This window comes from Sciurus vulgaris (assembly GCF_902686455.1).
Source record: "Sciurus vulgaris genome assembly, chromosome: 5".
NCBI classification, from domain to species: Eukaryota; Metazoa; Chordata; class Mammalia; order Rodentia; family Sciuridae; genus Sciurus; species Sciurus vulgaris.
The window spans coordinates 37609644-37731078 of NC_136465.1; the positions used below are offsets into that span (position 1 = coordinate 37609644).

General features: G+C 36.9%; 3 protein-coding genes across 13 annotated transcripts; 1 reads left to right on the plus strand and 2 right to left on the minus strand.

Annotated features, from left to right (window-relative positions):
* Positions 1–22369: 22369 nt before the first annotated feature.
* CASP3 (caspase 3) lies at positions 22370–45142 on the minus strand. Of its 4 annotated transcripts, none has more exons than XM_079141950.1 (7): positions 45139–45142; positions 32794–32861; positions 29740–29864; positions 26744–26872; positions 26129–26304; positions 25724–25844; positions 22370–23232 (listed from the first exon to the last, which is right to left on the minus strand). In XM_079141950.1, the coding sequence occupies exons 2-7, from the start codon at positions 32844–32846 to the stop codon at positions 23003–23005; spliced, it is 834 nt and encodes a 277-aa protein (XP_078998076.1). In that variant the 5' UTR covers positions 32847–32861; positions 45139–45142; the 3' UTR covers positions 22370–23002. The 4 variants fall into 4 exon arrangements, with proteins under 4 accessions (XP_078998076.1, XP_078998075.1, XP_078998074.1 ...); XM_079141949.1 differs by lacking the exon at positions 45139–45142 and adding an exon at positions 41296–42100; XM_079141948.1 differs by lacking the exon at positions 45139–45142 and adding an exon at positions 41288–42100.
* A 279-nt stretch (positions 45143–45421) lies between these two features.
* Positions 45422–93056, plus strand: PRIMPOL (primase and DNA directed polymerase). Of its 8 annotated transcripts, none has more exons than XM_079141925.1 (16): positions 45422–45557; positions 46098–46295; positions 46863–46940; positions 50771–51009; positions 52568–52665; positions 54128–54257; positions 59423–59570; positions 63341–63628; positions 66006–66168; positions 67832–67920; positions 71975–72064; positions 72142–72250; positions 77480–77562; positions 77662–77708; positions 80495–80600; positions 92463–93056. In XM_079141925.1, the coding sequence occupies exons 4-16, from the start codon at positions 50830–50832 to the stop codon at positions 92516–92518; spliced, it is 1587 nt and encodes a 528-aa protein (XP_078998051.1). In that variant the 5' UTR covers positions 45422–45557; positions 46098–46295; positions 46863–46940; positions 50771–50829; the 3' UTR covers positions 92519–93056. The 8 variants fall into 8 exon arrangements, with proteins under 8 accessions (XP_078998051.1, XP_078998049.1, XP_078998045.1 ...); XM_079141923.1 differs by lacking the exon at positions 92463–93056 and adding an exon at positions 49902–50110 and having other exon boundaries at positions 80495–82194; XM_079141919.1 differs by lacking the exon at positions 92463–93056 and having other exon boundaries at positions 80495–82194.
* Positions 81046–117614, minus strand: CENPU (centromere protein U). Its single transcript, XM_079141932.1, has 13 exons — positions 117523–117614; positions 114721–114769; positions 112734–112851; positions 109986–110091; positions 106312–106372; positions 105585–105812; positions 99110–99179; positions 93097–93205; positions 85993–86071; positions 85314–85361; positions 84693–84754; positions 82207–82363; positions 81046–81389 (listed from the first exon to the last, which is right to left on the minus strand). The coding sequence occupies exons 1-13, from the start codon at positions 117561–117563 to the stop codon at positions 81276–81278; spliced, it is 1242 nt and encodes a 413-aa protein (XP_078998058.1). The 5' UTR covers positions 117564–117614; the 3' UTR covers positions 81046–81275.
* Between the last annotated feature and the right edge of the window lie 3821 nt (positions 117615–121435).

Below are 121435 nucleotides of genomic sequence, written 5' to 3' on the forward strand. Positions count from 1 at the left end.
ACACTGTGTCTATTAAGTTTTATTCTTAAAAAAAATTGGTCTTAAAGCAATTGGGGTTTGTACAAATATGGTTGCACAACTGTTAGAGTATTATGCTACATTACAGAGTCTAAATTTCCCTTTAAAAGCTAAACTTGGTTAATATAAAAACATCAGTATGGCATACTAAATGTGTTCATACCTTCCAGGTATACAAGTCTTTAAGGTAGAAAGTTTAAAAGAACATTTTTATCAATCTGCTATTCGCCAAGCTAAACTTGTCTGTAAGGGTAATTTTAAACTTAGAAGAATAGTAAATTTTATTGGGAACTTATTTATATCATTTAATGTTCTGTAACTGGACCTGAACCTTATATTAACCTACACTTGGATAAAAATGTAAGTGTATTTCTAAAAGATATTGAGAGCCTGATATTTTTAAAGGATAATATCATGAAACAGGAAAGCATTTTGTCACTTTTCCACACAAAAGGAAAGTTAAAAACTCAGCCTTTCTTTGATTCATGTTTTAGATATAATGTTATATTGTGTTAACTAATGTTCATATAGACTCAGGAAACAATATATGTAAACTTCTTAAAATGACATTTAAGAAAGAGGCATGTACAAACAGAAACAACATGTATCCCATTTGTTTACAATAAAAATAAATTTTCAAAAATGTTAGTTATAATGAAATTAAATGTCTGATAAGGAGAACCACTTGCTTAAAGTTGAAAGAATGTAAACATGGTGACTTGAGACCAAAGGCAGCACAATTTGTAGAGTCTAAACATTTCAGCTGGTTTTAGCTCTGTTTGTTAATATTTCAGCTGGTTTTAGCTCTGTTTGTTAATATTTCAGCTGGTTTTAGCTCTGTTTGTTAGCATAGAAGTGGGAATGAATGTCTGTAGTTTCTAGAAGCTGGTCTGTTAAATAAATTACTCACTGAAATTGTGTCCACCTTAAAAAAAAAAAAAAGACACAAGAATGGTAAAATGAATTTTTATATTTTTCCAGTCTTCCTTTAAAAAGAGTATTTGGGGCTGACAGAATATTCAACATTATAAATCAAACCTGTTAATAAGAAACTTTTTTTTTTTTTTTTTTTTTTGGCAGTTCCGGGGATTGGGCGGGTCTTTGCACATGCAAAGAGGTGCTCTACCACCGAGCTACAACCCCAGCCCCAGAGAACACAATTTTTGACCTGGTAATGGAAAATTATCTGATAATACAACACAAGGCCCAAATTCTAAGACTAGAATTAAAGACATTCTTTTGTATTCTATCTTTTAATAATAATTTTTAGAACAAACCATGTAAAGGCTTCCAGCTCAATAGAGACGTTGATCAGATCTTGTGTAATGCTCTTCAACAAACTCAACAGGTCAGTGGAGTTTTGCACTGATAGAGTTCTCATCACTCACTGCTTTTGTATCAGTTTTCCAAAGCTGTCTCTCCCAGCATCATAGCCCTGACAACACTCATTTCAAACCTGGTCCCCTGATCACTCATGTTCACACTGCCTGACCTTCTTAAAGCCTGCATCCCAGTCTGTGCAAATAATCAGGCCATCTAGATATGTTCCATTTATGTACCACAAGGCATTTTCTGCATCTGCTCTTGAATAGTATTCCACAAAACAGAATCTACATGCTGTTTTTCTTTTCTTTTTTCTTTTTACTTTACCCAGACCCTTAATGATCTTTATATCACTACTTTTGCTGAAGAGTTCATAAATTCTTCAGTTACATAAAAGTAAAGATTTCCAACATACAATATACAGTTTTTCTTCAGTGATTTCTCTTGTTCTTCATTGTCAAAAGTACTAGTCCTGGCACTGGCTCAAGTCCACATAGGAGTTGCTGCACAGCTCCTCAGGAAGCCATCTGACATAGGCAAAAGTAGAATCTTTTTTTTTTTTTTTTAAGTAGAATCTTAATTGCAGCTGGATGATGAGCAAAAGCTGGAAAGATGATAATCTGTGTTATACAATGGAAAAAGGGTTGGTACACCTGGACCCTGTGAGAAAAGACCACCTGCTTCCTAAAGTTGTAGCTCTAAGAGAAGAAATGTTAGAAAATATAATCTTGCTAATATGTGTTTGGCAAAAAAAGAAAGAGGCAAAGATCAGCATCAGAATTAGAACACTTTACCTAAGATTTGTGAAGAGCCCCATGCTACCTGAGATAAGGCTCTGACTCCCACCTCACTGCATATTAAAATGACTCCAAAGTAGGCCAGACTCCAGCTCATTTAAAGTTGTATTCAAAAGATTTGTTTTTGTTGTGATCTCAAATAGAGGATATAACATGTAACTCAGTCAAGATTTAAGATAGCTGTCATGCAAGCTGAAATATTTTTACTCTTGATAATTTCATTTTGTAAAACTGTTACCTGTTAATGGTTTGCAGAGGTACTGCTTCAAGAACACCCAACCTAGGTTAACTTGAAATAATAAGTCATCACCTACAGGACAGATAGTATATAATGGTAACCTCCCATACTAATGCAGATCCCAATTAAATAAAAGGGTAAATGATTGTAAGTTTATAGACATTAGAGTTAAAGCCCAGTATGAAGACTGGTAAAACTGCCTTGCTGGATGTTTTAAGATCAAGTTTATGATCAAGATTAACACAAAAAGGTCAAGAAAACCAATATTTGGCTCTTGTCCTCTGAGTCAGCCTGAACCCAGGGAATGGGAGAACTTCTCTAAGGAACTTTGCAACTCTGGGCCACATGACCTCCTGATCAGGGAGATTAGTGAGGCCATTGGAGAACAGAAAGCCAATCAGTGCACCTGCTGCAAAGAGGAGGGTTATTGGAAAAGGGAGACACCCCTGATGCTTCCAAGGGAAGCCACCTCATTAAGGAAACCCCACCTAGCAGATGGCACTAAAAGAGCTAAGAAGTTGCCCTTGAGTTCCCCAAGAGTGACCCCTATGGGAACTTGGTTGACTCCTAACAGCAGATAGGAACAAGGTCCATTTGACCAGCTTGGTCTTGAATGCCTAGCAAAAGCTGTTGTAACCAAAATACAGCCATAACTGGGTTTAAAAAGAAAGATAATAGTTTCTTTAATGGAAATTACCCAATTTTGTGTTACTAGAGTTCCATATAATGATACTGAGATTCAATGGCGAAATGTCCGCAATCACCTAAGGGTACTAGATTCTTTCCATAATGCTTCTTTAGATGTGTTAAAATTACAATCTCAGGTTTTGGCCATGGCCCATCCTTGATAATGAAGACGTTTGGGGCAGTTTACCTGAAGGAATTTCTTCCCTGAACCCTTTTAAATACTTCTCTATACATGTAGGTAGGTTACTAGTTATAGCTATACTGTTAATTTTATTTCTATTCTTATTTTGCATAATTTGTCAAGCAGGATGGTAATGATTAAAGTACCTGGAAACTATGATTCCAAGGCTAATCATGCTTGCTATGCTCTGAAGGATCCACCCTCCTGGAATCACAGAGAGTACTCCCTAAATCTGAGTAGGGCCCATGGCCCTGACTAAGGAAAATAGGGTCCCAACTATTTTACCTGCTATGTACTTGAGGTATATGATTCCTGGCATTTTAGAAGAACATGTCCTGTTTTGACACTGGAAAATTGTTTTCCTAGTATTAGCAATCGATTAATCATCACCTTTCTTATAATCACCTGATTTCACTGTACTGTTAATAAACTTTCCCCTGCCTATTCTTAATAAGTGTACCTTAACTGGGCCAAGCTGCCTCCCAGAACACGTGACTGCCATTCTCCTGCTCACCTCCTGACTTACTGAGAACACTAAGGGGAATTCCACCTATGATGACCTCAAGGTCCCCTCCCCCACACCTTTACCCACCAGGGGGAGCATACTCTGTTCCAGAACTCTGAAAGGAGAGTCCTCCCACTTTGCCCCTTCTCATCTTGAAGCAGCCAGAACTGACTCAGTGCCCCAATTCCCTCCCCCTTTTCAGAGTCTGGAATGAAGGGTTATGGAAAATAATATTCCTGTAAGATAACTCCCCAGGAAAATGGAGGGACAGTGTGGCTTGGGAAGTGGGGAAGGAAATTGGCCAAACATTAAACCTCTCCCAGTGCATTCCTGATAACAATGGGCCCTAAAGGAAAGGGGCAGATATGGAATGCCAGTCCCTAAACCTTGGCCTTCCCCATGTCAACCTAGCCCTGAATGACAATGGGCAAGATTTGAATACCCTTCCCTTGGGATCTGGTTTTAACCTGTACAACTAGCCCCTGATGGTCAAAACTGCACATGCACGGTTTCCAAAGATTACATCATCCTCATTGTACCCTATAAAACCAGAATCTCCTCTGTTATTGAGGGCCATTTTCCAGTCGGAAAATGGACCCAAAAGAATGGCGCACAAATCTATGAAGGAATAAAGGCTTCTCTGAATTCATGGAGGTCTGCTTGCTGTCTTTTTGTGTTTACAGTTGTTGTACTATATTGTTTAGGAAATAATGACCAAAACATGTGAACATGTTCTGTACAGACACAATTTTTATGCCAATTACTTTCTATCTGTGGTTGGTTGAATCTGCAGATGCAAAACCTGAGGACATAGAGCACTGAGTTTTATGAAACTGTTGAGTCATTCAGGTTTTTCTTGCTTTCTTTTTTTGACAGAGAAGTAGGTAGAAACTTTGAGATTAAGATAAGGTGGGGGTTAGAATTCTCAAGCTCTGGAATTTTCTTTGACTCTGCTTATTCCTATTAACTTTAAGGAAAATAGCCTCTTATTAAATACTCCTTGTTAAATTATCAGCCACCCAACAAAGTCCTCAAGGGTATGAAATGTGTCTTTATCTCTGTAGCCCTAATACCTAACAAGTCAATTATAAGCAAATAAATTGTAAGCACTCAATAAATGCTGAATTTTTACTCAATTAAGTCCCAAGTTTTCAATTCTGTGAATATTTCAATGAAATGGACACAGGTACATTAAAATAAGTTGGAAATCATAATCTAAATCTTACAGTGTAATTTAGTATCATTAATAATATCAGCAATGATGCTGCTGGTTACTGGTGATATGAGTTCTGCTTCCCAGATGTGAAGATTATAACACCAGAGAAGTGTCCATGCAAGTGTAGAAAGCAAGTTTTACTTAAATAATAGTAACACGCACTTCTCCCAGGAGGAAGAAGGGGGCCATAGCTGGTGTGCTGGTATACCTAGAAGTGGAAAAGTCCTGCTCCTTTCATGCATTTTAGATTTTCTCTGTTCTCCTGCCCTCCCCCTCTTGTCTCTCTCCATTGTGGGTATGTGACTAGGCCTGTATGACCAGGCAGAGGTGAGCCAAAAGGTGGGAAGCAGCTGGGCCAGGGGGAAGAACCAAGTGGTGGGGTAAGCCCAGGTAGTTAGCAGGCCAGGAGGCATTAATCAACAGCTCCTGCAGGGAGGAACAATTCCCTGGGCAGGTTATCTTGGTGAGGGTGGAGGAAGGGCTCTGGAGGCATTAGCATATCAATTCCCCAGAGGCAGTCTCCAATTTCCCAGACCCAACCAGCTTCCATCTTCCCAAACCCACTTATCTACACTAACTGCCTGTCTTTAATTCTTGCTTTAGTGATAGCATCAGTAATATTAGTGAATATTATCACTAATGATTTGCCTACTACTTTTCTCAAAAGAATAGAATGCTAAAAACATGAATTTTTTTCTAAATTGCTATAAATGGTATATTTGTTTCTCAATTTAAGTTGTTTTTTTAGTTGAGGATGGTTCTTTATTTATATGCAATGCTGAGAAGTGAACCCAGTGCCTCACACAAGCTAGGTAAGCACTCTACCACTGAGCTAAAATCACAGTGTCTAGATTTAAGCTTTTATATGTGTTCCATAAATAGGACAAAGGGATGTAATGGGTTAAACACCTCAGGGATTGTGTGCACTTTCAGTGTTAAACCTGCTAACCTGGCTGTTGCATTATCTAGGATCTCCCTCCCTCACCCTCTCCCTCTCTCTGTACTTTAGTTTAGTGGTTAAGAGCTCAGATAGCAAGATTCCTCAGATCCAATCCTGACCTGGCCACTTAACAAAGCCCAGTGCCCTTGGACAAGTTACTTCATTCCTGCCACCACCAGCCCCTTCTGTAAACTGGGCATATCTCATGAGGTTGGTAAGAGAATTATGCATTAATATTTATATCACTTGGCATGAAGGATGGCACAAAGTTGAAAGCAATATATATGTTGATAAATAAAATATTCCTTAGTCTTCCTGACATTTTTGATGATGGCAAACTGTGGTGGATATCTAGAATAAATTAACATGGTTCTATAGTACTTTGTCAGACAAATTTTTCTCATGTCACTCCTATAAGCAAAAATAACCAACACAGTTTGGCACCATTATGAAAATACAAATAACCAGGACAGAAGCAGACCTCAAATGAATCGGCAAGCTTTCCTTTATTCCACAGAGGGGTCAATCAGTCCGTCACTGGAAGAGTTCATTTTTTCATGGTACAAAAATAGCCCTCGAATTACAGAAGTCTGAGTTTTATAGTTTACCATGAGAGGGAATTAATCATTGGAAACTGTGGATATGTTGATCAGATAATCAGGAACTAGCGCAGTTTAAAATTTTAACTCAGGGTGATCCAAGATGGCAGACTAGAAGGAGTCAGCGTTCCTTTTTGCTCTATAACTTGAGTTTGAAGTAGCGGATATCTGTTTCTTGGTGAGGCAGTTTTTGCTGCTTATTGATCCCCTGCTGTTTATCCCATTTGTCTACTGCAATCACCTGCAGTCTGCCAGCATATCAACTACTTTTTGAGTGCAGATTTCTCACTGACTGGTGCCTATCATTTGCCATTTGTTTGCCTCTTGCCTGCCCATTGCCTACCTTTCACCTACCCATCACCCACCACCTGAGGTCCTCCTGCTGATTGTCCACTGGTAGCTAGCAGACCGACCACAGACCGTCAGTGGATTGCCAGCTGCCTGCTATTGCCTGGAAGTCCACTTTCACAGTACCTGCAGGTTTGGTTACATGTGGCTGCTGCCATTTTGAGAAAACAACCAGGACTTGTAGGAACCCCAGCTGGACTGACTGAGCCCTGTCTCCAGGACTCCTCAGCCCGACCAACTGATACCGCCGTTTACTGGTGACGAGTTCTGCTCCTTCTAATGTTGAAGACTGAACACTAGAGAAGCACGCCAAGGCAAGCATATTAAGCAGGTTTTATTTAAAGCTAATAATACAGACTTCTCCCGGCAGGAAGAAGGGGGCCATGGCTGATGTTCTAAAGTCCCAAGAAGTGAGTGCACCCTACATCTTTTATAGGTTAAAGTCTCTTTTGTTCTCCAGTTCTCTCCCCCTTATCTCTCCTTCCTGCCTCCAGGACTAGGTCTGGTTTTGCATTAAGTGAGAAGCCATGGGCAGGGGGAGGGCCAAGGTGATTCAGGCAGATAAGGGCCCAGGGGGCATTATTAGCAGCTCCATGCTTGCAGTCCTTGATAAAGGCAGGTAAATTTGGTAATCAATGGGCTCTGGAGATCCTTGACATTCCATTCTTCCAGGAACAATCTCCAGCTTCCAGAGGCAGATGGCTTCATGGCTTCATTTCCTCGATTTGACCTGATCCCCCATTTCTACACTAACTACCTGTCCTTAATTCTGGCTTCACAACCACAACTCACTTCCAGGACCCCCAGCTGACCATGCCCACACCCCAAGCTGTAGCTCCCCACTTGCCAACACATTTGGAAGCCACAGCAGCCATCTTGGATTATCCTGGAAGCAGTAGCTCTCATCTTTAGGTGGGGCAAATCCCATCCTGAGACACCTGTTGGAGACTGGAAGCTCATTGTCAGGTACCTCTCATAAATCAGGCTACTGAAGACTGGGAGGTTTGAATACTATATGACTGTTATAGTGTAGATTTGTTTTCTTTTTCTTTTTCTTTTTTCTCCTTTTTGAAAATGTTTAAGTTTTTATTTCTTTACTTTTCTTGCTCTATTTCCTTTTGTTTACCTGTTTCCTCAGAGTCTCTTTCTCCCTTTTCTCATGCTAACAACCAACTTCTTTTGATTACACTTTTACTCCTTCTATGATCTAGAACTCCTATCCACTCTTTTCTTATCCTATTAATAGCTACATTCTACACGCCTCCCCATCCTCTTTGTCCTCCATTAGAAACTGCAGACCTTATTGCAAATCTATTTGTTATGCTGTAGATAATAATTGAACTCATTCTGTTTATTTTGACAATATTGTTAATGTCTTCATAGGGGCTATTTGATATAGGGCTGCATATTGTCTGTACTGGGCACTGCTAATATTGATCTCCCCCTTAAAGAAGAGGTTTTGGAAAGCTGTAGGGTCACTATAAGCCTATAGGGGGGAAACTGCAATACCCCAGATCTGCACTGCTAGAGGGGAAGACACATAAACAACATGAAAAAACAAGGGAAGAAAATGATCCAAACAAACCAGGATTCTATATTAATAGAATATATTAATAGAATTATAGAATATATTAATAGAATTCTATAATAGAATATATTAATAGAATTCTATATTAATAGAATCCAGAGACAGCATGGTCGAAGAAATGTCAGAAAAGAAGTTCAGAATATACCTAATTAAAATGATTTGTGAAGCAAAGGATGAGATAAGAGAGCAAATGCAGGCAATGAATGACCACTCCAATAAGCAGTCGAAAGAGCAACTACAGGAAGCAAAAGATCATTTCAACAAAGAGATAGAGATTCTCCAAGACAAAACAAAACAAAAACCAAATGGAAATCCTAGAAATGAAGGAAACAATAAACTAAATAAAAAACTCAATGGAAAACATCACCAACAGACAAGATCACTTGGAGGACAGAACCTCAAACAATGAAGACAAAATTTTTAATCTTGAAAATAAAGTGGACCAAACAGAGAAGATGGTAAGAAATCATGAACAGAACCTCCAAGAACTATGGGACATCATGAAAAGACCAAATTTAAGAATTATTGGGATTGAGGAAGGCACATAGATACAAACCAAAGTAATGAACAACCTATTCAATGAAATAATATCAGAAAATTTCCCAAACCTGAAGAATGAAATGGAAAATCAAATGCAAGAGGCCTATAGAACACCAAATGCACAAAATCACAACAGATCCACACCAAGGCACATTATAATGAAAATGCCTAACATTCAAAATAAAGATAGGATTTTGAAGGTTGTAAGGGAAAAGCATCAGATCGCATATACAGGGAAACTAATACAGATATCAGCAGTTTTCTCAGTCCAGACCCTAAAAGCTAGAAAGGCCTGGAACAACATATTTCAAGCAAAACTAACCTTCAGATTTGAAGATGAAATAAAATCCTTCCATGATAAACAAAAGTTAAAAAGATTTGAAATAGAAAGCCTGCACTACAGAATATTCTTAGCAAAATATTCAATGAGGAGGAAACGAAAAACAACATTATAGGTCAGCAAAGGGAGGAACTACCTTAAAGGAAAAACCAAACAAAGGAAAAACCAAATCTAGTTAAAAAACAAAAATAAGCCCAAATGACTGAGAAAACAAACCATATCTCAATAATAGCCCGAATATTAATGGCCTAAACTCAATCAAAAGACATAGACTGGCAGATTGGATTAAAAAAAAAAAAAGCCAACAATATGCTGCCTTCAAGAGACTCATCTCATAGATAAGGACATTAACAGATTAAAGGTGAAAGGATGGGAAAAAACCTACCACGCACATGGACTGAGTAAAAAAGTGGGGGTTTCCATCCTTATTTCAGATAAAGTGGACTTCAAGCCAAAGTTAGTTAGAAGGGATAAAGAAGGACATTTCATACTGCTTAAGGGAACCAGAAATCAGGAAGACATAATATTTATACCCCAAACAATGGTGCATCCATGTACATCAAACAAATCCTTCTCAATTCCAGAAATCAAATAGACCACAACACAATAATCTGGGTGACTTTAACGCACAGCTGTCACCACTGGATAGATCTTCCAAATGAAAACTAAACAAAGAAACCATAGAACTCAATAATACAATCAATAATTTAGGCTTAACAGACATATATAGAATATTGCATCCATCAATGAGCAAATACACTTTCTTCTCAGCAGCACATGAATTGTGTGAATCTACATTGTGTACAACCATAGAAATGAAAAGTTGTACCCCATTTGTGTATAATGAATCAAAATGCAGTCTGTAAAAAATTTTTAAAAATTAATTTAAAAAATTTAACTCAGAAAGGCAGTTGTAAAAAGTTTAAACTCACCGTTACTGGGAGAGCTAGAAGCTCAGATCCCAGAGAAAGAAAAGCTATGGGTTTTTCTTGAGATTTGAATACTCATCCCTGGGAATCTGAACTCCAATCTCCCCAGATAACGAGTTTCAACCATTTTACAGTTACCTTCCTAAGTTACAGTTCTAACATGTACAACTAGCCCTTGACTGTCTAACCTGCACGTCCGTAGTCTCTAATGAAAGTATAAAACCCAGACTTCTGTAACCTGGGGGCCAGATCATTACCCAGAAAATGGGCCCTCCCATGCCTGATTGATGGATTTTGCTGCAGAATAAAGGAAAGCTTGCTGATCCGAGGACTGCTTCCTGTCTCCTGCCTCTGTCATTTGTGGACCATGAGCTTACGCGTGGGAGATGGAGCAGAGAGAGGAATTGAAGTTGTTTCATTTCTGAGTTGAAATGAACTGCATGTGACTGTGTTGTGTGAAAAATGTTTCTTAGTCGTAGTTTATGTTTCACATGCTGAAAAACTCTAAGTATGGGCTGATGTCAACTTAGGATTTCCTGGAATTTACTTTTTTTCTCTCCAAAGAGGCTTTATAGTGGACATCGATGCAATGATTTGAAGGGACATTTATATCAGGGCTTGAAAACAGAGAAAGAGAGAGGGACTGATGGCTCATAGATAAATATTTACAATAAGCCTCTATCAGTGACTTGGTGAATTTTTAGAAGAAATTAAAGAAGAGAACCCATAGTAAGGGACTGGGGAGATAGCTCAGTTGGTAAAGTGCTTGCCTTGCAAGCCCAAGGCCCTGGGTTCTGATCCTTAGCATTGCAAAAAAAAAAAAAAAAAAAAGAGAGAACCCATAGTAAATCATCTTAAACTTTTAGTAGGTGACTTTAAGAATACAAATGGATTAGAGTGGCCCTGACTTTGTAATAGTGGCTGCTGCTTTGCGAGTTGTCTTTTGCAAGGTTATGTCTCTTCCATTTGCCTTTTGCAAGTTTACACCAATCCCTTTGCCTAGCATTCTAAATTCTAAAGAAAAGCAGCACCTAAATGATTAAGACGTTAACTGCTAAATAATATATATTAAGGTGCATAGAACCCAGAACATATGAAGACCTTCAGAGAACATCAGGATATGTAATACCTCTTCTCAGCCTTTAGTTCCTGTGCATGGAGGAACACAAAGCATGTAAATTACTGTGAAGTTTAACTTGTAGAAAAGTAGTATGTCTGTCTCAGGAACCATAGGAACTAACCCCAAGAGGTTGAATTCCCCTGTGATGTTCCATCCAAAGAAGAAAAAAAGAGACACACGTCCTGGAGAAAGACCCCACAGACCTCTGCTTCTCCTTTCCCTCCTGTTATGGTTTGTATATGAGATGTCCCTCAAAAGTTCATGTGTGAGACATGCAGGAAGATTTGGAGGAGAAATGATTGGGTTATAACCTTAACCTAATTAGTGAGGCATTAACTGAGTGGTATCTGGAGTTAGGTGGGATATGGCTGGAGGAAGTGGTTCATTAGGGCTGTGGGTATGGGGTATATATTTTGTACCCGGAGGGTAGAGTCTTTCTCTATTTCCTGATCACCATCTGAGCTGCTTCCCTCTGCCACGCTCTTCCACCATGATGGTCTGCTTCACCTCAAGCCCTGAGGAATGGAGTCAGCCTTCTATGAACTAAGACCTCTGAAACCATGAGCTCCAACACCTCCCCAGCTCCATCCCCCCCACTCCCTCACCCCCAGTAAACTTTTCCTCCTCTAAAACTGTTCTTGTTTGGGTCCTTTAGTAATAGCAGCAAAGAAGCTGACTAAAACACCTCCCTAAAAATCCCTTCATTCCTGAATTCCTTCAGATGGGACTTCATGGTTGTTAGTCTTCTTCCAGGGTGCTGGCCCTTGAATAAAACTGATTTCCTTGTCATCAATTCTCATCAACCAAGTATTGGCTTTTGAGTGGTGAGCACTGTACTTGGGCCCAGTAACAAGTTTAGTGCATTTTTTTTTTTTTTAATTTTTTTTAGTTGTAGATGGACATAGTATTTGTTTTATGTGGTGTTGAGAATCAAACCCAGTGACTCACACTTGTGAGGCAAGCACTCTATCACTGAGCTACAGGCCCAGCCCCTAGTACATCTATTAAAAATTTTTTCATGGGGCTTGGGTTGCAGCTCAGTGGTAGAGCGCTTGCCTTGCATGTGTAAGGCCTTGGGTTCAATCCTCAGTATCTCATAAAAATAAATACAAAGGTATTATGTCCATCTACAACCAAAAAAAAAAATTAAAAACATTTTTTTTTTCATGAACTCATTAACTAAATCAAAATGCTGCTTTGGATCAACTATTTCAATCTTTCAACACTGCTCTGAAGATACATGACCCAATGGGCTGGAATGGGAAGAGGATATGGATAAAACTGGTTTAAATTTTGTATAATTTTGTACTTATACTGGAAATTCAAATAAAATGTGAAGGATATTTAAATAGAAATAATATCAGAGAGATATGCCTGGAAAGTTCATATTAAATTTCTTATATATAAATAAAAGTTTTGAAAATTATTTTCAGATGGCCACCAAGTTGCTCATTAGGGATGAAGTACTAGAAAGTAAAATAGAAAGATGGAATTAGTCTGTACATTAAAAACAAATGCAACGGGCACGATGGTGCATACCTGTAATCCCATACCTGTAATCCTAGCAACTCAGGAGGCTGAGGAGGGAGGATGGCAAGTTCAAAGCCAGCCTCAGCAACTTCGTGAGACCCTGTCTCAAAATACAAAACAAAATGGGCTGGTGGTGCTGCTCAGTGGTTAAGTGCCCCTGGGTTCTATCCCTGGTACTAAACTAATAATAATTAAAAAAAGCAAATGCAATTTAAATAATTTCATTTTTGTATTATCCTGAGTTGGGGTGAAGGCATGGTAAGTCACACCACAGGTGATATACATATGTCAGGCAAACCTGAATTGTTTCTCATTCTATGGTCTCAAGTACATAGCAGGGAAGCAGAGCCATGGAGGGAGAGGGGAGCAGGAAATGGGGAAGGCAGAGTTAGATTATGTAGGTTTTGATGCAAAGGCTGCCTCCATCACTCATGCCAGCAGTCATTCAACTTATTCTTACAGATTTTAAATAGGAATTCAGTGAGAAATCACTTTCAAGTTTTATTTATTTGTCCTTTCTGCTTGAGTTTGCATCAGCAATAATGGCCCCAGAAGTAAATGTCTCTAACAGAGATATAACATCATTGGCTGGAAGAAGGGAATTGCTATTTCTATATAGTGCTTTTGACTATGTTGTATTCCAATTAAAAATTGGAAACAAAAATTAACTTTGGGGGTTTGAGCAGAATCATCAGTTATTTTGGTAAACTAAAAAAGGCCAAGGGTCTTGGAGAACTTGAAGGTTAAGAAACTAAATAGTATAAATGAACATAGGATATGGAAATGTAATAAACTCACTTGAAAGATTGTTAGATAATATTAGAGATGTTTTATGGTTATTTTAAGTTCTGTCTCAATCACTTCTATCTCTGACATGTATTCCTTCTTCCTCCATTTTCCACATTCACTAAGGTGCTTCTGCTCTGGTCAATTATTTTCATGTACTAAAAATAATCACTGTATATACAACATAAAAATAAGAGATGGGCTATTAATTATAGAACTCTGCCATGTCTGTGGTTTAGTAAGAAACGTTTTTGGTCATGGTCCCAGTTACTGGCACAGAGCTCCTAAAACCCTAAGAATTTCCTGATAGGAGTGACTTTAGTTATTTATAATGAGCCCCTTTCATTCATACCTGGGCTTTGGCTAATGAGGTGAGTCAGGGTGGAGACCTTCAGTAATCTCAGAATGGATATGGTCATCAGAAATACCAACGATTAGACAACTAGAACTTTCCACCCCACTCACAACCTCAGGGGATTGAGCTCCATCAAGTCTTAAACAATGAAATTCAGTTTCCAGGCTGGTAAACAAATCAAAATATTGGGGGTCAGTAGGTACCCCCAGAGGCAGCAGGGAAGCTCTATCTCCTTCCCTACCACACATTGCTCTATGTACCCTTTCTATGTGACTGTTCCTTGGTTGTATTATTTAATAGGTAAATGTAAACAAAATGTTCCTTAGTTCTGTGAACTGTTCTATCAATTATTGAGCCTGAGAAGGGTTATGAGAACCCCTTATTTATAGCCAGTAAGAAGAATGTAGGTGTCTCCTCTCTTGGTCACACAATTTCATTCACAAAATGGTTTCTTTAATGCTACTTCATTTTTCTACATAGTTCCATCTTTGTTAGGATTAAATCTGCTTCATCTCCAATTCAGACAACCCATTTCTGATCATAATCCCTCAAAAATTTAGTTTTGCTGTTTCAATCTGCCTACTACAATCAATCTTCACCAGGACCACCAGGTTAGGGGCACTCTTTTTATTCCCTAGAATTAGATTCCCCTATGTTTTCATTTCCATTTATTCAGCTTAGATGCCATGGTTTATCAATTTAGAAAACCATTTCCTAGAACCCTGAAATCTGTGACTCCTCTGTCTTAGATAAATGCAGACAAAAGCCTAAGATTGGAAAAACTCAACACAGGTAACACCCATGCTGAACAGCTAAATGCTTCTAGATAAAACCACAGGGCAGGCTGGTACCACTGCACAATGGTAGGTTTCAACTGCCCCCCACCCAGTGAGCTTACTAATCTTCTCTGGTCAACTTCTCCCAACTGTAATGTATAAAGCTGCTCTCCCGCCCATCAGGTGGAGCCATTTTCCCCACCTCCCAACCATTTGTCAATCTGTGAACATCCTAGCTAGCTATTGTTCATCAGTCAGCTTGCAAGTATTCTTCTCCGATATTGGTTGCCTGTTAGCCCTGCGGAATTCAACTGTTTTACTATAGCTTCCCTGCCATCTTTTCCCTTCCTTCTGTCTGTCCTCCTCGCTTTTCTCTATCCTCCTGGCTTTCCACTCTCTCTAGCACACGCACTTTCTTTTCCTTTCTCTTTTCCTCTCATTTTCTCTCTTACCCTGTAGGGAGACACACTGTTTGCTTAATAAACTCCCTTATGTGATTTCCCGTGTCCGGCGTGGTTCCATGGAAATTTCCTTACATCTGGTGCCTTGACTTGGGATGGGTCCTTCCACTGTCGTGAGTGGAACCCCATCTAAGCCCCAGTGCCCCCCGGATACAGCTTCACCTTCCATTTTGCCTGGTCACTCTGCTCTGCATTTATCACCGGACTTCAGGTTGGTGAGTACGCCGGTTCCCCTAGGCCTATACGGCTGGCCCCTATGGCTGGCCCCTATAGTCGGTCTTATCTGCTGGGTGGATTCCTGATTTTATGGTGGAGATCTCTCTCAGGGTTGAGGCTCATCTCGTACTCGCACTCGCCCTCGATATCAGGTCCTCAACTCTTCTCGGCTTTTGCCTGGGCCCACATGGATGTTTGTGTGACGACACCATCTATGTGCTGCCTTCTCGTCTCCAGTCAACTACTCTGTGGCCTCGGGATGCTGGGGCACAGACTTGGCTGTATGAGTCCCCACCATGGAATCTGGGTCCTCCAATCTGGCAGACTTAACCCTGGGAACCCTTCGCCCAACCCCCGGTACTTTGCTATCAAAATCCATTTGTGTAATGGCACACAGCTTCCATGTGTGAGTGGGCAGATGGAAAGGGATTCCTTATCTTCAAGTCTCTTCTTTCTTGTTTCTTGGCTCTTCCTGCAGGCTGAAGCGCCTCCAGACCCTGCTTCTCTGTCTTCCCCTGCTCCCCCATGTAATATAAGCAGCCCCATTCGCTAAGTAGTGGAAGATAATTGTTTAACAATTTTCTGCGTCCAAACCTAAATTAATTACTAACCAGGAAAAAGAGTTAAAAGGACCTAAGCATCAAGTTTCTGCTGGAACATTTTAGCCCCTTTCAGATTCAGATCTCAGTCAAGACTTACATTGAAATGTAAATGGAGGAAGGCACAGTGGGAGATCAGTCTCAAACTCAAAGAAAAAAAGTGTCCATTTTAAATTTCTCCAGGGCTACAACTCAGAATACTTTTCTCCCTTTCACCTTCTTTCCTTCTTTCTCATGCTTTAATTAATAACCATTATCATTTTTCTTCTAGGACTTTTGTTTTTCTTAAATGCTATATTTTTGAGTTCACAATTTTGATCCTACATACCTAGGTTAATGATTTTTGATCAATTCTTTTTATCCAACTCTAGAGTTATTTTTGAACATCTGTTACATTGCAATGGAGATAAGTATTGCAAGGCCTTTGCTTTTGTGTTAAATATAAGCGTGCATAAAAATTAAAATTTTAAAAATGGATCCAAATATTTTTAATTCACGTGATTTAAAGAGGTTCAATTTAAATTGGGTAAACTAATAGAAGTAAAATGTCCTTAAAATTAACTCACAAGTCTCTAGGTGGTCAAACTAATAAAATGTTGATTTTATAAAATGTTTAACATCAATTTTTCTAGGACTTTTCTTCAACAGGAAAGAGACAGCAAATACTGTTGGTACACTTGTCTGAAATCTTGGTTTTTCTACAATAGATGAGTGAATTAGAGTCGACATGTATGGGATTACTCAAATGTATTTGTTAGAGACGTCTGATTAATTTATAAAGTTATTCCATGGAGTAACATACTTAAAAACATTATTCTTTGTATATTAAATGTGTTCATATTTTCCAGGTATACAAGCCTTTAAAGCAGAAAATTTATCAAGCTACTATTCTCCAAATTAAACTTGTCTGTAATGGTAAACCTATCATTTAATGTTCTATTATAGGACCTGTCATCAATAGGGTATATGTAAAATTTGTTAAAGTTATTGAGAACCTGATTTGTTTAAAGGTTAAGCATGAAAGCGTTTTACCACTTTGCCACACAAAAGGATATAATATTAAATTGTGTTAATTAATGTTCATATAGACTCAGGAGTCAATATATGTAAACTTCTTAAAATGACATTAAAGAAAGAGTGTAATGTGCAGTAGCAAAAATGGGACAACAGTAACTGAAATTGGGGTCTCTGATGACCTCTTGGCTGTGGCATGCCTGGTGCCTGGGAGTGCTCCTGTGCAGGGGCACAAGATGCCTAACTGCTGTGGCAGTACATTGATCTCAGGCACACAGCTCCTGGGCAGGAAGGAATTCTTTTGCTAGATAACCAGTGTTCATCAGCTCCCTTCTCTGGTTCCTGCCCACCTTACAGTAACTCTGGAACCTAACATTGCACATATATACAGATTGCTGACATAACTCTTTAGATCCGCATTTCCATCAGAGAACAGAGCTCCATCTGATCTCAGCTTAATCTTCAAAATCTGTGTTTATAACCCTTTATTTTCTAATACTCCTTTGCCCCTCACTGAAAAGCCCCACGTTACCTGAGATAAGGCTCTGCCTCACAACCCTGCTACACATTACAATGGCTCCAAAGTAAGCCTGACTTTAACTCATTTAAAGTTGTGTTCAAAAGTTTGATGTTTGTTGTAAAGATTACTGTGATCTCAAATGGGAACTCAGCCAAAATTCAAGATAGCTATTGCACAAACTGAATGTTTTACTGTTGGTGATTCCATTTTGTATTTTCCTTGTAAACTCTAATTGTTGCCTGATCAATATTTTGCAGAAGTATTGCTTCAAGAACGAACACCGTAAATTAACTTGGAAGAGTAAGCCATCACCTATAGGACAGATAATGTAAACCCCAATTAGATAAAAGGGGGTAAATAACTGTAAAGTCATAGACATTGAAGTTAAAGCCCAGTACTCTTACTTTATGACTGGTGAGACTGACTTGCTTGATGGTTAAGATCAAACTTAGAGATTGAGATTAAATACAGAGGTCAAGAAAAGTCCATATTTGGGTCTTGCCCTCAAAGCCTGAACCCAGGGAAAAAGAGGACTTCTCTAAGGAGGTTTGTAACTCTGGGTCACACAACCTCCTGAGCAAGGAGATTGATGAGGCCACTAGAGGAAAAGCCACTCAGTGCACCTGCTGCAGAGGAGGGTCAAGGAAAAAGGGAAACATCCCTGGTGCTTTCAAGGAAAGCCACCTCATCGAGGAGACCCTGCCTAAACAATGGCACTAATGGAGCTAAGAAGCTGCTCTTAAGTTCTCTATGAGTAACCCCTGTGGAAACTCAGCTGACTCTTTAACAGGAACAGGTCACTTTGACCAACTTGATTTTAAACACCTAGCAAAACAGTTAAAACCAAAATAACACCATTCTTGGGCATTTAAAAAAAATAATACTTAGATGTAACTTAAGGGTACACTTGTGTTAGCCCACTAGAATAAAGACTAAAAGCTACAAAAGAGATTCTTAGGCAAATGTGCCTGATAACTATCAAGAGAAACTGCCAGAGTCAGAAGTTTTGAGTCAGTTTAAGGCCTATAGACACAGGTAGGCTTAATCTATGTTTGCTAGGATCTCTACTAAATGTTGTGTTTACATTCCTGATAACCTAGACAATGTTAAAGTTCCAAATAAAGGCCTTATCCTCTCCAGCCTTTGGTATGCCTTGTTATGGGAACAACTTCTCAGTTCTTCCATCCCCTGGTGAGGAATTATTGACGTCTGTCTTCTTTATGATATGCATTGGGATGTTCCAGATTCTGCAACATTTATATTGTATCAATCTCATTTCAGTACTCATGTCTTTTTGTTCTTCTCTCATAGAAGCACCCATCCCCAGATGCCTGTACAACCTGCTCTTTCCAACCGGACTTCTACCATGAACCCCTCAATTGACCCGATTTCTAAAAAGGGAACTCCAAACTGCTTGTCCCATGCTGCCCCCTTCCAGCTCAAAGAAGCCAGATTGGTCATCACCCCTTTCCCTACAGCAGTGAAGGAGTTCCTAGAATTAGAGGGGTAAATGAAGTCAGAATTGGGGACAGGCAGTTAGTGTAGAAATAGGGGATCAGTCAAATTGAGGAAATGAAGTTCATGAAAACCATCTGCCTTTGGAAGTCTGGAAGGAGAATGGGCTTTTTACATCTCACCTGCAAAACCAACCCTAGTCCCTTAGGTAGGAAGGAGAGAGAAGGCATCAAAAAGAACTGGAGAGCAAAAGATTTTCTTATAAAAAAAGAAATGGGGGAATGTAATGTATAAAGCTGCTCTCCCGCCCATCAGGTGGAGCCATTTTCCCCGCCTCCCAACCACTTGTCAATCTGTGAACATCCTAGCTAGCTATTGGTTCATCAGTCAGCTTGCAAGTATTCTTCTCCAATATTGGTCCCTTGCTAGCCTGGCGGAATTCAACTGTTTTACTGTAGATTTCCTGCCATCTTTTCCCTTCCTTCTGTCTGTCCTCCTTGCTTTTCTCTATCCTCCTGGCTTTCCACTCTCTCTAGCGCACGACCTTTCTTTTCCTCTTATTTTCTCTCTTATCCTGCAGGGAGACACTCTGTTTGCTTAATAAACTCCCTTATGTGATTTCCCGTGTCCAGCGTGGTTCTGTGGAAATTTTCTTACACCAACCTTGACAATGACTGTCTCAAACTTTCCTTATTCTTCGAACCCTCAATCCCATTATCATCTCTTTTACTTTGAGTGAGTCCTTGTCTTGTTTCAGATGATATAGAAGCTACCATTAGGGAACTTCCTGCCATAAAAAGTGCAAATCTAGCTTCATTCACACCCAGTCTCTCATACTTTTTTCCCCTTAACATATATTTTTTATTTGTAGGTGGACACAATACCTTTATTTTTACATTGTGCTAAGGATTGAACCCAGGGCCTCACCTGTGCTCGGCTAGTGCTCTACCACTGAGCCACAACGCCAGCCCACTTTTTCTGTTTTTAAAAAGAATATTCTCGTCTCCCTGTTGCACTCCAACTATGCTGGTTTACCTTCTTAGGGTTCTCAGGGATCCTATACTATCAGTTACTTTACCCTCTAATATTTTTAATCTTTTTCTTAATTGGATCCCTGCCATCAGCATTTATATCTGCTCAAATCTCTCCCACTTAAAAAAGCAAAAATCAAAACTTTCACCTCACTTTTCCCTCTGGGAACTTACGTCTCTCCTGTGTGAGTGCACCAGTGTATTTAACCTATTTTCTTTGTGGTGGGTTGCTGCCTTTTTTTCCCAATCATTAAAACAATGTTGCAATGAAAATCTTGCCTGTAATTGTGTATATTGGCAGGTGTACAGGTATTCTAGATTCCAAGAAATGATACTCCTACTTCAAAGAGTAAGAATTTGATAGGTAAGGTCAGATTCCGCAGAGTATCAGACCATTCACGTTCTCCACAATGGGAGAGTATATATTTTTCCAGTCTTGATAACAAATTAACAAACTTTGGAAATTCTTACCAGTCTGATAAATGACATAATACCTTAATTTTATTTGCATTTCTCTCATGATGGAGATGAAGCTCTTTATTTACATTTAAGGGACATCTGGTCTTTCTTTTTCTGTGGTCTGTCTTTTTTAATGTCCTTGGCCCATTTTTCTATTGAGCTGTTTAATATCTGAGACCTCTTTATATAGCACGGAGATTAGAATAGGTTACATTTTTCTCAACACAGTACAGAACCTCAGTTTGAAAAGAGGTTTAATAAAATCATTCATGCTACTTTCCTCCTTGGAAACAAGAGCTCCATTTTTTTTTTTTTTTGGTTTCTGACTTAAAAGTAGTATATATATTACATCACAGAAATATTGGAATAAATTTAAAATCACCCCAGTCCCACTTTCCTCTACTCCTTTTCTAAGTACACATAAAGTTAAAAGGAAGCATCTCCCTGTCACCACCCTGTCTCCCAGAGGTTGCCATCTATGGCTTGTAGCCTTCTCCCTAACCCCAGCCCCTGTGGTTTGGATTGTCCCCTGCCCCATATTAGTACTGCTAAAAATTTATGTGGTGGAAAAATTTCAAATTCAAAAATCTGGTCTTTTTATTGATTGAAATCTATGTAAATCTGGCATCCTGGTCATTTTAGAAACAAGACCTTCTGAAAGGACTTAAGACCTGGGGTCTGGTCATTTGCCAGCACCTCAAAATGTCACATTTGGACCCTGTTGCATCCTTTTTGGTTCTTCCAGATTAAGTTCTTGGTTAAAAATATTTTAACTTCCATTTAGCAGCACAACATCAGACATATCATCAACAATAAAAAACTCAAACACACTGGTGATTTTAAGTTTTAATTTATGTTTTGAGATAAAAATGTAATAACAAATTATTACAAAATTGTCACACAGGAACACACCTTAAGAGACCATTACATGCTACATTTTCTTAGAAAAAGTCAATAGATTCAGTCAATTAGCTAATTAAAATGTTAGTTCCTTTCTTTGAGCAAAAAGAAAGCTCATGTGAAATGCTGGACTGAAAGCCAGTGAGACCCGCCAGAGCAGTCAGTAATGGCTCAACATCTCAAGGAGTGAGGAAGCCAGAATTCTAGCCTCTCTGGCTGAGGCTAAGCTCTGGCTTCCAGTTTCCCTCTGTGCATAGGAAGGGCTCCAACTGGATGCTTCTGAAGTCCTGTGTACATGGTCCTTTTACTGTAGGGAACTACATAAAATGTTGCTACTATTTTACTTTGATTGTAAACTTCAGAAAATAACATTTACAAATTTTACCACAAGGAGTACCATGATTTTTATTATGACTCTCACCACCTTTGGAAAACTCTCCATTTCATAAATTTCTGATTTGGTTCATCTTCTTACATCACTATTCATGCCTAAGGAGCATCTGCCACATGCACACCCATACATGTAAAAATTCAGCTGGTGGTCTTCTTCTGAAGCTAAGTCTATGGCTCTGCCTACACTGAACAGGCAGGCTGTGCCACATCTCAGGTTCAAACCATCTTCTCTCAAATTACAGAGTGCCCAGCTGATCATTTATTGTTCTTTCCTTATATTTTCACTATTTACTATGCAAATCATATTTTAGTATGTTTCTATAGCATTTCTTCATATAGCCTAACAATCAAAAATTGAATTTTTTCCATATTGTTCTTTACACATTTTGTTGGTCTGTACATCTCAGCTGATTTGCATAAAAACAAATGAGAAGAAACATTTGCTGGTAGATCTTAGCACCTTATAGTTATGATTCGGTCCCTCAATTAATGTTGTAAGTTAGGCTTAAAAAAAATCAACTCAGCTTGCTCATACTTTCTCTAAAATATTCAGTTCCCATCTCCATTGTAAACTTTTTTTTTTTTGTTTGTTTGTTTTTTAACAACAGACATGCTCAGAACAAATAGCACAAAACCATGAGCTATGACAGGTGATAAAAATACACTTGGCTGACTTCCATTTATCAATTCTAAAATAAGAGACTTTGAACATGCCCATATCCCCAAGTTCTAAGATCCATGATTCCACATCATCATTTCTGTAGTTTGACAAAAACTAGAATGCAGTCTTCAGTGTGTGGGGAGAATATTAAAATTCATCATTACCAAAATGTTTCACTTCTTCATAAATTAAAAACTCAAAGCATGGCATCACTAAATCTTGATAATTATGAAAGATGTAAATTTATAATTTCCTCTCATAATGATTGCACTGTTATCCATATTTATTTATTCCTAATTAAATTCAAGTCCAACTACCTGATTTTGAGTTTGAGGTAGCTTCATTGTGGTTCTAATGCAGAAGTGGTATGTTTCAAAGTACCATCTTTAGACAAAATTTAAGTGAGAGAGGAAATAAAAGTATTACTCATTTTGTTTTCTCACTTGGCATACAAATGAAAAAAATTCAACTATTTCTTTAGTGATAAAAATACAGTTCTTTTGTGAGCATGGACACAATACATGGAATCTGTTTCTTTGCATGAAAAGTGGAGTCAAGGGAAAAGGACTCAAATTCTGTTGCTACCTTCCGGTTTACCCGAGTAAGGATATGCATAAATTCAAGCTTATGAGCATATAGTTTCAGCATTGCACAGAGTGACTGGATGAACCAGGATCCATCCTTGGAATTTCGCCAGGAATAGTAACCTACAAGGCAAAATATAACCAAAATACCATGGATACCTGACTTTAGTTGATTCTATACATTATCATATAACCACAACGATAAAAATAAGCATAAACTTCCACAGGTCTTTTTAGCCATTAAAAATAAAAATGGCCTCTCTGGTTTTAGGAGTAATGATTTTGAAGGGGGAAATATTCAAAAAATCTGAAAAGGGAAAACAGTGTTTTTATTGTACTTTTTCAGATTAGCTATCGCATTTAACTTAAAAGTATTTCTCCTGGAGAGATAACTATAAGATAAAGGAAACCATATTGGACATATTTAAAAATGTAACACTGTTTAATAATAGATTTAGTTTCCAAACTCTTTGACACCTATAGTTATATAATAGTTGTATAAAATAAAATATTTATGTATATGATGACATGTTTAATACGACAAAAAATGTGGATGATAACAGTGTGTATATATATATATATATATATATATTTTTTTTTTTTTTTTTTTGCAGTGCTGGGGATTGAACCCAGGGCCTTATGCTTGTGAGGCAAGCACTCTACCAACTGAGCTCTATCCCCAGCCCAACAGTATATTTTTATATTATTTTTACCTTCTTTATTTTTTCCCACTCGCTTCTATACTGTTCTATACTAGTCATGTTCTAGGAATTCCAAAGAATTCCTAGAAAACAGATGATTCCCTATCCACAGGGAATATGCTCCAACATCCCCAATGGATTCGTGAACTCTATATATGCTGTGTTTCTCCCTATGTGTGGATTATCTGAAGGATTATTTTTTCCCAAGACTATAGAACTATTGTAACATTTTTATTCAATCATCTTAGAAAATATGGATGTAAACAGTTCTGAGTCTTAGAAAAAATAAATAAATCCTTTGGATAATACACACACATGTTCATGTCTTCTATCCACAACTTAATGCCTTTTTCATCTTAAGCACTCATCAGGTACTGTGGCCACAACTTCTGCAGTTTGCTTTATAACAGCAAAATTAGCATGAATTTCTTTTTCTTCTTCACAGCTTCATGAGAGGAGATTCATTCTTACTGTGTATCTTAGAAACCTCAGCATGAATTTTTTTCTATAAAGTAAAAAACTTTCATTTAAAAAAAATTTTTTTTTCACGTTAAGGAACCACATTATGGCTTCTCTTTGGCATATCTGAATTTCCAACATTACTACTTTTGCACTTTGGGGCCATTATTAAAACAAGGGTAACTTGAAGAATGAAGCATTGATAACTAACATTCAATGTGACAACTGAGATGGCTACAATGTGACTAATGAGTGGATAGCAGATACAGCCTGGGTATGGTAGACAAAGGGGACAATTCATTTCTCAGGAGGAATGGAAGGAGATTTCATCATGCTACTTAGAATATTGTGTGATTTAAAATCTAATGAATTGTTTACTTCTGGAACTTTCCATTTAATATATTTTCAGGCTCAGTTCGACCATGGGTAACTAAAAATACAAAAAAGTGAAACTATGGACAAGGGGGGACAAACTGTACCACTCTTCTATTTTAAGAAGTGGGTGAAGCTCTGACTTAGCCTCTGTTGCCATATAGTATATTCTCTTTAAGTTTGTGAATGGCACTAAGTCTAAAATTTTTTGAGATTTCTGTCATAAAGGTATCCTAAAATATAGGAAAGTTAGTTGTTTTTTAGGGGTATCAAAATCTGGACAAGTTTCTGGAACACACTCTTCATTGCTTAAGTCTCCAAATGATCAAAGGGTAATTCATTTAAAATCTATACCCAAGCAACAATAGGTGTTGGTGAGGATGTGGGGAAAAAGGTACACTCATACATTGCTGGTGGGGCTGCAAATTAGTGCAGCCACTCTGGAAAGCAGTGTGGAGATTCCTTAGAAAACTTGGAATGGAACCACCATTTGACCCGGCTATCCCACTCCTTGGCCTATATCCAAAGGACTTAAAATCAGCATACTACAGTGATGCAGCCACATCAATGTTCATAGCTGCTCAATTCACAACAGCCAGATTGTGGAACCAACCTAGATGCCCTTCGATAGATGAATGAAAAAGAAACTGTGGTATATATACACACAATGGAATATTACTCAGCCATAAATAAGAATAAAATTATGGCATTTGCAGGCAAATGGATGAAGTTGGAGAATATCATGCTAAGTGAGATAAGCCAATCCCCAAACACCAAAGGACAAATGATCTCTCTGATAAGCGGATGATGATACATAATGGGGGGTGGGAGGGAGGCAAGAATGGAGGAAGGATGGATTGTATAGAAGAAAAAGAGGGGTGGCAGGGGTGGGGGTGAAGGAAATATAACAGAATGAGACAAACATCATTACTCTATGTACATGTATAATTACAAAAATGGTATGACTCTACCTCATGTACAACCAGAGAAAAAAGTGGTACCCCATTTGTTTACAATGAATCAAAATAAATAAATTATAAAAAAAATCTATACCTACCATTCACTATATATAACTTTCTTACCTGGTGCTGTGGAATATGCATATAAGAAGTCAGCCTCAACTGGTATTTTTTGGCATGCCATGTCATCATCGATACCACTGTCTGTCTCAATGCCACAGTCTAGTTCTGTACCCCGGCAGGCCTACGTGTTAGAAAATAAACATTTATTTTAAAACTGTGTGTATATACGTAACTCATATCTAAGAAATAGAAAGGTTGTATAAAAACCAGTGCAAATTTTACTGAGTCTATCAAAAGTCTAAAATTGAAATGTACTTCATATTTTCTAAGTAAGGTTCAAATGAATAAAAATATAACAGTAGTTCTGTAGTTTTAGAAAAAAACTGAATCCTTTGGGTAATCTACGGTGAAGTAAATTAATCTCTGATAAATTCTCAAAAACCAATGTGCTCAACTATATACTACCTGAATAATGAAAAGTTTGGGTTTTCCAGTTAGACTTCTACAATAATCTCCTCTGAAGAAACTTGTTATTTTTTTCAGGTCAACAGGTCCATTTGTTCCAAAAATTATTCCTTCATCACCATGGCTTAGAATTACACAAATAAAGCTGCTCCTTTTGCTATGATCTTCTTTAGAAACTGGAAAGACATTCATGAGGAAAAACAACTCTTGCAACTTTATTCAACAATCTCAGACATACTATAGGAGATGGAAAAAAATGAGAAGAGCAATGTACAACCACAAGAATGGGAAGATCCTAATTAGAATAAGTTATGCTCCATGTATGTGTGATATGTCAAAATACACTCTACTGTCATGTGTATATAAAAAGAAAAAAAAAAGAAAGAAAACTGAGAATAGAACTATGAGATCTTCTAAACCTATCTTGGGGCAGAGCCACAAACCTGAAACCATTTAGGGGCCTGGCATGAATAAAATTTTTTCTTCTTATTAAAATATATAAGATCAGAATTATGTGCAGTATAATTTCACAATTTTTATACTTTATTATTTGTAAAATCTTAGGTCACAGTATAAAATTGGTCAATGAAGATCATTCTTCTAATTATTTCTTACCATTGTGCATTAACTCCACAATTTCTTCACGTGTAAGGTCATTTTTATGCCTGACTTCATATTTCAAGTTCAGGAATGTTTCTCTGAGGTTTGCTGCATCTACATCTGTACCAGACCGAGAGGCCATTCCTTGCAACAGAAAGAATTACTTTTAATTGCATTTTAAAAGAATATCTGCTTTGAAATAATGAACTATGCAGCAATTCACAAACTCAATGAATTCTTCCTTTTAAATGTTAAGAAAATTCAAATTATTTTAAATATGAAACAAAAAACCTCTTTAATTTCTTAGCATATAAGATTTTATAATACAAGTTGTCTCAGTGTTATAAATACAAGGATATCTTTCACAGATGTTTAGACAGTGAAAAATAGAAATGACTTCAAATGCTTAACAATAAGGGTTTGGTCAAATAAATTATGATTCATTTATATAAATGAGTACTTTTTAAATATATGTATCCATTTATATAATGGAGTGCCTTTTTTAATATAAAATTTTGCCATGGGAAAATGATCATTTAAAAAAAAAAAAACCCTAAAATCCAGTATGATCCTATTTTTGTTTAAGAAAAAATTATATATATTCACAGGGACCAAATTTCTTTAATTCTAAGTTTATAACAATTTTAAGATACATTACTGCCTTCATATCTCATTAATACTGTTCATCAGGTATTCTGCTATGGCTAATTTCCTTTAATCTTTCCAACCACTGTGGGAGTTATTACTAGCTTCATTTGTATAGATGTGGGACGTGTGGCACAGATGAGTTAAGAAACTTGTCCAGGACTGGGGGTATAGCTCAGTGGTAGAACCTGTGCTTAGCCTGGGGGAAACCCTGGGTTTAATACCCAGTACAACAAACAACAACAATAACAACAAAAAACAAAGATAAAAAAGAAAAGAAACATGTCTAAAGTTTGTGGGTCACTTTACAGGATGGAAAACACTGCTAGTTATTCAAATTTCAAACCATGAAAAGCCAGACTCCTTGTCTAAATACTTTTTTGGGGAAATGGAATGACATGCTTTTCAAAAGAAAGAAAAGGAAGGATGGAAAGAAACAAAGGAAGGAAAAAAGAGTAAGGCCAACAGTGTAAAATTCCACATGCCAATGAGACAGAATACTGTTATGGTTTAGGTATGTGGTGTCCCCCAAAAGTTCGTGTATGAGACAGTGCAAGAAGGTTCAGAGGTGAACTGAGTGGTAACTGAAGGCAGGTGGGGTGTGGCTGGAGGAGGTGGGTCACTGGAGGAATGCCTTTGGGGTATATTTGGTTTGTCCTAGAGCTCCCTCTCTGCTTCCTGGTGTGATGTCTTGAGGTGGTTCCCTCCACCACACCATTCCCCACCATACCATTCTACCATGATGTTCTGTCTTGCCTCTGCCCTGAGGTAGTGGAGTTGGCCATCTATGGACTGAGACCTCTGAAACTGTGAGCCTTGAAATAAACTTTTCCTCCTTAAAATTGTTTTTGTCAGGTCTTTTGGTTACAGCAATGAAAAAGCTGACTAAAACGAGTAACCACAAGTAAAATTTTAAAAATGCGTAAAAAAGGAACAAAGTGTTTTGTCTTTCATGTAACAGTTGAAGTTGGTCTCTAAACTTAGAGCCAAAAGCGATAAAAATTGTACCACTCAGATTTAGAGACCAATTTTTCAACTATACTGTCCTCAATCCTTTTAATATATCTAACACTAATTCCTGCTTATCTTTCTAATATATTATCTGACTTCCTTCCATTCTCACTACCATTATGGTTGGGAGTCTCCTAAATTAGATCTATATATCTGGTTTCTCTAATTAAAAATTAATTCCAATGTGATTAACATGCTGATTGAAAATATTATTACAGCATTATCTTAAAGATGAAAAACAGGGAAACAGACAAAATGCTCATTCATATGGTAAGATATGCAAATTAAACGATGGTATATTTATGTGATGCAGTAATATATAACCATTAAAATAACAGATAGGAACATTATGCAGCAACATGAAAAAAATGCTTATAGTGCACTGAGTGGGACAAGTAGGATACAATGAGTTTGCATGAGTTTTCAAAAACCACTGTCAAAAAAAAAGACCAAGGAATGTACCAAAACGTTAATTAAGTTTTTGGGATTATGAAGTATTTTGTTTTCTATATTGTCTAAAAAGATATTCTAAAATGTGCTATGAGGTTGAAATCATATGTAATGCACTGAGAATGAGACTTGGTGCTTAGTCCACGGTGAATTTAAACAAGCAGTTTCAGTGATCGAGGTAGAAACTGGAAAAATAGGTTCAAGAAAAAATGGCAAGAAGTGAAAATGGCAAGCTCAAACTACATGTCTTCAAAATTTAGGGAAGAAGGGAAGGAGACAAGTAATGGATCAAAGCTTACGAGGAAGCAGAATAAAACATAGGTGTCCTTAATATGTAGTCTCCATCCTCTTTGTAGGGTATAGGAAAAGGCCAATAGAGTAAAACAGAACAGATGAAGGGGGGACTAAGAGCGGGGACCCTGGAGTCAGACGCACCAGGGCCCAGACTATAGTTCTGCTACTATATCCCTACATGACTGTGCAAGGTTTTTAACTTTCTATGATCTAATAGTAGCTACTTCTCTGGATTGTTGTAAAAATAAAAGACATAATATCTGTGATGTGCCTTGCAGGTTCTGAAAAGAAAAAATACTACACTTGGTAATTGTTGAGAACCTTTCATTAGTATAAAAGAGTGAATAGAAGAATAAAGAAGCAAGGGCTACAGGTTAGTAGGGGAGAAGTCAAGCACACAAACAGGAGGCTAGCTGGGGGAAGAGGAGGAGCTTCTGAACACTGGCAGAAAAGTTCAGATTGTCTTATAGGACCTGTAGGTCCTATACTCTTTCTCTACTTTATGGCTATTCTGTATCACAGTTTACTGTTTGTTTTTTTTTTTTAATATCACATCAAATACAAATGGCACGAATGCTTGAAAAATTTAAAATATTAGGTAAGAGACATACCAGTGCTTTTATGAAAGTTCTTATTATTAATTATTAAACATAAACCCATTTCAGGATAATCCATTTTGTAACTATTGTCCAAGGATATTCCAGAGTCCATTGATTTGCTTCCATGTATGATCTTTCTGTTTGGAGATCAAACAATAGTTTAAAAAGGTAGAAATGACTGGATTGATTCATTAATATAACTTTTATGACTCCTAAGAACAGTTAACATTTATTTGTTTAAGACTAGGCACCAAACTTTCTGCTAATGGTTTTTCCTCTTTTAAATTTTACAACCCATTTTACAGATGAGGAAATGATTGGCCTGAGGCTAAGCAATGTGCTGAAGAGACAGTATGCAGATACTGTGTCAGAGTCTAAGCTGGAAAAAAATTTTGCTGGATTTTGGAGTTTAGGCTTTTAACTTCTGTTTCATGTTTTCCCCTATATTTTAATAAAATTTCATCAAATGCATTTTATAATTTAAAAAAATTTTTTGCAACTCTGTGAAATAGTTTATCTTTTAGGGAAAGACAGACATCTTAAAAATCACCCTGAAATGATAGCGAACCACTAAATTGTTCCTTAAACTCTATGAGCAAATTAATAATTTATTAATACACAGAAGTACTATTATAAATAATGGAAAATACTTATCTGGAAATCACGTATCTAAAAACCTTGGCTATCTAAGCTGGGCATGGTGGCACATGCCTATAATCCCATGAATCAAGAGGCTGAGGCAGGAGGACTCCAAGTTTGAGGCTAGCCTCAGCAACTTAGCAAGACCCCAACTAAAAATAAAATAAAGAAGACTGGGGATGTGGTTCAGTGTTATGTGCCCCTGTTTTAATCCCTAGTATCAAATAAATAAATAAATAAACATAAAAAATATAAACCCTGGCTATCCAGATCAGGGATCAGTAAACTGATTTTTAACAGGACAAATAAGAAGTATTTTGGGCTCTCAGGCTATCTAGTTTCTGTTGCAGCTACTCAGTTTTGCTGGTGAAATTAGCCCAGAACATTATGTGAATGAACAGGTATGGATATGTTCAAATAAAAATTAAAAAAAAAAAAAAAAAAAAAAAAAAAAGACCATAATTCTGATCATTGATCTACTAAGAATCTGGAAATAACAAGTCCAGGAATAGCCAAACACCAAAACCTTAAGTCCATGTACTCAAGTACTTAACCTTAGAGTATTTTAGATTTTATACAATTTCAAAAATGTTGTTGGAACAAAAATTAAAAGCAGTCAATTAAAGGAGTCAAGGTAAGAAAACAACTTTTACATTTAGCTAGATGTTAAGAGCCCATATTTTAGAGGAAAAATGAAAACCATAAATTCTAAGTGACTTGACCTTCAGGTTGTACAGTATAGGTGAGCCTCACTAATCCAAAAGTCCAGAATGAAGTACTCAAAAATATGAAACTTTTTGAATAGCAAATGGAAGATTCCACACCTGACCTCATATGACAGGTTTCAATCAAAATGCAGGTGCACTAAAAATGTAATAAAAATTTACCTTCAGGTTTCTGTGTAAGATTTTTATAAAACATAATTTAGTATCTAGACTTGAGTCCTATCCCCAAGACATCTCATTATGTACACGAAAATGTAGCCAAATTTGAAAGAACATGAAATCCAAAACACTTTGGTTCTCATCATTTCAGATAAGGGATACCACCCTGTAAGACCACAGAACTTTAACTCCTCTCTGCTGATGCCCATTCCCCAATACCTCCTGCTGCCTCCTTAGGAGGTAGGTCCTCTACCAGCAATATGATCACTAGACCAGGAGGAGTCAGGCCTTAAAAAGATTAGAGACTCAAAATATGGGAATATGAGGATACCTTATAATATCAAAACAACCCTAAACCTGTTTGGGGCCTATATACAATTTCCTATTTACATGATATTCTGTATGACAAGACAATAGGGAAATGTGTAAATCACTTTAAAAGTATTTAAACACAACAAAAAACAACAACAATTTCTGGAAAATGGGATTGCATTTCAAAAGTTTAATTTCGGGGAAAATTCCTTTGTTAAACATGCTAAATCTTTACTACTACTAACTTGTCGGTAGCATTGCTACAATATAATTGTTTCATAGCAAGATTAGTTTGTAACTCCTACAGTGGTCTACAATAATACTGGGTCTCAGAAATAAACTTAATAGAATTAAAAACTTTTTTTTTTTTTTATTGGCAGATAACAATTATACATCTTTGTGGGGAACACTGTGATATTTTGGCACATCTAAATGTACCAATGTCTAAACATTGGGCCGATCAACTCAGAATACTTAAAAAGTATCACAAAAGATTTCACATGGAAAATAAGAGAAATGAATTAAATGAAAAGTTTTACCTTTTTCATTTCTTCATCTACTAGTTATTGAAAGTATTAATGAGCAAATTGGAAGGAACACAAAAGAAACAAAGTTGCAATAAAAGATAATCTAGAACTAGGCAATTCTTCCTCAGACTAAAAATTGACATTACAATTTAAAATCTAGAAACAAGAGGTCAAAAGACCCCCAAACAAGGGAGTTAGGGGAGGGGTGGGACAGTGGGTATGGAAAAGACGAAAGAATGAGACAGACATTATTACCCTACATACATGTATGATTACACTACTGGTGTGACTCAGCACCATGGACAGCCAGAGGAATGAGAAATTAGACTCCATTTGTGTACAATGTGTCGAAATGCATTCTAGTGTCATGTATAACCAATTAGAACAAATTAAAAAAAAAAGAAATATTTGATAAAAATAAAATAAAAACAAAAAACAAACTCTAATCCTGTACAATGATTTGAGAAGGGCCAGCGCACTCTGAGGGGTGAGTCCTCAGTCTGCTGTCCGGTACTTCTAGTCATGGGACTAGGTTTCTGGTCATGAATCAGATACTGTACAGGTCTTTCCCTTCATCCTCCCCAAGGTTCTTTGAATTTTATTACCTCCATTTAGCTCAAATTCTGCTTCCCCATTTCTCAAAATCTGCTGTACTCCACATAGCCTTTTTCTCTGATTGTGCAGAATTCTATTTAAATACTCACGTTTCAAAATTTTTAATGGATTTTGAATCCACTGAGTTTTCACTGTTCTCCATGGTTACTTTTCTTAACTAGAATATAAGAAAAATAGAATAAGTCAGTCGCTATAAAATCAATGCATTATATTAGTCTTTCCACTGATTATTTCTCCAGATACCTTGTTTTTCCTCTGCTGTTGAAAGTCTCTGAGTCAGACCTGTAGAGAATGATCTTTGCAATAGTATGTACAATGCAAGCTCTCTCTCTCTCTTTCGTTCTTAACTGAGCTATGAATTACATATAATGAATCATATCAGTACACAGAGAAATGTGCAGCTGGATAAAATTTTTCCATTTGTGTAACTCTGCCAGATCAAGATAGGGAATGCAAGTTGTTTCCTTTGTCACACAACAAATCAGATCATCTATAGGAACTTGGCTTCCAACTAAACACAATTAAAATAAAAACCAAAAACTTACCATAATGGTATGAGCCAGAAAATACTACTCCACAATCTCTTAGATTCCCAAGAGACACAGTACCAAGTAATTCTTTTTTTTTTTTTTTTTTTTTCTGGTACAGGGGATTGACCTCAGGGGCACTTGACCACTGAGCCACATCCCCAGCCCTATTTTGTATTTTATTTAGAGAAAGGGTCATACTGAGTTGCTTAGTGCCTCACCATTGCTGAGGCTGGCTTTGAACTCGTGACCTTCCTGCCTCAGCCTCCTGAGCCACTGGGATTGCAGGTGTGTGTGCGCTACCGCACCCAGTGTAGTACGAATCTTTATTCTTAAACTGAGTTTTAAGATCCCAACTTCTCATTTAGGGTGTGGAAGAGACTAGGAAATCTAGAAGTTAAGTTTCTGCTTTGACTCTTCCATCAAATGCATCTCACACAGTGAACAGGTCCTTACAGTTGAAGCAACCACCACTTAGTGAGTACGTACTACACATCAGGTACTTTGTGAAGCATCTCACCTTTATTCTTCCCAGAAATTCTACAAAGTCAGGAAACCAACTTTTAGTGATGAAGTGAGTTTGTCCACAGATGCCCACTAAGTGACAGGTGCCCTTTTTCCACTCTACTGTGCTGCCTGAGGAAGTTCCTTATTACTTGACTTCTGTGGTTCTATTATTAGTAGTCTCTAGCTTTCCAGGAACAAAGGGACTTGCCCTTGGACTTCCCAAATAAGAAGAAAACAGGACAGAAATAAAACAAAAAACAAGAACAAAAATGCTCAAATGAATTTCTCAACTCTCAAAGTTCTGGAATGTCAAAAATTGTAAGCAAAATACAACTTTAACCTCAGTTCTATGCTAAGATAAAAAATACTGGAAGAATACACATTAGGACTCATCACCCACAAAAGGCTTTCTAGAAAGTTCCCTGCTTCTTAAGTTTTAAAAATCATAGTGCAACATACATTGAACTTATCATTTTAACCATTTTGAAGTGCATGGGTGAGTGGCATTAAGTACAGTCACACCGTTTGCACAACCATCACCAACAACCTCTCTGGAACTTTATGTTCCTAAACTGAGACTGTACAAAGGCCCCCCCATTCAAGATCTTCTGGAAAACAATCCCTTCCCTTCTCCAAAGCCACATTCCTCCCTCTCCTCTCTCTAGTTTTGTGTGTACTTCAGGTGAGAAAAGTAGAAAAAGGACACAGAAAAAACAAAGTCCATTTCTTTTTTTTTCTGATTTAACACATTTTAAAAATTTCACTTTTTCCCATTTCTTTATAAAAGTCATCTCCTCACTAGCAGCTCTCCCCCCTAGAGTGGGGGAGGTAGATGGAGGAGGTTGGGCACTTCCAAAGTAAAAGGGAAGGGGGCTAGAGCCCAGGGTTACCTCTGGAGGTTCTCCTGGACCTGTTTCAACAATGTGTCAAAGTCAAGAGAGTCAAATTTACTCTTTACAGGCGCAGGGTCAAAGTCTTCCTGGCTAGAATCAGGATCAGAATAGCTTCTCTTGCAGAACTGTCCCCAAAACAAAGATCAAAGGGCTGCTCCTCTGCTTGCCCCAGGCCACTCTCAATGGCTGCAAATGTCTCCTCTGCATATCAATAGCTGTAGTTACCACCTTTTCACCCTTGGACTCAGAAGTGGATGGTGCACTCCTCAATCTCTCTAAAAACAGAAAACCTGCCAGAGAGGTGACAGGAGGCAGCGGTACAGCTCTTACTGCTCACATGACCATTATCAAAGGCAGAGTGCGGCAGAAGGAAGTCCATTTCAATGTAAGGACAGAAAGGGAATGTTTCATCTTCTCTCAAAGCCAGTCTACGTTTGCATTTCTATAAAGGCTCTTCACTTTTCTACCCTTTTACTTCCTGTAGGCTTTCTAGAAAATCAATGGAGGATATAAGCACAATTGGGTGGAATCATCTTTTAGTTAGTTAGCAAATATTCGGTGAGCACATACTTTGTGCCAGGTACTAGCCTAGGCACTTCAACAGAGTGGAAGACAAAACAAAGTTCCTCCCTTCAAAAAGCTTTCATTCTTGGCAGAAGTAATTATGAATTAATAAGAAGATTTTGGACACTGGCAGGAGCTACGAAGAATATAAGGTAAACTAATAAACTGGGAGTGTGAGCTATTTTAGCTAAGGTGGTCAGAGGAAAGTCATCTTTGAGGTGACATTTACAGAGATCTAAATGATATAGGCATTACTATTAGAAGCTGTCACTGCTGGGAGAAGGACCAGCAGTACAAAGGCCTTGGAAAAGTTTGTTGCTTGCATGTGCAGAAGGACCAGTTTGACTAGTGCATGATAAAGGAAGAACAGTGAAGGGAGGTGAGAAGGGAAAGGCAAATTACCTAAGGTCATAGGAATAGAAAGAACTTTGATTCGGTCCTAGTTATAAGGAGAAACCCCTGGAGCATCTTAGAAGTGCAGCTCGCTGATAAAGGAAGAATCAGTTGCTGGTGGTCAGAATGGAAGCACATGGTCCAGTGAGCAGACTTTTTGAATGGTCCTAGCAGGAGGTGACATAGCCTGTTCTGGAGTTGAACAGTGGATGGACAGTTAAGAGTCTAGAAGTAGGGGAGAGATCAGGGCAACAGATATACTGGGGCACCCTGCTATTTAGAGGTTTAGTAGAGAAATTGGATGAGTGTGGTGTACAAAGTATGCAAAAGTCTTTCAAAGAAAGCGTGTTCAACCACTCCAATCTTGCTAAGAGGTCAATTTATATGAGACCACTGGCTTTGTCAAGAATGTCATGGATATAGTGGGATAATACTATCCAAGACCTGAAAATGGGCAAAAGAGATTTCTAGGTATCATTTCAATGGGGTGCTGGGCATTCTCTAGAACTCTCTGGGATATTGGATTCTGTAGGTTATACTCTTTAACTAATCTCTTGACAGCTACTTCTAGGAAGTTTACCCACAGAAAAGACCTAGGCAAATGATTCTTGTCTATAGCAGTGAAAATGAATTTTGTCTTGTAATGATGTAATTAATTTCCACCTGATAAAAAATACCCCTTCCAATTTACATTACACCCCACAGGACAGTAACCAGTTTTGTATATTAACAAATTCCTTTCATCATGCTCAACTGTCTACATCTATTCTTCAAATTCTCCTTTCAATTATTCTTAACATCTTATTCGTTCCATTATTAATTAATTTAATGAAATATTTAACATGTTAATTTTATATCTGCCCAATAGCCAAGTTTTTAACTTTTTAAAACTTCTATTTTAAAAGGGCTAATTGTTGTGGAGAACAAAAGTGAGTAAAGACAACTCCAGTTTTGATTGTTTGCAGTGTGGGGGTCTGAAACCTGGGCCTCATGCATGCCAGGCAAGCATGCCACCAATGTGCTACACCTCCAGCCTAAGTTCTTTCCAATTGTACTGTGAAAAGAGAAATGGGACAGTAGCTTGAGGGGGACAAGGAGTGGGCGATGTTCCTCGTTTCACTTTATTTTAAAGATGAGCCATGTTGAGGACTTAGACTGATGAAAAAAACCAAGTAGAAGGTAGAAGTACAAGGTGAGGGCTGGGATATAGCTCAGTTGGTAGAGTGCTTGCCTTGCAAGCACAAGGCAAGCACACTACCAGCTGAGCTATCTCCCCAGTCCTAAAGTTCTTAAGGGATGAAAGGAGGTATCAAGTTTATACCTGGAGAAGTATTAACCTCAGGCAAGGGCAGGGAGAGTTCATTCACTGTAATGAGAAGGAAGACAAAGTATTCTGATGAAACATGGGAAGGCTGGTGAATGTGATGTTAGGAGGATGAGGTACTTCCCATAAGATTGCATCTATTTTCCCCCACATTTTAGAAAATACATTACGAGACAAGAGTCTCCAAATGCCCTATATCTATATAACAGAGGACATTGTTCTCATGTGGTCTTAACCATATTTTACCAAGTAACAAAAACTGCTCATGCACAATGCTAGCAAAGGTGTAGGAGACAGACAGTCTCATATTTTACTGGAAGATGCATATATTGGTAAGATCTCTCAACAGTATTTGGCAATATGTTTTCCCCTACTTCCTAAACTGTAAAGTTTGATGTGGTAAGTTTCCTTATTAAGAATGTTTTATAAGCAAATAACCCCAACGGGTGGTAAGAGCAAGGAAAGGGAAAAACCTGTATGAGTCATTACAAAAATTGGAGACTCTGAGAACAGAGAAATGCTTAAGTTACAGCATATCCATATAATAGCTAATGCAGCTAATCAATTTTAATTTTTTGCACTTTTTCCTAAAGAACTTATCAGGGACATAGGGAATGCTCACAATATAAGGCTAAGTGAAATTAAAACACACACAAGAAAAAGAACAAAAATAGTTATGCAAACCTTCACATATTTTATTAACAGTGGATGCCTCTGGGTGATGGGAATAGACAACTTATTTACTCCTTAATAGCTTCTAAATTTTTCTATAGCATGTGGATTGTTTTTAAGGCTAGAAAACACTAACAATCATTTTATAAAATAATATTGACGGTGGCAGACTACATCAACCAGCATTCTGCTAAAAAATTTCAACACTTGACCCTGATTCAAGAGTGACAAAAATGAGGCAACTCTCTAAGTTGCCACCCTTCTTTGCCTGTGTCAACCTCAGCACTGTGTTCCAGTCTATCTGACTTTCTCTTTTTCTTTTAATATGGACAATAAAAATGTATTAGGTATAAGGAAAATCTCAAACTTCCATGAACCATAAGCATCACAGAGACCCAGTTTTCTCTATGCATGTCAATTCAAAGCTGGCAGACCACAAGCCAAAGTAATCGTCTATCTGAGCTTGACAAATGAGGTGTGGTTAATTTGTTTAACTGAGGGTACAGGGTGGCTAACAAGTCCGGAAACTGGTGAATACATTATAAATGGCTTATTAATATTACATTATAATTCATGAGAAAATATTATCTTTGTTTTAAGACTTTGTGAGCAATCAATAGAAAACACAGTGGGTCTCATCAGAGACATAAAGATGTCAAGAAAGCGTATGAAAAGACATTCTTTGACACATGTCATCAGATAAAAGCAAATTTAAATTAAGACTTAGTCTGAAGCTAAATCTAGTGCTCTTAACAGGATCCTTTCTGGCCCTATGATTTGTCTCAAATTGGCCCTTTGAATGAGTGTCAAATACAGAAATCATAGGATGTGCTCCGGAACCCCTAAGAGCTGATTAGTTCCCACCAACAAACAAGTTCCTAAAGATCTCTTTCCAAACACTTCTATAGTACACTAACTCTTATACTGGAATACTGATTTTAATAAACTTTTGTTTTGTCTACAATAAGCTGTGGGATAAAACTATTCTCTCTTTATGACTGGTAATAGAAGATTTAAATAGTGACCAGCTTTCTAGAATTTAATAATATTTGCTTTTTGGCTCAGACCAATGTAAGATTTTATCTAATAGTAGGTGACCTTATGCCAAACTCAGAAAGTCAAAAGTCATATGTTTTTTTCTCATATGTGGAAGATAGAAAAAAAGGGACAAAAAAGGCGTGTGTGTGGGAATCTAATGAAAATTGAAGGGAGACTAACAGAGTAGAAGAGAGGGACCAGGGAGGAAGAGGGAAATACTGGGGAATGATATTGACTATGATATTGTTATATTGTATGTATGTACAAATATGTAACAATGAATCCCATTATTACATCTAATTATATCCTATCAGTAAATATGGGAAGAAGTCATTTTCTTTTCATACATTAAGCCAGCTTTCTTTAACCAACTATTGAAAGTTTAAAAAGAAAGTTCAGATAGATCAATCTTACTGCAAATAATTATAATTATTTCCAATATTAGAAATGAGACAGATGAATTTGAAAAAAAAAAACCATGAATTCTTTCAGAACTGGAGCTAAAATAGTATCTTATATTTGATAAGGATTTCTCAGGGACAAATACTATAATGGACTTAGTTTACCTCATTATTGTGCTGTATTATCTCAGTTATCAGTTGATCTTGATAGATAACTAATTTTTATATGATGGCAAATAAAATCTTTCTATCATCAGACATGTGCACATTTGCTCTCTACTTGTTGTCATCTGCTTTTTCCACATAAAGTACTAAAACCATCTCTTGGGAGTGGAGCTGTCTCCTGCAGAATTGCTAATGTTACAGTCAGCATTACCTCACCTCCATTAGCTAGTGACTGGCTGAACACAAATTATTCTGGGGATGGTGATCTCATCTTAGAAGGATAAAAAAATCATCTCCTAAGGGAAATGTTTACCGCCCTAAATGATAACAGGCAGGAGTTTAGGTTCTTACATTTTCAATTGACAAAATATACCTAAGAGAAGATAAATAAGAGGTTTTAAAATATATATCCTGGCACAACACCTGAATTAACACCTGTGGTTCCTTACTGTTATGAAAGTGTTATTTTTTGCATCAATTTAGGATGCTGATGATAAGAAATCAAAGTTTCAAACATATACTGGGTCACATATACTGGGTCATGGGAAAGTTGTTAAGTGGAGCAGCTAACATCAGATAGCAACCTGGAACTTAGGTCTTAAAATCACTTCTTTTATTCCTGAATTCCTTTAACACTTACCAAAGTTACAGCAGTCAGATGTTCAAAAGTTAAAAAGTGTTGTCAGTATAATTTACTGTCACTCTGAATAGACATTTAAACATTTCAAGCTGTGTTTTCCTAAAGAAGTGAAAAGTTGGAATGCTTTTCCTATTTACATGCTGGTTAGCCAGTTATTCATTACAATACTGGCATAAACAGAATAAATTATCTACAGAACTAAAGCAGAGGAATAGAAATTAATTTCTAAAATTGAAATTTCTATATTAAGTTGTAACAGATTAACTATTTGAAATTAAAAAAACAAAACAAAACAAAACAAAACAAAAAAACCAAAAACCAGCACCCTGTTACCAAAGAATAAATAGTGTGAAAGTTGGCCTGAGGTAGGGATTTCAAAATAAGATGTTAAGTTAGTATAAGCAGTTTTAGAGATTCTTAATCAGGAAATCTGTCCCCCATCATTAGGCTGTTCTTGATGACTGTCCTATAGGGACACTCTGAAAAGAGATAAAAACCTGGTCTCTGCCCTAAGGGTTTTCTAAATCTCACGGGACCTAAGAATCAACATTGTTCTTTTTGAATTGTTTCCATGAATATACTTTGAAAAAACACTTTGAAGTAAAAATTTACCTAAGCAACAATAACAATGCCTTTTACTACTGATTAATATAGACCACCCTCAATTAAAAGGTTGCCTTTTACTTCTGGTTAATATAGACTACCCTCAGTTGAAAGGTCCACATATATTTGTAAGTCCTTCCAATAACCTGAGGCAAAATGGTTCCATTTTATGCTTCCATTAACTGCAACTTAAGTTTAATAACTTGAAAGTGTCAGAGTCAGAATTCATACAAGGATATGAACCAAGAGAGCCAACTCCCACAACATATTCTATAAGCTACTTAAAATCATATGGGAGTGATAATATCATAGTTAATTTCAAAAAAGGCAATACAAATCCATAATCTGAGAGCTCTAAATTGAGACAAAGAACTTTAGTAACATGTTAAAAACCCACCACAGAGAACTGGAATAGCATATACAGTTGTCCCTCAGCATCTGTGGGTGATCTATTTCAGGAGCTCCCTCGTATACTAAAATCCAAGGATGCTCAAGTCCCTTATATAAAATGGTATTATAGTATTTGCATATAATCTATCATACCTCCTGTGTATTTTAGCTCACCTCTAGATTATTTATGATAATTAATAGAATGAAAATGCTATGATGTTCAGAGAATAATGAAAAGGAAAAAAATCTCTACATGTTCAGTACAGATGCAATTTTTTTCCTAATATTTCTGATTTGTGGTTGAATCCACAGATATTAAGGAGCAACTACAGTGCACTAACTATAAGTAATGAAGAAAATAGGAAGGAAGATTGTGACATTTCTGATGCCATGAGGTATTTACTTCTAAAAACAAAATAACTGGTTTCATGGAAGGCATTCATTATGTCTTTAAGAGATTTCCTACATCATCACCTGCCTCCAAAGGAAAGGTGAGTCCACTTCAATGTGACTTCTGGGAAGACGTTATCTCTATCAAACAACCTGAAAAATACCAGGGTTATATTTATTACTTATCAGTGATAACAATGTCTCAAAAGCAGTCACATTTCCAGATTAAGTAAGTGAAAGAGAAAGAACATCTGTGTCACAATAATTTGGGTAAGAAAAGATTTCAGTTGTAACGTACCAGAGGTTTCAATGAAATCTTTCCCATCTGGTCTCTGAAGTTCTTCAGGGACATATAAGAATTACTAAACTGGTACTATCACTGAGCTTGGTAAATTCAATCTCTTAATATTAAAATGTAATTAAGATGAAAACATGATAAATGGAAAGTAAAATTAAATACAGAATAAACTGAATTCAGTTGTAGTACATGCACAAATGAAGTCATCCTTTCCTTTTCTTTGGTGTGGGTCACACAACCAGAAGAAGACTAGTATGTTCCCCACTATGCAGAGATTCCAACTTTTTGCCACAAGTCAGAAAGAACATCGTACAGCATGTGCAAGGGGATCTGCTTTCCTCCTCTCCCAAGTTAAGTCCTGATATATGTTTGGAGGTACAAAAGGAGAAATAGAAAATCCCCCACAGACCTAAATATTTTATATGTAATAATTATAGAATAGAGGATCCTAAGTATCAATTATAAAAATTATAGATAACCATAGTAATTGACTGGACATCAACTGGGTACAGATGTGTAGGAACTCCTACTTAGGTTTCTGTTTTTATTCAACAGTTGAAGATCAAGTCTTCCTATTACGTGTTCCTTTTGCACCAGGCGTTTCTTAAGAAGCATCTGTCATATCTTTTACAGTTATTTGTATTCTTCTCTACAGTCTAGTAGAGAAGAATACATGAGGGACTGACTTTATTTAGCATGGTGTTCCACATTTTCTTTTCCCATAACAGGGTCTGCCAAAAGTGAATGCCTATTGATTTGTGTATTTTTTTAAATTACAGTCTTATGCTTTTTAATGATTATGCCCTATCTTTTTAGGATTCCTTAGAAAATTATAACTAAAAGGTGGATTCGAAAAGAATGATAGAGATGAAATATGGAGTCATTGTACCCATATGAATATGCAAGACAACAGAAGGAGGTGCTAAGTAAAGTGGTGAGACTGACTTCATCAAGATGTGATCAGCCACTTGAATGTGCTGTGGTCACATGAGCTCTAAAAATGAAATGTAAAACTTAAATTAACCCTGTTACAATCTGAATGTTTGAGCTTTGGCGTTTCTTTTCTGCAAAAAGATTTTAAAATATATTTTAGTGAGTGAATGAACAATTTAGTGGAGTCTGGCAGTAAAACCTGTTTAGAGTAAAAGAAATGAAATGTTGCACTTGGTTAAAACAGATTTGCTTTTGTTATCCTGAGAAAAGGGCTTGCCCCCTGCCATTTTAAGAAACTGGCATATTATATATGAAATTAAAATACTGTTTATAGTTTTCTTTTCAAACCTAATTTAAGACAATCTCCTATTGCTTCAACCTCCTTCTAGATGTTACAAAGCTATTTTTATTTTCATTCTGGTCCTAGTATTAGATAATTCTTTTAAATCCTTCCCCAAAGATAGGAAGTATGAGTGGTATGTAGAACTTAAGAAAAAAAAAGGTGAGGGGGGGCTGGGGAGATAGCTCAGTCGGTAGAGTGCTTGCCTTGTAAGCACTAAGGCCCTGGGTTTGATCCCCAGCACCCAAAAAAAAAAAAAGGTGAGGGAATGGGAATAGGAAAGACAGTAGAATGAATGAGACATAACTTTTCTATGTTCTTATATGAATACACAACCAGTGTAAACTCCACATCATGTTCTACCAGAAGAGGGATCCTAATTAGAATAAGTTATACTCCATGTATGTATAATATGTCAAAATACACTCTACTGTCATGTATACTTAAAAAGAAGAAATAAAAAAATCACAGAAAAAAATAAAAAAGGCAGAAATTTTTAGATTTTTAATTATTGTTTATATCTTAAATACCTATTTAACAAACACAAATGTATTAGAGGGAAATGAGCATTCTGTTGTCAGATGACCTAAGCCTAAGTCCCAAAGTTGACATTTGCTAGCTCATCTATAAATCAGTCATAATATATATCTCATAGGGTTGTTGTGAGGATCAGACAAACAAATGTCTGTGACAATACTTTGCAAACATGAAGTTGGATAGAGTGTTAGTTATTTTTCTGCATGTTTGTTCTTGACTTCAGATACTGCCTGAAGAGCTTCTGTATTATGATAGAGTATAATAAAGTTATCTGATAGGGAATGAACATACCCCTGCATCTGCCTTGTTGAGCCACTTTACATGTAAATAGCTGTATAAGATCTGCATATGGGTAGGATCTTAGTCCTTTCTACTACTTCAGTTTGGTCTAAATAAAGTCAATCTCATGGAGTTTATTTACAATCTAGTAGAGAAGAATACAAATAACTGTAAAGGATATGACAGATGCTTCTTAGGAAACGCATGGTGCAAAAGGAACACAATAGGAAGACTTGATCTTCAACTGTTGAATGAAAACAGAAACCTAAGTAGGAGTTCCTACTTGCAAGCAAATGTGATGAGGAAAGGGAATGCAAATGTGTTCCAGGCAGAGAACAGGGATGAAGGTGAACACAGGATTATATAGAAAGTGAAAGGATACCTGGTAAAAGATAAGGCAGTGGAGGGTTTTCAAGGCCCTCAGTATTTGGCTTTGTTAAGCACATTAGGGTACCCGGTTTACCCTGAGGACATTCCAGATTGTATGTTGTAAGGAATGAACTGGAGAGAGGATGGAGACATTGGGGAGACCAGAGAGGAGGCTGGGACAGTTAGGTGAGAACTTAAGGGTGGCTGAAATCAGAGATGGAGGGATATGCACAGATCTGGCAGACATTTAGGAGGTTGACAAGTCTTGGTGACTAACTGCGGAAGGAGTGGGGTAGGTGAGAGGTATGAGGTTTCTGGGTCCCCAGGCAGCAGTTCAGGTCAGGCTTAAGATCAGACCCACTGAGAATAAGAGTGACAAGTGTGAGAAAGGCACTCTCTATTTCAGCACAAATTGAGAGGATCAAGGAGTTTATACAGTAACTTTGACTATGGATATAGAAACACAGGAAGGAACTGGAGGATTCACGAAAAGCTGCAGGTATGAAAAGGAACTGGGGTTAAAGCTTAAAAATTAAAAACTAAAACTACATAGTTATCCTGAGGGGGGGGGGGAGGGGATTCAGGCCGCAGGCCTAGAAAGCAGCAAACATCAAACACTCATGCAATAATGGCAGGATCAACTCCCAGAACCAGCGCCTCACAGTCAGCGTCTGGCCAGCTTTCAGCCCCCAGGGCAGGGTTTCCCCGGAGCCGCTCCTCCCTTCTTGATCCCTGCCTGGGCCTACGGATCCCCTGTCTCCCGCTTCTCCTCCACCTGCCTCCACCTGCCGGGCCTCCGCGCCCACGGCCTACCCACCCGGCCGCAGACCCCTCCCCGCCCGGCCTCCACCGCCATAGCTCGGCGCCCCGGAGCTTGGCGTTTAGGGTCCAGCCTCTGCTCTCAGGCCTCCCATCTCCTGGGTCTCCACCCCCAGCCCGGGGTCCAGCTCCCCGGCAGGGTCTCTCTCTCCGCCGCCTTCACTGCTTGCCCCCGCAGTCCCAGTCGTAACAAAACAAAGGATCCGCTGCCCGGACCGCCCATTTCCTCCGTCCCCTTGCCGCAGTTGCAGACACCAGCGAGTCCTCGGGGTGGGAGCCGGGCTGGAGAGGATGGAGGGAGTGAGCCGATGGCTAACCGCTCAGGGCGACAAGGGGCGAGCGCGGCACTTACCGCGCAGCTCTAAGGAGCTCCACACCACTCACACCTCCACACTCGGCGCCTGCCGGGCCTAGGCAGCCGGCTGCCTGGAGAGGCGAGTGAAGAGATAGGCCGGCGCCGCGGCAGGCCCCGCCCCCCGAAAGCCCCGCCCCGCCCCGCCCCCTGCCTGCCCCAGCCGGGCGGCTAGTGCGCCCCCGTCGGCAGAAAAGCCTATCCTGTGCTCCGTTCGGCCCCGGCCCGCCCCCACCTGCCCGCGCCCGCCAGCCCCGCAGCAGAACGGCGCTCCCAGCTGGGCCCCGAGCGGAGCCCGCCTTCCTGCCGCGGCAGCCCGGCCCCGCGCGCGGGCCCCGCCCCCGCGCCGACATCCAAGTCGGCATCCCGCCCTCCGCTGAGGACCCGCAGGCTTCCGCTCCGGTCTCTGATTCCCGGAGGTAAACTGAGGTAGACCTCCTGGTCCTAGGGCACTGAGAAGGGAGGCAAAGTCTGGCCTGCTGCCCAGTTTGAGCTCCGGGAGGGAGGGAGCAAGGCCAGACTCGCCCTGGTCAACTCTCCTTCCCCTCCGAAGACCTTAGGCCTTTCCTTAGTTTCCCCCAGTTCCCTGCCCCTAAATCAAAATTCTTAACTGCCCTCCTGGTTTCTGGCCTGTGTTGGGTTATGCACTCGTTCCTGACCCTCATGCACACTGTGAAGTGTTTCCATAGAAGTATATACTAACACTTGTGAGCACAAACTTATGCATCAGATTTTGAGTTTAGTTATCAAAATTTGAAATTCTGACAAGAGATCAGGGATCCCATGATATAATCTACTTGCCCCCAACGATTTTGCCCAGTCGGATGTAAGTCGGGCTATATTGCTACATTCTGGTCTAAATGTACACCGTTAAACACGTGGCTCCCATTCATTGAGTGCTTACTTTTGGCGCTTACATTTTCATAATACATTTTCTTTTCTTTCTTTTTGTATACCAGGCATTGAACCCAGGGTTACTTAACCACCTGGCCACATCCCCAGCCCTTTTAATTTTGAGACAGGGTCTCGTTAAGTTGCTGAGCCTGGCTTTGAACTTGGAATCCTCCTGCTTCAGCCTCAACAGTCGCTGGGTTTACAGGTGTGTACCGTGGCGTCCAGCACAAAAATTTCCTTTACCCTTTGGACAACCGCTTGAGGTAGGAATTCCAGTCTCCATCAGGGTTTGAAGAGGTTAAGTGGTTTGCTCTTGCCAGAAAGTCACAGTAGTTAAATTCAGATCTCAGAAATAAAACTTAGGCCTTTTTAAAATTTAATCCCTTCCAAATGGAGTGGCAGTCCTTTTTCTGCTGTAATAAGATGGGGACTAGGACCCACCCAACCCTAATAGTGGTTCAATAGAGCAGTAATTAGCAAAGAGGAGACTAATAGGATTGAACAAGTCTTCCTTACCCCATTGTGATACCTATGCCCCTTCCTGTGCCAAACTCTCGGCCTGCATTCTTTTCTTGGTGCATTGTAGTGGTACATACTGATGGGATTAGTTGTTACATATTCATACATGCACACAATATAATTAATTTGGCCAATGTCACTCCCCATTGTGCTAAATTTTCTTACAAAAATAATGCTTTAGATAAACCATTAGCAACAGCTTTCTGTTTTTCCCTAAGTTATACAAATTTACTTAATCTAGAGAAGTGTTAATTATAGCAAACAGCTGGAGGCAGTGTCCCCAGATTTAACCCTACCATTTCTCTTTACAGAGGTGTTCAGAGGTAGCAGAATTTGCTGTCGGCAGTGAAGGGGAGGAATTCCAGGAAAGCAACTCTGAGGTCTTCCAGGTGAGAGAAACTAGAGCAAGAGAATTTCTGGAGTGGTCAAGGAGCAGAAAGTGCTCATTATCATTTATTTGGTGAGAAAGCTGAATGAGAATGATAATAGTAAATAGTAAAAGGCCAGATTCTGGAGGCGAGTTTAGATTTCATGAAGGTAAACTATAATGAATTAAGTGATGCTGTGGATTGTTAAATAGTATTTTATGGAAAATTTTGAACATAGTTCAAAATAGTTTAAGGAACTATTAGTTTAAAATAGTTCTTAAATTAGTTTTTAAAATAGTTTTTAAATTAGTTTAAAATAGTTTAAGGAAGAATCTGACAGAGTTGTGCTATTTGAATGGGAGTTAGCGCATGCCTGTAATCCCAGTAGCTCTGGAGGCTGAGGCAGGAGGATCCTGAATTCAAAGTCAGCAAAAATGAGGCACTAAGCATCTCAGTGAGACCCTGTCTTTAAATAAAATACAAAATAGGGTTGGGGGGATGTGGCTCAGTGGTCAAGTGACCCTGAATTCAATCCCTGATACCCATTCCTACCCCCGCAAGAAAAAAGGAAAAAAAAAAAAAAAAAAGAAAGGAGGAACTAGAAAAGAACATGTATCATTATAAGTTTTTTTTTTTTTAATTTAAGTACTGGGGTTTGAACCCAGGGGTGCACTGTACCACTAAGCTATATCCCCAGCTCTTTTTATGTGTTTTTTTTTTGTTTGTTTGTTTGTTTTTTGTATTTTTTTTTTTTGAGACAGGGTCTGGCTAGGTTGATTAGGGCCTTGCTAAGTTACTGAGGCTGGCCTTGAACTTGTGATCCTCCTGCCTCAGCCTTCAAGTCATAAGGATTACAGGCGTGCACCACTGCACCCAGCTGCTATAAACTTTCTTAGCCTATATGATATGTTTTTGGGAATTTAAATATGAGTTACGTTTTGTTCAAGCATACACAAAGTGACTGAACTGGAGGGAAAGGAGGAAATTCAGTCAATTATGTTTAATTTCTTAAGGTATTGTTCATCCAGGAAGTAAACATACTTCTATAAGTGAATTTTGACCACATACTTTAGGATGAGTATCTAAGTATGAAATAGTATAAATGCATTATAAGAGGCCAGAAAAGAATCTATTAAGAAAACCTTGTCAGATACCAGAATATTACTAAATAATAAAACTAGAATATTACTAGAAAATACAAAATCCTGATGAATCTAATCCCAGTGTAGAGGGAGAAGCTGGAATTAGGGGATGGGGGTTGATCTGTGATTACACAAAAGAAGGACTTGGGAGAAATGTGCTAGGAAGAAGCATAGCAAGGACGGTTTCAGGTCTCCCTAGAAGCCAGGAAATATGAATCATGTATTCCCCTAGTCCAGCTGCTGAGGAGGTCAGGGGAGGCCACAAAGAGTCATAGCTGAGCAAGTCTGAGCAGAAACCTGGGAAGCAGGGCTACTAAGATTTGACTGACTCCATTTATATCCCCATTGCCCCTTTTCCCGTAGTTATCCTGAAAGAACTAACCCAAACTTTTTTCTAGTTCACCCACCTTCGTTGTCAAATGGTTATAAAACATGGTTAAATAAACATTCTGTTGCAGTGTTAAGAAGTAAATTATAAAGCTCTTTAAACCTACTCTCTTAAAACACAGTAAGTATTTTCCTTTGGAACTTGGAAACTATTGCCAAAAATAGTTTTGGACTCTGGGTAAAAAGAATCTTTGATATATAATTATATAAAAGAGTACCATACTTTTTCTCCACCAGGAATTAAAAGCATTTCTAATATGGTGACATATTCTCCCAGAGGGTAGGGATGAGGAATATGATAGTCTCAAATCAGAATGCCAGATGCTTTCCTATTCTCCATTTCCTTTGCTTTTGTCATTCAACCCGCCAGTTGTCTTCTGATCTCATGCCAGCTGTTAAAATTTTCAAGCTGTGCAAAGAATTTGGGACATGATGTATGCTGATTTTTTTTATTTTCCTTCCGTCTGTTGATGCTTCTGGTTTTCCAAAGCCAGGAAGTCTTCAACTGGTTTTCCCCTGAAGACTGTGACTTTAATGTTTGACATACTCCCATGTTCATACCAGGATTTTTACAAATTCAAGAAAACTTTTCCTGATAAAATTTCAGACTAGGTGTTGTGGTGCATACCTGTAATCCCAGCTATTCTGGAAGCTGAGGCAGGAGAAGCATAAATTTCAGACCTGACTGCCAATTTAGTGAGACCCTGTCTCAAAATAAAAACTAGAAAGGGCTCAGAATGTAGCTTAGGGATAAAGTACTTGCCTAGTATGCATGAGGCCCTGGGATCAATCCTCAGTACTGCAAAAAAATAAAAAATAAAAAAGATTTCAGTGTTACTAAGTGTTGATGTCTATATGGTCATTCTTAGTCAGTTGTTGGTTAGGTACTATGATTCAGATATGATTGTATTGTGTTTATTTTCTTCATTAAGCAATTAGTGGACTTCATTGAAAGTTAATACATTTTATATAATAGTTTTGCAATTAGGTTTATCTAAATATTGTGGATTTTCATGTAGTTATGAAGCAGATTAAAGTAAACTGAATATTTGGAATCTATCTAGCCATAAAGAATGATAGCACTATATATACACACACACATCCTGGGGATTAAACCCAGGGACTTGCACATCTAGGCAGACTCACCACTGAGCTACACCTTCAGTCCCATTCCCCTAACCCTTTAAAGATTTTTTTGAGGTATTGTCTCCCAAGTTCCCCAGGCTGTCTTTAACTTGCAATCCTCCTACCTCAGCTTCCCAAATAGCTGGGTAGCTGGGATTACAGGCATCACCACATCCATAGCACTTTGTATTGACAAGTTAAAGTAGCTTTAAAAAAATTGCCCCATTTTCTCAATCCAGTGAATTGATATTTCTTTATGAGGAGTATCTGTTATTGATATCTCTAGAATTATGTTTGTTTCTTGGTTTATAATTTTTTTGTGAATTAGGTGTTACTCTGGATTCACATATCTGACAGCTGGTGCTGGCTGTTGACTAAGATGTCTTGTTTCTTCTCCATATGGCCTTTCATCCTTTATGAGACCATAGTTATAACGTGCCAGTCTTGGGAGAGAACTCCAGGATAGTCAAATCCAATGCAAAATCACCTGTTTATTTCACATTTGTCAGTGTGACATTGGCCCCAATAAATCACAGGGTATGGGAATGAACTTAGATGCCATCTTTTGCTGGAAAAAATGGAAAGAAAATTGTAATGACATTTAAGTGAGGTTATGCTTAGATACTAAAACTTGTGTTGGGAGACAAGAAACAGACACCAGCAACGGAATAAAAGAGAACTAAGAGGTACCCACTGGTGCCTGGAAGTGAACTCCACGCTACTAAGAAATAGTAGCAGAAGAGTAGTGACTAAGGTTGTAACACTAACTGGGCAGGTGGGTAGCAGGTGAACAATAAAATGGCTATAAGAAAAGCTACAGTGATACAAAAAACACATTTATGTGAAACCTTGTAAAGTACAAAATTGTTTTCATATTATCATATTTATACTCAGGGTACTACATAAAGTAGTGAAGAGGTTATTAACTTCCATTTTGCAGTCGATCAAACCAAGATTCTGGGAGCTTCATTAACCTTTCTGAAGTCATAACATGAGTAGGTAAAAGAGCCATTAGCTGGAAGAGGATCTGAGATTTCTGATAACTAGTATTGTTCCTGTTCAATGCTAAAACTTCATGCAAAGAATAAAATATAAAGCAAACAAAGACATAAATGTTAGATAATGAGTTTTGAAATTTTATCCACCAAAACATGTTCTGAACAAAGAAATTAATGGCCTTTTGTTTGTTTGTTTTAGTAGTAATTGATAGAAAACTTAAGTGGGACAGGATTTATTCTCCCCACACTTATAAACCAATGATGGGAAAATGGGAAGCAAAACTGAAGCGAATTGAAGAACGAGCATCTCACTATGAGAGGAAACCATTATCCTCTGTGTATAGACCAAGATTGTCCAAGTCAGAAGAACCACCTTCCATTTGGAAGCTATTTCATCGACAAAATCAAGCTTTTAATTTTGTTAAAAGCTGTAAAGAGGTAATTGCTTCATCCTTTTGTTTTGTTTTGTTTTTTTAGAACAACTATGACTTTGATATCCATTTGTCTGCATTTCAGACTATGTTCTCTATAAGAGAATTTAATAGTAATCTTAATATCACACGATATAGGATATTATTCCTTCAAATTATTAACCATTTAATTCATATTACTAATAAAAAATGACACAGATAGTTCCAATAAGTTTAAAAAAAGTGTGTAATGACATTTAATTGAAGCTGTGCTTGGAGAAAGGGCAGCTATACATACTGCCAACAGATTAAGCAAGAGAGAAGAAGTGCTTGAAGCATTCAGGCCTTGTAAAGAGCATGGTGCTCAAAAAAATTAATACATCTAGCAATAGATGTACATTGCACATTCTTTGTTGGGCATCATCAGAAATAAAGAAATATAAATGAAAAGATAAGGTGCATATTTTAATTCAAATTAAATGTACTATGACTCTTGGTGGTTGATGCTGTGTAGAAGTTTTGGGAGTGAGACCTTTTCCTAGCAAAAAGAGGCTCACTTATGTCTCATCAAAATAGTTTAGGAAATATAAGAAAAACCTTTCTTAATCATTTTGTACAAACCTAATTCAGGTATCAGAAATTAAAATTTGGAATCACAGGGTTGGGTTGTGGCTCAGTGGTAGAGTGCTCGCCTAGCATGCGTAAGGCCCTGGGTTTGATCCTCAGCATCACATAAATATGAAGGTATTTTGTCTACCTACAACCAAAAAAGAAAAAAAAAATATGGATTCATTTAAGCTTGGATTTTCAAAAAAGATATAGGTATATGCCTGCCAGATTTGTCAATCATCAGCCTATAAAATTTATTTCAAAAAGATTATTTATTTATTTATTTTTAATTTTTTTGTGGTGCTGGGGATTTGAACCCAGGGCCTTGTGCTTGCAGAGCAAGCACTCTACCAACTGAGCTATATCCCCAGCCCTCAAAAAGATTTTTAATAAGATCAAGTAGTTGAGTCCTGTGATTTTTCATTCATGAAAATGAAAATAGGCTTCACAGCTGCTTTAGCTAAATGGAAACAAAAGAACGTGTGTATGTATGCCTTTATTAGAAGCAGCTCTTCACAGTACCAGCCATGAAGTTCTATTTAATTCAATATTCTAGCAACCTAAAAAAATTCATTCCCACATACATTTTAATATCAATTAATAATTAATAATTGATTATTTAATAATTAATTGATTTTAAAATCAATTAATAATTCTCTAAATTGATTTTTAGCTCAAAGAGTTTGTAGTAATATTTAGGTAATTTTAAATATAGCTTTAATTTCATACACTAAAAAATAAAACTATCATAGAAGTTTAATGGTAATGGAATCAAGAATTTCTTTTAATCTGGATATTCTGTTTGTTTCCATTTTGAATGACATGGATGTAGTGACTTGTTTTTAAAAATATAATTGTTCATGTTGTAGTTTTTGAAAACATGAAGGATAAAAATATTCAAGAATATTTAATCCTGCAGTTGAATTTAGATTTGCATTTTTTTGAATTTTGTTGAATATTACTTTTGATTTTCTAAGGATGTTCATGTATTTGCTTTGGAATGCAAAGGGGGAGATGGTCAGCGTATTTACCTTGTAACAACCTACCCTCAGCTTTGGTTTTACTATAAATCTCGGTAAGTAGTTTGTAACAGATTAGTTAACCCTTCACTATTAAAACTGTGTTTGGAGTTCCTTTTTCATAGCATCGCTCAATGATTTCATCAGGTGTTGGGAAGAAAAATCAATCTCTCTCTCTCTCATGCATACATACACACACACACACACACACACACACACACACACACATTTGTGTACCCAGAGCAAATTTTGTGAAGTTTCTCTTTTACAAGCAAATATTGTATTGTACTATTATTACAAATTGTATTTATCTGCTTAATTGTCTAGTAAAGAAATATCTGCTTTTTGAGTGATGAATTCACAGATTTCCCAGACCTGAATAATGTATGGAAAATGGGAGTAAATTAATGTGAATGCCTGTTTCAATTTAAAATACTTTCATTATAATGTTCTTTAGTAGCTTCAAATATAAAACTAGATTTGCATATATTTATTTACATGGAACACCAATTAGAGGTGAATTAAAATTCTTATGGTAATGTAACAGATGATGTTTTGCTGAAACTAAATCTTGCAATTTAAATAGATACTGATTGTTATAAAACATGTACATGCATGCATGTGCCCAATGTGTGTTTTTAATTCCCTGTACTACCTGTCACATGTTAGTAGCATCCCCCATCATTTTTCCTTCTTCCAAGTTACTACAAACCCTTTATTTGTATAGTATGCCATCTGAACTTCACTTAGCCTGAATTATCATTTATATTTTAAGTCATCAACCATTCTTATTACCTGTGTCAAAGTCTTTCCTCCCTTTTAGCAAGAATGTAATTATAAATGTGTCCATTAGAAACATCAGTAAAGTCAGGTCATTCAGAATTATTTCTTTACCAGTTTTAAAAATATCTTCCTAATGAAAATACATTATTTAGCAATTCTCATGAAAAATTTATAGAACCCCAAGAGTATGTGATCCTGGGATCCCAATTTGAGGAAAAAAATTTTTTTTCTCAAACTAAATTTGTGACATGATGACACCAAAAACAAATACAGAGATGTTACATAATATCAAAATAATTTTTGAATAAATAACAGTATAATATTGACCTTATTTTCCAGTTAAATAATGTTATGATTGTTACATTTTTTGATGGACACTCTTAATACTATGAGCAGTAAACCTATTGTGTGCAAATTTATCATGTTGTTTCATAGGTATATGTAGTTAAAGCACAGTTTACACTGTACTTGAGGTATAAGATCAACTTCCATGATTTAAAAGGTAAAAGCCAGGTGCAGTGTCACACACCTCTATCCCAGCAACTTGGGAGGCTAAGGCAGGAGGACTGTTAGAGGCTAGCCTCAATACCTTAGTGGGACCCTGTCTCAAAATAAAAAAAACAAAGGACTGGAGATGTAGCTCAGTGGTAGTGCCCCAGGTTCAATCCCCAGTAATAAATAAATAAATAAATGGTATAAGATATAAATCTAACGATCTTGAATTGTCCAATTTAGACAAAATCTCTTGCACTGCTATGAAGTTATTCCTGAAAATGCTGTGTGCAAACTTTATTTTGATTTGGAATTTAACAAACCTGCCAATCCTGAAGCTGATGGGAAAAAGATGGTTGCATTACTCATAGAGGTAAATGATAGACTGTAGTTTTTCTTCCACTTTCTATTCATCTCTTCATTCACTTATTCTTTCATTCAGCAAATCCAGTCTGTATCACTTTAGGTTCTGTATTTCTCCTTATTCTTGCTACTCTTTCTTTTGACTTTCATTTTTTAATATCACTTCTGTGAGTAAATAATGCAAAGTTCAATTTATGTCCATGTATTTTATAGTATCACTCTGTTTTTTTTTTTTTTTTTAAAGAAGGCTTTGAGAAAGATGGCAGGTTGGGATTTTTCTGTTTTTAAAGTGTGCATTAATTCTCTGACTTCAATAACAAATAGCTGATTTTGGTAAAGGCCAGGTAAAATAATTTTTACTGTAAAAATTGAGCACTGAGATGACCCTCAAGGAAACTGAAAAGTAGTATCAGAATATTTGGACTGGCAGGAGTTTTGGAAATCATTGTATCTTGTACCTTCATGAATGAGAAAATGAAGACCTAGAAGAGACCAGTGCCTACTCAGGCCCTACAGCTAGTTATTGGCAAAACATAATCTAAAAATACAGTTGTGGCTGGGGATATAGCTTAGTTGGTAGTTCTGAGGCAAGCACAAGGCCCTGGGTACAACCCCAGCGTGGCAAAAAAAAAAAAAAAAAAAATTAATTAATTAATTAAATTAAATTAAAAATAAAAATATCGTCGTCTTGGTTTTCATATAAGAGAAAGGTATGGTTCAACTATTTATTTTTTATTTAGTTGTGTCAAACAGGAAATATCTTAAAAAGAGGAATAATATGGACTTGTCCAGCTAAGTTGTATTAGGATTGTTTACAAAAAATTTTCATGATTGGTTACATGAAATTGTATTGAATTGTATTTATTATTTAGCCTCAGAATTAGTATTGACATTTATTAACTTTTTTCTTTTAGATGTTAACCAAATAAAAAATAGTTTGATAACCTTTAAAATATATCCAATTTGAAGTAGTTTTGAGAAAGGATATCTGCTAATTGTGTTGGATCTTCACATGTTGACTTTAAATTTATTCGAAAGATATATTTAAGTACTTAATATAGAGAATGTTAACTTTCTCCTGCCTTGAAGCAAAACAAATATTTGTTAAAATAAAAGACAGAATGATTGATAATTTGATTTGTGGCCCAACATATTCTTCAAATGCATTTTTGTGACCTTACACACGACAACCAACCTGAGTAAAAAGCTTTAATGTCCCATTCCCTGCCTCCCCAACATATATGTGTAAGTGTATATTTGTATGTGTATATATATATATATATATACACAAACACACACAAGTACATTTGTGTTTGTACTGATGAAAAAAAAACAAAAACAAAAAAACCCACTACTTTTCCCCCCAAAACCAAAACAAGTTTTATTTTCCTTCAAATAGCCATTAACCCATTAGAAATGTTACTTTATTACAGTTGGTAAATTGTGCTTAATTTTCAACTTATGTTTTAATAATTCATAAGTCTTGATTTTTTCCAATGTGTGACACACTTCTGCAGTCTACAGAATTTTCTTTGTAGCTTCTCTAAGGCTTACAGTGAATTAAGATTCAAAGATTTTCGTTGGCTCTTAAATGTGGTGATTCTCTTAATAAAAAAATATAACATTGTATTAGAAACTAGAAACATCCCTAATAAAGTCAACACTAGTATAATCTGCAACACAGATTAATGAACATGTAATGAAAAGAACATTTACATGTTTAAAATTCTTTTCCTCCTAATTCATTACATCATCTTATCCAAATTAGCCTTGAACAACTAATCTACATCAACAAAACTTGGAAAAAATTATAGAAATCTAAGTTCAAAATTATATATTTTCATTTAACATGTTTATCATGTTGATAGAATAGTTCATATTAGTACTGTTTTATTTAGTGAAATGCTTTTATAAATAACTATATTGAAGTTATTTTCATTTATTGGTTACTTTGTATGCATTAAGGTTATAGTCCAATGAATAATTTTTTATTTTGAGTCTTTGAAGAAGCACAGATTAGACTAGTTCTCTTCTTTTTTTATGGTTTTATTAGTATGTTATAGTTATACATAATATTGGGGTTCATATTAACATAATCATATAAGCATGGAATATAATTTGTTCTACTTCAGTTTCCAGTTCTTTCCCTTTCCCTTACCTCTTTCCCCTCTCCTTCTCCTTTCCTTCCCCTTCCTCTACACTACTGGTCTTCCTTCAATTTATTTAGTTTTTTTTTTTTTTTTTAAATATTAGTGCTTTATAGATATATACAAAGGTGAAATTCACTGTGGTATATTCATGTGTGCGTAGCATAATTTTATCAATTTTTAATTTAACTGATAGTTAATAAATAACTGGTTGCAGGGTGCGGCAGTGCATGCCTGTAATCCCAGTGACTTGGGGAGGCTACAGCAGGAGGATTGTGAGTTCAAAACCAGCCTCAGCAAAAGCGGAGCACTAAGCAACTCAGTGAAACCCTGTCGCTAAATCAAATACAAAATAGGGCTGCAGATGTGGTTCAGTGATCGCGTGCCCCTGAGTTCAACCCACAGTACTGTCCCCCCCATCAAAAAATAAGTAACTGGTTAATAATAACTATTTACGATATTAGTGCCCTTTGCTTCAATGACTTATCTGACAAATTTGATAAGCCACTTCTGCCAATTAGTGCTAGTGCATTTTGTCAGGTAGTGTTGTTCAAGCAATCATTTATTCTTAACCTCTAGATTTTAACTTAATTAGTTAAATAACTATAAATTTTAAAGTTTAACTTAAGTTACTTATATTACCTGCAATCACTAAATTTATTCTCTGTAGCTCCAAAGTACAGAACTCTGCTTCATTCATCTACTAAAAATAATTTCAGCCTCTACCAAGTGTCAAGCACTGTGCCTGGGCTCCAGGAATACAATGGTGCACCCAAAGAGATAGAGTTTCTGACTTCACAAAATTTTAGTCCATTGGAGAATAACAAATTAGGATAGATTCAGCTGCCATAAATAAAGATCCATAATGAAGTGACTTAAACAGGATGGAAATTTATTTCTCTCATAATATCCCATGTGGCTCCATCGTATCAAGTTTCAGGCTGTTGCTTTATCATTCTTGAGACGTGGCCTATATTCTGAGTGTAAACTAGAAATGACATACTTTCCTTTTTTTCACTTCCCACTGGCCAGACTTAGTCACATGTTCATACTTTCTGTAAAGGAGTCTATGAAATATAGTCTTTACTCTTGATGGCCTCTTACCTAGCTAAAAATGGGAATTCTGCTTCTGCAAAAGAAGAGTGGGAGATGCCTTCTGTAGTAGAGAAGAAACAAATGTCAAAATAATCACATAAATTAGCATAAAATTGGATCGTGTATTATGAAAAGACAGAGGCAGTCTTTACAGTGATCAGTGACTGACCAGAATCTAAGAAGAGGCAGGAAAAGGCCTCCCCTAGAGCCTTTGGAGAAGTCTGGCCCTCCTGACATAGGTGGGTGGACTTTTGGCCTCCAGGATCCACAGATTATAAATTCTGTTATCTTAAGCCACCCAGTTTTGTGGCACTTTGTTATGACAGCCCAGAACACTAATGTATGCAGGTCTGAAAGGGGTCCTTTCCTTTCTGGTGGGCAAGGAGGGTTTTCAGTTAAGTTTCATCTTTATTGAGATGAAACTAATCATGCTAATTTTCTCTAAAATCTTGGACTACATTTATGCCTTTTTTCTTGAACTAATTTAAAATGTTCAAGTAATATTTGCCTAAGTCCTCCCACTTACAATTAAATTGACTTTCCCCAGAATGTACATCAGAGTTTCTTATCATCCCAAACTTGTTTGCCTTTTATTACTTTCTAATACTTGTGTTCCCTAAATACAACATGGTTATTTCCCAATGCTTGTTCTACATTATTGAAATCTATACCTTAAACCTCCTCAAACTCTTCTTGGCAGGCTGTAAAACATCCCTAGGCATTAGTAAAACCTCAGATTCCTCTCAACTAATCATAAAATGTATTAAATATTTTGATTAATGGTGGGGAAAAAAGGTTGGGCAAGTGTATGCTCTTGTTTTGGCAGCAGTAAAATCATTCTGTCTCCATATAGTATTCCTGCAGACTTCTTTCCTGGTTTCTAATAGAAATGGGCCACATCCTGTCCCTGGAAAAAAATTAGCATAAAATTGTAGTTATGTCAGTACTGTAAAGAGATAGAGTACATAAGGGGAATTTGGTGTCAATGTAGAGATTGATATGACCTTTCTGAGAAAGGGAAATTTTACTGAAGAGTAAACTGAGATAATGAAGGGGAATATGGTACTTTAATAATGCCAAATAATGTTAATAAATACAATTTATTGCATCACTATCAGGTATTTAAGTATTTGGCAAGCCCTTTTAAGAGCATTTTTGCTATTCTTAAGATAACCTCACATAGTAATTCTTAGCAGCTTCATTTTGCAAAGGAGAAAAGGGACACCTGCAGGCAAGTGACTTGTCTTTAGGTGGCACAGCCAGTACTTTCAAGCAGCTACACATACATGCCAGGCACTGTGCTGACTCCTTAATCTCATGGTTTCACTACTTTTAACAACTCTTGAAGTTAGGAGCTATTGTCATTCCCATTTAGCAGTCGAGGAATGTAAGGTGTAGATTTGTCCAAAGTCACAGAGCTGGTGAGTGACAGAGCTACAACTCAGCTTACCTTATGTCATCTTGGGCCCCTACCCAGGTTACTTCCTCTGTAACACGTGACTGCTGTCAATGCCAGTATCATCTAACCCCAGAGGCTGTATCCATGGAGATGCATTGGGGCTCATTACAAATGAGAATTTTTTTTTAATAGTTAAAATTTAAAAAAATGATATTAGTGACTTTTTAACTCATGTTTAAAGAGATGTTTAAATTTGTGATTTTAAAGGGGGCTAATGTCATATGTTGTTTGACTTCTGAGAGGCCTCTTTAATCCTTAGGGCCAGTGAATTCTTGAACATAAATATAATTTTAAGATGATATATATTTCAGTTTATAAATTGGTAAGATTGCTATATTGTAAGTATTCTAAAAGTAAATAAAAATTTTTACTTTTTTAAACATTAGATTTATTTGTACCAAGATATTTGCATTTGTTCATAGAAAAAATTTTGAACAATAAACATAAATCATTTACATTTACTTGTGTTTTTAGTATGTTTGCAAAGCACTCCAAGAATTATACAATGTTAATTGTTCAACCGAAGATGTTTTCAACTTGGATTCTAGCACTGATGAAAAATTTAGTCGTCATTTAATATTTCAGCTCCGTGATGTGGCATTTAAAGATAATGTTCACGTTGGTAAGTACACTACCTTTTAAAATACTGTGGAGTTGTATTAATAACGCATATTTTCTTATTCTTCTTAAAATTTTATAAGTACTTACAAGTTTTTATGGTTGCTAACTTGTCCTAATATATTGAAATGTGTCTTTTTTGTGTTTTCAGAATTTGCTCTGAGCTCTAGAACTATCTGTTCCAGGCAGGTTAACCTACTCTGGTTATCTTGGGCATTAATGCCTTTTTCTCCTCACAGATGTTGGGGTCACCATAGAGTCCTGGTACTGGTTTCTATTCAACAGGATTCATTTCTTTTTTCTGGATAACTTGTAAGAGGTCTTTCATTTCAAGCCTTTTCTGTAATGCCTCATATCTGCATTTCTGTGCATTTGTGACCTTTGCTTCAGACTTGTGTCAACCTTCACTTTGAGGTTTGGGTCCCATATCAAGGAAGACTCGTATATTGTTCCAGATGTAATTGCGGGGTTGGAATGAGATCTAGATGTACAAGACCGAAAGTGTAACCAGAGTATTCGTTCCAGGACTGGGCATTGAGATAGAGGCCCAGGCCCAGGAATTCAGTCTACAGGAGAAACAAATAGGCAAAAGGGGAACACCAACTGATAAGGTCTAAATAGGAACAAAAATCTTGAGTGTTTGTCAAAAGAAGGATAGGACAAGTATTTCTAGATCTAAACAACAGACAGTTAACTGAAGTTCAGGAAATGGGCAAGACATTTTAACCCTGCAAGTGTCTTACAATTTCATAAGTAGCCAGGATGAAAGGCATTGACATAGTCACTAAAGGATGGCCATGAAAGTTGGGAACTTAAGTGCTGGATCATGACAGTGCTAGGTCACAGTGGGCTGGTTTACTGTGTGCACAGGGCTCCTTATTATCTCCCCATTATCTGTTTACTTAGCTGCACATTCTTTCTCTTTCTCTCATCTCTTAGATATTAGATCATAGAAACTCTCCTTGATCCTCTTCTCACTCTATTCTCACCCTTGATGAATCCACTGTCATGGCTTCAATTATCATCTGTGTTGATGACTCTCAAGTCTTTAGATACCAACTCATATGGTCAACTGCCTTCCAAATGTCCCCACAGAGACACTTCAGACTTAACATGCCTTACCTCAAGCTCCTCATCTTCTCTAAGCAGTCTTCTCCCATAATGTGGGTGTCAGTGAGTGGTGTCACCATCCACCCAGTTACCCCAGGAAAAGTGTTGGTGTCATTTTTGACCTCTGTGTCCCTCTTCACCTACTCACAGAGTAAACTGTGCCTCAAACTTGTGCGCCTCAAACCCTTCAGTGATTATTCCTTGCCTTCAGGGACGTGAACAGACATCCTTGCTTGCAAAATGGGGCCCACTGTGCTCTAGCCTCATCTCTCAACTCTGCCCTTCTCACTCAGCTCCTCCTGTGGGCACATTTTCTCTAATCCGTGAGACTTTGCTTCTGTCTGAACAGATTCACCTCTAATTCACCTGGTCTGTTAAGACTCAGTGTAGATCTCAAGTCATCTGAGCTGTTTCTGCCACATCCCAAACCCTAACATTCAGGTTAGTGTTCTGGGCTGCAGAAAGTGTTCTGTGCTTATCACACCAAAGCATTTACCACTTCCTGAGATAGTTTCCTGTTTTCCTTGTCCTCTCCTCTATTCCACTTAATGTTTCTGTACAGCAGGGACCATTTCTTATTCACTGTTGTTTTTCCAGAGCTTTGCTTATATTAATAGTAATTTTTATCAATAGTAAAAATTTTATTACCATAACAACAGTAGCAGCAATAATAAATGCAAGTGGAAATTTAATAGATACTTGCTGGGTGAATGTGTAGATGTTAAATAGAGTTTGAAAGCAGAAGCTGAGCATGATTATTTCTTTTATTCCTGTTTACTCCTCATAGTCTGCTCTCTGACTACTGGCCACAAGTCTAGAAATGGAGAATCCATTGCTAGGGAAGAGAGGGAGAATAGAATTTGTCAAGTAACTGGCAATTTCTGCTATATATTTCTTCCAAAGGCAGACAACGTTCATTATATAGACAAAGGTAAGAAAGCCTTTGTCAGGACAATATACACAACAAAAGTATAGATGCAAGTTTGGTTATTTGGGAAACAGTGAGCTTCTAGTGTGGTTAAGGCGAGGGACATAGTCAGACCTGACGTATGAGATGTCATCTAAGGCTCTTTGCTCTAAAATAAAGAGCTGCTAGAATCAAATGCAGAGCATATAAAGTAGTCCAAAATTTCCCTTCAGTTTCCCTTTCTCAGTGTGTCTCTTGATGAAATTTCAAGTTCCTGTGGTCAGCCTATCAGAAAGGGGAATTGGTTAAATGTAAGAGATCTTAGAGTTTGATCTGTACAAATATACTCCTGCGCTAGTACCCGGAGTGTCTGCGATTGATTAGTTCTTTTCAGTTATTCCCAGCCAATGGGAATTGCTGTCTAATGAGGATTGGGGGTGACATGATGGAGAAGGAACATAGAAAGCAGAGTAGTCTGCTGGGAGCCAGTGTGTTGGCACTTATGCTGTCGTCATTCCCTGGCCAGGTTATCCAGGGTCAGGGGCCTACCTGGCCTCCTCAGTACTACTGTCACAACTGTTTCTACAACCTTGTGCTCACTTGTCTTACCGCCTAGGGTGGAGGAGATACAATTTTAAGTTTCTAGGAAAATTAACTGACTCAGTTTATGCTTATCTTGCTTTATTGTCCTTTGATGTCATGATTTCTTGTCACTCAGTGTTGACCGTCTCTCCCTCAGGTCTGTTTATCACTGTAAGGATCAAATGCTTTTGCTTTCATTTTGATGTTTAGTGTTTTGTAAGAAATTGAATTTATTTTTTTGAATAGGAAAGTAATTAAGCCTAATTAGAAGAAAGAATTTTGAATTCAGAACATGTGTAGGTTATAATTTAAGGATTCAAGCCTTTTTTGGTAAATAAAGTGATAAATAGCCCCAGAGTATTACCGTTTTAAAATTAAAATTAGGTTTTACTTACATTATTACATTTCTTCAGAATTATTACACTTAATAGCCAAGTTACTACTTGATGTTGTGGTATAAATAGTAAATGTGAGTTTAAGCAAATTCTAGTTTGTCTAAACAACTTTATGGGACTGATAGGATGATTCTACTGTGTCAAGGTCTTAGGGTAAATGTCAGAGTACAAAATGTTTTTAATTGCTTTTTTTTTTGGACTTTATGAGGCTGTAGATCATCCTGGGACTAATTGGAGAGAGAGGTGGGATTAGCAGCTACCTTGGAACTGACAAAGTCAGGGTTCTTAGGGTATGTCATGGCAGGTAAAGGGAAGAGAATGAGCTTGTGAGAAATTTACCAACTTCCACTCTGGGAGGCTATGGTAGAGATTGTCTCAGTGTTTCTGTCCATTATCTTAGAAGCACAGTTTCCTCATATAAACCCTTCATTCTTTAATCATTGATTGCAAAGATAAGTTTATTCAATTTGTATTAATAAAAGTGGTGCTTTTTTGGTGACAACATGTTAGGCTCAGGACCATACTAGCAATATGTGAACAGTTTGTTTACAACTGACACCAAGCTCCCATGCTAGGGGGAATTGAAAAAGTAAGAGTACCCAAAAAAAGGGAAATAACAAAAGACACGTTACAGTTTACAGCAACAACTCGGTTTCAAAACTGGAAATTTAAAAAAAAATTTAAAAACTTTATCATGTCAAATTTTTAGGTGTAGATTTGTGTCTGAATCTTGAATTGTAGTTTGCAGAAAAAATTAATCACAATACCTTTTTTCCTTAGGTAATTTTGTAAGAAAAATTTTGCAGCCTGCGTTTAATTTAATTGCCAGTGAAGATGATGATAGAATTCCAGAGATAACAGGTCATGAATCTTCCCATTTTGCTGAAGCACCATTAAAACAAGGAGTTTCCTTGAATAATATGTTCGAAGTTAAGGATATGGGAGAGAGCTGGGCATTAAATTCAGAGGAACTGGAGAGACTGGGGTCAGCTGACCAAAGTGGTCCTGATCTTTCATTTTTAGTTGTAAAGAACAACATGGGAGAAAAGCATCTTTTTGTGGATCTAGGTAAGTAGGTTGACAGCCGTCTATTAGACTGTCCTGGGTACTTTGTGAAAGACAAATCAGTGCTTGCCTATTGCTATGCTTAGGTTCTTGCTATCACCATTGCTCCACAGTGACATTTTGAATCACTAGCAGAATGTGACCAGTGAGCTCAGGTACTATGAATCTACTAGGTTTCTGTTCAGATCTTTGGTCCTGGTGGAATAGAAGCACTAGGTTGGCTTGAACTCCAAAAGGGAATGCTGTGGTTGGCTGTGCTCCGGAATTTGACCAGCACACCCTAACACTACTGAGAGATTAATTCAGTTTTAAAAACAGACACAATATGAACATGTGGTAAAGTAAGGGTGGACATTTTCTGGACCGGGAGATTTGTTCTAGTAGCAGGGGCCATTACATCAGCTTTCTTGCCATGATCAAATTGATGACTTTTTTAACCTGGCCAAGCTATACTTGGTTCTGATCTCCAAACCTGAGGATGTAGGAAGCCTTAGGATGACAACACACAGGCCAATCAAGAGCCCTAATGCAACAGCTCCAATTTGATGACTAAGCCTGATTTTTATGCTGACTATGTAGTGTGTGATGTGAAAAACTACAAGAGCAACATTTTTGTCATGGACCATTTGAGCACTGCAGAGAGCTTCAGTGTCTAAACAAGATTCTAGGCAAGATTCTCAGGCCAACAGAGGTACCAGAGTTAGGGAAGTGTTCCTCCTATATCGAACGTATGTTTTTCTAGTACCCCCGATGATAAGTACTGGAATTTGGAAAGAGATAAGTGCAGTGAACTGGTTTGGGTGTGAACAACCTAGTAAATTATGAGTAGAGGAGCATTCTTCCAGGTGACAAGTTTTGTTTTATTAGCAGAACACCAATTTTAGTTGAACTAGCTTGCAATAAACTAGGGAAAATGCATAAGAAGACGTTGACGGAGAGAAAGCATTAGCCAATAAATATACTCTACCCCAGAATTGAAATGTCCAAACAGAATACCCTAGTTCATGACAGTTCTGTCCTTGAAAGTTAGGTCACTGGACAGTGATAAAATGATAGTCTTGAAAGAAATCTCAACAGAATACCCAGACTTATTTGAATACCAAATGAGTGGGGAAGTCATGTCCTAAACTGTTCTTTGAAAAGTTTGGAGATTTAATAGTACATGCCAGAATTATTGAAGAAACCCATGCCTTCCTCCATACCCCTCCCAGGCAGTATGCCTTCTTCTTCCCAGAGGAAACCACTTTTCTGTCTTCTAACAACATGGGTTAGTTGTGTCTATTTTTGAACATTTTATAATTGGAATCATGTGTATTCAGCTTCCCTTTTCACCCTCCTAACGATGTCTTTGATGAATAAAATAACCTTAAATAGTAGGAATACTCTTTTATCAGTGTTTTCCTCTGTAAATAGTTTATTCTGTGTTAAATCTTTCTCTATCCCAAAATCATGAAGATATATTCTCCTGCTTATTTTCTAGAAGTCTTACTGCGTTACCTTTTTATATTTAGATCCACAGCCTACTTAGAATGCAGTTTTGCTTACTGGGGGATGTGGATATGCAGTTGTCTCAGCACCGTTTGTTGGAGTGGTTGTGCTTTTCCTACTGCTCAGCAGTACCCCCTCTGCCATAAATCAAGTGTACATATATGTTCTGGCCAGTTTCTGGATTCTATTCTGTTTCATTGGTCTATTGATCTGCCTTTGTGCCAATACCACACTGTCTTAATGTAATTTTGTTGTAAGTTTTCATATCCAGCAAAATAATTCCTCTAACTTTGTTTTTTGAGATTTCTTGGCTATACATGGCCTTTTGCACATCAATTTAAAATTGAGAATCAATTTGTCAATTTGCATATTTTACTTGGAGATCATCTTGAGGAGAACTGACATTTTCACAATACTGTCTTCCAATCTATGTACATGATATGTCTTTGCATATACTTGCATGTTCTTTCATTTCTCTCCATAATGTTCTATAATTTTGTGAATAGAAGTCTTGTACATCTTGTCTTAGATTTATTCTAAGTATCTAATATTTTTTTGATGCTTCCCTTTCTCTAGGATTTTACACCACAGATCCTTGCTTTTTTTGTAGCTTCCCAATAGTCTCTTTTTTCTGATATCTTTGTTCAGCTTTTCTGTTTGTTTTCAACTGGACATTTGCTCCAAAATAATCTAATTTATTATTTCTGAACATGGCATTCTTCCATGTCAACTCAAATTTTTCTTATGTATTGCTTTAATTTTGTTTATGGCTGTTTATAGAAAATAATTATTTCTTCTGGTAATTATATACTACAATAATTTAATATTTGTTGACTATAAAACTAATCACAGAAAACATGCATTAATTTTTTAAATTAATTTTTTGATGTAGGAGTTTATACAAGAAACAGAAACTTCCGACTATATAAATCATCAAAAATAGGAAAGTGTGTCACCTTGGAGGTTGCTGAAGATAACAAATTTTTTCCTAAACAGTCAAAAAGTATTTCTGAAGAAAATCAATATTTCCTGTCTTCCTTGGTCAGCAATGTCAGGTATGTATATCAGAACTAAATCATTATATGTTCATGAATGATTATTAAACAGTGATTGACACTATGTTACTAAGATGTGAATCGTGTAAGTTCATTCTGCTTGAAGACAAAGAAGGTTCCTAATGATCTCTTTCCTCCATTAACTGAAAAATAGTAGTAAAAGGTACTTTTTAACCACTTAGTTTTCACTTTATATCTTTTTATGATTATATTTCATTTATTTTCCAGATTTTCTGAAATGATTATCACATCTATGAAGAAAACACTACTACTTGTATTGAATTTGAAAAGACAGTTATTGTCAGTGTCTCATTTTCCCACATATACACATACATACTTATAATCTACATAGCTCTTTTATTCATAATTACTTCTTGGGCTAGGAGGGTAACTCAGAGCACTTGCCTGGCATGCCTTGGGTTTGAGCCCCACCACTGACCCCCACAAAAATATTTTTTGAAATCATTACTTAATATGTTATATCACCTGTTTTTTTTCTGTTCAACATTATATCATGAATATTTGCCAGGTTAATAATTTGCCAACAGTTAATCATAAATAAAACTTATTGCCTATGTAATTTTATATTATGGTAACACTTTAATTTATTGTTGGATATGTTGTTGAAGATTTAGATTTTTATGTTTTGGTCATTTTTTAAAAATATGAAAGTCAACCTCATTCATTCCCCTCTTTTCTGAATTGGCAATTTTGTTAGCCCAAAATATGTGGCTGAGATCACACCAAATCATCATTGACTTAACTATGATTCTTTCCCCTCTGCCTTCCCTAAATAGTTTTACTCTACCAACTGAGCTATATCCCCAGCCCACTAAATAATTTTTAAGAAAAAAAATTCCATAGAAATTAATTTTAAGAATAAGCATGTACAATGCATTGCTGTAGAGAAAGTTTTGTCAAGATAGTTTACAACTATTATATGGTAGGGTGAAAAGATGGATTTTTTTTGTTTTTTCATTTTATCTCTACATTTGTATTCCTTTAATAACATTGTAGAAGTAAGGCTAAAATTTTAATTCCTTTCTTTCCAGTGAGAACAATAACAACATTTATCTTATAGAATTGTCGACAAAATTAAGTTCCTTTTGTACACATAAAACATTTACAATGTTCCCAGCACATGGTGTCTGCTCAGAAACATAGTTGGTGATAGTGGTCGTGACTATAGTTCTGGAAGTGGTGTAGTGGTATGAAAGCTCTCTGATTCTTGCTGCAGTGTCAATACTAATCTTACGGAAGTGAAGGATTCTTCAGCTGAATAAGATTACCTTAATTGTGTTTTATATATCCAAGTAAATACCATATAATTCCAGAAATAAGGCTAACTTTTTTATAATTATGATGATCACCCTTTTTAAATATTACAACAATTTCAAAAACAAAAAAATCATACTTTAGATTATCGCTTTAGCTGTCCTCAAACCCTCAGATTTACTTTGTACTTGAGGGATTTTAAATGATCACTAACCTACACTTTAAAAAAATTTTATTTTTTAACTGCAAATTACCAGGTAGGATTAGTGTTTTTCTGGGAAAATGTGAAATAAAAATAGAATAATTTGTAATTCAGTTTCCTCTGTGAAGTCATGCCACTTTAATTCTAATATAATATTGCTTTATTTATTTTACATCTATTCTTCAGATTCTCAGATACTTTACGAATTCTTACATGTGACACATCTCAGATTAAACGAAAGCGAGCTGAGTGTTTGAATAGTACCATCACTTCAGGTAATTTTAACAAAATAATTTCTATTCATAATTTAAGGATATAAAATCTTTTTTGCCTTTAAAATTTTGAGTTTAAGGACTCATATCCACTGATTATTTAAAACTACTAGTTTCTACCCCAAGTGAAAAAAAATTTATTAAAATGCTATTCACTAATTTGCATTCTATCATATTTGTTTTAAAAACATACAAAAGAAATATACATGATTATATAAAATAAACATATCAAAATAAGAGCTACAAGTTTCTTCCACTCTCCTTTCCACACAGACAGTAGTTTCCTATTTACCCTGCCAAACTTTTCTGAATTTCCAGTATAGAGAGCACTCACTTTTTTAGTGGTTACAGAGTGTTTCATGGTCTCTTCCTGTACTAAAGAACATACAGATTTTTTTCTAAGACTTCTTACATAAACTCTCCAGTAAACATTTTATTCACTATTTTGGCATATTGTAGTTTATAATAATGAAAAACTGAAAACAATCTAACTACAGTGAAATTGGATTGGTTACACTGTGAAATACTGTGAAATACTGTATAATACTGTGAGATACTATATAACCATTAAATTTAGATTTGTAAAACCTATATTATGTGGAAGACAACCATTTATGATAGAGAAAAAATAGGCTCTAATACATGTATGTTTTGCTCACAAGCTTATTAAAAATATGAATAACTTTTTAATATATTTTCTTCTGATTGTTTAACATTTATAGACATAGACTTGGAGTCTGTTTCTCTCATTTCTATACTAATGTTTCCCAAAACGGTTACAAACTTAACTGAGAAGTAAGAGACTGAAAGCTAAATTTTTTCTTTTTTTTTTTTTTTTTTTTTTTGGTGGCTAATACTTCACTTTATTTTAATTTTTTAATTTTTTAATTTTATTTTTTTATCTTTTTTTCCCTTCCCCCCACTCCTCCCACCCCTCCTTTCCCTCTATACAGTCCTTCCTTCCTCCATTCTTACCACCTCCTTATCCCTAACCCTAAAACTAACCCTAACCCTAACTCTAACCCCTCATAGCCCCCATTATATGTCCTCATCCACTTATCAGCGAGATCATTTGTCCTTTAGTTTTTTGAGATTGGCTTATCTCACTTAGCATGATATTCTCCAATTTCATCCATTTGCCTGCAAATGCCATAATTTTATCATTCTTCGTGGCGGAGTAATATTCCATTGTATATATATGCCACAGTTTCTTTATTCATTCATCAACTGAAGGGCATCTAGGTTGATTCCACAATCTGGCTATGGTGAATTGAGCAGCTATGAACATTGATGTGGCTGTATCTCTGTAGTATGCTGATTTTAAGTCCTTTGGGTATAGGCCAAGGAGTGGGATAGCTGGGTCAAATGGTGGGTCCATTCCAAGCTTTCTGAGAAATCTCCATACTGCTTTCCAGAGTGGCTGCACTAATTTGCAGCCCCACCAGCAATGTATGAATGTACCTTTTTCCCCACATCCTCGCCAACACCTATTGTTGCTTGTGTTCTTGATAATTGCCATTCTAATTGGGGTGTGATGGAATCTTAGAGTAGTTTTGATTTGCATTTCTCTTATTACTAGAGATGTTGAACATTTTTTCATATATCTGTTGATTGCTTGCACATCTTCTGTGAAGTGTCCGTTCATTTCCTTAGCCCATTTGTTGATTGGATTATTTGTATTCTTGGTGTAGAGTTTTTTGAGTTCTTTATAGATTCTGGAGATTAGTGCTCTATCTGAAGTATGAGTGGCAAAGATATTCTCCCACTCTGTAGGCTCTCTCTTCACATTGCTGATCGTTTCCTTTGCTGAGAGAAAGCTTTTTAGTTTGAATCTATCCCAGCTGTTGATTCTTGCTTTTATTTTTATTTTTATTTTTTTTAATTTTTATTGGGCTATGGGAGTCCTGTTAAGGAAGTCTGATCCTAAGCCAACAAGTTGAAGATTTGGACCTACTTTTTCTTCTAAAAGATGCAGGGTCTCTGGTCTGATTCCGAGGTTCTTGATCCATTTTGAGTTGAGTTTTGTGCAGGGTGAGAGATAGGGGTTTAATTTCATTCTGTTGCATATGGTTTTCCAGTTTTCCCAGCATCATTTGTTGAAGAGGCTATCTTTTCTCCATTGCATATTTTTGGCCCCTTTGTCTAGTATGAGAAAATTGTATTTATTTGGGTTTGTGTCCATGTCCTCTATTCTGTACCAGTGATCTACCTGTCTATTTTGGTACCAATACCATGCCGTTTTTGTTACTATTGCTTTGTAAAAGAGTTGAAGATCTGGTATTGCGATAACCCCTGCTTCATTCTTTCTACTGAGGATTGCTTTAGCTATTCTGGGTTTCTTATTCTTCCAGATGAATTTCATAATTGCTTGCTCTATTTCTGTAAGGTACATTATTGGGATTTTAATTGGAATTGCATTGAATCTGTATAGCACTTTTGGTAGTATGGCCATTTTGACAATATTAATTTTGCCTATCCAAGAACATGGGAGATCTTTCCATCTTCTAAGGTTTTCTTTAATTTCTTTCTTTAGTGTTCTGTAGTTCTCATTGTAGAGGTCTTTCACCTCTTTTGTGAGATTGATTCCCAAGTATTTTATTTTTTTCGATGCTATTGTGAATGGGGTAGTTTTCCTAATTTCTCTTTCTGAAGATTCATCATTTATGTATAAAAATGCATTGGATTTATGAGCATTGATCTTGTAACCTGCTACTTTACTGAATTCACTTATGAGTTCTAAGAGTTTTCTGGTGGAATTTCCAGGTTCCTCTAAATATATAATCATGTCATCAGCGAACAGGGATAGTTTGAGTTCTTCTTTTCCAATTCGTATCCCTTTAATTTCTTTGATTTGTCTAATTGCTCTGGCTAGAGTCTCAAGAATGATGTTGAGTAGAAGTGGTAAAAGAGGGCATCCCTGCCTTGTTCCAGTTTTTAGGGGGAATGCTTTCAGTTTTTCACCATTTAGAATGATATTGGCCATGGGCTTAGCACAGATGGCCTTTACAATGTTAAGGAATGTTCCCACTACCCCAGTTTTTTCTAGTGTTTTGAGCATGAAGGGATGCTGTATTTTATCGAATGCTGAAAAAGCTAGATTTTTCTGGCTTTGCAAATTAAATGAGATTGTAAATTGCACATTATAAATGATTACATTAGATTTTTAGGTGCTAGATAGAATTGAGTCGTCAGTACCCTCTAGTTAGAGACACAGGTAACCCACCTGTACTGAGATAGTTGAGTTTATTATTCCTTGAAGCAATGGAGAACCAGAGGTATCTTAATAAGAGGGCATCAGAAAGGACTTAGAGAATCTGACTGGATTAGGTGGTTTTAGAGAATATATAAGGAAACAAGGAATTGGATATTATTGGGTAATTCATCAATTAGTTATCTTTTTAAAAAAATATATTTTTCTTAGTTGTAGATGGACAGAATACCTTTATTTTATTCACTTATTTTTATGTGGTGCTGAGGATGAAACCCAGTGCTTCACATGAGCTAGACAAGTGTTCTACCACTGAGCTACAACCCCAGCCCAGCAACTGGTTGTCTTAATAGGTCTTATTTAGACAGAAGGCAGATGAGAGGGAGACTGAAGCTGTAGTTGGTAAAGCAGCAGTATATGTTAGCCAGGATGTGGTGGTGTTTGGCCATTTGTGGTTTGGAAAGTGTTCATGTTTTGTCTGTTCAAAAGTGATTAGAGAGGGCTTAATTTTTTTCTTGAATCCTCATGTCTGCAGAGTGGCCTTATTGGAAGATATTCTGTGAAGTCATGTATGTTTAACAGAACCCAAGGCCAGGCCAGCTCATAGCAGCTTAGCCAATAGAACTAGCAAGCCTGGAAGTGAAGGGTTGCTTTTCTCTTTGTCTGACTGAAGAAAGCAGTTGACATTATTAATAGTTTGAAAATTATTTAGCATTTGGCCTAAAAGTGAATTTTACCTGCTTTTTTGTAGTTGCAAAACCTCATAATTGTACTAAATAACAATTTAATCAGTTTAACATCTAAACTTTTACTATTTCCATTTATAAATAATTCTTCTCTCTGTTGCAGTAGAAACCATTGAAGGTTTTCAGTGTTCACCCTATCCTGAAGTTGATCGTTTTGTTCTTTCTTTGGTGAATAAAAATGACATTAAAGGAGGTAAAGCTAATCTTACTCTTTGTTAACTATTATATGATAAAGTAATAGTACCTTTAGAAACATTCTTTGCATTTTAGGAATTCGGCGTTGGAGCTACTTTTTCCCAGAAGAATTATTGGTTTATGATATTTCCAGATATCGGTGGTGTGAAAACATTGGAAGAGCCCACAAGAGTAATAATATCATGTGAGTAATATTGTTTATTAATGAGTTGTATGTACTTAATTGACAGTATATTTTTAATGTTTATAACTTTTAAATAAGGTTGAGAATATAAAATTTGTTTTGTGATAAAAATAAGTTGTAATTAAATATTTGTTATATTTAATGTTTTATATTTAATTTAAATTTTTACATTGCTTTTTAGCATATATCAGCTTTATTTGTACTCTATTTGATAAGATAACCCCTTAGATAGTAAAATCTTGAGAAGACTAAGGTAGAATTGAGAAGGGAAAGCCAGAAGGCAGTATACAGGTGAACAGACACTGTGGAAAGGTGTGCCACTGCTTTACCCTTGCTATTGGTTTTGACACCTTATGGACTATAAAATGAAATTGGACAGATTTGAGCAAGGGGAAGCTCCTCAGTTGCTATTAAGTTGGTGGCTGAAGTGATGCTAATTTGTTCAAGACAAAGCATGGTATTGAAAAGCAGTATTTATCGAGTGCTTTCTTTGTATGCTAGGCCCTATTTTAGGAATTTTCTTTAAAATGCCACTGGCAAAGGAAAAGAAGTATAAAGTAAAACTAGAAATAGAATTTTAAATAATATGGGATATGGTTAGAATAGGGATAAAATAGCTACCCAGTAATTAGTTAAGATATGAGAAATTTTGCTGTTTTATATCTAATTGTCAAAGCTGAGAATCCTGTGTAGTCAAGCTTATATAGCAGATGGACTAGACAGCAGGAAATGATTTTGTTGGAAAGCTGGAAAACATGCTGAGTAGCATGATTCAGTGCTACCCTTGACATATTTGCTTTAATTCAATTTAAAAAGCTATCAAAAACTGTATGTGCAATGCTAACACAAACTTCGAAGGTATAGATCGCTCATAATCCCACAACCTAGTGAGAATTTTAGTTATCACTTTCATATATCATGTATTTTTCAATGTATATAAACTTACCCAAGTCATCATCATATACTGATCATACCAACTTGTATTATGTATCCATAATCTATTTTGCTTTTTAATTGTGAAATATACATATAAAAGCTATGTAGAGTATGTTCATTTTATTTACTCATTTTGGTTTTCCCATGTTTTTTTATTCCTGCAGTATAGTTGTACATAATAGGATTCATTGTTACCTATTCATACATGGACACAATATAACATTATAATTTGTCCATATCATGCCCCAGTATTTCCCTTTCCTTCCCCTCCTCTCCCCTTGATCCTTTTCCTCTCTTCTGATCTTCCTTCTATTTTCATGAGGTTCCCCATCACCACCTCTTTTTTTCCTCTCCAGCTTCTGCATGAGAGAAAACATGACTCTTAGCATAAGCTTAACGTAAGCAAGTTTTCTCATTTTCCTGCAAATGACATCATTTTATTCTTTATGACTGAATAAAGCTCCATTGTGTAGATATATCCACATTTTTTAATCCATTCATCTGTTTGACACCAAGTCTGATTCCATAACTTGGCTATTGTGATTTGTGCTGTTATAAACATGGATATGCAGATATCACTGTAGAATGCTAACTTTATTTTAGGATAAATACTGCCGAGTGGTATAGCTGAGTCATATGATAGTTCCATTCCTAGCCTTTTGAGGAGTCTCCACACTGATATCCTTAGTGGTTGTACTGATTTACAATCCCACTAACTGGAAAAATGTTCCTTTTCTCCACATCCTCTCCAGCACTTATTATTGTTTATATTCTTCTTTTTCAAAAAAAATTTTAGTTGTTGATGGACCTTTATTTTATTCATTTATTTTTATGTGGTGCTGAGAATTGAACCCAGTGCCTCACACATGCTAAGCAAGCGCTCTACCACTGAGCCACAACCCCAGCCCACTGTTTATATTCTTGATGACTTCTCTTCTGACTAGTGCGAGATGAAATCTCAGTGTAGTTTTGATCTAAAATTTTCCTAATCACTAATGATATTGAACCTTTTTTTCCTATATTTGTTGGCCATTTGTATTTCTTATTTTCAGAAGTGTCTGTTTAGTTCATTTTCCCATTTATTATTTGGGTTATGTGTTCTCTTGGTGTTAATATTCTTTATATATTCTGGAAATCTGTCAGAAGACTAGTGAGCCCATTTTCTGACATTCTTATATATTCTTTCTTTACATTCTTAATTTCCCCTTTGCTGTACAAAAATTTTATAATTTGATGACATCCCATTAATGAACTCTTGGCATTGTTTCCTAAACTTATAGGTCCTATTGAGAAAGTAGTTGCCAATGCCTATATATTAGACCCTATGTTTTTTTCTAAGAATTGCATAGTTTCTGGTCTAATTTCTAGGTCTTTGATCCTTTCTGAGTTCACTTTTGTACAGGATAAGAGAGAAGGATCTAGTCTTATTCTTCCACATACTGATGAGATTTGTCATTACATATTTGTACATGTAACAATACACAATATAAACATATAATAGCACTCCCCAGCATTTTTGCCCTCCCTGCCCTCCTTCCACCTTTGGTTTCTTTCTTTTACTGATCTCCCTTTATATGTTCATTTCAAAGACTTAACAATAAAATGACCACCTGTCATATCTATCACCCACTTACAAAACAGAACTATACCAAAATTCAGAAGAACTTGGTTGGCCCAACCCCAGTTTCTCCTTTTTCTTTGGCTTTCAGAGCTAATAATTTTTTCCTGGATTTTATGTTAACTTTTCCTTTGCTTTTCTGACTTTTTCCATACATGTTTATATCCCTAAAACAATATAATGTTTTATTTTACATTGTTTTGGATTACACCCTTTCACTTGCTCTTTGGTCAGGATTTTATTTGTGAGGTCCATCCATGTTGCAGGATGTAGTTATTGTATATTTTTCACTGTTCTTTAGTATGCCATTATATAGACATAAATATGCCAGTTTATCTGTTGTCTTTAAGTGGACATTCTTATACATATTGCCTAATACGTATGTTGCAACAGTTTCTCAAAATATATATCTAAAAATGGAATTGCTGTGTCATAGAATATATAATTTTACTAGATAATAAATTGTTTTCTAAAATGGTTGTCCTAATTTATATTACTCTCAACAGTGTTTTAAGACTTTCTACTGCTCCATATTCTTACCAATACTTCTGTAATGTGAGATTTAAAAAATTTGTTTTGCTAACCTGGTAGTTATAAAATAATTTTGTTTTCTGTGATTACTAATGAAGTTGAGGATTATATTATCAAATCTCCTCCCACAAATCAGAGACCTTATTTAATACCATGCTTTATTAATACCATTAGGGATACCAGGGATTGTAAGGCATAGTCAAGCAGAGGAAGGCTGGGACAGCTGGCACTACTCTCACCTCCTTCCCGCACTGCTGCTTGAGGTTGAAACCCAAGGCAGAAGTGAGCAGTCATCATACCCAGCAGGGAGCATCGAGGTTATGAAACATCTTTTATACTCATATAGTTACATAGCATGGGTGACATTTCCAGGGAACCAGTCCTCATAAATCCTTAGATTCTAGATTTAATACCACAGTAATCCTAAAATCAAAAAGATCCTGCAAAGAACATTGTATAAATAAGGACTGTCTTTCTCGCATTTGGTCTTGCATGTTTTTTCTGATATTTTCTTTTAGTTGTAGGTGAACACACAAAATACCTTTACAAATTTTTTTTTTTTAAATGTGGTGCTGAGGCTTGAACCCAGGGCCTCACTCATGCTAGGAGAGTACTCTACCACTGAGCCACAACCACAGCCCCAGATTTTCTTGTTTTATGGTGCCCCTAGTGTTTTAGCAATTTTTTCACATTTGCTCCAAGGCCAAAAGGAATTACCTAAGAGTTGTGTTAATTAATTAGCTACTTTCAAACAACTTGATTTTAATTATGTCCTAACAGTTTAGTGGCTGTTTGAAAAATATTTATAAATTGAAAGAAAATATTTCATTCTTAAATATTTTACTTGTTAATGGATTACATGCCCTTTGGGGCATTGCATAACCCTTTAAACCTTGGAATCTAATTGGATACCATCACCTCCTCCTGTCTTATTCCACATTGATGTTGATGCCTTTTTATCACAACTGCCACCCAAAATCCCAATTCCACAAAGAAATGAAGTACAATGTGATATTCAAGATGGAAACTCACAAGCAAATAGTTTTGGGGGTGCTTGACAAATGTCAAGAGTAACTTTCTTAGAAGAATTTAAACATACTACAGTGCTCTAGGGTACTTTAATGTACAGTTTGGAAACCACAGCATTAGACCATGTCAGAGTTTGTTACTGGAATGCTTACAAGAGATTAAAGTCATTTCTTTTTCTCTCCTGGTGCAAGTCCCTCACCACTTGCCCGCCCTCTACCCCACCAACCACCATGTGGAATGTTAGCCACTGTTTCCTTCCCTGTAAAATGGGATATTTTAAACTACTTAATCAAATTTTGGGAAATTTAATTTTTAGTAATTTAATTTAGTAATTAAATTAATTTAGTAATTAAATTTAGGTTTTTATTTACTATTTATTTGCTTAATGGAATATTTTTATTTAGTACTTTGACTTTTACCAAAATTTTCAGTTACTGGTAAACATTCATAGTACCCTTAAAGCTTTAGTATGTGCTGCATTTAATTTCTATTTGTCTGCCTTATTTTCTGACTTACCTTGTAGTAATTTCATTAGTCTTCAAATTTCGATGTTAATTCCTTTTATTTTTTAACTCTTTATTACTTCCTTTTATTTTATTAGGGTTTAATCTACTCTCTGTTTTCCAAGTTATTTTCTGGGTCCTTATTGAATTTTTTTTTTTTGGTTATTTGTATTTGACATTACCAAAAACGTTTTTTAAATCTTGATTTATGATAGGTTATCTGTCTATGGGTAGATTTGTTCATCCTCAGTTTTTTTTTTTTTTTTTTATTGTAAACAAATGGGATACATGTTGTTTCTCTGTTTGTACATGGTCATCCTCAGTTTTATCAATTTTTTTTTTTTTTTTTTTTTTTTTGCTTACGTATTTTGAAGCTATGTTATTTGGTTGATACAGGTTGAGGATTATTTTTTTGGGGGGAACTCTTGTCAATCTCTATACTTTTGCCTGGACGTCCATTTTGTGTGAATTTTAACTACCAGTTTTCTTTTGATTTATGTGCATTTTCTATTTTAAAATTTTCTTTGTTTCATGCACATAAGTTACAAGCAGCATATAGCTGAATTTGTCACCTATATAATATGGTTATTAATACCTATTTTTTTTTTAAAGGATTCTGGTTGATCTGAAAAATGAAGTTTGGTATCAAAAATGTCATGACCCTGTATGTAAAGCAGAAAACTTCAAATCTGACTGTGAGTAATTCATTTTTTCATTAACAACCATGTAAAAATTAGATATCTATAATAGTTTTTCTATATCTATATAACAGTTTGACTGTCTTTCTGATTCAGGTTTTCCATTACCTGCTGAAGTCAGTCTTCTGTTTCTTCTCAAAGAGGTAAGTGCAGTTTTTCATCTATCTTACTACTAATTGGTTTTTGGCACAGTGGAATAAGTGAGCAATCTCCAGGTACCTTTTGAACAGAATGTTTGGTTACCTTTTTTCACTTAGTAATATAGTATAGTGATTTTTCCCATTTTAGCACATCTGATAATTTGTTTCATTGCTGCATAAGAAATTATATAATCAATTTATTTAACTAGTCCTAGACACTTAAGAGGTTTCTCATTTTCACTTAAAAAAATAAACCAAGTAGCCATCTTTGTGTTTATTTGAACAACCATGGCTGCAGGATGAATTTCTAGAAGTAGAATTGCATCAAAGGACGTGTGTAGTTTTAGTTTTGATAGCTATTACGATTGCCAAAGCAACATTTAACTTTATTTGCTCAAGTGATTCACTTTCATTGTAGAAAAAAATAGAAAATACAAAAAGGGGAGAAAAATCTTCCCCACTCATAATTTGACCTGATGTGAAGTTTTCGCATCCATTCTCCAGAATTTGTCTATACTTGTTCATATATATTTCTAAAAGTTGTAATACATATACTATTTGGTATTTTTTTTTCCCTGTAAAGTGTCACAAATGTGCTCAACAATCCCCATTGCCAGATTGCTCTCCATTAAATAGGAAATCAGAGTTCCACAAAAAAACTGAACACTTAACACTGCTCATCTTTCTCAATACTGGATGTTCATCTTCTAATCCCCAGCTTAGTAGACAAGTGACATTTCACTTTAGTTTGCATTTCTTTATTGATGAAGTTGAATTCTTCTCAGGTTTACTATTTGTATTTCTATTATAAATTGCATATATCTGTCCTTTGTCCATTTTTCTATGACATTAATGTTTTGTAAGAAATTTTATTAGGGATTGAACCTCGGGGTGCTTTACCACTGCACATCTTGAGCCTTTTTTATTTTTTGAGAGGGTCTCCTTGAATTGCTTAGGGTCTTGCTAAGTTGCTGAGGCTGGCTTTGAACTCTCGATCCTCCTGTCTTAACCTCCTGAGCTGCTGGGATTACAGGCATGTGCCACCATGCCCTGTTGTCATGTTGTACTTTTACCTTTTTGTTGGTCATATCTATGAGCACTTTTATACTATTATGGTTAGAATAAATTACTTGCTATGAATAAGTACTTGAGTTTATATTCTAGAAAATCTATGTTATCTATTCAATTCTACTTAAAAAAATTATCTGAAAAAAAATTATCCTGAAAAAAACTCATACCTCCAAGTTTAAAATGGTGGACCCCTCTCTAGGAGCTGGGCATAAAAGAACCGACACTCAAATTCTCTGCTAAACTGCCAGATTTGAAAGTGTTTATAAATAAGAACTAAATTTTTAAAAATGAAATTGTGTCTCTTAGAAGGAGGAAAAATGTACCATCCTTAGTGGCAATGTTATTTTGATGACTGGTTTCAGTGGATTTTTTAAAAGTTACTTTTCTGCTTATCTGACAATACCTCAAATATGCCAAGTTGAAGGTACTCTTGACATGTATAGTTGTTAGCATTACTTGAACATAGCTTCTTTTGGTTATTATTTAAAATAATGAACAATATCATGAATACTTATGTACGTATCACTTAAACATTTTTTCTGCTTATTCTTTTAAAAATTATTAAATTATTGGTAGTTTACCACTTTTCTATAACATCTCATAAATTTAAAAAGAAAATTTATAACCTATAAATATTGCATGAAAATAAGTAATCCTCCTGGCCCTACCTTCATCTGGATTTGCCTTTGTTAACATCTGGCTGTATTTGTTTCCTCCCTCTAATGTGCACATTTATTACTATTTTTGATGAATCTTAAGAGTAAGTTGTAGACATAAAAACCCTTCATTTCTTAATTAAGCATGTAGATAAAGAATAAGGACATTCTTATAGCTATGGAAAAAAGTTTTAAATTCAGCAAATTTAACATTGCTGCAATACATTGTCTAATACACAACCTAGTCATATTTTGACAATTGTTCCAAAACTGTTCTTTGCAACAATTTTCTTCTAAAACATGTTTATAATTTTTAATGTACTTTATAAATTGGGGAAAGAAGTCTGTTGTGAAGATAGCAAATGTATTTCCTAAACTGTAGCTGGATTAGCCTCTTGTTATAAAATCAGATCTATCTTTTGTACTGGGGATGATTGAACTCAGGGGCACTCAACCACTGGGCCACATCCGCAGCCCTTTTTGTATCTGATTTGAGACAATCTCACTGAGTTGCTTAGCATCTCAATTTTGCTGAGGCTGGTTTTGAGGCAGGTGATCCTCCTGCCTCAGTTTCCCAAGCCACTGGAATTACAGGTGTGCACCATCACGCCTGACTCAAATCTACCTTTGCTGTAGCCCAGTCTGTGGATATTGAAAAATATGTTAGGGAACTACAGGCAACTTAAAGTTTGGAGTTTCAAGAGTGTCTGAGCTATAGTGGCTGGGGTTGTGGCTCAGTGGTAGAGTGCTTGCCTAGCATGTGTGAGGGATTGGGTTCGATTCTCAGCACCATATATAAATAAATGAATAAAACAAAGGTCCATCAACATCTAAAAAATTAAAACAAAGTTTCTGAGCTACAAAGGCAGCACCTTTTGAGTTAATACACTCATCCTATGACTGTACTAGAGACAGAGTTCATCTAGCATATTCATTGTACTAACTGTTGAAGAACTGGTCCTTCATCCCTTAATTCAACATAGATTGAGAGTATGGTGAAATCATCTCATAGGCCGACTAAATAACCTTTATGCTCCCATCTTTTTCCCCACTGAAATTAAGGAAGAAGAGTTTACAGAAAATGAAACTGGGCACAATGAAACCAAGAATCCTCATGACCTACCACCCAGCAGATCATCAGTAGGTGCATCTGCTGATGCTGACTGGGGTAATGGCACTGATGATGCTTACTTTTTAGAAGCTACTGAAGATGTTGAATTAGCTGAAGCTGTAGAGAACAGTCTTCTCACTTCTCACAGTAGTGTAGTGGATGAAATTCCTGATGAACTAATTATAGAGGTATTTCAAGAGTAGCTCCCTATGGACAGTGCTTACATATTCAGGCAATAATTTGCCTAAAGTCTGAGACTTGATAACAGATTTATTAAATTAGGCCTGGGAGTGTAGCTCAGTGTAGAGTATCTGCTTGCCCTGCATGAAAAAGCCCCGAGTTCAATCCCCAACTGAACACACACAAAATTATTAAATATTTTTACATTAACTGTTTTATCACTTTATCTTCCAGTTTTTATTTACTAAAGTAAACCAGTTTTAGTGAAAATTAGCTTTGGTGTTTTAAAATTCAGTAGAAATCTCATTAACCAAAATTGGTCTGTTCATAATGACAATTTTAAAAGTTTATTTATAGATTAAAACTCATGTCTGGGGCTGATTAAGATAAGGTATCAACATTTTAAAATTTATTAAGACATTAATCAGAAGACAAACTTGTTTTATTTATTCTAGTGATTAAGTCATACTTTTAAAAAATTAAAGAGTTTGAGAGGGTAAAAGACAGTAGCATGAGATGGGTTATGTAGGTAATTTTTGTAAACTGGTCTTCTCATTCCTGGCCAAGGAGCTTTCCTAATTGATGGTTGATATTTTGCAGATGGTTTTCAGCTCCCAAAAGTGTTCTTGCTTTAAATAACAGAGCTGGAAGGCTGGATGAATCATACTGTTGATGAAAGAAAATGATATAAATTCACAAATATCAAATAGTTTAATATTATGACCAATGTCAATTTTGATAGAGTTTTCCATTAGCTATTCCTTTCATTTTTTAACCAAGATCATTAAGAAAATTCACTTTTAATTCATTTCTGGTAATATAAAGTTACAAGGAAACTACTCTACAAATCTCAAAGTGACCTCCTTATCCAAGACGAATTAGTTGGTTCAAGGAGAACTGCAGCGTTGGATTAAAATAGAAAATCAAGCCTGTGACAGGTCAAGACTTGGTCTGGTCAAGTGTGCTAATCTGAGAGTCTGCTTGATCTCATGTCTATTTTAAAACACAAAAAACTGTAAGGTAGGTTTACTTTTACTGTAAGAACTGATGGAATGAGAATACCAATCCTATAACAGTTTAATAAAAAAAAATCCAAAATATCTAGAAAAATTACTCATTGGAAGGATCAGTTAAATGTCTTAAGGGTTGCCAATTCAAATGTTCTTAACCTATTAAGTTCCAGGTTTTCAATTGTGTAAATATTTCAGTGAAACTGACATAGGTGCTTATATATATTGTATATTACATGGTTACATTATATAATTATATGTTACATAATTATATATTTAAATTTTTTCCACTGCTTCGGGGTTTTTTTCTACTCCTTTACTTGCATTAAATTGTTAAAAAAGTGATATATAATAAACTTCCATTGCTTTATAGTAATGCTGTTCTTTTACTGTTTCCTTAAAGCTTATAGTACTCTAGCACGCAAAAACTCTTCATCATCTGAAGCATGGTAAAAAGTAAAAATCCAACTTACCGTTTCCTTTATGTTTGGTTCTTTCTCTTGAACAACTGAATAATCGTGATAAAGCTGTTTTAAATTTGATAAGAAATACACTGTGTTCCTAAGGGATGACTTTCTCTCCTTAAGTTCATCATATTTTGTTTGTAGTTGTGTTAGCTGTGGTTCTAACCTAGAACAAAAATAAAATTTTTTCCCAAAATAAATATATAATAAAGTGTAATAGCCTACAAAGTATAAGACTGTGTATTTAGGTATACCGAATTAAGTATGAAAAATTAGGGGAGGTAGATTAGATGATTTATCTTTGGATCTGACAAAGATAAATGAAAGGAGTAGCTAATGAACTCTAGGAAAAACTCTGATCTATGATGTACAATGAATAATTAGCAAGGACACCCAAGAAGAATATGCCTTATATATGCTAAAATTCAAGTCAGTCAAGTTGAGGGAGCTATGAATTAAAATGTAAACTTAGCAACTTATAGCCTCAGGCAGGAGTGGCCAGGCATTGTAGTTTAACTGTGGACAAAAAAACTTTCCCCATCTTATCAAAATCTTGTCCACTTTCCAAGGTCTAGTAAAACTAGTGGAAAAACTATCACAGTGCCTGGATGAAAAACGTGAATCTTGGACCAACTGCTTCACCTCTTAATGGTTTAGTTTGTTTACCTCTATAAAATAAGGGATAATTTAGATTTCATGGACCAATAAAAAAAAAAAAAAAAAAAATGAGGAGGAAAGGCTGCCAATTTTTATTTTTTCCAAAAGAAGAAAAAACAACCGTCCTCTACTATAATTTTATAAAAGAAAAGTCTTCGGCTTCCAGTTGGCTTGTCCTGAGCTGCTTTACTCCACCATACTCTCCCACCACAATGTTCTGCCTCACCTGGGGCCCAGAGCAATGGAGTTGGCTACCCATGGACTGAACCTCTGAAACTGAGAGCCAAAATAATCTTTTCCTCCTCTTAAAAAGGATTTTTCTTTTCTTTTCTTTTTTTAAACAGTCCTTTACATTGAACGAATGCAGCACCTATGCTGACTTCTGAGTTGGCAGGGCTGTGGTCAGGAATAGTCAGTCAGCTGCCTCGCTCCCCCACTTCCTGGTGGTGTGACGTGGCTGTTACGCCCCTGTGCTTTAACATGCAAAGTTAAAAACATGACTTACTACACTTTTTCTTACTATATGTTTTTGAAATGTACTTCAACTTCTAAAATTATATTTAGAAAAGGTACAAAAACCTCTTTAAACATGTCTGAGTGGTCTCACATGACAAGCATAACAAAGCAGAGCCTCATTACAGAGCTCTCATAACCACCTTCACAGGACGATGACTAATGGGTTTGCAGAAAGTGCCCTACCACAGAGGAAGCTATTAAGTATTACTGTCGTTACTATATTACCTTTAATTTTCTCATTTGGGCCTGGGCCAATGAAAACTTTATTATGGGCCAGCACCTGTCCCTAGACAAAATTTAGAAACCAATGGACTAGATAATCAATTTCTCCCTTTATTAAATTCTTAGGGCAGTCTCTTCTTTAAAACTCAGTAATTACTTGGAATGAAAATAGAGCAAATTATGTTATATGCATTTATTAATATGTCAAAGTAAACCCCACAATTATGTAAGATAGTAGAACATTAGCAAAAACAAAATAAAAAAAATCTTAGTACTTACTTATACACCTTTCCTGATAATATCACATTCCTTCTCAAGCTGTGTGTGTTTTCAGTGCTGAGGATCAAACCCAGGGCCTTGCTCATACTAGGAAAGCAGTCTACCTTTCAAGGGCTAAGGCTACATCCCCAGCCCCCTCTATTTTAAAACTCCTTAAAAGCAGAGTGCATAGCTGATTCAGCTTTACTCAAGTCTTCAGCTCACACAGAAGTCCTGGCTTCAGAATAGCAGCAGAAAATGTGTAGTCCTGTCTTCTTAACCAGCCTGAGGGGACTGCCCGGCCTGCAAAGCCTGTGAGGTTCTTCTGGCCCAACAATTGGGAATATGGATTTACATGAGTGCCACTCCAGGGTATACATCTCCATGGTAACAAACAGCACTTAATGTATGTCAGCTGCTATGAAGCACTGTTCTATAGATTACTCAATTCCCATAATATTCTGAGGTAAAGGTGGTATTCTTATGCCCACATACAAAAGATGGAACTGAGGCACTGGGAAGTTAAGTAACTTGTCCAACATTGCACAGCCAGTAAATGGCACAAACTGGATTCAAACCCCAGTAGTCTAATTCTAGAGTCTATGCATTAAATCTCTTAAGGAGGCTGCCTCAGGCCAGAGCTGAGATGATGGGAGACAGATCAGTGCTGAGTTCTCTGCTAAAGGGTTCTGCAACTAGGCAGGATAAACTGCCTTCTTTGACCATCCAAGCTCGAAAATAACCTAGGGCTTTTAATATGACACAGCAGCAAATATAACTCCATCAAATGACACACTGTGCTGTCCTTTTAAGTGAGTTCTCAAACAGGATTTTGATCTTACCGAAGAAGTTCATCCTGGACTTCAATCAGACGCTGCCTTTTCCTATCAGTATCAGAAGTCATCTGAGGAATACAATAATTTGTTAAATTAATGTAAACACTTAAACACTGCCACATTGTGAAAGGTACTAGAAGAGCAGAGGGAAATGAGGGACTAGGTATGGCCTAGTGGATAGTTTTTAGATCACTGGGGGTGTGTCCTTGAGACTGTAGGACCCCAGTCCCTTGCTTGCTCTCTTATACTCCCTGGCTCATGATGTTAAGAGGTTTTGCTCTGCCACACACTCTCACCACTATGTGCTGACTCGCCACAGGCCCCAAACTAACAGGCCAACTAGTCATGGACTGCAACCTCCAAAACTATGAGACAAAATTAAACTTTTCTTTATTATCTTAGGTATTTCATTATAGTGATAGAAGGATGACTAACATGGATCCCCATTCCTTAGCTTGCATAACATTACTTTAACCCAATCAACCACAAGATCAACTAAATTTAAGACTGACTTAAAAGATAAAAAATTTTATACAAATTCTAAAAAACTCAAAGTCTTATCTTTACTTAACTTTACATTTGTCAGGACTGTTTGACTGTATAATTCAAATCATATAAGTGATTTACCTTAGCATTCTTCCTTTTCAGATTTTTCAACATCTGGTCTTCTTTAAGCTATACAAAACAAAAAATAAACAGATGAATTTTTTCCAAAATTAAATGTTATAGAGTGTTATGGTTTAGATATGAGGTGTCCCCCCAAACCTCTGGTTAATAAAGGAATATTCAAAGGGAAAATGATGAGATTTTGAGAATGGTCCATCCTAGTTTGAATGACTGGATGGTGGCTGTAGGCAGATGGGGTGTGGTTGGAAGAGGTAGGTCACTGTGGGGGTGCCCTGGAAGGGTTCATCTTCCCTGCAGCCCCTTGCCCTCGCCTTTTTCTCTGCTACTTTGCTCCCATGAAGGGAGCAGCTTCCCTCTGCCCTGCACTTCTCCTGTGATGTTCTGCCTCACTTGGGCTCAGAGCAGTGGAGTCAGCCATGAATGAACTAAGATCTCTGAAACCATGAGCCCCAAATAAACTTTCCCTCCTCTCAGTTATTCTTGTCAAGTATTTTGGTCACAGCAATACAAAACTGAATCAGTTTCATATATATCACAATTTTAAAACAGCACGTAAAATATGGGTAGTTCTAATGCATTATTATCCTATTGACAATAAATGCAAACTTTTCTAAGACAACAATGTGCCGTCCTAGCATTAAAAAAATTTAGAGCAACAAATTCATGTCAGTGAGCTTACCATTCTGATGAGTTCTTCTTTAATATTAAAATAAAATTTGTTGATGGCTTCTTTACAAATTTTAGATTCTACTCTTTGTCTGTAAAGGAGTCAAAAGAAAAAAAAAATCAAACTAGGTATAAAATATTTTGAAAGGTGTGCTTCATTTGCTTAATGCATATACACAATTTGACATACACCACTGTACATATCCAAAATGGCAATATACAAACTGTAGTTCTTTCTCAGACTTAAAAAACAAAACTGGAAACATGTCTCAGCAGGAAATTTTTTTACCTCCTGAACTTTCTGGTATGGGTTGTACCTGGCATTGGCCAAGTCCACAGATGATATCAAGTAATGTAGAAATCCTTTTACCCAATCCTAGTTTTTTCCTACTACCTGATCTAATGATTAGTAGAACTAATTCCCTCCCTCCTTCGCTGACAGCAACTGGGCAGCCACGAGTTAGCTGCCAGTGCTTCAGAGACTACAGAGCTAACCCAAAGAAAGTGTTTTGAGCCCCTACCACCACGGAGAAGAGATCTGGTGGCCAGGCCCTTGTTCCCCAGTTGGGTACACTCTTGGCTGGAAAGCAGATTCACTGTGACTGTGCAGCAGCAGCAGACACTCGGCTAGGTCCCTGGCCCCTTAATTAGTTGTCTTCTTATTGTTGGGTTTTAAGAAGTTCTTAGTATATTTTGGAAAATAGTCCTTATCAGACATCTTTCACAAATATCTTCTGTTCTGTTGCTTTTCATTCTTGGAATTGTCTTGCATGGAGAAGAAAAAAATTAATGTTACTGAGATTCTGCTTATCAATTCTTTCTTTCATGGATTGTGCTTTTGGTATTATCAAATCATTGTCAAATCCAAGGTCACTGTTGTTTTTCCTCCTGTTATCTTCTAGTTTTATGGTTTTGCATTTTACATTTAGATTTATGATTCATTTTGAGTTAATTTTGTTAAGGACATAAGGTTTGTCTAGATTATTTTTCTTTCTTTCTTTCTTTTTTTTTTTTTTATGTGGATAGCCCATGGTTTCAGCACAATTTGTTGAAGACTTTTGAATCCATTTTATTGCATTTGCTCCTGTTTGAAAGTCAGTCACCTATATTTCTGTTTTGGGCTCTGTATTCAGTTCCACTGATCTATTTATCTATTCTTTTACCAATGCCACACTGTCTTGTCTATAGCTTTACGATAAACTTGTTGTCAGGTAGTATCAGTCCTCCAACTTCGTTCTTCTATATTGATTTGGCTACTCTGTCTTCTGCTTCTCCATTATAAACTTCAGAATCAGTTTGTTGATATCCACAAAATAACTTTGAGATTTTTATTAAGATTCCATTCAATGTACAGGTCAATTTGACATCTTAACAATATTGAACTTTTCTATCCATAACATGAAATATCTCTCCACTTACGCAGTTCTTCCTTGATTTCCTTCATCAGAGTTTTGTAGTTTTCTTCCCACTCGTTTGTACATATTTTGTTAGTTTATGCCTAAGTGTTTTATTTGGGGATTGCTAATGTAAATGGCCTTTCACTTTCAAATTCCACTTGTTTTTGCTGGTACATAGGAAAGCAATTGATTGTTGACTACTAACCATGTATCCTGCAACCCTGAAGTAACCAATTACTAGTTCCAAAGGAGTTTTTTGGTCTGTTCTCTCAGATTTTCTACACAGATGATCATGTCATCTGAGAACAAAGTCAGTTTTACTTCTTTCCCAATCTGTATACTTTTTCTTTTCTTTTCTTGTCTTACTACATTATCTAGGATTTCCAGTTTGGGGTTGAAAAAGAATGGTGAGAAGGGCTGTCCTTTCCTAGTTCCTGATCTTGGTAGGAAAATTTCTAGTTTCTTATCATTCAGTGTGACGTTAACCATGTTTCTTTTTTTTTCTTTTGTAGATATTCTGAATCAAGTTAAAGTAGTTACCTTCTATTCCTAATTTTACTGAGAATTTGTCGTGAATGGTTATTGGGTTTTATCAAATGCTTTTCCTAAATCTATTCATAGGATCCTGTTAATTTTTCCTTCTTCAGCCTATTAATATGATCTTCTAAAGTTGAATCAGCCTTGTATACCCACTTGGTGATGGTGTTTAATTCTTTTTCACACATTGTTGAATTCAGTTTACTAACATTTTGTTGTAGATATTTACATCTATTTTCATGAGAGATAATGGTCTATTGTTTTTTTATAATGTGTTTGATGATGGCCACACAGAATGAGTTAGGAAGTATTCTTCTGAAACATTGCAGAGAATTGTCTGATTTCTTCCTTAAAAATGTGGTAAAATTCACCAGTGAGTCCATTTGGGTTTAGTGATATCTGTTTGGAGGAATTGCTATTGATTCCGTTTTTTAAAATACAGACCTATTCACATCATCTATTTTTTGTGAGTACTGGCAGATTGTGTTTTTCAAAGAATTAGACCATTTCATCTAGGTTATCAAATTTTTAGCCATATAGTTGTTCATAGTATTCCTTTATTATCCATTTACTATTCATGCAGTTTACTAACTATAGTGATGTGCCATCTTTCATTTCTAATAACAGTAATTTTTGTTCTCTCGTTTTTCTCTTACCCTGGTTAGAGGCTTGTTGATTTTTCACTGATTTTCTCAAAGAACTGGTTTTTGATGTTGATTTTCTCTATTTACTGTTTTAAACTCCACTGCTTTCTAATTTTTATTCTTTTCTTCTAAATGTTTACTTTGGGTTTAATTTGCTTCTTTTCCTAGTTTCCAAGAATGAAATGTTAGATGATTGAGGCACTGATTTGTTGCAACCCACAAACTTTGATTAGTTGTGTCTTCATTTTAACTTAGTTCATGATATTTTAAAATTTCTCTTATGATTTCTTCTTTGACCAGTATGTTTGTTCTTTAGAAGTGTGTTGTATTATCTCCCAACACCTTGAGATTTTTCAGCCATCTTTCTGGTGTTGATTTCTAATTTGTGGTCTGTAAGCAGATTATGATTTCTATTTTACATCGGGTAAGGTATGTTTTATAGAACGTGGTCTCTCTTGGTGAATGTTTCATGTGTGCTTGGCAAGCATATGAATTCTGCTGTTTTTGGATGAAGCAGTTTATAGATTCCCATTGCAGGTTAAGCATTCTGATCCAAAATCTGAAATGCTCTAGTATCTGACATTAAGTGCAGATATGATGCTAGATGTCAGTTCTGGATTTCAGAGCATTTCAGATGTCAGGTTTTCAGATTATGGTCGATCATAAAGCATACGCAAATATTCCAAAATTTAAAACTGCTGAAATATAAAACCTGTACATTGTTTTTAATCTAAGCATTTCTTTTTTATTAGAATTTCTGTCTCTGCTTATGTTGCCCATCTTCTCCGAAGAAGATGACAAGTGGTCATCAAATACATGAGAAGATGCTCCACAATACTAACCACAAGGGAAATACAATTCAAAACTGCAGTATCACTTTATGTCCCCTAGGTTGACTATTACAAAAACACATCAACAAAAACCTAGAAAACAGATGTTGAAAATGTAGAGAATTTACAGAAGACATAAATTAATGGAATGTTCCATGTTCATGAATTGAAAGATAAAATATTGCTAAAATGTCCATACTATCTAAAACAATCCATATATTCAACATAATCCCTACCATAATACCAACAGCATTTTTTGCAAAAATAGAATATCCAAAAATTCAAAGAACCCCAAAAGTAGCCAAAACAATCTTAAGAAAAACAGTTGGGGGCTGATTTCAAAACATACTACAAATTTACAGTAATAAAAACAGGATGGTAGTGGCAGAACAACAGACATATAGACCAAGAGAGCAGAGTAGAAAAATCCAGAAATAAACCCTCATGTGTATTGAGGGTTTATGATCTTTGACAAGGGTGCCAAGATTCCACAATGGGCAATGATAATTTCTTCAACAATGGTGCTGGGAAAAGTGGATCCACATGCAAAAGAACAAAGTTGGACCCTTACCTTATACCATATACAAAAATTAACCTAAGTGTATTTAGGAACTAAATGTAAGAACCTGAAATTTATAATACTCCTAGAAGTAGGGGAAAAGCTTCATGACTCTCAGCTTGGCAATAATTTCTAGCACATGACATCAAAAACATAAGGAACAAAAGCAAGAAAAGACAAATGAGTCTACATCAAACTTGAAAACTTCTGCATAGCAAAGGAAACAAGGTAATGAAAAAAGGCAACCCACAGGATGAAATATTTACAAACCATGTATCTGATAAAAATATCCAGAACACAATTAAAAATTCCCATAATTTCAACCCCCCCCACACACCCAATTGACAGACATTTCTCCAAAGAAGATATGTAAATGGTCACCATACACAAGGGAAGATGTTTACCCACACTAATGAGGGAAATCCAAATGGAAACCACAATTAGGATGGCAATTATATGTGTACGAAATAGGTAAGTGTTAGCAAGAACGTGGAGAAATTGGAATTCTTGTGCATTGATGATGGAAATGTAAAATGGTGTAGTTCTGTGGAAAACAGTATGGTAGTTCCTCGAAACACAGAATTACCATACGGTTGGGCAATTCCACTTCTGGGTACATACACACCAGAACTGAAAGCAGGGACACGATTTGTATACCAAGGTTCTTGGTATTCTTCACAATAGTCAAAAGGTGAGAACTGTGCGCACTGATAAATGAATGGATAAAGAAACTGGTATAGATACCATGAACTATTACTCACTCTTAAAAAGTAAGTATATGGGGCTGGGGTTGTGGCTTAGTGGTAGAGCGCTTGCCTAGCATGTGTGAAGCACTGGGTTCAAACCTCAGCACTGCATATAAATAAATGAATAAAATAAAGATCCATCAACAACCAAAAAAAGTTTTAAAAAATTTTTTAAAAGGAAGTATATTCTGACACATGCTCCACCACAGAAGAACCTCAAGAACATTAAAATAAGCCAATCACAAAAAAACAAAAACACTGCATGACTTCACTTACACGAGTAGTCAAATTAACAAAGAAAGTGCAGTGTCATTGCTGGGGAAGAGAGAGAGAGATGATGACTAAAGAGTGCAAAATTTCAGTTTTGCAAACTAAGTTCTAGAGATGTGTTATATAACAAGGTGTGTATAGGTAACACTACTATATACTTAAAAATGGCTGATGTTTGTGGTGTACAAAAAAATGGTTATGTGTTTTTACCACAATATGAAAATACTATCATCTACAACTATCGGAATAATTATAATGCAGAAAAGTATTCCAAATATTTCACTGGTGATGGAAAGATGGGCAGAGGAATGAATAGCATCATGAACCAAAAGTTTGCAGAGGGGGGTTCCAGCAGAGATCTGAAAGCAAGGGGACAAGGCAAAGGACAGTGGAACATGGATGCCTCTGGGGCCCACCATCATCTCTTTAGCACAAGTGAGAATTTCTCCAATTGGTTCCATGCTGGAGCTGCAGAGTAGTCTGCCAAGTTTCACCTGGTTCTTGTCCACAGACACCTTTTAATATTCTGTTAATAAGCTCTGCTATATCTAAGATTATGACGTTGGCATTGGGGTCCCATGCTGTGGCTAATGGGGAATTCCCTCTGGTAGAAGTCCAGCCTCCCTAGACATTTTCTTGACATCCCTTGCGCTGAATGGCAACCTTGTTTCTCAAAGCACGGTAGGTGTCACAATTTAGATATAAGATGTCCCCCAAAAGGTGATGTGTGAGAAAGTTTAGAGATGAAACGACTGGGTTATGAGATCCTTAACCTAATCAGTGCACTAATTCACTTGAATGGATTAACTGGGTGGTAACTTCAGGCAGGTATGGTGTGGCTGGAGGAGGTAGGTCTCTGGGGAGGTGTTCATTTTGTCCTTGGTGAGCAGAGTCCTCTTTCCTTGTTACTATGTCCTGAGCTGCTTTCCTCCACCACACTCTTCCGCCATTATATTCTGCCTCACCTCAGGCCCACAGTAGTAGAATCTGCCATCTGTGGATTGAGACCTCTTAAACCATGAGCCCCTCTATGCCGTATCTTGTTCTTATTGGGTCTCTTGGTCACAGTGGTGAAAAAGCTGACTAAAACAGTGGGCAAATCTCCCAGCACAGTGTGAGATGCATTAGACTTAGTCTTGGTGCAGAACTGAGGACTATCCCTGGTTTAAATGCAGAGGGGCTCAGAGAAGTTCCTCTGTTCTTGTTATTTCCTGCTTTCCCTCCATCCCCGTGTGCTCCCCAGCACTCCGTGTTGTAGCCTCTGCCCTTCTGCTTCAAGCCTCCTTGTCTCCTGAGCTGCCAGTTCTTTATTCTTCCTCTGACTTCACGCCCCTGTGGGGGTTCCTGTCCTCTGAACTCTCTGCTGTCCTTTCAGACACTTCTCAGGGAGCCAGTGATGTCCTCAGGTGTGGCCATCTGGACCACATCTCAGACTCACTCTGCCAGCCTGCATTTTTGATAATATATTTTTTGTTGTTTTATTTATTTTTTAACCTCAAGGACTTAAGGAAAGAAAAGGAAGAAACAACAACTACAACAATGAAAAACAAGACTAAAACTAGGTCTGTGTAAAGTCCAGAGAAAAGCAGGTAGAGGATGACTTTGTGTAGCAGTTTCTTCACTGTCCCCCACCAAACCACCAGGTTGGAGAATGACAACTGAAGGAATATTAACTCTTGATGCTGTTTCTCTCTGGAGCACACAGGGTGAAGTGCTGACCTGACAGGCTATTCTGCATGATGACTGAAGCCTCCAAGCCTAGGGGCTCATGTACTCCAAGTATTTCACCATGGGAGCTGACAGGCACTGGAGTGTAGCCTTCTACACAGTCTGACCAAGAAGCCAACAGCTCCAGAGGGAAACAAGCTCAAAGGCTGAAAGGACAACACAGGAGGAACGCACTATTTCACAATGAAAAACGCATTAGATCAGAGAGTCTACAGGAAACATATTTTAGACCTAGATGTTTCAATAGTTTGAAATTAGCCTAATAAATAAACGTGTAATGGAAATGTAAAAATATCTACAGTGCAATGGTAGTGAAAACACTACATATCAAAAAATGGTGAGATGAGCAAAAGGGTGCTTCAGGGGAAACTCGTCAGGTCATGCATCAAAACATCAAAAGACTTACCTATATTCCACAAGGGTTTTCTCAAATGTAGACAAAACAATATCCAACTCCATGATGTCACTGGTCTTTCTCCCTTCTAGACACCAAATATGCATACTTCCAGAAATATCTGGAATGTTAAGATAAGTCAATTTAATACGCTGATTATTCATAATTCAGTTTTAGGATAAAGGTTCGGAAAATAAAAACCGTCCCAGCAAATTGCTAGAGAGACCTATCACTGAAGAATCTGGGAAGAGCCCTCTTACTTCTTCCCACCCCAGGCACAGTTCCACAAACACATAAACTCTCACTTACTGCCATCTACTTGGTTCTCCCACTTTTGCACAAGTAACCAAAAGCATTGCTGCCTTTTAATCTATTATCTAACACAACTGGTGATGAACCTGTTAGTTGTATTTTCTAAATTTTGATTATCTGATAGGCCACATGTGGAATATATCAAGATTACTCAGCACATTAATTTAAAAAGTTGTAACATAGTAGTATGCTGGACTAAGAATTTGAAAACCTAGGATCTCATTTGAGCTTTTTTCTTACTAGTCTTGAGATCTTAGCAAATATTTAACCACCCAGTTTCCTCAATAATGAAACTGAAAATGAACTCTGTTCTGCCAACCAGTTGTGGTGGCACACGCCTATAATGCCAGTGACTCCAGAGGTTGAGGCAGAAAGATAACAAGTTCAAGGACCGCCTTGACAATTTAGTGAGAATCCGTCTTAAAATGAACACATAAAGGGCTGAGGATGTAGTTGAGTGGTAGAGTTCAACTTCAATACCACAAAAATAAATTCTGGCTTCTGTTGTGGTATTGACTCAAGTAAGAAAATACCTGAGTGCATTTACAAAAACTATAAATTACTATGCATTTGTAAGGTATTAATATCAGTTAATCTTAATGAATACCCAAATTTTCTGTATAATGTTAACAAATCAATGGAAACCAGTGATGGGATGGTTCATTCTTTTTCCACAATTACTTCCTTATTTAAGACTGCAAAACTGGTGGCACACGGATTCATACTGACCTGAGTTCAATGCTTGACTGTGGATTAATGACAGTCACAAATTCTTTGCCACTCTTCCCCATTTCCCTTCCTTGATGACTGGCTTGATCAATAGCATGTGATGGAGTGATACGGTACCACTTCCAAGGCCAGGTCTTAAAGAGAGAGATCTGCAGCTTCTACTTTTCTCCTTATATGCTCTCTTTTGGAAATCAACCATCACATGGAATTCTGACTACCAAACAACAGGAGAGCCCAAGCTAGCCACATGAAAAGAGAAAAATCACATGCGGTAACTAACTCCATAGACTAACATAAATGTTGTCTACTCAGACCTTCTACCTGGCCCAGCCACCAACTAAATGTAGCAAATTAGAACTGCCCAAAGTACAACTGTGAGGAGATGAAATGGTGGTGGTCATGAATCTGGGCAAACTTCTGTGTAAGTGCCAAATAGTAACTATTGTTGACTTTGTGAGCCAACTACTCAACCTTACTGTTACTTGTAGTGTGAATGTGTTTAAATGAATGAATCTGGCTATGTCCAGATAAAACTAGTCTCAACAATAGGCAAGGGCCATATTTGGACTGTACCCTGTAGTTTTCTGTTGTTTTAAATCACAAAGTTTGGGGTACTTTGTTATGCATTAATAGATACCTCAAACACTGGCTGATCCCAGTTAAGGCTGTGCAAGCTCAGATGAGTATTTTGACCTAAGTCTCAATTTGTTCATCTGTAAAAATGGGGAAAACAACAGTACCTATTTCTTATAGATTTTTTATGAGGACTAGAGTGAGGATAATATTAAACACTCAGTGTAATGACTAACACACCATAAACATTCCATTGTTTTCATTGTTATTAATTTACAAACTAGAAGCAGAAATTAATAAAAAGTATTCTGACAATTTTTCTAGGCTCAAATCACAATGCACCTCACCCAAAATCAGCCACTGTGCCAATTCCCAAATCCTTGCTCAGCAAAGCTCAAATTACTAGGATCTTTGGATAAACCAATAATCTATCAAAAGTAGTCCGGCTTTTCTGAAGTATATAATATCTAAATATTTTATTATTAGTCCAAATAAAAATCTTCCTTAAGCTTAATAGTTTAATAGAAAGATTTGTAAAGTTTAATTAAGAACCATTATATGCAACCTGTCCCCCCCCCCCCCCCACTTTTTTTTGATACCAGGGATTGAACCCAGGGTTGCTTAACCACTGAGCCACATTCCTGGCCCCGCACTCCCCCTGCCTTTTTGTTTTGAGACAGGGTCTTGCTAAATTGATTAGGGTCTTGCAAAGTTGCTGAGGCTACCTTTGAACTTGCAATCCTCCTGCCTTAGCCTCATGAATCACTGGGATTACAGGCATGTGCCACTGCACCTGGCTATGTCCACTCTTCTGATTTAACATTTCTTATTTTGTCATTAGAATTCATTTTTTATTATGAGATATTTTATATACACAACATTTGTGTGTGATGTAAAAATGAATAATAAAAGGAATACCCATAGACCCACAGTACAACTTTATAAAGAGAACATTAATAAGATAATTAGAAGCACCCTATGTACCCACCACTTGAATTATCCCCTGCCAAACACTATTCTGCATTTCATATTTATGTTATTTGATTTTACAATATATGAACATAATCCTAAAAATATGGTTTAGTTTTGCATGTTTTTGAAGGTTTTATATTTATGTTGATGGGTCAAAAAATTTTATTTTTGTATTCTGTTCTTGTTAAAACTGTACCACAACTTCTCCATAATTTCTACTGTGATAGGTTTTACTAGCATAAAAAATAATGTCAGAACACTAAAATACATGCTTCTTGGACAGGTGAAAGAATTGTTAATAAACATAGCCACAAGTGACTGCTAGGTTTTGTCTGGTTTTATTTTCAACCTTATCAGAGAGTTGCCCAAATGACTGTAAAGAAATTCTATCTCTTTATACCTGCAGTTGTTAAGGATTTCCATTGATGATAATTTCCATTACATATGGAATTGAGACTAAATATTTGCCAGTCTATTAGGTGTGAAAGGGTGATTCACGGTAGCAGGAGCTTAAATTTCTATGATTAGTAATTGCTATGGTTTAGATGTTGACTATCTCCCAAAGGCCCATGTATTAAGGACACTATTGGGAGGTGATAGAACCTTTAAGAGGTGGGGCCTAGTGGGAGGTGTTTAGGTCACAGGCAGTGTGCCCTCGAGGGGATTATGGCACCTGGCCCTTTTCTCTTACTCTCTTTTGCTTCCTGATCACACAGTGGGAAGTTTTGCTGTGTCAGGTGCTCCTGCTGCGATGTACTACCTTACCACAGGTCCAAAGCAATGGGGTCAACCAATCATGAACTGAAACCTCCAAAATTGTGCCCCAAAATAATCCTTTTCTCTTAGAGGTTGATTACCTAAGGTGGTGTTATAGGAACAGAATGGTGACAAATACAGAAATAGATTCTTCAAATGTTTGTTCTACTGTTCCCTCTTCCACGAAAATTTATTGATGTCATCTGCCCATTTTTTGCTAGATTGTCTTTTTACTCATTTTTAGGAATTTGCTAATCACATATAGTATCTTCTTTCAGCTTTTTAAAAATTTTGTGCCTTTTTAAAATTTTTTAAAATTTTTTCCAATTAGTTGTACACGACGGAATGCATTTATACATTCTGATAGATGATACATAATGGAGTATAATTCCTCACTTTTTCTGATTATAGATATTGTAGGATCACACTGATCATGCAGTCATATATGTATATGAGGTAATAATGTCTGATTCATTCTACTATCATTCCTACCCCCATACCCCTTCCCCTCCTTTCTCTCCTCTACCTAATATAAAGTAAACCTATTCTTCCCTATTCACCCCCCTTATTGTGAATTAGCATCTGCATATCAGAGAAAACATTTGGCCTTTGGTTTTTTGGGTTTGGCTTATTTCGCTTAGCATGATATTCTCTAACTCCTTCCATTTACCAGCAAATGCCAGAATTTCATTCTTCTTTAGAGTTGAGTAATATTCCATCCCATAAATATATATATATATTATACATATATATATATTTCAAATTTTATTTATCCATTCATCTGTTGAAGGGCACCTAGGTTGGTTCCATAGTTTAGCTATTGTAAGTTGAGTTGCTATAAACATAGATGTGGTTCCATCACTGTAGTATGACGGTGTGAGGGCAACATCGATCTTACTAGTGAACTACTTACTTCTATAGATTCTACTGATCAATTCTTGTGTGCCAGATGAAAATTTATAAAATAACTACATAGTGGATTATACCTTTATATATTTTAGTTTTTATGGTTCTAGGGATCAAACCCAAGGCCTTACACCAACATACCAGGTAAGCTTTCTACCAGTAAGCTACCTCCCCAGCTTGCACCTTTAATTTAATTCACTAGTTCAAATTTGTCTTGTAGACAATGTAATTTTACTGCCTACTCTTTATCTATATCCCCAATGAGACCCTGAATTATACGGTATTCCTGCATCTCAGGTCTCATAGCAGCATATTGGCCTACTCCATTTCCAGAGGATGAACTTGGTATGTTCCCCTGATAGATAAGCAACTATTGAAAAGTAAATGCTACATGTCAGACAAATTACCTCTGTTTAGTGCTCTGCTGGATGAGTTAATTGCCTTTTGTGTGGTTCTGCATGAACTGTCTGTCCACAGTGGCATATTATTGGGAAGAGAGAATAATGGTTTCACAAACCTTTCAGAAAAAGTTTCTACTTGTTGCTTAAGTGAAATGTTTGAAAGTGAGTCTCCACTGCTCTGAAAAGAGCAATAATTAAATTATTTTTAGGTAGAAAGGAATATTAATACTATTATTATTTTCCTATACTTTGTATAATAAGGTGTTTTTCTCAAAAGTATCAATGTTCTCTGTCCCAAGAAATAAAAATTCTTCTGATACCCTGTTAATATTAAAAACAAACAAACAAAAACAAAAAAAACCTGGTGCCATTCTTTATTGTCTCTTATCCTCCAGCTACTTCAGCCAGCTTCAGTAACTTAGCAAGACACTGTCTCAACATAAAAAGGGCTGGAAATATAGCTCAGTGATTAAGGCAACCCTAATTCCCAGGACAAAAAAAAAAAAAAGCTTATAATGGATTTATTCACAATAACCAAAACCTGGAAATGACTCAGTTGTCTATCAATGACACTGGATAAGCTGTGGAATAGTCACACAGCAATAAAAATGACTCAAAACAGTGTGAATGAATCTCAAAAGAGTACATAATATGGGATTCTATCTACATGAAATTCTAGAATATACACAACTAATCTATGATAGGAAAAACAATCCCCAAGAAATTGCCTCTGGGATGTGGAGGAGTGGACTGACAGATACATAGAAAAACTTTTGAGAACAATGGCAAACATTTATATCTTTTTTTTTTTTTGGCAGTGCTGGGGATTGAACCCAGGGCCTCGTGGTTGCAAGGCAAGCACTCTACCAACTGAGCTATATCCCCAGCCCAAACGTTTATATCTTGACAGTGGTTTGAGTTACACGTTTGCATTTCCCAAAACTTGGCAACTATATACCTCAGATCTCAGCATTTTGTAGGCACATTTTGCATTATAAGAAAAAACAAGACAAATATTGAATTCTGGCTATTGATGTAGAAGCTAAAGCATTTCAGAAGAATTGTACTGATGTCTATAATTTATTTTAAAATACATTAAAAGTTAAAATTCATTAATAGGCAAGTATAATAAAATGTTAACTGTAAAACCTAGGTGGTAGCTCTATGAATATAAACTTTAAAATTCTTTCAAATTTGCTATATGTTGAAATTTTTCATGGCAATACACTAGAAAAAGATGTTACTCCAAAGTCATATATTCTTAATTTTTAGCAATGGCAGTTTTACCACTTCAATACTACTTTAAAAATTTAAAAATATATATTTTTTCATGAATTCCTTGAATGAGTGACAAAGTATAAAACACTACTTTGTACCTGAGTCTGTGGCTTCTCTTCTTGATTTCTTCCTTTTTCCAGGAGATATTTTCCCTTTTTTCTGAGTTTTCTACCAGGGGGAAAAAAGATTTTTATTTAAGAAAAGTTTTTTCTTAAAACATAAGGATTAAGACCATGTTATCAAATTGTCAATATTTAGCTAAATAATTCTAAATTCTAAATTACTTTTATGTTATCTAAATTAATATATGAAACACTGCAAAAAAATTAAATAAAACTTTCAGTTGACTTTTAAAAATGGTTGCCAATGGAGGAAGTTAAACTTTATTTAAGAAAATAGTATTTGGAATCAGCTCAAATTTCTGCCTTCAGCCATAATGAAATACCAGCTCTTGCTCACGTATAAAAGGGAAATTGGTTCCCTTCCACCCTTCTGGGTTCTTTGGTTGGGATGCAATGAAATTGACGTAAGATGTATTAACTGTAGAAAACCCATGTTAGTTACCTAACATGCATAATTGTTCATGCACAGAAGTCCCACAGAACATGAGACTTGAGAGGGTCAGATGATGGAATCTTATGGAGTTATAGAAAGGGATGGTGGTCACAAAAGTTATGGGGAAGGAAATGTAGGGTGAGTGAAAGTTATCTTGCATGCAGATAAAAGCCTCTCTCAGGTAAGTTGTCTCCTAGCAGCCTACTTCTTGATACCGACAACTTTCACTAATGTAGATCTGCTTTACAGATGTAATTTTTTTTTTTTTTTAAACAAAAGCATAGTTTTTTAGAGGCACTCCAGTAGTGTCCACAGTTTCTCAAAATAATCAGCTCAAAATATGCCACAGAAATATACTTTGGGGTAGCATATTCTGGCTCCTCCATAGTGATATTTGACTGGGGTGTCCTAAGCCCCAATACTCTCTTGCCATGAACAACCATAAAATGGGTGGAGGAATGGCAACCCTATTCAGGCATCACACTATAGGCAACACAAGACTGGGTTCCCTAAAAAGGGGGAAATGCAGAAGGTGAACCCCATGAATGCCACATTATATTTTCAAACAATTTCTAGACATCTGTACCCCAGCTGAAGTCCAAGCAGAACATGATAATCCTGGTCAGCCAAGGAGGCTTAGAAAAAGTCTGGGGCAGCTGATGCTGTTGGAATAAGCTACTCAGAGTATCAGGAGTTTGTGTGGGGGTCCCCAGAAAGTCCTCAAATAAGTACTTGACACATGCAGGGTAAGACCACATACAGTTTATAAGAAAAGGGGTTATCATGGGATTAATAACCTAACAAATAGAAGACAGGCAGTGTTGGGGGGAAATTAGATGTAGAAAATGCAGAGCTCTCACAACCGGTTAACCTCTCAGGCAGAAGGAACCGTACTTGTGGGTAGGAACCATAAACTATTGAGTGTGCACTCTCAGACAAGGTCATACTGCTCCCGACGGGGCAAAAACTGGTTCATTGTGTTGGTAGGGGAGAGCGATAAGGAGGGAAAATGTCTATTTAAAAAAAGCTTCTTAGGGAGGACAATAACAAAAACAGGTTGAGAAACATTGCCCTAGAGTAAGACCTATTCTAGAGCCACCCTATCACAGCCTAAAACCAACCTCTGACCAGGTCCACCAGTGAAACACAGAGTGGAGGTTATGGTAAGTAGAATATGAAGGTAGCTTGTGTAATTCCCTGCCCTTGTGTGGCTACAGAGGAGTTGCTCCCTTGATTACATGCATCATATAAGACTCCGCTGTAGTATCCTGCAGAGTCTCTGGCTGGCTTTGAAGAGGCAAGCTGCCTTGTTGGAAAGGGGTCACATGACTAGTGCCTGAGGGCAGCCCGTGGAGCTGAAAGCTACCCCTCTAACTGCAGAGAAAACAGGGACCTCAGTCTAAACTGCAAGGAACTGAATTCTATCAACAACTTGAAAAATCTTAGATGAAGACCCTGAGTCTCAGATGAGATTTCAGTTCTGGAATAGATCTTGATTTCAGATGTATAGGACCCTGAGCAGAGAATCAAGTTAAGTGAAGTTTGGACTTCTAACCTATAGAAACTGAGAGGTAATAAATGTGTTGTTTCAACCCACTACTTCTGCAGTAACTTGTTAAGCAGCAACTGAGAACATACACAGAGGTTAGTCTAAAAGTAGAAATACTTAGAAAACACCTCAGGATTTTTCACAAATTGACCCTAATGAAGCCTACAGAACTCCAAGATGATTAGCCAAACCTGCTAAAATAAAAATGAACAACACTCGCAAGATGATATAGAATTCAGTGTCTCAACCTATTGATAACAATGTCTATTATATAACTAAAAAGTATTAGATTAAAAATTGTCACACAGGAAAACGTGACCCATAGTCAAGACAGAAAAGAAAGCACGCAATAGAAACTGATCTGAAGAGACCCAGATAATGGAGTTAGAAAACAAAGACTTTAAAGTAGCTATCATAATTATGTCAAAGGAAGTAAAGGAAATGATGGCCTTAACTCAATTAAGAATCTCCTCAGAGAAACAAATTACAAGAAAAGAGCCAAAGGTAAATTTTGGAAGCAAAATCATATAACTAAAAAGAAAAAAAATCATTAGGTGGTATATCAGTTGCCTGTCTCTGCTATAACAAACTGTCACAAACTTAGTAGCTTAAAACAACAGAAATTCATCCTCTGACAGTTAAGAAGGCCAGAATTCTGAAATAAGTTCCAATGGGCCAAAACACAGGCATCAGTAGGACAACACTCTCTCTAGAGGCTTGGGTGAAATTCTATTTCTTGTCTTCATCAGCTTCTAGTGGCTGTGGCTTATGGCAAGATCACTCAATTCCTGCCTCTGTCTTCACATCACCATCTCTCTCTGCCTAATCTTCCTCTGCCTCTCTTATAAGGATTCTTGTGAAGACATATGGGCCTACCCACAAAATATAGAGTAATCTGGAATTGAGACATAGGCATATCTTTTGGTGGGGAGCACCATTCAGCCCAATCCATATGAGCTTACTTGCAAGTTATGATGGCAAAAAAATAGTCAGTGAACTTGAAGACAGAACAATAACATTTTTTCCAATTTGCAGATTAGAAAGAAAAGAGATTTTAGAAGGACCAGAGTCTCAGAAGACCTGACTAAAAATATCTTGTGATCTAAAATACATATAATAAAAGTTTAAAATGAAGACAGTGAGAACCAGGTAGAAACTATATTTGAAGAAATAGTGACTGAAATTTCCCTGATTTACAGATCTGAAAAACTCATTAAGCCCCATGTAAGATAAATACAATATGATACTAGCTATATCAACATTAAAATGCTGAAAATTGAGGATAAAGATATAATCTCAACAACAGCCAAAGAAAAGGAACACATTAAAGATATGCTTTAAAGTAAGGGGTGAGGCTGAGAACATAGCTCACTGGTTGCAGTCTTGGAGAACATGTACGAGGTCAGCTCTGAGGAAAAAAAAAAAAAAAAAAAAAAAAAAAAAGAGGGTGGAAGAAGAACAGTTTTAGATAAAATCTGAGAGAATCTGTCACCAGCAGAGAAGTGCTAGACCATGTTCTATAGTCTGAAGGAAAAAGGTATTAAATAGAAACACAAATTTACATGATGATAAAAGAATAGGAAGACACAGCTGGGCATGGTGGCACATGCCAGTAATCCCAGTGACTCGGGAGTCTGAGGCTGGAAGATCTCAAGTTAAAAGCCAGCCTCAGCAACAGTGAGGTGCTAAGCAACTCAGTGAGACCTTGTCTCTAAATAAAATACAAAATAGGGCTGGGAATGTGGCTCAGTGGTCCAGTGCCCCTGAGTTCAGTTCCTGGTTCCCCCACCCCCCCCAAAAAAGAATAGGAAGACAAGTGGGTAAAGATAAGACTATTTTTTCCTCTCATAATTTCCTTAAAAGGTAACAGTTAAAAGCAAAAATGACAACATTGTAAGGTTAGATTTATAATTTGAGTAGAATTAAAACATGAGCAAAACTGTAGAAGATGGGGGTAGATAAATGGAAATATAATGTTGTTATGTAATACATTTATATAGTGAATAGTAATTAATTATGAGGAATGAATAAAGTGGTAATATACTTATGCCAAATAAACCTTGTTAATTTAAGAATTTCCTTTTTTAACACACTAAAAATAAAACCCTTAAGAGTGGCATATCTGGGGCTGGGGTTGTGACTCAGTGATAGAGCACTTGCCTAGCATGTGTAAGGCACTGGGTTCAATCCTCAGCACCACATAAAAATAAATAGAGGTATTGTGTCCATCTACAGGTGAAAGAAATAATTTTTTAAAAAAGTGGCATAGCCAAGAAGTCAATAGAGAACAAAAATTACCAAAGAATTCAAAATTAGTAACAGAGACAAAAAAATAGAAGTAAATGGAAAACAAAGAGTAACAGGGTCAACTTGAACCTAACCATGTTTAAAATTACATTAAAATGATGTATTTTTAGAGGAGTAATAGAGCTTAAAACAAACAAACAAAAAACAACAACAACAAAAAAAAACCAGAAGAGACAGATGGAAAATAAATACCAGATGGTAGGATCAAAACCTAACCTATCAGTACTGCAAGTACTGGGGAACAAAATCTACCAAATTATGCTGTGTCCTTGTGCAAATATACTACAATGAATCCCACCTGTAACATCATTATAATGTGCTAATTAAAATAATACTAATAATAGAAGGGAGATCATATAACACAAGGATTGGGGAAAGGAAGAGGGAAGGAAAGTACTGTGGAATGAGATTGGTCAAATTACGCTATGTGTATGTAGGAATATGGCATAATGAATTCCTCTATTATGTATAATTTTAATGCACTAGTAAAACAATTTAAAAATAAAATACGCAATTCAATTAAAAGACAGATATTTTTAAACTGTCTACAAAAAATATATTCTAAAGGCAAAAACTGAAAGTAAACAGATTGGGAAAAAAAAAAAAAAAAAAAAAAAAGATTTACCATGCAAAGGAACATAAGAAAGCTCCCCTACCCATGTTAACATCAGACTATATAGATTTTCAAGATAAAAAATATTATAAAAAGTTAAAGGGAACATTTCACGAAGGTAATAGAAGCCATTCATTTAAAAAAGACAAAACAACCTTCAATAAGCATGTAATAAAAGACAGCTATATAGAGAATACAATGGTGGCCTCCAGAGGCAGGGCAGGGAGGGGCAGATGTTGGCTAAAGGGAACATGTTTCAGTTACACAAACAGGAAGAATAAGTTTGGGCCTCTATCACACAGCCTGGTGATGACACTTAAGTCATGTATATTTTGAGAACTAGGTGAGTAAATTTTGGACATTTCATCACAAAAAAAGGTCACAGATGTGTTAATTAACAATTTAATCATCAGCACTGTATACATATATCAAAACATCACATTGTACCCTATAATATGAACCCAATTATGAGTTCTCACTTTAAAAAATATCAATAAAAAGTTCTGGGTAAAAAACATAGCACAAAACTTCAAGAAAAGAAAATCCACCAAGCTGTGATGTTAATAGACATCCTCTCTATGTAGCTGATAGAAATAGACTACCATTTCCTTCACCAAAACAACAGCACAAAGAAGTAACCACAGGAAGGAGACCCAATATCTGAACTGCACTATTAATGGACTTGACCTCAGCTCATATTTACAGAAGACTACATTCAACAACTATAAAGTCAAGTACTCACGGATGTCACCAAGACAGACCCAGCAAAAGGCAGAACAATATGTGTAATATGCTTCTTTTTGTATAAAAAGGGAAATAAAATAATACATTCATATTTGTATATGTAGATGGAAACTGAGAAGGAATATATAAAAAATTAATTATGAGGTTACTTGTGTTTGTGTTTAGTGAGTGGGAAGCTGGAAAGTAGAAGACAGGAGCAGGGACACTTTTCCAAACACGGGAATGAATTATTTATTCAAACCATTAAGCCAACTGAATAAAATGACATATGAAAAACTTGACCAAAAGATATTATATGTCAAAAATCTTAGAACAAATATGACCCAGAAATCTTGTGAGAGCAATTTTTTTCTAAAAAAATGATCGAGGGTACATGCAGATTAAGCTATAAAGAAATTTGTCAAACCAGCAAAAATTTTTTAAATTGTGATTGTTCATCAATAAGAGGTCAACCGAACTATGACACTACCATGAATGGAATGTTATGCATTCATGAAAATGACACTGTAGAAAACTTAATCCAAGTTGTGATTGCTTTTAGAGAGAGAAAAGTGCAATGAAAGGACTGGATGTACAGATGAGAAAGCATGATTATTTTTGGGTTATGGAACTGTAAGTGGATTTATCTTCCTTGCCATATCTTCTGGGTTTTCTAAAATAAGCATTATTTTTAATAAAAATTATAAAATTCATTATCTTTAATGAAAAAAATTTTTTAAAGACACAAAGAAAGAAAATGCTTTACTTTTCACCCATTTTTCAATAAACTTTTTTCTTTCTCTCCAATGAAATGGCAGACACATACCGGTTGACTCTGTGTTGCATGACTCTCTTTTTCAACAGCAGCCTGGTCTCTGAGGGATCCTGGCCTTTGAGGGACTGACTCAGCTGGCTTCTCTGCATGTCCTGAAGAGGCCACGGTTGGAACAGGGGCATGTGGCTGTGTACTTACTCTCTCTGCGGACTTAACTTTTCTCCTTACATCGTCGTCTTCACTGCTTTCAGACTCACTAATGGGCTTGGGTCTTCTTGGCTATGAGGAAAACAGCACTACTGCCTTAGAAGACACAAATGCTTTTGATTCTTATTTTAATAGAAAACCACAGAATTCACATTTCTCATTTCTAAACTTTAGAACGGCACATAACAGGTAAATGGCGGTATAATCACTGGCTAGGACAGACCTAGATTAAAGATCACTCATAAATACTCCCCAGAATTCTCTCGGCCTTTGTAAATCCCAAACTAAACACTAAAATATTGTGTTTATTATGAATGCTATGAAAACTGACTACGAGTGTAGATATTTGAAACCTGTAGTAAAAACTACTTGATATAAAAATATTTCACTTTATTGTAAAAGTAATTTCAAAACATACACTGTCAGTGGAAAGTGTTGCTACTCAATATTTTCCCTACTTCCATCCAATCTAAGTAGGAAATGAGATATTTTACAGAGCAGTTTTCTCTATTTGCCTCCAGTATAAATAATATAACTTACAAATTAATAAAGGGAAAATACTCCTACATACCTTTTTCACACTATTTTTTATGGATTCAATTTCACTTGCTTCATTTTCAGAACTGTTCGAGCTGTGCCAAAGAACAAAATCATCAATATCTTGCACACATTTGACTTTTATTCACATCTTCTATAAGTTGCTCATCCAACATGAAAACAGGCTATTTAATGAGGAAGTATCTACTCATAATGGTCAGGCCTGCCACCCGCCTAGCTGTTGCCCACAGCTTCCCAAAACAGCTTATCCTAGGCAGATAAGTGACAGTGGTCCATTACATGAGCACTTTGTGTCCTTCTTCCAAGGTACCAGGCCCAAGCAGATGGACAATTGTTGGTACTAAAAGCTAATCCACGAGGTCCATCATTAGCTGATAAAAAAGGGAATAGCTTCTTTTGTCCTTGGAAGGAAAAAATAACCTAACTTCTAATGGGAGATGAGAATGTTTTTATCTTTTCATCCAATTCAATACAAGTGTTTCATACCAATCTCAAAAGGCAAAGTGTGATGCATAAGATTAGTTTAAAAAGGAGAATAGCACCTTCCTTTAAAAGGGTCCTTGCCTAGTAAGAAAGTCAAAGGCAGTGCAGAGGGATAACTTACCAAGCATCCAACAGAGAAGATGTGTACACCTGAGTAGAGGATTTGAGTTACTCATAAAAATACTTTTGTAGGCAAAGCAGTATGGGGATGGGCATTTAAGGCAGAAGGAAATACAAATGTAAAAGCATGGTGGCATAAAACAGCCTGGCATATTTGAGAAACTAAAGAGAACAGAAAGAATGTGTTGTTCCAGAGAAGAAAATGCTAGGAAAGAAGTTACAGGATATAACCAGAAGAGCCTGAGAGACAGCCACAAAGGTAGGCTGCTCAGATTTCCCTACAGTTAGCTGGCAGCCCTCAGATGCAGAGTCACTGGGCTCCACTAAAGCACCTGTGGGTAGTCTCAAGCCCATAACTGAGCATGGCGAGGGTCCTCGGGCCTGGTCATTTCTGCCCAGAATAGCAGTCCTTTAACAAACGATCTTTCCTCCAGGGTTCCCTGGTAGGTTGGCCAGAATCATCTCTGCCCAATCTAATTCACCCAACTATAACTTTCACAGATGTTTTAATAAATCTCTTCTTTTCAGTATCTACTTACCTAAGGATCCAATCTGGAATAGGGGCCTTCTATGCCATGCAAGTGGGCAATGGGGGCCCCTAAATGTGGTAGGCATAGAGGTAAGAGTCCCTCTGGGATCTAGGTGGAACAGAGGAGAGAAGGAAATTCAGGAGACAGGGAGACCTGGTAGGGAACAACTGCAGGGAGCATTTGAGAGTGGTCCATGACAATCTACAGCAGCTGCAGGGAAGTAGCAGAGGCATGAAGACCAGAACCAGTAAGATTCATCACACAGAACATGCTGGGAATGATTCCCAGATGGCTGGATTTTATGTGATACAAAATCTGGGTGGACAGCAGGATCACCTAGAAAATACCCAAGGAGTTTGTTGATACTAGATGAGGGAAAGAAAGCTGGAGCTCAGTTTGAAATGCCTATGGGCATCTAGGGAAATAGAAGTAGGACATCTTGGGACTCAGGAGGAAAGCTGGACAAGAGAGATGGACTCAGGATAAAATAGCATATAGGTAGTTGAAACCATGTGAGTAAGTTGGGGGTGATTGCAAAGAGAGAGCTAAAAGCAGGACCACCTAAGTCTAAGATGAGGGAAAGAAGAAATCAAGGAGGACAGCAACTGATCGTCCCTGGGAAGGATCTGAAGTCCTGGTGGCTGCTGCCTCCAGGAGTCCTGAGAAGTGCTGCTGATCTCTCCCTGCAGTGCTCCCTCCTGCCCTGACTTCCTTATGTGTTCTACATAAACCCTGTCTTATATTCCCAAATGATGTCTTTTGGATAAACTTAGCAAGCCACCAAAATCAAGCTTACCAAGAATGAATGGACATGCTAGCCCTCACCCATCTTGCTTCCTACATTTATCACTTGCTTATTCATTCCCATTTTCTTTCTCTCTCTCTCTCTCTCTCTCTCTCTCTCTCACACACACACACACACACACACACACACACACACACACACCAGCATTTTCATGAATAAGCCCTCCTGGTTTTCTTCTTTCTTCTCTTGCCACTTCTCTCTCTCTCCTTTTCCTTTATCAGGACAGAAAATGCTGGCTTTTCTTTTTCTTTTTGGTACCAGGGATTGAACCCAGGGGCGCTTAACCTCTGAACTACATCCCCAGCCCTTTTTTATTTTTTATATAGAGACAGGGTCTCACTAAGTTGTTTAGGGCCTCGCTAAGTTGCTGAGGCTGATTTTGAACTCGCAATCCTACTGCCTCAGCCTCCCAAGCCTTTGGGATTACAGGCATGCACCATCATGTCTTGCTGATGCTGGATTTTCTCAAGGGTTAGTCCCAGACCCTGGACATCTCAAAGGTTAGTTTCATACCATCTAAGTAACTTCAGTTTAACTCCAGCTAAGGCTTCTACTGTCAGCTCCAGATTCAACAAAGGTCTCTTTGACCTCTGCCTGTCAAACCCATGATCTCCCCACAAAACTCAATCTCCTAGCAACCCCCATCATAGCTGAAGGCACCCGCAGCAATTGGTTTACATAAGCTAGAAACCTGGGGGCTACCTGTGCCGGGAACTCTTCTCCACCCTCCTGGAGCATCACAGCACTAAGACCTGCTGATGTGCTTTACTACTAGGCTTGAACTCCTCTCCATCTCTGCGGCAGTTACCTTCGTCCCCGCACCACACTATTAAAACAGACTCCAAACTAATCTCTCCATTTCAGTCTTGCCTCTTAAATCTGTTCTCCATAGGGCAGAGTGACCATTTTTAAATGCAGGTTTGATTGTGACACTCTCTCCTTAAAATTCTTCAACTGCTTTTAGGAGAACGGCAAAACTCTTTATTAAGTTTATTAGATAGGGTTAGAAAGGCTGTAAAAACAGAAAACGGCTTCAACAAGACACTTTCTTTCCCTCTCAGCAAACTTCAGAAGCAATTTAGGGCTGGTATAGCCACCCCATTATCAAGATGCAGGTTACTTCTATCATTGTTCCATTTTCTTAGTATGTTGCCTTATGGTTCAAGGGCTGCTCAAGCTTTGGCCACCACATCCCATTTCAACCAGAAGGAAAAAAGAAGCAAAAAAGGGAACAATCCTCCCTATAATTTCAGAAGTTGTAGATACCATTTGGCTATGATTTAATCATATAGGCATCTTAGCTTTAAGAGAAACTAGGCAATAATTCAGTATGATAACCATGTACTCAGTCAAACACAAACAAAAAAGACAAATTACTTGGGAATAAACTTAAGAAATGTGCAAAATCTGTACAACTAAAACTTAGAACGGCACTAAAGAACACAAAGCCCTTGAGCAAAGGCAAAGATATGTGCTTGTCATTACACCAATATCCATCCCTCTAGTTTCTAAATGTAACTCGAATCAATAAAGGCAGTATGTTTCCTAGATAATCAGGTGTCAATATAATTATTAGCAATGTCAATTATTGAAAAATTAAGTTGTTATGTCTCTATTCTCTTAGGGAAAGCAAAACAAGTTGTTTCAAAAGATCTTGAAAAAACTTTAGTTTTATTAGCTTCTATCTTAAAGAGCTGCTCAGAAATCCCATTAAATCTGAACAAACGACTGCTTGGAATTTTACCATACCTTTTCTTTCCTTCTTTTCCTTGAGGAGTTGAAGGCACGGATGATCCACAGTGTTTGGAGAGTTCTGCTTCATCAGCATATATAGCAGTGCTGTGTAACGGAGGATCTATAAGAGCCAAAAACAAACAAACAAAAAAATAACCCACAATTTTAAGAGTCTGGCTGTCTGGGCAGTATTTGAGTTTACATCCTTACAATGAAATACAAAGCAATATTTGTTGAAATGGCTGATGAATTACAATCAGTTATGCAGGCCACTTTCCAAATGTTTTTGATCTCATACCTCAATAAAAAATTTAAACCATAACACCAGTAACTACCTAGAAATTTATAAATTATAAACCTGTATTCTTCTTTTTATATAGTAATGGAAATATTTTAATGAGATTAATTTACATGTATGTGTGTAAAGAGGAAGTCTATTATTTTCTTTGCTCCCCCTCTGGAGTATCATATGCTATTTGGGAGACCACTGCATTTATTATAAATTCTACTTGTTTAGGGTGGTTGGTCTACTCACTTAACACCTAGTACTTAGTGGGCCCTCAATGTTTGTGAATGAATGCCCTTTGAGGAAAGATGCCAGACCTCCTCACTTCCCTTTCTCTTTTCTTTACTCTGGATTGCTGGAGCCTTTAGGTAGTATAAAAAGTTAACTTAAATGAGGAAGGAAAGGACTGGGAGATGTAGTTCAGTGGTAGAGTGTTTGCCTAGCATGTGCAAGGCCCTGGGTTCAATTCCCAGTACAGAAGAGAGAAAGAAGATAAAAGAGGAGATCAAAAGGCTTGGTGGAAAGGCAAGGAAAGGAAATCTTAACACGAGGAGAATGCTCCTACTTCCTCAGGAAAGAGAAGTGATGAGAGACGGAACGCTGGGCAGGGCTTATGGGAAGGATGACAAACTTGAGGGGACAAGCAAGGTAGCCTGTAGTGGGAAACTTGAATTGCTGCAAGGAGGTCTGGTAAGAGCCAAGCAAACAGGTCTTCAAGCTGAATTTCAGCACGACAGTGAGAATTGTTTCCAAACAGCTAGCTGCTTAAATAAGGAACATATCAACTTCACAATACAACTTACTAATATACTCTGTACTGGTCCTCAAACACAGGGATTTATTTACTCTGTGAATAATGGGGGTTGGGGGCATATATTAATCCCTAATTTCCATATGTTACCAGTCATATAAGCTGAATTCTTACAACTTAACAATAAAGACAAAATAATCCAATTTTAAAATGGGCAACGGGTCTGAATAGACACTTTTTTAAAAAATGTATTTTTAGTTGTACATGGACACAAATTCCTTTATTTTATTTATTTTTATATGGTGCTGAGCATCGAACCCAGTGCCTCACATGTGCTAGGCAAGTGCTCTACCACAGAGCTACAACCCCAGCCCCTGAATAGTCATTTCTTCAGTGAAGATGTACAGTTGGCCACTAAGCACACTGAAAACATGCTTGACATCATTAGTCATTAGGGAATGCAAACACAAACCATGAGACACCCTTCACTGCCTTTGGGGTAGATGTTACCAGAAAAAAGAAAAATAAAACCTAGAAAACAATTGTAGGTGAGGATACAGCAAAATTGGATCCCTGTGCATTGCTGGTAGAATATAAAATGGTACAGCCACTGTGGAAAATGGCAAGGCAATTGCTCAAAAAATTAAACATGGAACTACTGTAAACTCCAGTGATTCCACTCCAAAGGAAAGGGAAATGGGGAGTGACTAGTAACGGGCCTGAGGTTTCTTTTTAGGATAAAAGTGTTCTGAAATTACATAATGATGATAGTTGCACAACTTTCTGAGAACACTAAAACCAGTGATTTTAAAAATCTATAGAATATCATAATAAAAGATGTATTCTGGGGCTAATTACTTCTCATTTTATTTCATCTTATGAAACATATATTTTTTTTTGTACCAGGCATTGAATCCAGGGATGCTTAACTACTGAGTCACATCCCAGCCCTTTTTATTTTGAAACAGGGTTTGTCTAAGGGTCTTCCTGAGGTTGGCTTTGAACTTGCAATCCTTCAGCCTCAGTCTCCTAAGCCACTGGGAATACAGGCATGTGCCACTCCACACGGCAGATATATATATTTTCTTTTAAGAAAATAGTAGACTAAACAATTTTAGAAGCCAAACAGAAAATATGTCAGATGGTAAATAAGTTTTCAAAATTCCCTTGACATTTATTCCAACAAAATATCTGATTGCTACTATTCTAGATACAGGGGCCCTTGGCACTTTATCATATTTGGCCTCAGGACTAGTCACTGACAGAAATAGCCCACTGGGACAGTTCCTAGACTCCTGGTCAGCCAGGTATCAGCCCTATTTACCTCACACTAAGGAACACAGGTGAAGTTCTTCCTGGCTCCTTCAAAGCATTCCTGCCTCATGAATTTATGATAAAGGAAAATTCCCCCTAACTTTCCCCCTAAATTAAGCCCCTTACATAGTAGTATGATTTGAGAAATTTATTTTGTATTTATCTTGTTACAAAATACTACAGTAAATATCCTAAGATGACTGGAATGTTAATGAATGTTAATAGAAGAATTCTACTTTGATGATGTTCATTTCAATATATGATAAAAATTAAATTATCAAGTACTCCCCAAAACACCACATTTAAATGTAGGTTACTGATTTTCATATTTGAAAATACTTCTGTATTTTTATTGTACCTAGCGTAAATGTTGTTTTAAAGTCATTTTAGGATAAAGATTTAAAATACTCACCAAAGGTTTCATAAGGTTCTTCATCTTTCTCATTTTCACCAAGGCTGCCAATACTTAAGATGTCAGAATTATCAGGAAAGTCAAATATATCAACAGGCCTGTGCTTGTGATCAGCTTTCTAAAAAAGTGAATAAAATCAAAGTCTTTGAATTGGTGCTAACAACCAAAGAAAATTACAAAGCCGATTTATTTAGCAAGGATACCCCTGCTATCACTGGTATCTAAAGAAGCAATTCTTAAGACATTCTGGGGATATAGACTTCTTTGATAATATAAGGCAGGGGTTGGCAAACTTTTTCTATAAGGGACTAGAAAGTAAATAATGTAGGGTTTGCAGGCCACTAGGTTTGTTGTATCTACTCAACTCAGTCACTGTAGTGGGAAAGCAGATAGGGGAAATGCAGGAGAAAAAAAAAAAAAAAAGAGCTTGGCTGTATTCCAATACAACTGTACTTATGTAATTTGAATTTCAGATCATTTTCACAGGTTGTGTTGTTTTTATTTCAGCCATGTAAAAACGTAAAACCAGGGACCAGAGATTTAGCTCTGGTAGAGTGCTTGCTATTGTGTGCAAAGTCCTAGGTTCAATTCCTACCACTGCAAATAAATAAATAAATTTCTTCTTAGTTTGCAGGCTGTACAAAAACAAGTGGCAGGTCAGTTTTGGAACACATTCTATAGAGTTTGCCTAAATCTCTGATCTATGGAAAGTTATGGCCTCTCTCCCCCAGAAATATGTCATATACCCAAAAGTTCATTAACAGTTTCAAAGGCACGCAGGGTAAAAACTTCTGCCCATAGGGCAGACCAAGGGTTCACAGTTCAACTACTTGTAAATTCATGAAGTTTGCTACCTCAAATCCTAAGGAAAGATCCAAACATATGTAAGATGAGGAAAACTTCCATAGAAGCATGGAAGATGAAGAGAGACACTATTAACAGATAAGAAAATAAGAAAATTCTGGAAGACATACAGGAGATGCAATAAAATCAGCAAATGAAAAAAAAAAAAAAAAAAAAAAAACTGTCACCACTCAGAGACCTCAGTGAAAGAATTGTTCATGGAATACTTGGTGTTGTAATGCCAAAAAAGAGGTGCCACTCTAAGACAAGAGTCCTCCATCACTCATTAGGCAGGCCGCCTTACAGAGGGAAGACAACAGAAAAGAAGAAATCCATTCCAGGCATTCAGGACTTTCAACTAAGGCAGGCTGGGAACAGAGCTAAAGAGTTTAGAGAAATTCCTCCAAGGAGCACTGGACTTCAGAAACCAAGAGTAGCGGGTAGGACAGGAGAGCCAAGAGAAAACTGTCCACTGAGCAGGTGCGCTAAGGCTGGGGTGGAGCATAAAGCTGAGCACAAGCCCACAGAGGAATCCCAGGGTTTCGTGGGGAGTCTAAATGTCATCCTCTGATGGCTGGAGTCAGGGCAGTTGGACAGGGAGACAGACCACTTAAGACAGAAAGACAGGAAGGGGCAGAATAGAAACCAAAGAGAACCCTTGACTGCATGCAACCTGAAAAGCAGGTGCTTTTCAGTGTTAATGTGAAATGCCACAGGCGACTGGAAAAGACACTAGAGAATAATTTGGAATCAGTTATTATAAGTTAAAGAAATGTACCTACCTTTAACTTATTCTTAGACTCTCTCTTGAAGAAAAATAAAACTATATGGGGATTAAGTTGAATATCATAAACAAGTGTTGAAAACTGTAACATGGAAAAATTGCTATAGGTGAATTTTACATGATTGTCAATTATCTGGATGAAAATAAAATCAACTTAGCCATGGAAAAAATAAATTTCTAAAATGTTAACAAAGATTGTTTCCTTCATTATATTGGAAAAAGAAGCAAAGGAATATAGTTTTTCACTATAATAAAATATTGAGTTTACCAAGAGAGGTCTACAAAATAGGTTCCCACAAAATGTTATTTTGTTTTGTCAACAGTGAGAAAATTACATTAAAATGTAAAAAGATAACTTACGTCTTTCACGGGATGTGTTCTTCCTAAGGTGTTCTTTGAATACCCTGCACTATTAAACAGAAAACACACACATAAAAGGGAGGGTTAGTAAATGTGTTCATTGGGAAAACACTAACTTGTGACCCTTTCCAAGCATTTTCTTTCCAAATTAAATTCCTCATTAGTTGAATTAACAGCATGTACACAGTGGAATTTAGGTTATGGCAAAATCCTTTTTAGCAAGAAGAACCTGTATGCACTCCACAAATTTAATTGTATTTTTATAGGTCAAATCGTATCACCAATATAATAACACCTCTCTCAAGGATGTGAAGAACTCCTAATTCTGCTATTACCCTGTCCCTGAGGTTCTAATCAATCAATAGTGATTGACTATCTCTGCACAACTGAGCCAAGGGGAGGTATGCTATCATTTACTAGGCACAAAACACCTGTTCTAACCTGTGCCTGGCTCTTGTACCTACATTTTCTCACTTAACTCTTATAGTCCTATAAGATAGAAGCAAATCCCATGTTATAGATGTACACTCTCCCAAAGCAATACACAGCCAGGATGGAGAGAGACCGCCATTAAAATCTACAATACTTCAAATCCAAAGCCTGCCCTCTTTCTATCCCTTAACATTCCTTCCATGGGGCACTGGGGTAAAAAGGATAAAGCTGCATACTTTCAACAAGCTTAAATGCATGTAACATTAGTGACTAGAATAATAACTAGAAATAACAGTGACAGGAAAAACATTATATACTATATTATTAATAGTGATATTGTCAGTTGGCAGTGAATATGTACTGAGTATCCTCCACATATCAGGCACTGTGAAGTGGTACCTGGGGATACTCTGGTATAATATAGTCCATAGGCTCTGACTTGAAAATATGCCATGCATATTATACCTATATTTTTAGGCTACTCATTTGTGGATAAAGAAATCAGAATTTCTTTGAGTAACTTTTTTATGTAATAGAGTTTCAAACTTACAGTTGCAAAAGTGGTACAACAACTCTTAGTATATTGTTTACCCAGATCAAGCAGTGTTACTCAGATCAAGCAACTGTTTACATTTTATTTCATTTGCTTCCTCTATGTGGGTGTGTGGGTTTATGGTAAACTAAAGACACTGCACCCTCAATCCTAAATACTTCAACATGCCTTTCCTAAAGAGGGCATTATCTTTTGTAGAAATTTTCTAAAATTGTACTATGGTTGTGCAAGATAATTTAACACTGACATAATTATCAAATCTATAGTCCCATAACCAAATTTTATTAATTATCCTGTAATATTTTTAAAGATTCTTCACCCTAGCATTTTTAAAAAAGGAAATACAGAATATAGATATGAGATTGCACTGGACAGTATTTTCATAAACTTTTTGTTATGTGTGTACTATATGTGATGTAAAATATTTCTGTGAATTATAGTAAAAGAAAAAATTGGAAAACTGTTTAGAGCAGCAATTTTCAAACTTTAGCAGGCATGAGAATGATATAAATTGCTTGGAGTCACCCCACCCCTTTCCCAGTGTCTGAATAAACCTGGGATGAGGTCTGAGATTTTGCATTTCTAACAAGTTCCCAGGCTTTGAGTCTCAAAAACCTGGTAGAAAGTATTCATTTTATGGCAATTTTATAGATTATGATTCTGGGGTTCAGAAGTTAAATGATCAATGGTTACACAGTCAAGTAACAGAAATAAGACTAAAAACTAGAATCTTCTAAGTTTCTTAATCTAAACTATTTCACCTGCCTGTGCTCAAAAATCCCATCAAGGATCCTCCCTGCTTTAGGCTAGATTCCAAGTGGGGCTTCCAGAAGATGGAAACCTCTGTGATAACCACATGTAAGGTTTTTAAGTATGTGCACCTGTGCATGTTAGTGGGCAGGATGAACACATTTCATGAATCTTACTCCCCACCAAAAATAAACTAAAACAAAAAACACCAAACCACTGGCCTATTAAGAGAAAGTTTAACTCTTTTCAGCTGATGTGCCAGGCTGGTATATTCTCAACTGGCTACAACCATCTACTCTGAGTTTCTCCCACCTCACTGCTATGCCCTGTTCCATCCCTCCATTCTCAACCCACAGGCAAACACCGCCTTCTCCAGGGGGTCTTTCCAGGACCTAGAGGAACTCCTGGGGGTCTTGGGAACCTTCCCTAGCAACCTGCTAGCCAGGTCCAGACGGGCTGGGATGCAGTGTAGACATCGCCAGCGGGGTACTCGCCAACGCATCCAGTAAAGACTAATCTTTTAGACCAAGTTTTGCAACCTATTTTTAAGTGCATGACCCCTTTTGATAAAAATAAGTTTCTTGGTCCACTGTGTAATGACATTTAATAATAACAAGCGGAAGCTTAGTCCTCCAGGCAGAGATTTGGTTTAACTTTACGGTCCGTAGTTTCTACTATAAAGACAGCTCTGTCTGGAAAAATGAGTAGGGATTTCCCACCAGAGTACAAACGTCCCTCCATAATGTAATGTCTGGCAAATAAAAGGTGTTTACAAGTATTTGCTGCATATTTTGTTTGAGCTGCTTTGAGACACACAAAAAGCAATACTAACACTAGCTAACCTTCTCTTTCCTACCCACTGTTAACTTGTGTAATTTTGCGATACCCATAAACACTGGGGTTGTTGCTACCCGGGTTTTACAGAAGTGGAAACCAAGGCCCTGAGTAACTAACTGATCACTTGGGTAAGTTTCAGTGGCAGCAAGAATAGCTCCGCGAGGCACAGACCACAGCAGAAGAAGACAAACTCGGTCCGGCCTGGAGTTCCGAGGGTCGGCAGCACTTACCTGGGCTGCGCCGGGGACCTGACCCGCCACTGCAGAGCCATTCGGCTGTTTTCGGAGCCCGCCAGACCTACGAAGCTCCCGCCAAGACCCGCGCTCCTCAGAACAGCCAATCAGGACCGAGCACGCGCACGTACCCCTCCCAGGGTGGTCCCAGGGCTCCTCCCTCTCCTGGAGCGAGATGGAAAACCCGGACCGGTCGTATGACTACAACGGAGCTGAAGGCCACGCCTTTCAACTGGCTGTAAACAGTGCTTTCATTCTCGCCAGTATTCCGCACCAATTTTTAAGCGCTCCAAAGCCCTGAGACCTCGTGGGCAGGGAAAGGTGGGGAGCTTGTGCTGATCAGGGAATCGGCCCCGGTCAAAAAAGGGCGGGCTCAAATCCAATAGAGCTGCCTGAGCTGACGTCCTTTCGCAGCTGTCTAGTGTAATGCATTGGAAATAGGATTTGGCTTTTAACTCCCTGCTGCCTTTCTTACTCAAAGCTATGAGTATTGAAATTACCCACACTTGTGTCCAACATCTATATGTAGCTGTAGTTCATTCACTTTAATTATCCTTGGAGTTCACTAAGCAAATAAACCACATTTTATTTTTTTTTATTCTGTTGTGCATGGATACATCAATTTTAGTATTTTGCTACTATCAACAACGCAGACCTCAACATTCTTGTGCAAACCTTCCAGGCCACGTGTCTAAATGTTACTCTAGGGATGGAGTTAGTAATTATGTAGGACATAGACATTTTCAACTTTATATTATGACGCCAATTTTCACACATTACATTTTAGACTCTACAGTGTGTATGCTCACTAGCAGTATATGAGTCCTGTAGTTTCATATATTGTAGATATTTAGAATTTTCAAGACTTACATTTTTGCCTCTTTGATAAGTCAAAAGGGTAACATTGTATTCCCGATTTGCATTTCCCTTAAATAAATCATCTTTTCATTTTTATAGGTCATTCCTGTTACCTCTTCTGTGAAATCCTGGTTCTCTTTACCCAAAAATCATTTGGGCAATTGCCATTGAAAGGTAAATCACCTTTGTGGTATCGAAGGAAGTTTCCCACTGATGGACGGTTTTCTGGATCCACTGGAAGTTGTTACCCTTATGAGAGTGAACAGGTAGTTCCATTTTCTGGGAAACTGTGATATAGTCGTTCAAATCTTTTGTGCTTGCAGATCCAAGAAAAGAAGTTACTCAATTGGTAAGATAGGAAGAGATTCGACACTCTGGGTGGAAATAAAAATTCAACCCAAATGAGTTTAAATAATAAAAGGAATTTATGAGCACATGTCACTGAAAAGTTCAGAAGTGTCAAGCTCAGTTTAACCAGAGGTTTGAGAAGCAATCTGGGCTTGGAGTCCAGTTTCTTGCCTGCCTTATACATTAACCTTTTCTTTAGGCTGAGTTTTCTTGTTACCAATATCATCGGTATCACCTGGATTTACTAAACACTTACTATGATTCAGGCCTTATTCTGAGCATTAGGTGTCTATTAGCTTGTTGAATGCTCTTAATGACCCTATGTGGTTGGTAATCACTAAAAAATCCCACTTTACATTTGAGGATTCTGAGGAGTAGTTCCAGCATTAGTAAGTGGTGGTACCTGCCCTAGATCTCAGGAGTCTGGGCCAGATCTTGTCCCTGGCAGCCATTCCAAGTCTCATGTCTGAGTTCTACCATTCATTGAGAGAGCCATGCTGTACCACAGTATTCTCAGAAAAAAAGGACTGGCACACATACCCGTATTCATCAGGATTCTCTGGAAAAACAGAACCAGTGTTTATGGTGAAAGGGAGAAAGAGACCAATTCGCTTTAAAGAATTATCTCGCATACTGTGAAACTAGCAACTCCAAAAATCTGTAGGGAAGGCCAGCAGGCTGGAAATTCAGGCAAGTATTGATGTTTTAGCTTTGAGTCTAAATTCCTGAGGGCAGCAGGCTAGGAACTCAGGCAGGATTTCTGTGTTTTAGACTTGAGAGCATTCCATTTCCAGGAAACCTTGGTCTTTTCTCTTAAAGCCTTTAACTGATTGAATGAGGCTCACTCACATTATGAAAAGTAATCTGTTTTACTCAGTCTACTAATTTAAATGTTACTTATATCTAAAAATAACTTTCAGCAACATGTAGAATGGTGTCTAACCCAACAGCTGGGCACTTTAGCATAGCTACATAGGTGCATAACATTAACAATCACACTACTCTGAACCAATCCTGTGACCAGGGAAAAGCAATATATTCTGTAGCTTCCTGGAACCATATGGATTCCCACTACAATTCAGGAGGCGGTTGGGAGGAATGGATATCGGGAAAGGGGAGATAGAAGCTTCAGTGACAGACAATTCAAATCTACTGCAGAAACTTGCCTAAGATTCTACAGCAAGGTTTGTAGTCAGGGAAACCAGAATTTCAATCCAGGTGTTCTACACCCAGACTCACCTTTGTTCCACATCATGCTGCTTTCTCAGTTAAACTACCAGCTCAGCACAGTGATTCTAAAGTTGGATGAGGAGAAAGCAGAGGGAAAGGGGAATTCTGGGGTCTCTCTGGTGGATGTAGCATGATAAACCAAGTCAATGCTGTCACAGGAGGAAGACACCTGATCGCTCTGGTCTGAGGTTATGTGAGAACCATACCACAAAATCTCGTGCAGAGTAACAAGTTCATAGTTTCTTTTGGCCTTTTGTATTGTTGAGGATGGAACACCTCATGAGCTTCTGAATAGGTAAAGGCAGAGGTAAAACCTAGTTGGGGTGTGATACAGACAACACAAAGGCTCATTATAAGGCATTCGTGGAAATGTGGGGGCTGGAGGCTGGCCAATGGGTAGAACTGCCAGTGAAAGGAAGAGGAGGGATCCAGCAGGCAGAAGCTACAGCCAAGGAAGGATCGGGCCATCAAGAAACTCCTCATGAGGAGAATAGGGTGATTATTTTGAAGGGGACGCTATGGCCAATGTTTCTGTTTTAAGATAGTGCCTGTGTTGTACTGCACACTTTCCACTGAAGTTACTTTTGCAAATGTTTGCCAAGCTCATCAACCCTGTATTGGTGTGTCTATGGGGTGGTGAAAAATGAAGGATATTGTTCAGATATCCTTCTGATGGGGTGAAGCATAGCTGTGGGAAGAGGGCTGAGGATCCTGGAGTGGAGAAAGTGGGGTCATCCCATCCTCGGCACCTAGAACAAGATGACCAACTGCTGAGGGACTTTGAAGATACCTGAGAACAGGTTACTTCAGGATGCTGAAGGACATCTAGGTGGTGGTCCTTAAACTATTTAAAACACTTTCATGTTATGAAGTGGAAAAGAACTCCTATTACTATGATAATATAAACTGCAGAAAATAAAAGAACTATAAAACTTTTTGGATGCTTGGGATAAAGTGAGTTTTGGGGTATGGACCTTTCCCTAGGGAAATGTATCTTCCCTGAGGAATAGATTGATATATATTTTAGTTCTATATTTTGGAATTATGTTCAAATAAGAGTATTACTTATCTTAAATAATCATCATGAAGATAAGAGGTGAAGAACAGGTCCCTAGACACAGAGAAGAGCTTACCATTCTTGATCTTGCCTCTGTTTTTTTCTAGGGAGTTTTGTTGAATTTTCTGTTCAACGTTGTGTCCACCAGAGGGCAGATAAAGAAAGGGACTGGAGACTTGAAAATGTAATTGGAGAACTGATCTACTAATTTTCAAACCTGTAAATATCGGTTTTAAAAAAAATTGGCTCAAAGTCAGTTCAAGAAGATTAATAAGGCTTTAGCTGCCCCTGCTTAGCTTATTTTTTCTTTTCACGTGACTTCTGTTCTTCCATAATTCATCAAATCTGTTCCAGTTTCCCTTAAAGCAAAGACTATGATTTTCTGTTGTGGAGGGGAAAATACTCTATTTCTCAAAT

Excerpts from the sequence above, each read along its gene's own strand:
- PRIMPOL (XM_079141923.1), top strand. The coding sequence starts at position 50,830 with ATGATGGGAAAATGGGAAGCAAAACTGAAGCGAATTGAAGAACGAGCA. Across the intron at positions 59,571-63,340 it reads TAAAGATAATGTTCACGTTG|GTAATTTTGTAAGAAAAATT; the intron begins GTAAGTACACTA and ends TTTTTTCCTTAG. Across the intron at positions 66,169-67,831 it reads TCCTTGGTCAGCAATGTCAG|ATTCTCAGATACTTTACGAA; the intron begins GTATGTATATCA and ends TCTATTCTTCAG.
- CENPU (XM_079141932.1), bottom strand. The coding sequence starts at position 117,563 with ATGGCTCTGCAGTGGCGGGTCAGGTCCCCGGCGCAGCCCAG. Across the intron at positions 112,852-114,720 it reads GAACACATCCCGTGAAAGAC|AAAGCTGATCACAAGCACAG; the intron begins GTAAGTTATCTT and ends TCACTTTTTTAG. Across the intron at positions 106,373-109,985 it reads GGAAAAGAAGGAAAGAAAAG|CTCGAACAGTTCTGAAAATG; the intron begins GTATGGTAAAAT and ends TCTTTGGCACAG.
- CASP3 (XM_079141950.1), bottom strand. The coding sequence starts at position 32,846 with ATGGAGAACAGTGAAAACTCAGTGGATTCAAAATCCATTAAAAATTTT. Across the intron at positions 26,305-26,743 it reads TGTGGAGTTAATGCACAATG|TTTCTAAAGAAGATCATAGC; the intron begins GTAAGAAATAAT and ends ATGTCTTTCCAG. Across the intron at positions 23,233-25,723 it reads TGCATATTCCACAGCACCAG|GTTACTATTCCTGGCGAAAT; the intron begins GTAAGAAAGTTA and ends TTTGCCTTGTAG.